This window comes from Neolamprologus multifasciatus, chromosome 5, assembly GCF_963576455.1.
Source record: "Neolamprologus multifasciatus chromosome 5, fNeoMul1.2, whole genome shotgun sequence".
In the NCBI taxonomy this organism is placed as follows: Eukaryota; Metazoa; Chordata; class Actinopteri; order Cichliformes; family Cichlidae; genus Neolamprologus; species Neolamprologus multifasciatus.
Genome location: NC_140443.1, coordinates 28,320,702 through 28,442,597, shown reverse-complemented (window position 1 = coordinate 28,442,597; position 121,896 = coordinate 28,320,702). Strand labels below are relative to the sequence as shown.

At 40.7% G+C, this 121,896-nt stretch overlaps 1 protein-coding gene across 1 annotated transcript; it reads left to right on the top strand.

The window, feature by feature from the left end:
• The first annotated feature begins 1,751 nt into the window (after window positions 1–1,751).
• suclg2 (succinate-CoA ligase GDP-forming subunit beta) lies at window positions 1,752–103,199 on the top strand. The gene is made up of 11 exons (XM_085158706.1): window positions 1,752–1,910; window positions 19,359–19,500; window positions 42,334–42,433; window positions 43,498–43,588; window positions 45,187–45,339; window positions 47,365–47,454; window positions 49,321–49,417; window positions 54,842–55,003; window positions 56,149–56,291; window positions 93,070–93,190; window positions 102,322–103,199. The coding sequence occupies exons 1-11, from the start codon at window positions 1,827–1,829 to the stop codon at window positions 102,432–102,434; spliced, it is 1,296 nt and encodes a 431-aa protein (XP_085014832.1). The 5' UTR covers window positions 1,752–1,826; the 3' UTR covers window positions 102,435–103,199.
• Window positions 103,200–121,896: the final 18,697 nt, after the last annotated feature.

The window sequence follows — 121,896 nt, the reverse complement described above, 5'->3', positions numbered from 1 at the left end:
ACCACATAAAAGTGTTAAATTAGAACAGATCGAAAGCGCATCAAATCCGACTTTTTTGACCCAATGCGACCCATGTGCGATCATGCTATGACAGTGTGAACGGCACAAATCCGATATTTTCAAATCCGATCTGGGTCACGTTCGTATGTGGTACTGAATCCGATACATATCTGATGTTTTAGAAAGCCACTGCTGTTTGAATGGTCAAGTCGCATTAAATCCGTCTTTTACGTCACTGACACAAGACAGACGCCAATTATCAGCGCCCGAGAAGACATCGTGAACGCTTCCTGGCCATCCAGTGTAGATGTCAGTGAAACTGTTGGGAAGACAGCGTTGAAGAAACGTGAACATTTTATTTGTACTGTATTATCTGCAGATTCTGACAGAAATCTGCAACTATCCTTTGAAGCACCGCTCCTCTCTAAAACAGCAATAAGGATAATTATCAGGCCATATGTAAATAACAAAATAACTTTATAACTTAAAGCAAAATTGGGAAACGTAAAGTCCGAAACAAGCCTTTATATTAAGGGTCTAAACCATTGGTCTAAACAGAGCGAGTTGTGTGTGACGTCTTCTTTTGCGCATGCGGGCCGCTTTGAGGGTTCACACTAGAGCGCGTTTGCTGTCATATTGTATTTGTAGTGTGAACAAGCAGACAAGAAAATCGGATTTGATCAAAAAATCAGAACTGAGCATTAAGACCTGCAGTGTGAACGTAGCCTAAGATTCAAAGCTCATTAAATTAGAAAAAAGAAAAGAAAAAACCTGCATGTGTAACATGAGTTTAATAATAAAATCTAAACTCCTCTTCAGTTGGTTAAAAACCACAAATTCCCAGAGATATTCTGAGGACAGAAACTCAGGGTGCTGTGTGGCAGTTGTAACACTGCACACGCTAACATGTATTACTTATGTAACGTGTAAGGGAGAAAATGAACATTAAAACTTAATAACAACAAGTTTTACAATCTTTGGTTTTACCCCACATATTGCTCAGTTACGGTATTTGGTCTAATGCTTAGATGACCTCATTAAATGGTAAATGGTAAATGGCCTGTATTTATATAGCGCCTTACTAGTCCCTAAGGACCCCAAAGCGCTTTACATATCCAGTCATCCACCCATTCACACACACTGGTGATGGCAAGCTACATTGTAGCCACAGCCACCCTGGGGCGCACTGACAGAGGCGAGGCTGCCAGACACTGGCGCCACCGGGCCCTCTGACCACCACCAGTAGGCAACGGGTGAAGTGTCTTGCCCAAGGACACAACGACCGAGTCTGTCCAAGCCAGGGCTCGAACCGGCAACCTTCCGGTTACAAGGCGAACTCCCAACTCTTGAGCCACGATCGCCCACAGTAAGATCTAGATTGCTCAAAACAGCGATGCCCATCATGCACAGTGTCTACTGAGGGACACATACCAGGCTGGACATTTCTTCCTGTTAGAAGGGAGTTTTTCCTTCCCACTGTCACTAAGTGCTTGCTCATAGAGGATCATCTGATTGTTGGGTAATAGAGAATAGAGAAGTCACAAGTTAGGACTAGTAATACTCCTAACTTTACAATATAAAGCACCTTGAAGGATTTGATTTTAGACAAAGAGAAATTGCTAGATCGTTAGATTTTTAGTCTGCTCTGTTCTCACCTCTGTCCCTGTAGTTTAGACTAAGCGCCAACAATGTCCATGCCTGCTAAACGTGCACACCTGACTCCACCATGTGCATGCGTCTTTTAGAAGCACCGCCCACCTCTGATTCTTGACCTATGATCGCTCACACGCTTTCAGCGTCATCTCCCGTTGGACTTGCGTGTCAACATGGCGGCTTCCATGGCATCCCAGGCTGTAGCGAAAGGACTGAGGATAGCTACTTCAAAGCACATACTTCTTGATAAAGCGAAGGTAGCGTTACAGCTTCTCTTGCTGATGTTACGGTCTGCTGCTCGGGCTGGGTGACTTCGTCGCTGTCAGCGTCTCACGGCTAGGGTTAGCGTTAGCAAGTTAGCATGTGTGAGCGGACAGAGGTTTGACGGATCAAAGTTGAACAGTGTGACAGTTCACAGGTGACGTAACAATGCCGTCTTCAAGTCCTGCAGTAGCTCTAATCATGGAGGCTGTTAAATATACGCGCTGCTCTACAAATGATAGTTATTCGGCAAGAGCTTGTTTGAGTAAAGCTTTTCTAATGCGCTCCTGCATGTGAATTTTACTCGTGTACACTGTCTGTCACTATAACTGTGAGTCTGTAAGTTTGTGCGTTTAAGGTATTTTTAATTTTTCTTTATTGCGTATAATTGAACTGCAAGGGTCTTCTCGTCAGTAAGTTATTTTGCATGCTTAGGTTCAGCACTTCTACAGTGGGCTGTGTGACCTCTGATGAGTAAAAGTCACAGTGAACAAAACCTCCAGCCTGGCCCCATTTCAGATAAGACCCGAGTTTAACCTTTGCACTTTGAGCTTTCAGCATGTGTGTGTGAGCTGGCAACAGCAGCCAGCAGAATTCGCCTGATTAGAGTTGTCTAAGTACACAGTGGCAAATGCTTACAGTTGCACAGTTACTCGTTTAGCAAACAAAGCATTTGGTCTGGTAATTGCAAAGAGTCTTAAACATGCTGCCAGAGCTGCAAGACATAAATCCCCACACCCCCTGCACTGTATTGACTAACAAACAAACCCAGTCACACAGAGTTGTGCTTTCATAATAAATTTCAAAGCTCCAGGACGAACAGATGAATAAATTAGCATGATATGCTGTACTGTCAGTTTGATGCTTTTCTGCGCAGTCGGTATCTGAGAACTGGTCTTTCAGGTTCAGGTGCCTGCATAGGTATTTGGAACATTAGTACAAATCACCATAGTGGGTGGACAAAGCAGGGACATCTCATGCTGTGTTTACCTTTCATATTTACTCCCAGATGGATTCAAATGGATGGAAACTTATCATCAAACAGATTTCATGTGCAGTGTGGTAGAGTATTTTTGGAAAGGTGATTGACTGAAAAATAATTGTGCTTTATGCTGATAGAAAAGAAAATATGTAAATTGAACTTCTTCTTTTATCCAAATTTGTCCAGATTAGTTTGGTAAGCTCCTAATACTAAAGCTATTAGACATAATTACATGCTGCATCTCAGTATCAGAATTCATTATTATTGCTTTTCCGCTTTAATATTATGACTTATTACAAAGTATTGTCAGAAACGCATGGAGGTTTTCTTTTTGTTATGTTTTTGTTATGTCTTGTGTTAAACTAGTTGCTTGCTTCTCTGCAAACATTACTAAGCTATAGAGAGGCCAAGTAATGGCCCACACTTTACTTCGATTATAAACCTGCATATATCTGTGCGTCAGGCCTCCCCCCCCCCCCCCCCCCCCCCCCCCCTTTTCTTCATGTGGCTATTGCACATAGCTGCATTATTTTCTGAGTCCTTCCAAAATGTGGGGAACCTGCAGCTTACCTTGCCGGAACATCTTGGATTGGATGCTGCTTTGATAATGTGCTGTTCACACTGTGCCTTCTATTTAGCCATGTGTCTGTGTCTGTGTTGTTGTTTTTTTCATGATTGAAAACCTTTGGTTAATATTATTACCTAAATAAAAAAGTGTCCCAACCAAGGCAAAAAATTGCATGAAACATTTCCATTATTTCTTTTCTCATTTTCCACCAACACATTCCTTAGAGCAGGGAATGGGAGCCCCTGTAAAGGCTGCAATTATTATAATTTTTTTTCCTCCAGCATTAGTTCATTTTTTTTTTTAAAAACTTGCTCTACAGGATCACTAAATCTGCTATTATTATATATCAAATATAAGTGTTTTTTTATTTATTTAAAAAATATATATTTTTCATCCATCTAAGAAAGCAGCTGTCAGTTTGCTAGTGGATGACAACTTCGCTCTTATTTTGAAAGGTCATTTGGCGTTTAAAATCTGGCCTTTCCAACTTCTGTTTTTCCAACTGGCTATCTTGCTAGCCAGGGGTGGAAAAAGAAGTGTATTTCTTTTTTAGCACTTACAGCACCAACTACATGAAATATCTCTGAAATTGGGGAACCTGCATCAATAACCAGCCTATCTGCATAAGGAAAAATTTAGATATGTCAGTGGAGGCCTGAGACCTGGCCTGAACTGTTCCTTTAAAAAGTAAACTCTAACAAAAGTTTTTATCTCATGTTTACTGGCTCTTTACCTGCTCGTCTTCTGCTTCTTTCACTTCTTTCGCTTCTGTCTCTCTCTTTCTCTCGTTCGGGCCAGGTGATAAGAGTAATGATCGGGGATTTTCTCTGGTGTGTAGCACAGTATCAGGTCCTGAACAGATTAACAGTCAGGTATCGCTACAATAAAATCAAATCAGCTTTGACAGTATGTCAGCTAAGCTGTGGAATTCAATTTGCAATGATTTGTCACCAACAATGCACAGGACATTGCAATATTCAGATGGTTAGGCTCCAAGATACTCCTTAAAGGAGGAGTGAGATGTTATTTTTTTTCCTCTCTCACACTCTCTTTCTCTCTCATAAATCAAATCTCCTGAATTCTTGTCTGCACACCGAGATAATCCTCGGGTTGTTTTTCACTGTCGCTGCACAGGGATGAATTTGTAAACCTTTGCTAAATTTTATTTTTTGTGTGGCGAGCGTGCTTGGTAATACCCCAACTGTGCTGAAGCCCAGCGTGGTTTGAAGGGGTACACTGGGAAGAAAGGTGTCTCAATGAGACTCAGTCCTGAATATTTTACAGAACAGGGTGGAGAGCCCTCTGCTTGCAACGGCTTCTTTTTCTGGAACTTCAAACGACGGGAGGCTCCCCCATCTGTCTCAGCAAGAACACATTTACATTTCCTCCCCGCAAGGGATACTGGAGGACGAAGTTGGCTCTAACTGGATTTGAATATCGTTCGCCAAGGTTAATAGCCATTTCTGTAGCTGGTGAGGTGCTTAGGCTTTTTCAATAATTTAGAGCGGCTGCAGTCATTAGGAAATGTTGCCAGCCTCTGCAATGAGTAAATGCGCTCCTATCAGCTTAACTTATGCTGTTGTTCCAGTGTCGATAATGAGGGAGAAGTGGGAGTAATGCTGAAAATTACTTGAGAAAACAATGTCAGTGATGGCTGACAGGCGTAATTCATTAAAAGTGCAGTATATTGAAGATCATGTTCAGCTTCTCTATCATCTGTGAAATGAGACCTTCAAAGATTGAGTTTTCCTGGAACTACCCTTTGTGCGAGTCATAGGAATCCGATTCATTGAAAATTCTGACGGGGTCTGGCTGGCTGATCTCTCTGTGCCATAAAGACGGTGATTCCACTAGCACTGCCTGAGTGAAGAGACTGTGTTACAGAGCACAATGGCTGCTGCCACTTGTAATAAGTACGCTGTAGTACTCTTTGCACAGTTTTGCCTAGATATCGACCATCTCGCCTGCTTAACCTTGGCATGCATGCCATGATCATTTTTAAAGTGGTGACGGCATATTAATCTGAACTTATTGACCACCGAGATAATTAAGCCATCAGCTAAAAGCAGTGCGTGGTTATTAAAGCACAAGGGGAAGGCTTTTGCAATTCATGAGCTATGACTGAAGGTTTGTGCCTGTGGCAAAGTTCACAGACATATGGGACTGAACTTTGCCACAGTTGCGCATCCTTGTATTAACTTCTCCTTATTTACTGCATTATCTTCCCTTTAGACCTGACACCTTTGAATTTGACTCATATTAACTATGCTAATTACTGAACTCCCTATCTGTAGAGACACAACAGTCAGGTTTTCCTTTCTTAAGCCTGTCTGCAGGAGATTAGACCTGCCCTGCCTAAAGACCTGCCAATGATGCAAATCTCACTGATCTAAATCCTGGAGCCATGCTCTACTGCTTCCGTCTCTATCTCTGCTCCGCTGTTCTATCCCCGGCTCTGTAACAGGCAGATGTCATTTCTCTCTCCTTACTGAAATGGTCTGAGCGTGACCATAGCTTTTTAAAAGGCAAGGGGAAAAAAAAGCTACAAGTGGCTGCTAGCAGTAATAAGAGCAACAGCGCATCTTTTGTGCAATAACCAGACCCAAATTTAATTTACCACTTTTTTTATTTATTTGTTTTGTCCATGTGATCAGAAAGGTAAAGTCCTATAGTATAAAGCGCCTTTCTCTGGTAGCTACAACAGAATGAATAGGCCAATCATTTGAAACGCTTTAACATGCATAACTTTTTAAAGGGAGTTATGTAACCTGCAATCATTTATTTATTAATTTTTTTTTGATAAACTAAATAACCTATTCATGCTTTTCATCCAAATCTATAGAGGCACTGCCACAGTTGAGGGGTAGAGAGAGGCACTTGTGCCACGAACACTCAAGCACTATATTAATTAGAGCAGATAAGGCTCTTTGAATTAGTCCACCAAAGCTTCATGAGGCATACTCGTGCTGCTTTAAATGGAAAGCATGGCTGTGATTCATACTGGCATGTTTGTGAACACAGCTTCTTCGCGTCGTCCATCTCTCTTATTTTATGTCACCTCTAGCACAGCGTACTACGCAGTGCTTGTCTTATCGCAAGACAGTTTGTATTTATGAGATGCAACGAAGTAGCCAAGTGCCACCTCATTAACAGAGTAACACTGTGCAATCAGTATAGCAGTGACTCTGATAGTCGCACAGAGGACTGCTCAATGTGATTCAGCATGTGCTCGTGCGAGTGGACACTATAAATTTCCCCTTTTAATTTTTCTCGGATGGTTAGCTGAATGGATGGGGGAAAGAGATGAGTTCATAACCTGAATGGGAACAAATCAATTACATAGAATTGATGAACTGGCAATCTGTTAATTTCTTAAACATTTGATAATGCCCCTTAAGGAGCATTCTGGTTAATTAAGTCTGCAGTCATTTGTCTTAACTAATTAGGCAGTGTCATTTCAAAGGGTTAGGGACTGGCCATGACAAATAATGAGGATTTTAACCTCACCAGACATCTGGGAATACCACTTAATAATATGTGATATTCGGTGACTGTGATTCGCAGTTTGGAACAAGTGCATTGGTTTGTAATAGGTGAGAGTAAGGACTCATTTTTGTGCAGAAAGAATGGGACTTAACAGCCAATAATAACATGTCAGTGTTTTGCCAAAATTGCTCAAAAATGCTTAACTCTATTGTGATACATTAAAGAAGAATGTCCTTGTATACGGTCTAATGGATCAGTATTGAAACACACTGTTGTCCTGAAAAGTAATTGTTTCTGTACATAATAACAACAATAACAAAAAAGATGTGCATGGGAGGGCATGAGTGGGGAGAGCGGTGTGCCAACCAAACCTCATTTAAAAATCTGGCCTTGTCAGCTCTTGTTGTGAGAAGTAGGTGCCACTTTTCACTGAGTGTGTGATAAGCTGCAGCTGCTTGAAGTACATGCCGCTCCAGTCCTCAAGTTAGTGATATTGTCTGTAAAGTGTCTAGATAAGCCTGAAACTAGGTTTAACAGATATACAAAGCATATCTGATATCAATATGCTTATTTGTTATATTCTATGTAAAGTAGAATAGAATATATTGGTATTTCGTTATTCCCCCAGGCATATATGCAAATTGGGCATTTATTCTACTCTACTGTCCTTTTATAGTCTTCCTTAAAGAAAAACAAAGTTATCACTCTGAAGCTGTAGCATGGAATTTGTAAAAATACACAAAAAACACTGATTAGTTTCTATTTAGAAGACAAAACCAGATCCAGCAAAAAAAAGTCTAAAAAATCAACAGTTGAATATGGAAGCCCGTTTCCACCACTAAAAAAAAAAGGATCCGTAATTCGAAATTCCGAGTTACTTTTCTCAAAACTTTGAGTTAATAACTCGAAATTTTGAGTTAGCGCTGCCAATCAACAGTCATTGCTGCCAATCAGTAATCTGCGTGAATGATGTCATTTCCTTGTTACCCGGAAGCTGAAGCCCTCAGATACAAATGCTACAGCTAAGCTACCGGTATTACATCCAGTCATGAATGCACAGATTGCTGATTATTTTCAGTGTGGCTTCAAAAATGATGAAATCCTTGTGTTATTAGCTGAATCACATGGCGTTACTATCAGCAAACGTACTCGCGAAAGCGCCAATTTGTTGCGATCCAGTTTTGAGTGCGTGTTACTCTGTGCCATATGCTCCCGGGTAACAAGAAAGTGAGCTCATTCACGTAGATCACTGATTGGCAGAGCTAAGTCGAAATTTCAAGTTAATAAGTCAAAACTGAATGAATGTAAAAACAAAGAATTAACAGATTTTTTTTTTTTTACATTATTTTTGTTTTTAAGAAAAATGAGATCCACATATGAGGATATTCGTTTGAAATTTTGATAGAACAATAGCTGTATAATGTCCTTGTAAGTGGATATCAGGCCCATGTAGAGCAGCATTGAGTATTTTAGTCTAAATAACCCAAAATGTGATGTCCACATATGTGGATGCCAGGTCCTAGGAGGTTAAAGACAATATATTCCGCACGTCTTTGAAACGCAACTGAAGTCTAATGCTAGTCTGCTTGCCTAATACAATCTAAACAGGATGTGCTGAAGACTAATTGTAAATGTTCTAGAATATTTTTGCCCAGTCCCTGATGACTGTGACCTGGTGTAGCTAAAACCAAAGAAATGTTTTTTGATGAGAAAAATGTTATTAGATTTTCATCAGAGCTCCCCTTTTTTCTGCCTGTGCATTATATGTGCTTAGGTTTGAGCATGTGGCAGCAGTGCATTCATGCACTAGATGAAACTGAATCCTTTTTGCAATTACAGATGCTGTTTGATAAAACAATCTGTTGTTCTTTTTACAGAGCTTGCACGTGGACTTGGCACTGAGGAATGTATTTTATCTTTAGTTTATTGATGCTGACCTTTCATTTTCTAGTGTTTGCTGGTTTGACAGCCTTACAAACTAGGAAAACTTCAGAATATGTTTTATGTGCCATAAAACTGCTGGTCTTGCTTTGAGGACCTGTTTCCCAGACATGTATTAAGCCTAGTTCAAGGTCTTTTCTTCAGTCGATATTTTTTTAAAAATTTAATCCAGGACTGGGCTTAATACGTGTCTGGGGAACTGGATGAAGATGTGCTTCAGCACTTGAACTAATAAGAATGATTTTAAAGGCACAGACCATTGTTTTTGACGCTCATTATTCTTTAAATGTTGAGTTCCAGATGTCATCAGGGATGGAGGTTTAGTGCTACCTACTGGGAAAACTAATGGATACAAAGTGTCCTTTGTCCTATCTTTAATTGGATCTTTAAAATAATTACAGCTCTGAATGTCATTGTGTCTGTCTTTCTTTTCCCCATGAATCATGGTGACAGTGTGGGAGAAGTAGATCTGCTGTTTGGTTTGTGTTTGATGTACAGGACATGCTGGTGTTCATTTACATTGGCCTGTTGGCAATTATGGTTTTACCATAGCAGCATCCAGTTATGTTTTTCTGTCTTCTTATTCAAGCACATTAGCATACTAACATCTGTTAATTATTTCAGAATATCAAAGTACAGCTGGGGGTGATTGGCACATTGGTAATGGTGATGTATATGTTCATAAATGTCCAACTTATCAGTGGCTCTCCTGAGATATCACAGTTCATCCTTAAGGGAGCGTGAATTCAATAGCTGTCAAATGTAAATCTCATAATGGTGCTTTATATGAAAAGTCAGGAGGTGAAGGTAAAACACTGTATATGTGTAGTTAAAATCCACTAGATATTTTGGCAGTTCATTGCAGACATACTTTCATGTAATAAGGAGGGGGACCAGCAGATTCACATTTCCAGCTGCAGAGCTTTCTTCCTACTGGAGATAAAAACATAATTCTTTGTTTTCACTGTAATAGAGTCTAGGTGTAGCAGTGCACCTATGGCAGTTTGCTGCAGCTGACAGCATATACAAACAAAAATTAACTTTTGCATAACTCCATTTTAATAATTGTATGACATTATTAAACTTCACAACTTTTCCCAAACTACTATAAGTTTAAGGATCTTTTCTCACTTACTCATCTGAAAATAAAGTGCTCCGATATTAGAAACCGGCATAAATACTTAACTGAAAGTGAGCTGCTGTACATTCATCTTCACCTGACGTATTTGACTTTACGAGACTAAATCAGGTGCAACAGATTTATATAACAAAACCAATGTCAGTTTCTTACATCATTTTTTTTCAGAGGTAAGATATCGACCTTGTTTTCTTTTTAACTCTATAAATCTCTCTCCATAATTTTCCTCATAACTGCTTTGGTCCTTTGCTCATGCTGAGGCTGCTGACTTCTGAGGTTTAGATTGAGTTTAGCTTTAGCTACTTTTCCTTTGTTAGCTTCTTTAAAATGTCCACGTTCAGGTGATGCAGAGGAGTTAAGCATCAGACTACGTTTGTCTTTATAAATGTTTTTCAGACTCGTCCATCTGTACTTGAATTTATGTCCTCACTCACAGTGAAGAGTTTCCATGGTAAAGACATGTTAGCTTGTGGATTTAAATGTGCGCGCAACTATAGACCAGCTTGTAATCAAACATCTGGGAGGCTGTTTGGCTGGTCATTGGTCTGTACTGAGAATGCTGGAAATCGGTTGATTTAAATCGGGGATTGATTGATGCATCTCTAATAAAAAAAAAGTCTGCTTTTTTCTGAAAATGGAGAATAAAATAAACACAGCAGACCATTTCAGAATTTGGCAAGTTAGGAATTCTAAGCAGTCATTAAAAGAACAAAAAAGAGGTCTTTCATAATGCTTAAATATTTCAAAAGCCCCTTTGAAACGCCCTGATTAGACTGTTGCAAACTTTAGAGCTCTTACAGGAGTGTCACGCAGGTTGCATCGATACAGATTTGCAGTGTCCTCATGAATATGCCTGCTTAAAATTGCCTTAGTCTCTCTAATGTTGTCAATAGCCTTTCTTTATTTTTGCATAGAAACTAGTAAGGATCAATCCAGGGTTGACTTATTGAAAATTTCCTGTAATGGAACTCACTTTGTCCTGCCATCAGGGCTTTTGATTGATGATAGGCTTTTTGTAAGTGGGATGGTGTCTTGTGCATTTCTGACTCAGTGCAGCTGTTTACTGCCTTAATGTAGCTCTTCACAGTGTATGTAAGAGATTTATCTGTGTATATATAATGTATAAACTTACTAAGTAAATAATTCAGTGAGATAATGTAAGGTTATTCGTTTTTATTTATTTTTATTGAGTTCTGAAAGGTGATGACTGACAGTGGCTCCTGTTAAAGTACGTCTCCTGCTTCAGTGCAGCCTCTTCACAAAGTCACTTCATCACTAGTGTAACAATAGATACCATTAGGTTCTCATATTGCTCACATTTCTATATAACAGTTTCCATAAAGTACTGAGTTTTATTACCGCTTTGTTTGTCTGTTTTTAAGAATGGTTTTAATATAACTGTTACAAAGGTAATATTTTTGGAAAGCTGCTGAGCTTGTTTGAATAAATGTTATAATAGGGCTAGCTGGGGACTAGAGGTTTTTTTTGGTGGGGGGGGGGGGGGAATAGTGAAATTGATTTATCAGATGATTTTCTTTATGCATCACTGGACACTTTGTTAGTTACATCCTGTTAGTACTGGGTTTGGACCCCGTTTTGGACTCACAGCTGTCTTCGCGGCATCAATCCAGCAGCAATACTCAGATCGGCTGTACAAACCAAATACAGTTCACACGGTCCTATGGTAAATGGACTGATTCTTATATAGCGCTTTTCTACTCTCCCAGAGTACTCAAAGCGCTCTATACAACACGCCACATTCACCCAGTCACACCCATTCTCACGAGCACTACCTCTATACCGAGTGCTTTCTAACACACATTGGATGCATTGGGGTTAGTATCTTGCCCAAGGATACTTGGTATGCAGACTGGAGGAGCCTGGGATCGAACCTCCAACCTTCCGATCAGTAGGTGACCTGCCCTACCTCCTGAGCTACAGCCACCCCTATGTGAACTGTACCTCAGTTTTATGTTTTTAGCTCGCACTTGGTGTGTGTGTGTGGTCTTCTGCTTTTATAGCCCTATGCTTCAAGTTTGATGCGTTGAGCATTCAGAGATGCTCTTCTGCACACCACAGTTGTAACAAGTGGTTATTTGAGCCGTCCTATCAGCTTGAAGGATTCGATCTCCTGTGATCTCTGGTATCAAGAGGCCATTCAGACCTCTGTAAACACTAGTGATGGTTGTGGGGAAATACCCCAGTAGATCAGCAGATTCTGAAATGGTTACACCAGCCTGTCTAGCACCAACAACTGTGGCACATTAATAGTCACTTAAATCAGCTTTTTCCTCATACTAATGCTCAGACTGAACCAAAGCAGGTTCTTGACCATGTCTGGATGCCTAAATGCAATGAATTGGTTCCATGTGATAAGCTAATTTGTGTTAATGAGCAGTTGAAGAGATGTACCTAACAAAATTATACTTTGCATACAACATCTTAGTTATATAGATATGGGTAACTGGTCATTTTTATGAACTTTCCAGCAACCTCTTTGAAAAAATATTAACATAAGGTGAAGACACTGCTTAACTGTGCACCACTGCTACATGTGCAGCAGTGTGGGGAGCATTATAAACAATGGAGTCAGAACCACTCTTAATTTGATTTTTCAATAATCAAATGAATCGTTTTAAATATGCTATTTAATATTTTGTGAGTACATATGTAAGATGTAATTACAACGAGGATACGTGAATTTCATTACATTGCCAAAAGATAACGTGTGGCGGGGTCTTTCTTTTACAGCCGCAGTGCTGAAGTCTCTTGTAAGATAAATCGCTTGTGTTGAGAGATAATGTTCCTGTACTGTTAACACCTGCCAAGGCAGAATCACATCTTCACTCACTATTCCCTGGATCCTGTCTAGACTTACTTCCAAGAAACAAATGTGTTGTTTGACCCGCCGTGTCAACCCTTTGAATTTTTGAGTAACAGATTGACGAGCAGTGCAGCATTGACTCTCGGCTGTTTATGGGCCTGATCAGAGGTGATTGCCTGCTTTGTAACCTTCCCCTGTAAATTAAGGCTTATGGCTCCAATAAATTTTCAAGGGAGCTGGAACTGCTCTGTCAGATGGTGACTTTTTGACATTGTTCTACTCTCATAGTGATAAAGACAACTGCTCTAAATTAGCCCTAGGATATTGACTCCTTAAGTTTAACAGAAGGGCAAATGACAAAGTAGTGGCATGTCTTGAAATGACTTTGCAAAGTGCCAAGATCAGACATACCCTAACTGTGGTGACATTTCTCACAACAAGTGTTGTTTGACATTGTGCATCCTGCTCTCAACTAAGCATGAGACTGCACAATTCTGTGCCTCTTAGGAGGAAGAGAAGTCCTGATGTTGCACGATGCAGCGCTGATAACCATATGGTCCAGCCAGAGAGGTGTTTTGGGACTAGTGTTGTACATACCAAGATTTTGTCCTTCAACACCACTGGTGGATCAGTACAGCTGCGACAAGGACTTGGCAATCTGATGCATCTGCTGCCATAGCACTATCTGTCCTCCCTGTGCCTCTTTGTGCGAGGGCACAACCAGTGAGTGTTCTGGAAAGAGAGCGCCTGCATGTCTATTCTGCTCATTTCAACTATTCTTGTTTGCTTGTTTGTTTTTTGCGTGTAAATCTCATCAGAATTTAGTGCAGGGAATTCAGCGTATGAACTGTGGTTTTTAGATTTGTTTACCTTTTTGCAATTCTTTCATTTATGTTAACTATCTAATAAGGTGCCTTTGATGTGAATCGTTTTTGCAGATACTTATGGAGCAAAGGGCCATGTAAGGTTTTTTTTTTTTTTGTACTTCTCAAGGCTCTTTGGCACTTCATCTATTTGTTTAATTACACTTCATCGTGTCTTTCAAATCTAATATAACCACAGTACACTGAGCACTGACTCACTTAAGGCATATTTTTTGATTTTTTGATTTTTCTATTTTTGCAATTCCATCAGAACATAAGCGTGTGCAAAGCTCCTCTCTTTTACCGTACTTTTCTAGACTAATCTTATTTGCAGTTTACAGCAATAACCTTGTGCACCAATACTTTGTGGAGTTTTACTTTACTGTGTTAAAGGGAAGAAAATGAAAATGTTGATCAAGTAAGTAAGCAGACAACCCATCAAGATATGGCTAGATGTTTGATGTTTGCTTTTAGCATTAAATGAAAAGCCCTGTTAGGATCCATCTTTTCTACAGTGTATTGCTGTGACATTTTCTGATCACTCGCTGAATGTCAGGACTCTTGCTGCAAGCATGCCAAAAGCAAAATCTTTCTCAGAATAAGTGCTTACTCAGTTTAACTTCAGCTTCCCTTTCCTCTGCCTAATTTAAATTTTATAGTTAAGTTATTTTTCCGTGCTTTTGCATCAAATCTAAAATGCAGCTGCACAGGTATAAAGAAGACAAGGTTGAGCTAATAATAGAGTGGTATGGCATTAATACTGTATGACTTTGTGGTTAGTTTGGGGTTATTCCTACCTCCTGGTCATTTGCGTGTTCCTGTCCTGAAGGGAAAACCAGAGACAATTTGTGTGGGCCTGCGATGGTTTGTCAGTGGGCCAAGTTCTTTGAAAGTATGGCTGGAGTGAGAAAGGGGACATTTTTACTTTTTGATTTACAGAGGAAATTGTTCCTTCAGTTTTTTTTTTCTTCTGCCCCCTCTTACCTTAACTTCATATATTAATATAGAGATCATTATTTATCATTGTCACCACTCCACCTCTCTTTCTCCAGTGTGCCCCACTTCCTTCACTTAGATGCATCCATATGAGAGATCTTGAGTGCTTTTGTCTGTAGAGAGGTTTGCTCTGAATACTTTATCCCATCTTGGGCCCATTGCATACAACTTTGTTTGTGCCACTGTCTAGTCTAGTCACCATTGTGCACAGCAAACCTTGTGTCTATTCTTGTCATCTTTGTGTGTGCATTAAGAATAAGTAGAGCAGTAGTTAGGCTGAAGGACTGTGTAGGATCGTCTCTAGAGTGCTGCTGATGATAATTACTGTAGAGAGTGTGTCTCAAGGGACTGCAGGCCAGCTGCCTGCTTGCCTCCCTGCCTTACTGCCATACTGTCATTAACACTTGCAGCTTTTTTATTTTTATTTTCCAGGGCAACCATGCAGTACTCAGATTATTTCTCTTCCTGTCAAGATGTCAGCACTATCATGACTTTCTTGTCTGAGTGCAGGATTAGAAATGGCTGAAACCATAACTGTTTCAATGATTAGTCTGAAAGGAATTTTAAAGTAGTGATATCTTTATATGGTTCACAGTATCTGTTGTTAAGGTGGCAAATATATCTGTATCCTGAGTTGCAGCATCTGGGGAATTGGCTAATATAAAAGGTTTTGCAATACTGTAATTCCCATTTGACACTTTTCTTTAAGCCTTACTGTTTTCCTGTTACTCAACTTTGAAATACCAGAGTTCATGCAATAGCCTTGCATAAATATTAGCCTTACAGAATGACAGTTAACTAAAATGTTCCTGTACTTTAAGATCTGTCAGTGATCGAATGTACCGTCCTCTCTGTTTAAATATTTAAAAAAAAAAAGAAGTAGTAGTGTAGGCCGGGCAGTTAATTGATGTTTCTTTTTTAATTAAAACAAAGTAAATTGAAAATGAAATGAAAGCAATAATTAAGAAACGGTAATTGCAACACTGTGATAAAGATTATTGTGCAGCATTTCCTTTGCAGTCACGCTGTTGTGTATCCTTGTTGTAAATCCATCACTTCTTTTACAGCGGTACATTTTGTTGCTCCCCAAAACCCAAACTTGGTGTTATATTTAAAGTTCAAGAAAATCCAGTGCAAAATTTTCATGAATTACTTTTGTTCACTTTCATAGCATTTCTTTTGTGTCTCACCCATGTTACTCAGAGAACCAGGGTTATATTGATGACCTCAAGTTTCCAGATTCGGCAACTAAATAAGCATCAAATAAACATGATTTAAATATTGACCTGCAAACTTTTAAATAAGACTTCAGCATTAATCAGCAGCCCTTACTTGAAGATTTTATGCCAAGGCACAGTGACCTCGTTATGGAGGTGCATGTTTGCTCAACACCATCCTACATTACTTCACTATGTGGATTTTTACATTAATTTGTCTCCCATTTTTATATTGTTATCGGCAGTAGTAAGAGCCCATCTTTGATACAGACTATTTGTCTGTGGATCTGCGACACAGTAAAATGTGCCTCAGGTTTCTTTCCATTCTCTGGTGTTTTGCCCAAGGTAACTGTCAGTGCCTGGAGGGCCACCTCAATCCCTACCTGACTTTCTCAGTATGCAGGGGTTGTTATTTTAGGAAGTCTGGATATCTTTTTCACCCTCGCTCACCCTTTCTTTGGGTGACAGTGAAGCCTTATTAGTTTGAATTTATTTAACTTTCCTAAGTAGTTTTTCTAGACCACAACAGTGTTTCTAATAATATATGCATAAGTCAAAGATAGTTGAAGATGCCTCCTGTGGAGGAGAATAAACACTGACACTTTGGGTTTTTTTATTTTCTTTTTTCAGATTAAGTGGACAAAAAGTAATTGACATGGTAACTGTTAATGAAAATAGTCACTGGTACAGACACTCAAACAATTAGTATGCTGTTTTATGATGCTGATGTATTTGTGGATGACTCTTAACCTCTGTAAAAATGAAACCTCAAGTTACAATAATACACTGCAGACTAATACATGAAATTGTTTCATGCACAAACTTGCACTTGTGTAGTTGAGCTTGACTACACACTGGCATTACTGATGAGCATAAGAGCTTGGATACTTTGCAAGTATCTGTATACATACCATTTGACCATACTGTGATGCGTCTTAGGTCACTCGGATCAAAGCATTTAGCTGTCTGGTTAATACGTGTTGGTGTGATCTGATGATACTTCCTATTAAGGTGTTTAACCTGGCCCTGGGAAGGGTCCCATTTGCCACTTTCGTTTAAGCCCATTATAGAGTAAAAGATTGACAGATGGAGATATTCATTTAGGCAGCAGAGCTGATCCTCCTGGGGCAAACAGTTGGGTGGCAACGGAAGTGGATGTTTTAAGAGAGAGGGCCTGACAGCAGTCAAGTGAGTCGGCAAAACAGAGGAAATGTGTTTTGCAGCTTGGTTTGTTAAGGCTGTGTGAGATTTTCCGCTAAAGTGGACATAAAGGAGTGAGCGACAGGCAGAAAAAAAGAGTAAAGTTTTAAAGTCATATACGTCAGCCAAGTTTTTGGCCAATACCACACAGTGCAGTTAATTTCCTGCCCTTCCTTTGAACCCCATCCACGCACTGTGAAAGAATGACATTATCAGAATGTGCTGCATTAGAGGGATATGGGTAATAGACTTGGAAGCATATATGTGTACAGTACAAGCTGTAATAGCTAAAACATATAAATAGTGTAGTATTACAAACAGTACTGCAGAGGTGACCTGCACATGCCCCTGTTTAGTGTAGGCCAGTATATATCAGCGTGCGCTGCGCTCCAAGAAAACAACCTATTTTGGCTGTAATGAAGTCTCTCGACAGGCTCTCACAAGAGCTGGAATGGAGAAAGCATGCTAATAGTGTGCTGTGGCACAGAAAGGATTGGTTTTGGCACGAATTGTGGATTACTGGTCTTGCAGTTTTGTTTTCAGTCGAGGTCCACCGATGATTGTAGATTGAAAAGGTTTAACTTGGCTATTGCCCCTTTAAGCGACCATGTCAAGATCATTATCCTTTAATCACTAATAACCATTAAGTGCTAGTCGGGGTTACATTTTACTCCCTCTATCAGTAAATGGTTGAAAGAACATCTCTCTATTTCAATTCCCTCACTCTTGTGTGTTCCCCCTTCGTGAATGATGGAGTGACTGATGACTTTAAAAAACACACAGTGGCCTTTTCATGCCCCATGAACCACTGAATCAAATTGCAGCCTAAAAATGCGGACACAGTCCATGTGCGTGCGCTCAAGTGAACAAAAAATGGCTGCTATTGTTGCCTGTTTGGTCCCTACTGTAAGAAGCTTTCAAAAATGTAGTTTCTGCTCCTCTGTCTTTATTCCTCTTGAATTCAAGCTACATTATTCATTCACTGCACACAGGTCTCACGCTGTTTGCAAGTGTGAGCAAGAAACATATAAACATGTTTGCTTGCTTGCAAATATTTTTACCATAATCTGAAGAGGTCCAAATAGTTAAACATGACTTAGTACGCAGAAGAACATGATTCTGTTATGGGTTTGTTTTTTGTTTTTTTAACCACAACAAAAATCCTTAGTCTGTTTATAAAAAAAGTCTATAAATAATTTGTTAGATCAGACTTATGTCATAAACTTTAGACAAAATAGCATTGTGGGTTTTTTTTTTGTTTTTGTTTTTTTTTTTTTTTTTCTTCTTGCCATGAGTCATTGAGACATCGACAATGCTTCCTTAAGCACAGTTCCTGGTTTGTAGCATTTGACGTTGTTGCATTGATCTTTTGACAGTCTGTTACTAACAGAGTTTCAATAGTACACAAAAGCTGTGGATTATAGACTGTTTTACAGTGTCACAAGTGATCATTGTCTTCTACATTTTAGATCACTTATGTGGCCCTTATGCTCACGCAGGTGTCCCTGAATAACTAATGTATTGTCTAACAGCATCCCATCTCAGTTTAACTCGACTGAGTCAGCAATAACATATTGTGTTGCAGTCCTAATGTTATCCTGATGTAAGTTTAATCTTTACCGGGTAGACAAATAGAAATACTGAAGCATACTTTCTGTGCCGGCCGTGATTTAGTTCATAGTTCTTGTTTTTCCTTTACTTTAATGGAGTTTCTCTTCTTAATGACTCCCCAAAGACTTTTGCTGTGAAAACATTTGCATCCAGGCTCACATACAAGCCTGCTGGTGCAGAGGGAGTCTAACTCTAACACAGTCTATGTCTCACTGTCGCATTAAAAAGCCAATTTCTTTTTAATAGCAACAACAGCTGGAGCTGACAGGACCAGTGTCTTGCTGATGGAGCAAACGGCTCCTTAGCTGTCCTGCAATTTAAGCCCAAATGCCTGCCTCATTACAGGAAAAGAGAGCGTAAGATAGTTGGAGAGGAGGAGGGTAGTGAGGAGAGGAGTAGAAGATATATCCTATACATGCTATGTGTTGTTAGACATGTTTTGGTATTGTTTAATGTAAAAAAAAAAACACAGCAGAGTAGACAGGCTTGGTGATGTTAAGGTGAGGGAAAAAATTGCCATTGTTAGATGTGTGGGAGCCTTTGAAATGGATACCTATTTGCACTATTAACTTTGTTTCATTTACACTTTTACTCTTTCTACCTCAAACTTTCATCTAGTGCACCTGGTTGAGTCCGAGGAGATGGCTGAATCTACAGGAGTACCAGAGCAAGAAGCTGATGCAAGAGAGTGGCGTAGCTGTCCAGCGCTTCTATGTGGCTGACACAGCTTCTGAGGCACTGGAGGCTGCAAAGAGACTCAGTAAGTAGAGGACACACATACACAGAGACATGTGATTCACTTATGTCAGCAGCTGCAATACGTTGTTGTTTAATGTTGGTTTGTACCAGTGCTCATTCGTGGATTTCACTGATACATTACTTGAAGCTGTGTGTTCAATGATTATTTGGGATCTGTCACAGTTTTTCACATTTAATGAAAAGCAGGTTTAAGGTCAGTCTCAAATAAACTGTGTTAGTCTGTGTTATAGTGGTCAGAATTGTGTTATTTCCAATTATTTTCATGCAGTATAGATTCAGCAACTGCACTAGACTGTATTGCATGTGTAGCTCTCTTTTAAACACAGATGTAGTGAGGCATAAGCTAATTCCTAATTATTCTCTTACTGTAGTTTTAATGAGTTAGTATAATGGTAAACGGTAATTGTATTGCTGTACCCAGTAAAACCTTAACGGTCCTATTTGTGCCGCATGGCTCTTTGGCCCTGCTACAGAATGTGCAAATGGCTGTGTTTGCAATTTAACAAGGGTCGAAGTTTTATCATGTTAAATTCCATCTTTGCTGTTTGCGTACGTGTGGGAGCTTGTGTTTTTGTGGTAGTGCCTGCTCAGTTTTTCATCACGGCATTCATCCATACTAATTTGTTTCGCAACCTCTCATATTAAGTTTCTCAAGCTTTTATGTTTGGGTCTGTGTGTGTTGTATAAAATTCAACTTGCTGCCTCACACAGTCATACAATGCTATGTAAGGTAGTGGCCAAAATTGTGATTTTTCTTTTTCTGTTTTTGTACTTGTGGTACAAATTTTCACAGATGCATTGTAAGCACAGTGTGAAGCACACATACATATGTGTGTGAACCTACATCTGTCCTCTACCTTCCCTGTTCTACTTTCCTTTCACACACCAAATTGTCCAACACGTATAGTGTGTATTTCCACCCCCAGCTTTATATTTTATTCAGTGTCCTCTCTAGCTACAGCAGCAGCTTTCTGATAGTGCCTCCAGGTTGGTTGTCAGCCAGTGAGGTGCCACTCTTACTGCTGCCTTTGGGCTCAAGCGCCTGGGGCGCTGCTTTCAGTGGCCCTGGTTAAGATGCTGGCAAAGATAAACTGAATAGGGGGAAGAGAATATATATTTTCATGACAGTATCTAGAATATATTGCTTGGTAGGGGATGAAATGGAGAGCCAGAAAACTTGGACCGAAAAGTTCGAAGGGTAAAATGTAATTTTTCTGCACTTACATAGCTTATTTTACACATACCTGAATTTTAAGGCCATGTTTTTCTTGTTCACTCATTAACAAACACATTAAAACACAAATGGCAGCGTTCACCTGCCATCAGGAACAACTTGGGGTTCACTCTGTTGCTAGCTCTGTCATTAGTTTACATTCCACACTACCATCTAAATTACAGCACAACAGTGGAATGGATAGTCTAATGAAACCGTCAGACAGCCTTAAAGGCTTGTGTGCTCTCAATTCAGACAGCATTTGTCCATTGACAGTACATGCACTCACCAACCATTCACATATTCAGGTTTTCTTTGTCATGCAAATACTGAAAGGTGATTTAAGTGAGTTTCAATGTGGCATGGTTGTAAGTGCCACATTAGTTAATGGGCTGGTCCGTGTATTTCAGGAACTGCTGAACTACTGGGATTTTTCCGCACAACCATCTCTTGGATTTCATAGAGAATGGTCTTTAAAAGAAGAAATATCCAGTGAGCAGCATTTCTCTGGAGAAAAATGACTTGTTCATGTCAGCAGTCAGAGGAGTAGGGATGGGTACCGGTATCCGGTACCATTATGGCACCAGTTCTGACATAAACGGTAGTAACCAGACCGAAAAGCAGCACACATTTCGGTGCTTTATTTCTGTGCTTTTTTTTTTTTTTTACCTGAGATGTCATACACTTTGGATTCTAGCCAATCATTTTACGTTTCCAAGGATAGTATGCGGGCTCAGGTATGTACGTTCTTTTAGAGCAGAGCTACAGATTAAAAATGCCCAGGGCGAAGCGGTCAAAAGTCTTGCTGTACTTCACGGCAAAAGATGCAAACTCAGCAGCCTGCAACAAGTGCTTTAAGGTGATACTGTGCAAAGGAGTTAACACCTCGAATCTGATGAAACACCTGGCGACGCATAGCGTTTTTTTTTTTTTTAAAGCCGAGAAATGCACCGTATTTGATAGCTTGCTGCAAGAGCTCACACCGAGCACATCTACTGCGGGTGTGGTGCCTGTTATCGGACCCGGAATTTGCAACATCCCCCAAAAACCCGACGAGTACAGTCCTTGCCCCTAGCCCTGCCAGTGTAGCAGAAATGATGACGGATGATGATGGCAGCAGCAGCCGTTCTTCTCTGCGTGAGTAGCTTAATGTTGTTCGTGTGTAATTTACGTTGAGTAAGCTAACCACGTTATTAAATTAATGCATGTAAGGTGAACTAGCACTGTAACACCGTCGTAGTTACATGCGGCTGTCTTCTTGTTTGATGGCAGATACTCCCTTCACCCTGGCCAAAAAGGCTAAAATGACCAAAGAAAAAGAGGGAAACAGCTAAACATGAGAGGTTTTTGGACAAAGTTTTTGTTTTATTCCATTGATTAAGCACTGCTTCCAGCCAAGAGTGATGCCATAAATCCCCTATAGCTGCAGAAAAGGCTAACATTGTTAACTTTTTACAAAAAAAAACAGCTAAACATGAGAGGTTTTTGGACAAAGTGTGTGTTCTCCATTCTTTAAGTACCGGTTCGAGCATCGTTTAAGCACCGGCACCGTTTCAAAAGTACCGGTTTGGTACTGGTATCGGATAAAACCTAAACGATACCCATCCTTACAAAGGAGAATGACCAGAGTGCTTCAAGCTGACAGGAAGGAAACAAAGAATCACTCGTTAGAACCAAGGTATGCAGAAGACCATCTCTGAAAGAAAAACATTATAGAACCTTGAAGAAGATGGGCTACAGCAGCAGAAGACCACACCGGGTGGAACTTTTGTCAGCTAAGAACATGAAGATAACCTGCACTGACTTATTAAAGTTAGAGAGAAGATTGGAAAAACATTGCTTGGCTTGATTCTTGATGTCCTGCAGGTTTTAGATCTCACCCTGGGTCAACACACCTGAATCAAGTGATTAGTTCATTACCAGGCCTCTGGAGAACTTCAAGACATGTTGAGGAGGTAATTTAGCCATTTAAATCAGCTGTGATGGATCAGGGACGCATCTAAAACCTGCAGGACACCGGCCCTTGAGGCCTGGAGTTCTCCCACCCCTGACTTAACGCATAGAAGAAAATGCTGGTGTGAGTAGGTTAATGTGACATGTTGTATAAAGCGCTTTGAGCGCTCCAGGAGAATAGAAAAGTGCTATATAAGAATCAGTCCATTTACAAATTACATTTGGATTGTGGTCATATGGCATAAACAACTTCCATCCTGCCATCATCAGTTAAAGTGCTAATAGTGGAGAAATGGGTTTGGGAAATTATCTTGGTGCACTCTTAGTATCAGTTTAGCATTGTGGCCTCCACAGTCACCAGTTCTCAATTTCATGTAGTTTTATTGATCTTATTTCTTATCATATCATAAACAAATCGCATGAGCAGTCACAAAATTATGAGCTGAAAATTGGTAGGAACACATTCAAATTACAGCTCCCGCAGCTGACTGGGACCTTTTTTTATGTTACTAATGCATTTCCAGTGTCCCTGACAACAAATATGTTAACCCAAGTTTTTGCAGTAATTTCAAGTCAGCTTGGTTATCCAATCCCTTGCTTCCCATAGTCCCTCAGAGCAGCTTTGCCCTAATATCTCTATTCATGCACTGGGCTTTGGTTGGTCCTTATCTGTGTGTGTCTTGCACTTTTAGTGCCCTTTGACTACTGCTGGCTCGCTAATAAAGCATGCAAGTGAGCATCCACATATGGTTCATTTCTTCAGACACACACTGACTGACTTTGTCTGGGCCATTTTAGGTCATACATAAATGTGTTAGAAAGTAAAAAAGACAGAGATTAATAGTCTTTAGTTGAGATTTGTGGTGCTGATATACAAGCCGAGGCTGTGCCAAGCTTTGTGTCTGAGGGTGTGACGGGAAGGCAGGGAATGGAGCCAGCCTAGGATGATCTATTTCATGGCTCTCCACTGTAGAGGACACGTGGTATGGCTCTCTGCAAAAGATATGGATGTTTGGGGTATCTGAGCTGATCAGAGTGGCTCACATGGATTTCGGTATTGAGGCGATGTCCTGCTGTGAACCCCTGGTGTACACACAATTGAATGAACTCATCAAACATTGAAGCACGGGAACAGATGAATGACATTCATGGAGTAGGCTTGCTTCTATGAGCACACAAACACTCAAACATTCACACCAACTAGAACACTCCTCTCTGCTCTCCTCTCTTAACCATGAAGTGGTTAAATTGGCAGTTCAGTCACAGCAATGTTATACAGGAAAAAAAAACTCATTCCTCTCATGGACTGTGGAGTGGTCCAGCTCTGGTAAGGTGGGCACAGACTGATTTGTTCTATTGCTGCTGAGGACAAACAGATTTTATCCTTCTCTATCAAAGCATTAAAAACATGTATCTGGAGCAGACTTTTAATTCGCTTTAACTTGAATGACACTCTTAGGGGAGAGTTTGCATTGCGTCAGCCAGGTAATGGCTCATAGAAAGTAGGGTTTGATTTCTTTAGTGTTGCACTGGGTGAGTCCTGCAGGGAGCTTTTGTGATGGCTGGTCCATTGGGACACTGAAAACGTTACCGCACTAACTGCTGCTGTCGGTCCAAAACCAGTGACCCACATCCACTATTCACATTCACAAGCTACTAATTTTTGTATTTTGTGTGTTTACAGGTTACAGTTTACGTCTACAAATTACACTTTTCCATCTAAGTATTTCTTAATCTAACCTTAATATGTAAATACTTTAAATGAAAGTTAGAGTTTGTACCATATTGCCTGATAATGTCTGATTTGGAACAGATTGTTTTCTTTAGGTAGATTTTCATCACCATAACCCAGAATTTTTAATATGCAAGTAGGAAATCAATCCTGTCACTTTGAAGACTGCATCGTCTCAGATGCTGTGCCTGGAGCGACCCCCTGCTTGGGCTTACAGCAACCTGATGCTCGTATTCCCACAGGGATCACTTTGAGCTTCCACCTTCCACATCTGTTCTTTTTGTTCCTTGAGCTCCTGGTACTTCTCGACGTTCTCATGCTCCTTCTTGGGATTACCACATCTATCACAGCTAACGTTTTTTTGCTTGTCAGCCACCACCATGTCACCGTGGAACTGCTTAAAGTTGAATTCCTGCAGGATCTTAGCTCTGCTGTTCTCAAGCAGTTTTGCTTGTATGTTCCATGTGGATTTTGGTCCATCTTGCCTATATTGGACAGAGATCTTTTTGTACACTATCCCTGCTATATAACCGATCAGCTGCAGACCAGTTTTATTTTATATCTCCTTGAGTTTATTCAGATAAAGTGCATAACACGATCTTGTTACAATGGAATGTTCTCCTGGGAAACCTTGCGCCTTGGCATTCATGTGGATGTTAGTTTGACACATACTGCTTACCTAAGCATTGTGCAGACAAAGCACAGCACACTATAGCAATGACACTTTCCATAGGGACCTCAAGTAGGACAGCGTGGCCTGCCACAGAGTATCACAGGCTCACAATTGTGTACAAAGCCCAAGGTGTTGACCCAGCTTTCAAACTCATCAGAGCCACCTTTAATCCAAAATTTACAGTGCAGGCCAGAGATGATTCCTATCTAGGAGCCACAACCCAGCAGTTCACTGGACCTAAAAGATCTTTGGGCAATATCCAATGCCAGAAACAGCGCACCCCAGATATCCTGTGTCCATGCCAAACAGGGCAAAGTGGTTTTAGTGAAATTAAAACCTAACTAGAAGGACCGGTGCTGTCTTAAAAGCAAGCAATCATACTTAATATAAACACCATTGCTATTTTTTGTTCTGCATACTGCACTTTATAAAGACAGTTTAAAGAAATGACTTTTTAGTGCATTTTTGAAAGCGCTGTTTCTTATCTGCTACAGCCTAAAACTTTCATAGGCAGAGATTTTTCACAAATGCTTTGTTGGAGATGTCACAGTAACTGCAGTAATGAATATAGATTTTGTGTTTGCCTTCGAAGCAGATTTGCACGGCCATGCACACAAATATACAAACACACATACCTGTGCCCTGCTACTGCCAAAGAGAATATGATTATGCAGTCCACTTTGTGTGTCGCCACCCGCCTGACAGATGCATCTGCAGAGCAAATCTTGATGGATTTTCAGTCTGAATTCTAAATCAAAACCACATTTTCCCTCTCTTTTCTTGGTACGAGAGCCCTTCATGTCTGCCATTTCCTCTGCCTCCCACAGAACTCATTCATTGACAGAGCAGTGATGGGAAAAAACATCGGTCTGGATCGGTCTTATCTTAACCGCATGTTGAGCCTGTGTGATGAATGGGAGCAACATATACTTGTGTATATGTACAGCTTATATCAGATGGCAAAGTGTTCTCTTTTAGCATTGTCATCTTCCTGACTTTCCTTTCAGAAATTGTGCTGCAATCATATTCTCTGCATCCTTCCTTTTTTTCCCTTTCTTGTTTTCAGTTTTATACTTTAATCTTTTCGTACTCCTCGCTCAACTCAGTCTCCCTCTGCTGCTCTCTTCCTCTCTTTGTGCTTAGCACAGCCCCACTGCCAGAATGACAATTAACAGAGGAAGGAAATATTTTAATTAATTTTTTTTCCCCCACTGCTATGAATATTCAGTGTAAACAGTTTTTATGCATGGCTGTCAAATCTCATGTGTGCTTATTAAAAGGATGGTTGGTTTGATATGTTGGCTTACTGAATAATAGCAAGCTACCTTGACATTAGCCAACCCTTTGATGAGGCAGGTTTATGTGTGTGTTTATGCAGTTTTGCAAATTTGGTTATTCTTGTATATTTTGTGATGTTGCTGGATAGGAGAGGGAACGAGAGCTCTATGGGATGTTCCCAGCTCACAAACACATTTACATTGGTTTCCACTTTTTTTTCCCTCTGAAGTTGAGGTACTTTAAAAGCACTCAGATTGTCAGATGACATAGACGTCAATCTCAGAATAAAAAACGTGTGTGTGGGTGTGTGTGTGTGTGTGTGGGAGGGGGAGGGGGTTATTCTATATATACTGGTTTCTGTTCTTAGAAGTGAAAGAGGCTCTTTTGTTGGTCAGGATCTATTGTACTCAAGGGAAAGAAGCTCATATTGTTTTTCGTACGTATTGTATCAATAAAACTAGCTTCCATACATTTTGTTGAACTTTGAAGTGAACAAAAAACCCAATATAAATAACCGCTAAATAACAACCTAATTACAGCTTCATACAATAGTTACAGGCGCTGTAAAAGCCAAAAATTCTGTCAGATGTGGAAATTTGCAAAAGTCTTAAGCCACCCCTCATTTTTAAAAAGTATTTTGTTGGGAAGATATTTTTGTTTAATTGTTCTTTGGGAATCACCTTGTTGGTACGGTTTTTATGCTTGTCAAACTCTGCTGTTTTTGGCTCTTTTTTTTTTCTAGATTCATTGCAAATGGGAACAAAATGTGAATAAATTCTTTTTTTTGATATGCTGCTAGTATCAAAATGCCTAAAGCTACCATTTGTAATTGGTTCCCTCCTTGGTTGTGAGTTATATGTAGGTGCAACATTGGTTAGTCTCTCGAGTTAAGAACCTTTTTTAATTTTATGCTGATAAATCAGTGTTGATGGCTTAACAAACAGAGAAAAGCATCTCTCTGAAATAGTCAGATACAAGAACTGGACTGATAATTAGCGAAAAAGGAGCCAATATGTTACAAGTGAAATATAAAGAAATGAGCTGTGACTCAAGACTTTTACACAGTAGTATAGGGCTGTTCGATATAACGATATATATCGGATGACGATATAAAAACTTCTATCGTTTCATTTTACGCTATCGTTTGTTTCGTGGTGTCGCAAAATAAACTGTTTACGGCAATATTTTTTCATCGTTCTGATGGTCACTGTAGTGGCTATATTAATTTCTTAAAGTTCTCTCTTATATGTAATATAACCACACTACGGACAGACAAGCGCTGGTTTTTATGCGTTGTGGTTAGCAACAAGGACTGTAACACCATCGCATGTCCGCTTGTTTATGTACCACATAAACTTTTCACAATAAAGGTCAAGATCCTGTTGAGACGTTTCAAAATAAACTGAATCACGTGAAAGATGCAGAGTATTTATGGATGAAAAGCAAAAAAGAGCCATCAGGTGCTAAAAAATAAACCTTAGACTCAAACGTTAGAACAGGCTTTTCCCCGCAGTACGCTGTGTAATAAATACTCACAAAGAAAACGGCGGCCGTTACAACTTATGTCTAAAAATGTATCGTTTCATGCATCGGTTAAAACACTCGACTCCAGGTACACGACACCCAGCTGGAAACGCTTCACGCAAGTCAAGCTGCCTGAGATTCACAGAATTTACAGAAAATGTTAAATTTTTGTGATTTATATCGTTATCGGGACGATAGATGTCTTATATCGGGATATGAGATTTTGGTCATATCGCACAGCCCTATATATATACCCCTCGTACAGTATATATAAAATACTATATTTTTAACACATGCATGACAACATGATCATAATTCGGATGTGGGTGGGGGGGGGAGTTTCCCACTGTATTTCCAGTTCACTCCTTACTTGAATGATCTTTAAACCTTACAGCTTTCATCAGACTGTCATGCTCTAACCAAACCTTAACCGCCACATCTCCGTATCTCAAGTTTCCATACGCAGCATAACCTCATCAAAGCTCAACCTATATTTACAGTATGTTGAACCAACACGTTCTGTACTCTTCATATGAAATATGCTTAGTGTAGTGAATTCAGAAACTGTGCTTCTATCAGATGCAGTAAATGAATTAAATGTAGGTTATATGCTCGTTTAGATGATTGGTGTTTGTATGTGTAATGTTGCTCCAGCAGCCAGTTTCTGATATAATCACTGCAACCATCCTAGTTTTGTGTGACTGTTTTTGAACTGTCTTTTTTTTGTATCAGATATGCGTTTGATTTTTAGTACATGCTCCATCCGTTCAACATCGGAAGAATAACAGCATGAATGAGCATTTTGTTTTTCATCCATTTTTCGTGGAATCTGGATTTTCAGGGTCGACTGAGTACTTTGTGAGTGCTTAGGTGATTTCCTGCACAGCAAGTTTAGCATTTTCTTTTTCAAGTTTTCGTCAACAAAATTGGAACAAAAAAAATAAATCAGTTCTTTCCATTTCTGAACTACTTGGCTCCTGTAATTGTTGCTTGCAGGTGTATTTCTTATATTTGTCTTTCTTCATAATTCAGCAAAATGTGGAAATTCAACAAGAGTATATTTGACAGAGGTAAAGCACTGCTTTAGGCAAAGCACCACTTTTGTGTAGATGCCAAAATATATGTGGGAAAGGCTTGATATTTCAGTAGATGCTGAAACAGTTACTGCTGACATTTTGATTCACTATTTGTTTAACAATCAAAGAATTTGTTCTGAAGGTTTTATGTGGTCAGACGTGTTGATACATCACAATAGTTCATTAGTCTTAACTAAACTGCCAGTCTTACAAGGTATGACATAACACACACATACACTTTTGCTGGTGATGCGAATGGTTCCACTTCCTCTGGCAGGGTGCAGAGAAACATTTACACCTCCGACTGAGCCTGGCGCTGCTGTATGAGATCATCTAGAGGGTACCATATGCTTCTACACCAACCCCACACACGGCCTAGCCAGTGCCATCTGTCATGAAAATGCACTTTTCCACCATGGGCATCACCACAAGTCGTTTTGAGGAGTTCCTTATCCAACCATGACGCACCTCACCTGAGTCCTCCCTCACGCTCCCCTCCGATCTGTCTAGACTGGCCTGTGCTGTGCTTTCTCTGTTTATTCTTTTGTTCTTATTTTTATTTAATATTAGATAATTGGGGTGTTTGTCGATCATTATAGCTGCTTGAACAACTTGTTTTATTGTAGCTTTATTTCTTAATGAACATGGGACATCGTTTCATTGGATTAATACAAAAGAGTGAGCATGAGGCATTCTTAAAATTCCCTATTTGTTTTTTTTCCTAATGAATAATGCAAGTAAAAATGTGTGCTGGTTAAATCTTAGTGAAAAATAATTTAACAGCAATTATTGTATGTGTAAAAGTTCAGTTACTGTTCAATTATGAAGTGCCAGAACTGCAAAGAGTCATTGGGGCTAAACTGACTAGCTAGAAATTTGTTGTGAAGGTCAAGATTTCTCATTCAGCTGATCACACCTTCATAGCTGATAAATTGTATGACTCGTCAGACTTGGTGGTAACACTCGGCAGCCGTGTGCTGTTCACACTGAGGATCTAAAAATGAAGCAAACAGATCAGGCTCAGGTGGTTTCTATTTTTTTCCAAACCTTCACACCTTCCTGACATTTCACCAGGCTTAATGCTCCCCTATGGTACTTTGTAGTGTAGTTGGGGATATGACTAATTACTCGATTCAATGGTTAAACTAGGTAGCTTTTGGCTAGAAATACTAGTCTGTCAAACTGGTGCCATTACACAGCTTTTTTTTCTTCTTCAGTGAGGCAGTAAATGTTACATTATAGCAGACTCCACTGATGAAAGTCGGTATTTTTGTTTGCAAAAGTCAGAAAATGGAGCACCGACTTTTCTAAGTGTTAAAATTTACTGCTTTAGTCAGCAAAGCCTGGCAGGTTGGAAATGAGGTCTTTCTTTTTCAGTATGTTATTTACTTAAGTAGCAGTGTTTCTTGCACTAATAGGTACATTTAACAGTCATCAGAGGGAAACCCAACCTGCCACCTCGTCTCAGAAATGAACATCTGCTGTAAATGGCACTATATGAAGCAATATTTGTGAGCAAGGTCTGGATGAGTCAAAATTGAGTACTTTGGCCATGATCACCAAAGGTGTGATTAGAGTAAATATGGTTTACAATTTTATGAAAAGAAAAGCTTGAAGAATTAAAGTGAAAAATTCTTGACTTTAAGCCTCTAAGGCAGCTACTGTAGTGGCAGAGGAAACATTGCACGGATAGAGGGAAGACGGCATTTGTTTAAAGAGCAGTAAATACTGGATGCAAATGTCATGCAGTCAGAGGATGAAGTAAAGGCCTGAATGGAGAATTATCCGGAGAAGTTATGAGTGGAGACATTTTGGATTCAGCACCACAGATCGAAAGGGTGTGGATGGAGGAAAGACAGTTTGCTCTTTTGTATAAAGGCAACTGTCTTGCATCGACACAACCACAATAATATATCCAACACTGCATCTTAGCTTGCCATTGAATTGAATTAGTGGAAATTATACTAAATGAAATTAATTCTACATCTTAAGTAGTTTAAAATTAGCTTACATGAGATGCATTCAAATGAAGTGAAATACATTTCATGATCTTTTCTTTAATTCAAACTTGAATGAAAAATGAATGCGAGTGCCAATCCAACTGTGGTTTTTTTTTTTCCTTCCTTTTTTGGAGAACAACCAGAGAAATTAATAGAAATCTGCTCATATTGCTGACTTCCTGAAAGCTTGTGCTTGGCAGCTACTACACCTGACCTGCATGAAACAGAATGTGAACTAACAGATTTTATATGCATAAATATACATTAAGCAAAAATGGTGAAAATTGAATTGATGAACAAACTGCTATGCATGTAATTGAATCTAACCCACTGTACAAACATGAGCTTTGATTGACTTGGTATCATATATGTATTGTAGGACTTGACAATCAGAAATATGTTGAAACCTTGTCGTGGGCACGTTAGCGTTACTCATGCTTCAGTTCACTTGAGCTCTTTTATGCCTTTGTGTCCCAAAACTTGTGCAGTTATAGAGCTATTATCTGAATAATACTCAGCCTAAATTGCATGTTTTATTAAGGCTATTCCATGATTCATTGAGCATTGAATTTGTAAGAAGCAACGCAGTGATATTTTCTCTCTGTTGCTTTCCCTTTTTGAGTGTGTGTGTGTGTGTGTGTGTGTTCTCTCCAGTTCAGATCCAATTCTTGCCTACCTTGATTTGGATAGCAGTGTTATGTAAGACCTGGGTCTTTTGTCATCAAATTCTATTATACTCAGCTCTGTGTGTGATAACTCTCCCGTTCTATCAATGACAAATGTTGGGACATATCTTGCACTTCAGTAGAAGGTTGAAAATGGGGGGAAAAGGGTACTGTACACATCGCGTGCACATGGGGCCCTTCTTCCTTTTCAGCGAGGGACAGACAAATATTTTACTGTCAAACATGGTTAAAACACGGAAAATGGCCAGACCTCTCCTCGCTGTGCACATCCTCCCTTCTCATTCACACTGTCCCCACTGGAGCTGCTTCATGCACTTCAACATTTCAAGCGCCTTTTAAGACCACTTTCATCTTCCCCCTTCAGAAAATGAGGCAGAGTCTCTGGTGAAAAGCGCTGACAGTAGCAGTTAGCGTTGAGTAGTGTTGGCTCAACCACAGCTCTTTTTCTTCTGTCTTTGTCTGAAGTATTGAGAGATGAGACGACCCTCTCAGAAGTTGGTCTGTGTGACTGTGTAGACTAGCTGGAGCCCTCGTTGCGTCCTCTCCTCGTTGGTCTGCTGGACAGAGGACACCGAAGCAGCTGCTCATCTATCAAGCCACTTGATGTTACAACGGGTTCTCGCACTTCATGAGAATATGCAGCCTGAGCCTCTGAATTTTGCACTTGTGTCGCTGCCATCTTTGCGCTCTTGCTGCCAGCAGTTTCCATCAGAGTCTTTGTCATTTCCACCTCTACTGTTTCCAGTGTAAACATTATGTGGTGAGTGGAGCTGTGCTGAGATTGGGTCTGTTTGGTGTCAACCATTCAGATGGGTGAGCTTGTGATTCACTGTGCAGAGAACAAACACACAGGGGAAGATGTATTTGCTAGCTCACTACCTCATTTTTGACATACAAGCCTATATATGAAAGAGCTGTTTAAGTGGTTCATGTCTTGAGTCTGTGGCTTCCATTTTTTTTGAACACACCACTATCTTTTGGATATTTTATGTTTGCTGACCAACAGTGCATAATTAGTAGTACTCAGTCTTTGTGTTGACTGCACAGTGCAGTGTGTAGTTTGCAGTAAAAACATGATTGGAGAATCCGTCAGGTCATTGGCTGCAGCTGCTAAGAGACTGATATGAAATATTTGTGCCCAAATGATAAGAAACTGACAAATTTGTAGCTGTTAGCTGTAATTTGGCATGCCTCAGCCTTTTCTCCAATTTTCCTTAAGAATAACTTCTTGATAGCCATCCTACAACTGAGACCATTCCTGATGAGGGTTAAGGGCAAGTCTTTCAGATACAATTCATCCTTTGTCTTCCACTTGTCCAGTTTCCTCAATATTTTTTAAGAACGCACTACACACCATGCTGAGATGTGCCACATGTTTGGGTAATGGCACTTTGGAAATCACCGTGCTGTTCCAAAAATATTTTATGCCTGTCAGACTGTTATCTTTGGCAGTTTTCCTAGATTCAAATAATAAAATGAGAACAAATTGTGTTTTGGCAAGAGGCTTAAGTGCCTAAAGATACAATTTAAAATGGGTTCTTTGCTAAATTGTCTGTTATGTGTAGAGACAATACTGGTTCATCTCATTTAGACTTCTAAATGGGATGAGTTACATAGCTCTTAAATTGTGATTGTGAAGTCAAAACAGCATTGAAGTTTCTTATGTATTGAAACCACACAGTGCGCTGTTGCCTTCTTCTTCTTTAGTCACTCTTTTCAGCCTCATAATGTCTTTGCTTCTTTTTGTTGTCTCTCCTTATTTCTTTCTAAATAGAGAAATCACAGAACTATCCAGTTATATATTATATACGTGTGAAAGTGTCTTGTTTCTTTTCTTCTACAATACGTGTTGATTTTATTCATATTTAAGTCGTGAGTGTATTATAGTAGGAGTGTGTTTTGAGTGTGTTGAGACGTACAGTGCAAATAAAGCAACTTTTTTTTTTTTTTTACTGTACATTTGTTTATTTTTCTTTCCCATATGAGTTTTCTTTTTCATTCGTCCCTTACTTCCGGCTGTTGTTGCTCACTCCTACTCGCAGCTCCCCCTATTTTTAGTATTTCCTAAACACCCCCTCAAAATGTGCCCAGACCTTCTGTAAAATCATCATAGATGGTACTCATTTGCCAATTTAATCACATCGGAGGGGATAAGTAAACAAAAGCAGGTTGTTAGCCGGAGCCAACTGCAGATATCTGCGTGTCACCGTCTCACTCACTGCAGGGCTCCTGCTGATGGACTGAACAGCTCTCGCCCCTCCATAGTGCTGCTCTGTCACACAGGAAGACAGATGTTAGCCTGCAGTTTTTCACTACCTGCCAAGATAACACGCATAGCACGCAATGAGGAGAGAAAGTGGGGGTGGGGAGGGGTGCAGGAGGGGGGCGGGTGTGAAACAAAAGGTTATTAACACAGACACAGCGACCCGCCGACTTTGAGACAAAGCAGAAAACCACCCGTAGGCAGCATGATAGCTGTGAAGACACGTGCGCATAAAAACGTCGAGAATTTTCAAGCACAATATGAGCGTTCCTAAATAAACCAGCAGATGCACATTATACTGCCCTCTCCAAGGACCTGTTGTTATCCATTACATTAGCTGGCTCTTAGGTCTTGCGTTGGTTTTAAAAAGGGGAAAAAAAGCAGTGCATCTGAAATTGTCTTAACAGCTATAAATAGGCTTTGCAGGGTAAAGCAGCCTGTCTCTCAAAGAGCTGATTTCCGTAAGCAGCTTAGTGTTTCCACCTCCTCATTACGCACCACAACCTTTTCATGTTGTGGGTGAGATGTGGAATTATTTTTCACACGTCTTCTCTATCGTATTAGGATGATACTAATGTGCCAGTAGAAGTGAGCGTGCCGCCTATTGTTTGTTGTCAGGGCACATCGGGTGAACACGGGGCACCTGGTCGTGCCGGAGTTAAAAATAGTTCGAGCAGATACAGAAATTGTGGAGTAAAATGTGCAAACTCAGCTGTGCTTCGTTGTAGTGAGCTCCAGCCATTAGGTACGTTTCATTAGTCATCAGTTGAATTGGCATTGTGTTCCTCCTGCCCACTAATGCAGCAGCAGATGTCTGTAGATTTTAGAGTTTGTGAAGTGAAGAAATTGTATCAGTCAATAAAAGGGCCTCTCAGCTAGTTAAACTTTTTTATTTTTAATTTTTTTACTCTTTTTCTTTTTTTTCTGGCGATCTTGTCTTTAACCAGTTGATTTTTTTTTTTGTTAACTGTTTCCCGATGAGCCTCGATACAAGTAAATGTCTTCACACTGGTTTTCGCTCCGAGACAAATGATTCGCCTTGCAGATATCTCCATGGTCATTTAGCACCCATTGCTCCACAACACCATTATCATTATGATCACCCTTCTGCTTGCATGGCAATTAAAAAAAAAAAAGAAAAAAGAAAAAGGGAAAAAAAGACCGAGAGGAGACCAGGGGCATCTCAAGTTGTCATTAGAGGTGCTGTCCTGTGTCTGAAATTCAGGTGGACTTGTCCTCTAATGAGGACTCAGCTGTCATGCAAGCCGTGACTGGAGGAGTGTCACAAAGAGGTGCCATTGTTGGTCAGGGAAACTGATATTCTTTTTCCACTGAGTAGCACCGAGATGCATCATTAGATGCAGAGACACATGGACACTGGGCTTAACCAGACAAGACAGTGACATGATAATTATTTATTTAGTTGTAGCAAACAAAGAGGATAAATGTTGCAGTCTTTGGCTATTTTGGTGTTCAAATCTGTTTGTTAGAGTCTTGTTAGGCCCATATATCTGGTTGAACTGACGCGCCAGTAGCAAGAGGGCTTTTGCCAAGCGCGCTTATGATTTATAAATGTTGGTTGACTTTTCAACCTGAACTGAACAGGCAACATATTTTGCTTGAAGAATTTCAAGACCATTATATGTCAAGGTAGATGCAAAACAGAGAGATTTTATTTTCCTGTCTCTCCTTTTGGTTCACTTGCCATCGCTGCATGAATAGAAAACCATTTAATGTCTGACCTTTTCACAGTCTGGTAGAATTGGGGGAAAAAAAGGTAAAAGTTTAGAGAAAGCGGAACTTTTTCCAAGATAATGTCAGCTTTATCTGCTGCGCTTACAGCCCCATCTTCTAAAAATCTGTATTCCTTTGTTGAAAAACAATGATTTTACGGTATTCGATTAGAAATTTGATGGCACAAAGAAAAATAGTCAAATACTGAAACTGGGAAATTTCTTTGTTATTTAACGAGCGTGCTGATTTTAAAGTGTTAGCCCTGTAAGAGACAGGCTATCCCAGGTGTATCCCAGCCCTGAATGGGATAAGCAGGGATGGATGGATGCATGCCGACCAGTTTATAAAAATCTTTTGCCGTTAACAAGTTATTTATGAGCACAGCTTAAAAAAACCAAAAAAAGTTTGATGATTTGTCTCTGTGTTGTTGTTTTTTAATTAAATTTAGGCTTTAAATGACTCGCAAATGATTTCCTTTTGTTTTGATTTACATTTTACATCGCATTCCAGCATTTCTGGAAATGGGAGTCGTAAATGAAATCATTATACAAGCAGTCATTAAACATGACCCGCTCTGTGCACTTGCCCTAATGGTGCCTAAGTGTAATTAAAATAAAATGTGTTGATAAGGCCATTACACTAAGCATTTTACAGAACTAAGCGCTGGCCCTAAATTTGCCTTTTAATACACATAAAAGGTAAAAACCCGGTGCACATATTCACTTTTGTGCTTAAACAATTAGTAAAGCTTATTAGATGGTTTCTTTGTTTCGGATCATTAGTTTCCTGCGTTGCCTATGGCGCTGTAGTAGATTATGAGTCCATTTTCACAATATTACTGATACATAGTTGTGACACAGCCAAAAATCACTGCGGCAAAGTGACTCATAAACTGGAGTCGACAGAGTCACTAGCTTTCTTGACATCAATATGCAGCTGACAGCATAATTGAAGTTATTTAAAGGTACACTATGTGCTTCTAGATGGAAGCAAATGGAGGTGCAGATTGTTTTGTTTTTTTTCTCCTACTTATCGTAAAATAGCTCTATACTGGGAAAGTATAATTGTGCCTACGCTACTTGTTTTAATGATCCTGTAGACTGACATTTCCGGCCTCTTTTGTTTTTTTTCTTCTTCTAAAGAACAGATTCCACCTGTTCGACAGCAATCAGCACTGTCTGGCATCATAATCGAGCACAGATGTTGAGGGTTTGACTGCTTTTTATTTTTTTATTTTTTTATTTACTGTCTTTCCTCTGGTGTTAATGGTATTTATCCATAGGAAGGCTGAGACTCAGACTGGCTGTGTTTGATTGTAGCTGTTCGTGGCTTGTGTTTGTTTTCTCCTTACTCCCAAGAGTTTGATTAGTCTTCCCCATTTAGCCGCCGCATTACTTTCATTACAGCACACGAGTGTCGGGGAGGGCCACCCTGATCTTTTTCTCTCTCCTTGCAGATGGTAGCCTCATCTTACTCTCTCCGGATTGGCGCATAGCCCGCATCTGTCCCTTACCAGGCAGCATTCCCCCTCATGGCGCAGCCTCGAAGGCTTAATTAAATATCAGACCAAAGCTAACTGTGCTGTTGGCCGCTCATGAGCTACATGCAGAGGGGGGAGGGTGGGGGAAGAGAATAGCCTTTCAAAGTGCACAGAAAGAACGGGGTGAAAGAGACACAGACTGCAGAAGTAACGTCCTCTTTGCCAGCTGCCGTCACTGGCAAGCAGACTGGGAGTTGATTTGCTCTCATTACTGGGAAATAAGTAAAGCCCGAGGATGATGACCGCATTACTCAAATTGCATACGATGAGATCGGAGATGTTGTGCATTGTTAATCTCCTTCCGTGTGTCCCCAAGAAATGGAAAATAAATGAAGATGAAAATCTAGCTCCATTTCTTCACAGAGGGCCATGCATGATACAAATGGAAGCAGTTAGCTGATTATGAAACACTGTCTCCCTCCGACTAAGAAGAGGAGTCTCGTTCAGCTGATAAGCAAACTAATATCTACAGTCTGAGGAGGTATTTTTTAATTATTGTGGCTGGATAACAGAAAGAGATTATTCACTTAGCCAGTACTGTAAAGAAAACGTACAACAAAGCAACGTAATCAGAACATAGAAAATGTTCCTGTGATAAAACACCCACCTGTGTCAGCTAAATATTGCATTTTTTCCCACTGTGTGAACATCTTGAGCTGTGACTCATCAGCAGCGCTTGCTAGTGTCTTTATTGATTAACTTCAGACACGTGCCCTTGTTTCCACTTTTTCTTTACAGTTTGACATAAGAAAACTTTGACTTGTTTCAGATTTTTTTTTTTTTACATTTTATTACTCATTTTCCATCCTGTCCTCACGCTGCTCTCATTATGGACCAACCTTTTTCTCTCAGTGTTAGAAGCCATCTCTTGTCTGCCATACTACCAGTTAATGGTCACACTGCTCTTTCACTCTGATCTTTTAAGAACATTGTTATAATTTCCATGCATTTCAACTGAGATTGATGTTTCAGTGTTAAACAGGATTATTTGTAAGATCTGCATGGTGTGTGTGTGTGTGTGTGTGTGTGTGTGTGTGTGTGTGTGTGTGTGTGTGTGTGTGTGTGTGTGTGTGTGAGAGAGAGAGAGAGAGAGAGAGAGAGAGAGAGAGAGAGAGACCGAGAGAGATGGGAAGAGGCAAGTGTGTCCTTTTTAATCATGCCGTCTTTGTGATTGGTAATACTCACAGTTTATCACATTATATCTGCTTCTTCTGTTTTTCCTCTAAAGTTTTCTCTTATTATCAGCACATTACAGCTTCTGTGGCTATTCATAAATGCTGAAATTGCTTGTATATCTTATTGTGTGCAGATTGGCTTCACTTACTAGTGCAGCAAGAATGAACACCTGCCTTGTTCTCACACCATTACCTTCCTTAACACGTCACATACCCTTTTCTTCTTCTTCTTCTTCTATATATTTTAGTGTACTTGCTGTGACGTCTTATCTTAGTTCTTTACCTTTCTTCACACCTCAATGATGCAACCTCCCTGCTGGGCCACATCCTTGTTCTTTAACTTGCTTCTTTTTTCTATATATTATTTCTTCTTTTTAAAGCAAAAGTCATTTCCTCTTTTCTGTCCCTCTCCACTGCACATGCCCGCAGGACATGCTTTCTCATCTTGCTTTGAACTCTTTTTAATTTTGTGCAGTAGCAGTTTTTTATTAACATATTTATTCATTTATAACTGCTCTCAAAGCCTTTTGCATACGAGCTCACCTTTCATTCTCTCTCCATCTCTTCATGCTTTCGCTTCCCCTCTCCCCTCAGCCTTTAACTCTCCTCACAGAACGGGCCTCACTAATGCAGTGTTAGTTTAATCCCTGTCACGCTGCCCAAGCCTGTATTCCCTGGGTCCTTTTTTCTCTCTCTCCCCCCCCCCCCCCCCCCTTATTTTTTGTTCTCCTTTTTTTTTAAACTACAGCAACAGTGAACATGGAAAACATTTTTAGCCCCTCCAGCTTCACCAGGTCCTCGATCTATTCCACCCTTCCCTTAGACGTTAAGAGTTTTTATTTTTTTTAAATGCCATCAAGGGAGGAGCCATGGTCAAGGTGTCTTCTTAGCCACGTTTCTACGCCCCCTTCACCCACTTCCCAACGTGCTGGCAGCCACCTGTCAAAGGTTGAACTCTCCCCACCTAGGTGTCTGTGAAGGTTCTCAGTCATCCAGGTCATCGTAGTCAAAGGAGCTTGCAAAGAAAAGCGTCGGGACTTCTTTAAGTTACTTGAAGACGTTTCACCTCTCATCCGAGAGGCTTCTTCAGTTCTAAGGTCAAATGGTGGAGAGTCCCAGATATAAACCTAGTGGGAGTGTCCCCCCACAGAGGGACAAAAGGACCCCCTGATGATCCTCTAATCGCCTGAGCCAAGGTGTGGAACTGGGTGTGGGTCCCAATCAGCCAGAGTTTCGGGTGAGTTCATTGTGAAACCTGGCCCCACCTTATCATGCGAATTCCTGAGGTCAGATGGCCCAGGGTGTGAGTGGGCGTTAAGGCGTCTGGGAAGGGATCTCAAAACTGGATTATAGATGGCAGAGAGTTGGTGTCGTAAACCACCGCCTCTGTTCAAAGATGGTCGCTCACAGTGGACATAGATGGCTTCTTTCACTCCTCTTTCAAACCATCTGTCCTCTCTGTCCAAAATGTGAACATTGGCATCCTCGAAAGAGTGTCCTTTATCCTTAAGATGCAGATGGACAGCTGAGTCTTGTCCTGTGGAGGTGGCTCTTCTGTGTTGTGCCATGCGCTTGTGAAGTGGCTGTTTGGTCTCTCCAATGTAGAGGTCTGGGCATTCCTCGCTGCACTGTACAGCATACACCACATTGTTAAATCGAGGAATGCCCAGATCTCTACATTGGAGAGACCAAACAGCCACTTCACAAGCGCATGGCACAACACAGAAGAGCCACCTCCACAGGACAAGACTCAGCTGTGCATCTGCATCTTAAGGATAAAGGACACTCTTTCGAGGATGCCAATGTTCACATTTTGGACAGAGAGGACAGATGGTTTGAAAGAGGAGTGAAAGAAGCCATCTATGTCCACTGTGAGCGACCATCTTTGAACAGAGGCGGTGGTTTACGACACCAACTCTCTGCCATCTATAATCCAGTTTTGAGATCCCTTCCCAGACGCCTTAACGCCCACTCACACCCTGGGCCATCTGACCTCAGGAATTCGCATGATAAGGTGGGGCCAGGTTTCACAATGAACTCACCCGAAACTCTGGCTGATTGGGACCCACACCCAGTTCCACACCTTGGCTCAGGCGATTAGAGGATCATCAGGGGGTCCTTTTGTCCCTCTGTGGGGGGACACTCCCACTAGGTTTATATCTGGGACTCTCCACCATTTGACCTTAGAACTGAAGAAGCTTCTCGGATGAGAGGTGAAACGTCTTCAAGTAACTTAAAGAAGTCCAGACGCTTTTCTTTGCAAGCTCCTTTGACTCTCCCCACCTAGATAATAAAAACCTAACTGTAGACCATCTTTCATCAAGTGTCCTCTAATCCATTTGAATAGTGCGGGATTGTGGGTAAGATGCGGAAGAGAGAGCTCAGAGACCTTCTCCTGATGCGACTGCTTGGAAGGTGGCAGTGACAGCGAAGGGGATGCTGGGTGGTTAAGTAATTAGGGCAAGGTCATGTTTCCAAACTTCCAAGACTTCCAATGCTTTACCAAGTTTTTATTTTCCTTCTTCCTTATGTGGATCTTTTAATTATTAAATTTATTATAATGGCAATCACCCCAGAAATGGTAATCTTCTGTCAGTGTGTCCACCACTTTAGCTTATGTCTTTTGAAATTTAATCACCTGAAATTTGTAGACATTTCTGTTCTTCAGAAGCTCTCCTGTACTGTTTAGCATAGCCACCAGAACTTTGACTTCTTTGGGAAAGTAGTTCTACTAATACTCTGATAACTCCAAAATGATCGCAGTTAGTGGCTCTACATTGTGTAGTGCTTTATACTTCCGCCCAACAGCAGAAGCTCCCTGGTTAAAATCCCAGCAGGAGACACAAATTCCAGGGAGGTTTTATCAGGAAGGGCGTCTAATGTTAAATAAATAAATATCTGCCAAATCAAACGTGAAGCTACCAGCTGTGGCGACCCCTTTTTGAATAAGAGAGCAGCTGAAAGGAGCTTTATTGACATTATGATTAAGCATGGAGCTTAGTGACAAAAATGCTTTGTAAGTATAGCACTGCTTTTTCATCCAGGTTGTGTTCCTGCAAATGTCCCTTCATATTGTTAGTATTTACCATTTTCAGCAGCTGAGACAGATGTTTGGGGTTTTTTTTCACATTAGTTTAGTATTTCTTTGACCTTTGAGCTAACACCAGCATCAGGTCAGAGGTTTTTATTTTCCTTTGCTTTTTATTTATTTAAAAAATGCATTTAAGAGATCCAGTTTACCTCAGTGAGTGAACAGGTGATCATATGCCAGCAGCCCAGGTTCAAGCTGACCTGTGTCTCCTTCTCTCTCCTCTGTCTCCCCCCTTTTCTGTCTGTTTTCACTGCTGTACTATCAAATAAAGGTTAAAATGCCCCAAAAAATCTTTAAAAGATGCTGTTGACAAGTTAAACCACATGTACTTTTTCTTCAAAAAAACATTAATTAGACTTAAGTGTCCATTGATAAAACTGGTATGTTCTTTACTGGACTATAAACAGATGAATGTCTCATTGGAAGCCCTTAGATCTGGAATGCACTATAATTGGTGTTTAAGGAAGTCTTATCTGAAATGTATATGAAAGGATGTTGTCCATGAGTCCTGTTGGGTTGGTGGGAAGGTTAAGACATGTCACTGTCTGAGCCAAGTAGAATAACATTAGGTTACAAAAGATATTTATTTTCCACCATCCGGCTGTCTGTAGACTTAATAGAGTTAACTTTGTGATGCACTACAACAGGACCTTAGTATAAACTAAAGTCAAAGTCTTGCAGATGATCACTCTGCTAAGGAATGTTAGCCAGCCTTCTGTTTTCTTCCTCCCTCCTTCCTTCCTTCAATCATATGGACAAATAATTGACAGGCTCAAGGGTGCGTTCAAGGGCATGAGCTTATATCTTAAGTGCTCCGTCTGACTTTCTCTTCTCCTCCTTTTTGTCTCGTTCCCTCTCTCTCTATCTCTCTCTGTCTGTCTCACTCTGTTGTTCAGATGCCAAAGAGATCGTGCTGAAAGCTCAGATTCTGGCCGGGGGCAGAGGCAAGGGTGTGTTCGACAGCGGCCTTAAAGGTGGAGTGCACTTAACGAAGGAGTAAGTATGCCCCTACGTGCATTTCACACTGTGAGTTACTGTAGGAAATAGATTGATGTTATTTTCTCCAACAACAGCGGCTTTTACAGCGAGGAGGCTCAAAGAGCTTTCTGAAGATGCTCCCTAGGCACAAAGACACAGTCAGGATTACTCGGGCTGCAAATAAACATTTTTCTTTCTTCCACTGTCTCGTTTTCGAACAATACCCTCAATTAAATGTGGAAAAAGGGGCTTTAAGGTCGACTGAAGCATTACCCACCCCATTTTCAGTTTCCCCGCTCGGGTTTATTGGGTTTTGTGCCACTATTTTGTTCCTGCTCACAGTTGCAAAGTGTGATGGATGTATTTCTTCAATGAGGGCTCACTCTGAAATCTTATGCATTTTTCAAAAGGCTAAACAAATCTTAAAAGAGCTTTACTTTGCTCAGGAACTGCATTTCCCTCCACCAAGTTTCCCCCGTATAAAATACATAAATAAATAAAAAAAAAAATGCTGTCTTCTTAGTAAAGGTAGCTACAACTTGCTGCCACCGCAAAGGCAGAAAGGTGATTTATGACAATTGTCCCAAGCATGTATCATCATCACCCTACTTCGGGGTTCGGAAAGGCCGGAAACTTTTTCAAAGTGAGATACAGTGAAGTTCGTCGTCCCCAGACAGTGACATGAGTGCACAGTTCACCTTCCTCTCATCTATCAAAGGATGAGTACAACCCCGAGCTTCATTTGTATTCACTTGCAAAAGCAGAGCAGGCTAACAGAAGCAGCCTCAGCATGCGTGCTGCTTTTAAATGGAGAGAAAATGCGGAGTTTGATTCACAGCAATGTGCACGTGTACCCAAAAGCTGTCCTTCATCAGAATATTTTGGACTAATACCGAGAAAGTGCTGAGACATATTTCTTTACCGAACAAAGTTATTGACAGGGGAAGAAATGCGCTTTCATCTAGACCCCTCCTGCTTTTTCCACCTTTATTTTAGAAGTCTTTCTTTTTATTTTTTGGCTTCATGATAAAGATTTATTTCAAAGAAGTGATATTGTTTGACCTACAACCTCTGTCCTTTAGCCCTGCTGTCGTTGGTGAGCTGGCCAATAAGATGCTGGGTTTCAACCTGACTACTAAGCAGACACCAAAAGAGGGAGTGAAAGTGAAAACGGTGAGCCACTGCAGAGACCGAGGGAAGGAAAAGATCTCTACCCTCACTATATTTTCTTCCCTTTTTTTGACCTCATTTCAAGTCATTTTGAGTCCAGTAATTAATTTCTGTCATATTAATATCAGTTTTGTTGTTGTTGTTTTGTGCTCAGTTTTAATAGTAGCTAGCCCCTGATGTTTACTGTTGGGTTGCACTAGCTGGTGTTCATTGCATAAATTGAACAGAGCCCGCTGTGAATTTAAAGTGTCTGGTAAACAACTGTTTCTGTGCGCCACTAACAAGCAGGAATACTATTTTCTCTGCTCGCATGCTGCATGTCGTACCCCCTGAAAACAGACGTTTTCCAGGTGACGAAGCCGTCTCAGTCTGTGGCTTGTTTGTGTGTCCTGCTGCCTTCCTCTTTGTCTCTCCTCATCTCTGTTTCTGTTTCCCCTGTAAAGTTTACATTGAATCAAATGAGCATCACACATCATTTCTATTGACGGCGGCTACAGAAAATTCAACAAGCTCAGAGTCAACTCGCTGTCTGAGGCAGAAGGCAAAGGCGGATAAAAGACACAAACATATGGCCAAAACCTGGATTAGATCTGAGTGAGAAGAGAAGTGAAAACCAATTGGACATCTACAATCATTGTCTTACCAAGAAAATCTCACACAGCACAGAAATCTGACGTGGCAAAGAGCCGCCTAACGGCTCGAGTACAATAACGGTGTAGTCAGAACCCGGCGTTTCCGATGACAGCCAGAGCTCAGCTGTCAACCTGCCAATGGGAGCACACACCAACGCTCAACCCGTCCTACAACACAGATAAGGGGCAGCACTCGTGTATCTGTGTGGATTTTCACTCTCATAGCTCTGAATGAGAGATGAGGAAACGAGGCGGGACAGATGAGCGAGGCAGAGAAAGATAGAAATAGACTGTGGAGAAAAGAATATGTTTAGTTTGAGAGAAGAAACTGGTGTAAGTCAAACGACAGGCAACTTAAAAGGTTGTTTGAGTGAGTGGGGAAAACAACTTTCGGACAAGAAGATGGGAGCGCTGTCTGTTAACATGGAGCGCAGAAAAGCCGATCCATCCTCATTCACTGGGCGATAAGGTGGAAGCAGAACATAAGGGTTGTGCATGTTCAAACAAACACCCCTCCCACCAAACCTGCACCCCATTAACCACCACAGAACTGATAGTTTCCTGTCAAGTCTTTTTTTCCTTTCCTTTTCAAATGGGCTTCTTGCTTGCTTCCTCCTGCCTCTCTTTCTGAATGAACACACAATTCCTCTCTATTTGCCTTTGTTTCTTTTATTTATAACATAACAGATGACATTTTCTCAGAGCTGCTGCACGTAGATTGTGCCAATCTCTGCACTCTGCTTATGTTCTTGTGTTTTACAGCTAGTTGTAAATGTGTTACTTTTAAAAGATAAAGTTAAACGTAAAACATTTTCAGAGTTTTTGTAAATACTGGTCGGAATAAATGGGAACACAAATGACTTTTTTCCCTTTCCCCCCTTAATAATAATGTTTTCTTAGTGATGTCAGATCAGTAACATAGCTACCTTCTTCTATCCAGCCCCTCTGTTTTTGCTTTGCAATGTGCAGGTGATGGTTGCTGAGGCCCTGGATATTACCAGGGAGACATATTTTGCCATCCTAATGGACCGCTCCTTCAATGGTCCTGTCATGGTAGGAAGCCCCCAGGGAGGTATGGATATCGAGGAGGTGGCTGCCAGCACCCCAGAACTCATCTTTAAGGTATAACATTTCTGCTTTTCAGTAATTTCTAAGTTGTCAGTGATTACCAGCTACAAGAATAAGAAAGAGGGGGAAAAAAACTTGAGAGCTGTCCAAAATTTAACTTCCTTGAATTAGACATCTTACCATGATGCTTGTTCTTTACTGGCACAGTGGAGCTCTTTATAATCCCCTCACCATCTTACTTTAAAACTGATAAAGGTTTTTTTTGGGGGGGGTGTTGAAATCATACCGAGTTTCCAGATGGAAGCTGAGATCTGTTTGCACACACACAGCAGAAGCTGAACACGGCGCGCGCATACAGGAACACACTGGAGTTTAACATGTGCAAACCCACACAGCCTTCGATGTTTTCTTTTGCCATTAATGAGATTTTATTTACAGCTTCTCGACAGCACGGCCTCATCGTCGTTAACAGATGTAACCTTGAAGTGTTTACAGATGGCTACCTCCAAAGGTTATATACGTGTGTCTTATTTTGCTAATGTGCGTTGTGAAACATCAAGCTGAGACAATTACGTTACATTAACTTCACCAAAGACTTTAGAGTCTAAATGAGAAATGCGTGGTTTTACTATCAAACAAAATGATTAAAATAGTTATTGTCCAGCCCTGTTTGGTGCTACAGACTGTCTGTACAGATGGATGAGATGTCACCAATAGGTGAAGCAGTAATGATGTTGTAACTAGGAGATGGGCAGTGAAGATTAGGCTGCTGAAGTCATGTTTCCTACCAGATGAAATGCAAACACTTGAGTTTTGCTGAAGGATGATGGTGTCAAAGTGAGCACCATTCAAGTTGTTGTTTTTTTTAAATAAAAACCTAATTTCTACATTGATACATGAAATTATCATTACTATGAGATTCATAATAAACTGAATCTGCTTCACTACAGTTTGATTTTGCACTTCCACATCTAACCAGCACAGACGTGCCTCCACAGGAGCGTGCACACAGGTTCATGCCCGGACTTTTGCGCTGCTTTGAAATGGATGAGTCTGCGGAGCAGTGACACTGATCCATCATCATCAAAAGAGAGAAAACAGGAGGATATATTAGACTGCCAGACTGACTTTTTGTCCTCCTTTATCCTGGAGCTTAATTTGACTGCAGTTTCTTTATATATGGTCTCCGTAACTTTTTGTTTCCCCGCGGGGGTTTCTGTCAGTGAAGAACGTGCATAGGAATAGTTGGTGAAGAGTGCAGAAGAAACAGGTGAGATATTTTAAATGGAAAAAAAACTGTAGGTGTGAGCTAAATAAGTAAAGAGCCAGCAAGTCTTATTTATATATGTTCACCTTCTAATCAGCCACCGTTTCTCTCTGAACCATGTGCTTTTTTTTGGGCCACACACTGTGCTTTATGGAGGATGGATAACCTCTTCTGCCAACAATGATGCTATCAGTCATCAGCAGTGCTAAAGAGGGAGGATAGAACGATTTGAATATGGAGCCAATTGCCCAATCCTAATAAACACACATGCCCAGAACTTCCCACAGATCAGTCGATGCATTATAACATGCAGGTAATTTATGCATAAAAACCCGGTGGAATGTGGGTAAAGGATCTAAAAGGATAGATCTGGATCACTTTCTTTAATTCTGCTCTCTGATTCTGGTTTTGTACAGTTTATGTATTTTGTGGTCTACAAAGGAAAATGAATGACATGGTTTAGGAAAGGAACAGTTCGTACATGTGCAGATGCTCCACTAGTACCTCAGGGACTGCTTCAGCTACTACAAATAAGCACTCATTAATAAGATAATCATAAGCATTTATAAAAAGTTGAGCCAACAAACATTAGTGTGATGTTTGATGAGTGTGATGAGCACTTTTAGATATATATTTGGGAGCTATTGTGATCATCTTCATAGACAGCCTATTGCTGTTAGAGAGTTGGTCCATTCTGTGTATGATTATCAGAAATATATTGCATAGTTTAATTAGGATATAGCCTAATGCTTACTTCTTGTCTTCATTTGTTTGTCTTCCTCTCTCTTGCATATTCCCTACAAATCTACCAGGAAGCCATAGATATCTTTGAAGGTGTGAGAGACGACCAGGCACTTCGCATGGCAGCTAATTTGGGTTTCAAAGGAGCTCTGCAGAGACAGGTAATGGGCCCATGGAAGGCTTTAAAGTCACAAAGAAGGATCAGTGATTCTGACATTCATATATATGTAGGCAGGCAGATGCTTGCCCATTCATAAATAGGCCATACTTTGGCTATTATTAGTTTTCCAGAGGCAAGTTGTGAAGTGTCATTATACTATGCTGACTTGCCAGGTGGTCTGTTGTCATACTTGGCAGTGAGGCACAGCACTGTGCCAGGCTTAGGGAGCTTACACTACTAACGATATCATTATTTGGTAGAACATGGCACACACTGATTTTGTGAGTGAATCATGCGTTAACCACTAAAACTCATCTCAGTGGGCCAGTTATGATTTTGAGGACAGCGAAACAAACATTTTCTCTCCTCTCCCCAAAGTTTTGAGTCATGTTCAGGCATTTGCTCTGAAAATAAAGCTGAGGAAGAACAGCACAGCAGTAGGCCAAGCTCACAGTCTGAATAAAATGTGTGCTCAGTTAAGATGACTTTAGATTTTTTTTTTTTTTTTTTTTTTTTTTTGCCTCTTAGTATTAAACCCCTATTTTTATGGCAAAATTTCAAGTATTTATTTCTGGGCAAATTTACACAAAGCCACACGTTTTTATTTTTATTCTGATTTTCTATGTGTTGTTTCACATTTGCCGTCACGAGCACTGGAAAAAACAGTTAACTTCTGGTTTGTGTGATTGCTATTGTTAGCAAATCAGGCTGTTGCCCATATACAGTATAAAAAAAGGCTGAATTGTGTCTGTGGGTTAACGGCAGCTTGCCGGGGAGGTGACAGGTGTGTTTACAGTGTCTGTGAGCTATGAAAGGCTTCACAGTGAGGGCCTAAAGCCACTCAGCAGACAGACTTTCAGCCTTGCATGCCATGTCAAGAATGTAAGCCGACGTCACAGCTTTGTGGTGGAAAAGGACAGAAAATCTGCAAGTCATGTTTCCATCACTGCAGATCGAAGGCAGAGCCGATAAATACCCAGAAACGCCGTCAAGCAGACTAGAGTCATTTGACCGATAATAAATGCAGCTGTACCCTTTCCCACTGTAGAGAAAAGTCAGATGTTTGTCCAGTATAAAAAGGGCTTAATTTGTTATCTTTTGCACAAGCTCTGACTGGCATGAGAAATCAGATAACTCAAATCCTAGCACATAGAATAATCAAATACATAAATTACAAAAAAATCAAATCTGCCTTTGTGAAGCAAACTTGGCCTGTTTTTGCTGGATACTGAAAGGAAATTGATTTTAAAGAGGGAATGGGAGAAATAGAAAATTATTGGTTAATTGTGTGCATTGTTAGTGCGCTTCTCCTTGGTTGCTGTTTGTCAGTTGCCAAGCTGTTTAATTCAGAGATAATTACAGCATTTCTAAAATACCTTTACTGTTTTGAAGGAGCTGTGTGGCGACGGGAGCTTTGTGCAGATACAATTTTTCGCGCGTCTGTCTGCACTGTCAGACTGCCTTTGTCACTAAAGAAGCAAAGCTATAGAGAATTAAAAAGAGGTTCCTTTTAAAAGGAGGATTTCATTGATAATGTTTAATTGCAGTCGTTTTTAATATCTCGTATTCTCACTGACAACATTTGTTGTCCACATTGTAAATATCAGCTGTTTTAAATGCAAAAGGCACATTAGAAAAACAGGTATGCATCGATACTACATGTATGTGCAATCAAGTGAAAGGTGTGCTAACACCAGGTAATTTAACTTTGCTTTCCTTGCACATTAATGCCATAAAAAGACACGGTGATGGTGAAGGTGATTTGCCATGTTTTATGTAGCCTGTGTGAGAGGCTGAGCAGCCTTGTCAGGGCTGACTACTCAGAGCCGAACCATCAGGTAATTACTGTCCTCTGTGGACCTCACAGGCAGCAGATCAGATTAAGAGGCTCTATGATCTGTTCCTGAAAGTCGACGCCACTCAAGTTGAAGTCAATCCTCTCGGAGAGACTCCCGAAGGACAAGGTACTTTGTATCATTTTTTTAAAAACATACTTGTCTGTATGTTTGTGTGTTTCATGTGTGTCTTTGGATGTGTGCCGTCCTGCTGTCTGTAATTTCTATTAAACATTTTAAACGCAGAACTCAGCATTTCAGCATCACGATGCTGCCGCATATTAATCACCGACTGCGAGACAGAGGCAGCACTTCGCTCCTCTGGTCTAAATGCATTTCAGAATGTGAAGTGTACTGTAATTGCAACACACTGACATCAGCTTCTTGTCAGCATGACTTTGTCTGGATCAAAATCCAAATGGCTTCAGGGAGCAGAGCTTTCCATATTCACAGCATGTTCATGTTTGTTGATGTTTCCTAGTTGCTGATGATTAACTGAAGGCATATAATCTATCATCAGCAAGTAATGAGGGACTACAAATAGCAGCAGCGGCAGCTTCAGACGCAGCCTTATAATTTATGGTCGGCGAAGATTAACCACTTTGAGATGTTCTGTGAAAATCTTATGGGCTCTGAGTGGAGCATTAATGAAATAAAATAAAGTATCATAATTAAAAAAATATTGACATAGGTAACTTTGCATGACCGTTTGTAGTTTTTGAATTGATCAGTGTTTATTTCATATTTATTATTTTCATATTTATTTCATATTTTGCATGCGCACAAGATGTTCTGTGTAATCCCAGCAAATCTTTTTAGGAAAGCTAACAACAAATAATGCTGTTTATATTTATAAATATATCAACTATAAATGTTAAGATGTCCAAAATAATAGGAAGAAATAGTAGTTCCCAAGTTAAAAACTTTGCATCGGGGAATGCCCCTAAAGCACTTTAAAAACCACAAAAACAATCAACAATTATTGAATTTATCATACTGTTCACTTGTTCTATTCTCAAAGGAATTATTTTCTATAATTGTGTCGTTGTAAACTGGCCTTATTCCAAATGCATGTGCTCAGCCAAAAGTACTTAACTTGGAATATGTCTGTAAGTGTCTCTGAATGGATGAAAGGGAGATTATTAAAGGTTGAGCAATTATCATCTTCACTCGACAATGTTTATTGGAGTGAAGCTTAGCCTATTACACGCTCAGTCTATTGAAATTAACTTTGGGTAATTATATTCAAGATAAATTTATTGTGTCGTCAAGCAATAAATATTGTCTCTTAACTCTTTGTACTTCATGTATAAATGATCAGATGAGACACATGAGCCAAATGAGAAACTGTAAAATAGTAATGCTAATTTTCTAAGAAACAAGCAATGATTAAGGTGTTGGCCTTGATCAACATGTCTGACTTTGTGCTGCTGCAGATTAAAAGTAGTTAGGGCTGCCACGATTAGTCGACTAGTCACGATTACGTCAACTATCAAAATCGTCTACGACTGATTTAATAGTCAACGCGTCGTTTGAAGCTTTGTAAGATCACAAAAGACGCAGGAATAAGTAGTAGGATTTAAGAGTGTAATAACGGACTGAAACAGAAGATGACAGCACTGCATGTACAAGGATGCCAGCTGCCGTTAAACCCCGAAGAAGAAGTAGCTCTGTCCCAGAATTCATAGCGCAGCCCAGCTCAGTTTCCAACAATGGCGGCAGCTAGTTAGTTTTAATATTACTCTTATTATTCTTTCTGGGTCACAAAATAAACGTTTAACATATTTTCAGGCGAGAATGTAGCTGTGTAAACTTCAAATATCTGCTCAGTTTATCAAGACACCACATATTTTCAAAAGCGCTCTGACGTTTTCGGAGATGTCTGTTACCCACTAGCTCGATAGCTAGCCGGGGGCAAGGCTCACTAGAGGCCGTGAGAACATCGTTTTCAAACCCACCGCCGTCTTTCGCTACTCAGGTTAAACATATAAGTCACTTAGATAACTTAAAAATGTTATTGTTTGGCTTCTTTTTGTATTTTATTTGTTCCTGAGTAAATCGGTTTGGCTGAGATTAAAGTTATAGTTTTTACACAGCTGAATAAACGTCAAGCAGACAACTGATTATCAGAAGTGTGAGATGCTCGAGAATAAACTCCAGTGTCTAGTTGTATTTTAGATAGCAAGGAGTTTATTAAACTTCACCAAAACAATCTGCAAATTTCATTAAAATTTAATAAACTATCATCTTGTCTTTATTTTTAGTTAGCACATACCTTAAACACTTAAAGCTGTAAGCTAATGATAGTTATATAAGAGCAGATGCATGCTGGTGCAATAATCTATACGTTTTACTCCAATGGATGCACGATCTGATTAGTCGACTAATCGCAAAAATAATCGGTGACTAGTCGACTATCAAAATAATCGTTTGTGGCAGCCCTAAAAGTAGTTAATAAAAAGATGGGATATTTCAACCATTGAAAAGTGTCTTAGATTAGTAATTTAGAAGTACAGTCTTAAATCCCCCCCTTATTTCTTTATATTTTGCTAGGACAATGGAAAAAGGGGTGCAGTGATTTACTGAAACATGCAAACATCCATGGAAATACAATATATAAGGCAAAGAGAGAGTTAATAAAATTCTACTAAGCTTAAAACTCAACATTTGGTAAGACAAACTTTATCTTGAGCACAGCCTGAACTCTCTAAGCAAACCTTTCTTGGCATTTCGTGAAGTAATCCTCAGAAATAGATCTCAAAACTTCTTGAAGGACATTCAAAGCTCTTCTTTGGATGTTGGCTTCCTGTTCAGTTCAGCAATGTTGCTGATTGGACTCCGGGGACAGTGACTGTTGTGTCTCAGTGATGGTGTTTCACTGTGTGTTTTCTCTATCCAGGTATATTTTTACTGCATTGACGGTTTGTTCGGGATCGTAATGTTAAAAAAAAATAAAAGTGCTGCCAGTCAGATCGTTTCCTGATGGTATTGCTTGATGGATCAAAATTTGAAATGAATGAAATACAGCCAAAAACATGACACAGCCTCCGCTGTGTTTTACAGATGGCTCCAGACACTCACTGTTGTATGATTTTTCCTGACTTCCTCCAGACGGGTTGAACCAAAAATTTCAAATGCGCTTTCATCACTCCATCCGCCCTGCAGCTGCTAATTTTCAGCCCAGTGGTATTTGGCCTTTTCTACCCCGTTTCCCTTCATTAAGAATTTTTGATTCAATGAAGAGTGGATGGATCTCAAGTCTGTTCATTTTTTTTTTTTAGGCTTGCTACTTCTTTTGTCCTCCATGTATCCAGTTTCCTTAGTAATGCCAAGATACTCGCATACAAGTTACGTGAATCCTCAACAGTAGTTCATCCTTGAGTCGAGTAACTTTTTTTTTCATATACTTGAATGTATCATAGGTCAGTGTTAAAGGGCTTAACAAAACAAAAATTCCTCTGAAAATGGTCAGGTACAAGGACTAGACAGAAAACAAGAGAAAAGGAGGCTTTAAATGGTTTAATGAAAAACTTTGAAAGGCCTTCAGAAAGCCTGGAGCACTATTGATCAAAACAAATTTTTAAAAATTACTCCTTCTTCTTGGAGGAAAAAGATAAAGACATGACTCAAGATTTTTGCACAGTAGAATACAATTGGATCTAATATCTACCAGGATTGTTCAATTTTAAAGTAAAATACCATTTCAAGGCCCCTTACTTTATTTGAAAGTCACCAAGAGCAGTTCACATTTCTGTCCTCCTCTCATTTGTAGCAGGCACTAGCAAACTGTTGTGTCCAGTAAGACAGTAAAGTTTCTGCTTCTATAATTTCTCGATGTATTTTTCCCGTATGGCGTAATCCCTGTTGGAAGCAAGCACTTCCAGTCACACAGAAGAACAGAGATATGGGTAAATTTCAGTCACCTTGATTTCCCCTAGTGACAAAAATGGAGGTTAGCAGGAAAACAATTCAAGTGCTCGTCATTCAGATGAGAAGGCTGTTATAGGAAGTCACAAAGCATTATTCCAGCACTTGTGACGCTGCCAAACTTTGTTTTTTGTTTTTTGTTTTTTTTCTCTCTCAAAGAAATAAGAGTGATTGTCTTGTCTTTGGAGCTGAACACAGATTGAGTGTGATGTGTCATACACTAATACAGCGTGCTGAAGATGCATCACTTCTTTGATCCTTAGTTTCCTCAAAAAAAAAAAGATACTTGCTCAAAGTTATCAAACACTCACACGACAATGTTTTTGTGTGATTCGTTATGAATATTAATGCAGAAAATGAGTCCTTAAAAAAACTGTGAATTTATACGAGGGGTATGATTTTTCTTTTTTTAAAAGAAGGAAGAAGCAGGTGTTGTGATTGAAGCAGGCTTTGTAGAAGGGCTTCACATTAACATCAGCTCATTCTTTGCTTCGATTTGTTCACACGTCGCAAGGGAGCACAGCTATTTTCTTGCAGGCTTTCGACAGACGTGTTTGGAGAAGGAAATTTTCTCAAGGGTGGAAAATTTTTATTTTTTTTTTTTTGTCTCGTTTGGTAATAGCTGAATACATTTTGTAGATAGACTGCAATAATGGATGTGTCAAAACAGAACAAAAAGGAATTGTGTAGTGAGGAAAACGCTTCACCTGGAGGACGCAGCATGCCGACTCCCCAGTCCCAGGAGAGTCTGCCTGCTCCATGTGTCTTGTGTCCATGTATGTTGTTCATGTTGCACTCATAAAATATATTTGCACATTTCAATATTTTCCTTCCTTTCCTCAGTTTCGCATCAGGATTGCCTGAATGTTTAAATGTAGAGTGGAATAGTTAATATTGAAGGTGCTATAGAACATTACCATAGTTCATTTTAAAGCCAAGTGTGGAAAATACTGAGGCCTGAGACTAAAAACTGGACTGGAGAATATAAAGTCAGCACAAGCAGCTGGTTAGCAAAGCAAAAACTGGAACTAGGAGACGTGCGCCTCCATTTGGATGTCATTTTTATACTTTAGGTTTTGTATTAATTGTTATTGAGCTTCAATATAGGGGTGAATTTGTTACCTTTCCTCCTACTTTCCTGGTTTTAATAATAAGCTGAGCTAACTGACTTTTGGCTCCAGCTACAAATTTAGCAAATAGACGTGACTTTTCAAATACTCACCAAGATGGCGAATAACTGTATTTCTTTTGAATGTCCAGTTATCCCTTTCAGTTAGAGTCACTATTTAAGTGTAAGCGCTTCTACTAATTTGTTACATTATTAGTGTGCGGTATTTTCAGGTGGCTTTAAGAGCGTGGAGTCTTTGAAATACACACTCTTTGAGGTATAAAGGAAATGTCCATTTGCTATAATAGTCTTTTCCTTAGAGGCAGTGTCAAAACCACATACCTTAGTGAGCCTGAAATAATTAAGACCAGCAGACTGAGGGGACACCCTGGAGTTCATTACTTTCAGGTTTTAGAAATGGTAATTAGGTAGGTTTTTTTTAATGTCTGGATTCTGCTTCGTCTTTCTCACTTGTTCTATTTTTCCCCCACTGCTGTCTTTCCCACCCCTTACCGTAGTGGTTTGCTTTGATGCTAAGATCAACTTTGATGACAACGCTGAGTTCCGTCAGAAAAACGTGTTTGCCATGGATGACATGACGGAGGCCGACCCCACGGAGATGGCGGCAGCAAAGTGGGACCTTAAATATATCGGATTGGATGGGAACATTGCCTGCTTTGGTAAGGAAGCAAATCTCTCCATCAGACCCGACACACCTGCCTGCACATACACCACCCAATAAAGGAGTTCTCCCAAAAGCCTACCCCTCCTGCCATGTGGCTTTAATGTGTCTCTTAAGTCGAGTAAGCGAAAAGCTCGGACACAGTTAAAACTTAGTCAAACTAACGGCAGTCTGTGCTCTCCTCCAGTCCACATTACAAGCAGCTTTCTGAAGACTCCACAAGGATTGCTGCCGTAACCAATGCGTTCTAATTAGCTATAATCCACCCAGAAAGTCTCCTGTGAGCCAGATTGTTAGCATTCTCATTAAAGGCCCCCTCTCTTGTCATAAATCAAAGCTTTTACAGTGTACAACTGCACTAACAGGTGCTCTCACTTCTTACCCCGTAGCCTCATAAACACATTAGTTGTCTGTTAACACTTCTCCTCCATTCTGCACACAAACCCCATTCTGCATCCCCAGTTCCCAGACTCTCCTAAAGTAACAACAGCTTTTAAGGCCCCGCAGCTTCCTTGAGAGCTCCGTAAGCCACCAAAGTGACAGCTGTTAAAGCGAATTTCCCTTTTATTGAGACCTCGGTTGTGGAGCTTGCCAGGACACAAGTTCAGCTTGGCTAAACCAAATTATGTAGGACATTTTTGTGCACTTGGCTCCTGCACAACTCAGCAGTGCAGAGGCACAGGCAGTTGGCTAAATGATGACATATTCCACAGTCCAAAAGCATAGCACAACCTCTTCTAATCAACACTCTCTTCTCTGAAGTTGGGAGCTGAGTTGTAATCAAATTTTCTCTGTGTTGCTTGACTTGAATGTTTCTGATTCGAAGATTTCCAGCAGATTCACTTTTTAAGTGTGGCATTTTTTTCCCAGCTATTTGCTCGTATTTAGTGGATGACTTGGCACTGAATTCCTTTGCGGGTTATTATAGTTCATGCCATTTTTCCTTCAGTGTAATGTTACTTTAATTAACTCGTGTCTGCATGTATCGCACTTTGTTCTCAGGCACGTCTGTTTCAATATCCGAATATTAGCCTTTACTTAATGTTCAAATTGTTATACTTTAGTTTAAATTATCGTTAACACAAATATGTGAAAGTGCATAAAAAACGAGTGCCTAATTATTACATTACATTGTCGTAACAGTGAATGGAGCTGGTTTGGCCATGGCCACGTGTGACATCATTGACCTGCATGGAGGAAAGCCAGCAAACTTCCTGGACCTGGGTGGTGGAGTCAAAGAGAAACAGGTGTACGAGGCTTTTAAGCTGCTCACTGCCGACCCAAAGGTAGGAACAAACTGTTAACAAAGAGGTCGCTTGCCTGCTTCTTGAACAGCTTCACTGTAACAGTTGAGTACATAAGCTAAATTGGTTACTGATTTTTAAAGCACAGCTTGGAAGAAAAAGCAATTTTACCACCTGTTGAATTGCGTTTGATATTGCAGTCATGTATTTTGTCACAGTACATTCATAAAGCTCTATCTGTCTGGTTAGAGCTTTGTCAGTGCAACTCATTAGTCTGGGGACCTTGGCATATGCCCATGTTTAACTTGGGAAAACAGACTCTGGAAGGCTGTGTGATTATATGCCATCATTTCAGTTACTGTGGCATGATAAATTGGCGCTCTGTATTCTGCAGTAACTGCGCTTGTAAAGAAAGGCTAAGACGTGCGAGCGCGTGCGCTCTGAACACGCAATAATGGGCGCATATGCAGCTCAGATTTAATGCACATATAAAACTTTAAATGAAAAGCATGCGACAGAAATTCTCGCGGCTGTGACTGAGTGGCAGCTCGGGGTGATTTACAAGTGATTCTGCTCCATGTTCGGAAAGCTAATAATTCCAAGCTAAACAACGTAAGCCTTGTAATGATACCGCAGTGCTGATTGTGTGTTGACAGTTATCACATCGCTAAATCCCTCACTGCTGTCACTCCTGTATCCCAGGAATGATCACGGGTTCGCTCTCTGGAGCGTCTCTACTTGGTTGTGTTGAATACAGAGTAGAATTAGATTGAAATTCAGTCCTCAGCTCACTTTTGAAAAAAATCTTTCTTTAAAAAAAGCACATGCTGACTTGACTTGGCAGTAAATATTTTTGAAGAATTCGCTTCGCATCTAGTTTAAAAAGCTATCTTGCCAGCTGGAATTTCCTCAAATGGCTTTCCAGGACAGGTTACTAAACAATACAGCTACAGTACGCTGTATGGCATGTGATACATAGTCTTAAAATAGATATTCTGTATATATTACACATACCAGAAAGCTTTATTTCATCTAAAGCTCATTCGAAACACTGAAGTAGGATTTTTCATGGTAGCAGTGTTGCACACCTTTTGTTGATGAATGTTAAAAACTTGCTAACCTTAACACTCCAGCAGGTGATACATTGCCTGACTCAAAAAATCCACTGTGTGATCGATTTTGGTCTCACAAAATCAGCCCGGCAGACTGTGGAGAAAAATAAAAATGAATATGGTGGTTAAAAAAGAAATGCAATCAACGGGGGAGATTTGCTGCTCTCTTCCCCTGAGGGAGCCACATTTTTATTATTATTATACCCTTTTAAAACAAGTTGGATATCTTCAAAGGCGAGATCAGGTTTTAGTCTGTATACACTGGCCCCCTCACCATCAAACACTCCTCCTGTTCCTCTTTCTCTCTTCTTTTTTTTGGCTTGGGTTGATTCCCCAAATCCAGATGGGTGAGTAGACCTACTGCCTGTCCCTCCTGCTGCTGTGTATGGAAACGGAGACGGGAAGCTCCTCCCTAACAGGGAAAAAAATAGAGGAGGATTGACATTAAACTGGGTTGGAAGCACCATTAGCATTTCAACCAGGGGAGCTGAGAAACCTGCTCTGATCTGTGGAGGGAATGTTAATCATTTCACAATAAGAGCATGCTGCTCATTTGCATTTGGTTTCTTCTTTTTTTTTCCTCCCCACAAATTACTACGCCCAAATCTTTAAAAGATATATGAGCAGTAAGTAACAGTAAAATCACACCCTGGGTAAACGTGGATGGGATGAGGTGCCGAGGCAAAATTGATCGACTCGGAGCGTCAGTAAATTCTGTTTTTCCTTATTTGCCTTAAACATCAAGGCTTCAGTGCTTATTTCCTTCAAATGCGCAGCCCTTTGTTTAGTATTTATTCAAAGTTTAGAGTCTCAGACAGCCTGGTCTACTTGCATTTCACATCATTATTTTTCTACTGATTTAAAAAAACAAAACTTTCGCTGCTTTCGCATAATCGTGTTGATAGAGTGCCTTATAAGAATGCTTACTTCCACTGGCACTGAATAAAATGAGTTCGGTAGCTGCTGTGAGGAAGGCCAGAAATGTTCTGTTGCATATGTGAAAATGTGTTTTTTATTAGGGACCACTGCAACTTTTGAGTGCCGAGATTAAAATGGTTTATGTCCTGCGAAGAAAAAAATGATAGAAGCCCATTCAGCAGGAAATATTCCACTGTAATGACAGAAAGAAAAAAGAAGGGGAAAAACAGGTATTTTTGGGGTCCGTCTCTTCTTTCTGGCTTTCTTCCTCAGTTGTTTTTTCCGCTTTTGTCTCCCTCCCTCCCCTCTGTCTTCCTCGCGCTCTCTCCCTCTCAATCTCCGCTTTGATGTCTCAGGCTCATTGTGCTGAGAGGAGTGGATGCGACGCGAGTGTACCGCTGGCACTGAATAGCAGAGATGGAGCATGAGATGACAAAGGCTTCCTTTTCTTGTTTGCTCACTTCCCCAGAATCTACCCTTAAAGCATTCATTACCTTCAAATTATTATGTTGTGAATGAAAGGGGAAGAGAAAACAGATAAAATGGAGGGATACCGCATGAGAAGTGGGAACAAGACGAGAAAAATAAGCGAATCATAGAGCTGTATGTCACCCCCCCACCCCACCCAAGTGTGTGCGTGTTCGCGTTAACTATGTGAGATGTTATGTAGCTCAGCTGGGTCTACTAGACCAATAAGGTTTGTTTGAATTTAGGCCCCCGGCTTTTTTTAACAGGAACATATTTATCTTCCATGCTAAAATAAATAGCTCCACTTTCCTCACATCCACGCGTGGAACAGTTTGATGACAGAAGGGCTGAATTTATTAAGGTTTCCCTCACATCACCTGTAGGCACAGGAGCAGGCAGCAAATACTAACAGCCAAATAACCTCGTTATTGCCTTGCGCCTGTGCCGTAAAGAAGGTGGCAGATGGATGTTTTGTCCAACTCAACATCCATTTTGTTCTCCGGGCTTAAGGCTGTTTTCTATCATTTTTATAGGCTAGAGTAAATGATGACATTTTCCTAAAACACACTCTTGTTGTGGCTAGATGCCCGTATCAGGGCCGCCATTATATCAACCTACTAATTGTCAAGGCGGCTTGTTTTGTGATTTATTGTGTCGCCGTTACGTAATTAATATTCTATTCAAGTAGGCCGAGCGTTTTCGTAATACTTTAACCTTTCATTCCCATATTCATGCGTCTCACTGCGAGTGCATAAAGGAGCCCTTTTCAAAGGTTTATTACAATGCGAAAAGCCCTGATCTTATCTGCGACTATGGCAAACTCTGTGTTTTCAGATGAATGAGAAAATAAGCATGTACGGCAGCCTGTCGGTAAATGAACATGTCGTGCTGACTCATGAGTGTGTGTGGGAAGCTTGGTTAACATTACACTGAGTTTGTGCATGTCATGTGTTCACAGAGTCTGCAGCAGAGAGGCAGCGCGGTGATCCTGGGGATGAATACTGAGGTTCTTTCTGTTTCTTGACCGACAGTTCCCCATTTCCATTTTACAATTTATGAAAACTACAGAATCCAAAGCAGTCCGACTTTAAAAATGAACTGGCTTTCGGTGTAGATAACGTCTTCCCCTTGCAGAATAAGGTGGTGTTGCGGTGTTGCTCGAAGGAGAGTTAAATTTTCAGAGTAAGCGAGCTGTCAGGGTTCTGCCGCCCACTCAGTTGTTTCTGCGTGTGTTCAAAGAGATGGCGATAAAAAAAGAACAAAAGTATAATGTGTTTAAAGTTGTAAATAATATAAAACTGGGAAATTACACATTTATGTATCAGATATGATAATAATGAAAACAGCTATTCCTATATTGTGACCTTAAACCTACAGGCGGTGTTTGTTTCTGCGTCTTATGACAGATTTTCTTTTTTCTTCTTTGTACATTGTTACCTTTAGGCTTGTTGCATACTGCAGTAGTTTGTCACGTCTCTGCGTTGTTTGAGGTGGAGCAGGCACGCTATGAGGTGAAAGAGGCACAGACGGGCACATTAGCATCAGTCAGCCGGGGGGACCCGCCTCTGAGGCAAAAACAAGAGTCGTGTACATATTCATTTTTTGGCGTTGCATAATCACACTGCCGATCGTGAAACATCTTTTAGCTCGCACTGGTGTGTGTGTGTGTGTGTGTGTGTGTATGTATGTGTGTGTGTGTGAGTGTGAGGGCAGTTTGAAATGCTGAGACTCACCTGTGTGTATGTAATTTTGAGTTTCTCCCTCAGAGAGCTCTCCCTCCACTCTCACTTGCTCTCTCCCTCCCTCTCGCTCTCTTTGTGTGGGATTATTATGCGTGTCGCTCCAGCCCCCCCATTGTCCTCAAAGAAAACTACACACAGTTTTACCTCTTTCCAGCTCAGTGACTCTGCTTTAACTCACCTGTGGTTCCCCTTTAACCACTTTCCTCGTTGTTGCAGTGACACTCCCGAGCCCTGCCGGCTCTAAGCCCCATCTCACCCTCTACAGGGAACACACCACTATTACTACCTCTCCAGCTCTGTCTTATGTTATCTGTGAAACAGTCTTTACTGGTGTTATACACCACTACTTATGTGCTGATGTATACCCAGGCATTTCCTGTCTGCTCCTGCTAGTCTGTCATTTCACTAGTTCTTCTTGTGTTTTCTGCTTCTCCTTCTCCACCTTTTTATCTCTCCTTCTTTGTGCTTCTTCTTTCTTCCCAGCAGACTTTCATCTCACTAAATCCTGTTAAAGTCAATGTGAAGAGCTTCCTTCAGTTTCATGCCTGCTAGTTAAATCCTGCAGGTGCCCAGGCACTGTTTCTCATCCCTGTATGGAGATGTCTGTACCCGTGTCCAGTGTGCTCCACATGTATGCAGACAGAGAAAAGGGAAGAGGGCTCAGGTCCAAGCCAGGTGAGCCAGAGAAATGTGTCGTGAAAAGCCCATCATCCTTTCCTCACTGAAAAGAAGGAAAAGAGCTCTGTGTTACAGGGCTGTTTCCTAAGGGTGTTACAACGCAGTTTGCAATGAAAACCGCACAGCTCTTCCTGTCACTGTTAAGAAATGCAAATAGGTGCAAATAAATGCTTGTCGTGGCACAGCCACATCATACAGACGCACACACACGTAGACCTCATGGGAGCCAAACAACTTTTAATCACAACAGTCAGCTGCGATATTAGAGTCTCATGCTGCGTTATTTTAGTAGGAAAGAAATCACCTTTCCGCCTGGAGCCGAAGGCCTTTGGGAGATTCTGGTCCCCTGTGTTATAAACACAAGCAATGCGAGCTGGTGAGAAAAGGAGAGAAAGAATATAACAAGCTACCTCAGTAATGGGGTTCATTCCCAGTGTGCAGAGTATTACACAAGTACTAAATAGGGGGCCAGACATAAAGGGACGCATGCTTAGTCCAGTCAATGCACTGGGGCAGCTATATTGAGGCCAAGCTGCAGGAAGAGTGAGCACTGCTCGAGACAGGCAGACAGTTTGTGCGCTCCGAGGGAGCGGTGGCTCTCTGTTTTCCAGTCATTGGTTGCGTAGGTCATTTGAGAAAGCCTCCATCTCATATTATGTTTTCCTGCAGATTTGCTTATAGTGCATTTAAGTCCCGTAGTGATGGATATAGGGTTAGGTTCTGCGTGCGTCTTTGAGGACCTTTTCGTCTCCAGCTCATTTAAAATCAGTGCAGCAATGTAAGAAGCTTCTATTATAGGCTAACCTTAGAGTACACTGACCCTGGCGATAGTCCGTGAAATGTATTCACCTTTTCTTTTCTATTTGAACACACAGTTTTTGAATGCATGTGCGTATAAATTTCAGTGCTTTCCATTCTGAGCTCCCAAGATTGAGGGCAAAAGTTCAAAACCCCTTTGTGCAGCTTTATAAAATACACATGTACAGGCTGAGGCAGCATGGGTGAACATGCTCGATGAGACCTTAGCTCACGGCAGTATTTTAAGTTCAGCTTCCGAATTAACTTTTGGTGTTTCACAATTTTTAACATGACTTCTAACAAGAGAAGTCAGGAAGAAGCAGATGTTCTTCTATTATTTCTGGTTTTTATCACATTTTTTCCCAATAGTTTTAATGAGTGCACCCATGAAACCAAGTGAATACGTGTCACACACAGCAGCTGGTGTGTTGAAGTGTTGATTGGTAGAGACGCGAGATGGCATATGGATTCATGCTTGTTTCGGTTTATAGAGATATATACATTTTGTGTGTGTGTGTGTGTGTGAATCAATACCAGTGTTGGCAGAGCTCTGTTTCTGTTTTCCACTTGTGCATGTTTAGCTTTGGCTGTTAGCTTTACATATGTAAGATCTATCTGTGCTGCAGTTGTAGCATGAGAGAATTACAGATGGTGTCTTATATCTCTTTGCAGTGTGTTGGATGAAAGCAGTAGATTTAACTTCCACCTTCACTTAGACAGAACTACAATTAAACTGAATGCTTATAACCAGCCTAACTATATTTTCTTAATTTTCTCTAACGGAACATATGAGGAATTTTGAGAGGCCAGTAAAGATCCCCTAACACTGAGATTAACAGTAAAATGTTAATACGGCCGGAAACACGTAAATATTAGCCATTTAACTATTATTATTAGCCACATGCTAAGTTATTATTTAGGTAGCAGTTGTTGGCAGTGGCTAACTATTAAACTATAACATTAGTGAGGAAGCTAGGAAACAAACAGCATAAGTTCTGCCTGTCTTTAACTCTAATAGAGGCAGTTAACAGGATAACGCAAGTATTTATTTGTATAAAGTGTAATGTTTTTCCTAAATTCCCAAAACAAAGTTGAGAAAAGTCTTCTAGCAACTACAATATGTGCTTTACTTTTATATGTGTTGCATGAAAGAACAAGAGTATGATGATGAAATGCGAACTGCATCCAGAAACAGAAACTACTGCACAGCCAGCATGCTAACACAAAGCTAGCCAAAAACTCAGACTGACGTTAAAGGGCCCAGCAGCCTGACCCTGAATATCAACCCTAAATTTCCACCTGTACATGTTTCTACAGTAGGATCACTGTGCCTTTAAAGTTTCTCTCAGCTAGTTCTAATCTTTACTTGGTGTTTTTAGTTTTGCTTACTTACGTAAAAGCTAAAAGAAAGCTCGTATGTGTGTCCTCATTAGGATTGGAATTTATGTTGGTGTGTGGGACTGTAGCCAAAAATTTATGTTAACTTGTACTTTTTTATTACAGAGTGCGTCTCAGGTCATTTTTCAGAGTAACATGGAAACAATGTAACAAATTACTTTCTTTGGTGAGTAATTAAGTAATATCCTGTGTCACTTTTATGAAAGCTAATGAGTCAAGTGTGATACATTACTTTTTTGAGTAACCCGACACTCTTGATCAGTACAAAAAATATGGTGCCCAGTCACCAGAAGCATAGAAAATTTTGCCTTTTGTCAGGGTTTTTTTTTTTTTGCACAAATACTTCATATGTGGATATCTTAGAGTTCAGTTACTCTGTCACTGTCATTGACATTATTATTTGTATTGTTATAATCTTTATTTTTAAAAAGTGCCTTTTCCCTTTGCTTTTTTCACCTCATGGTATCAGAAAGAGTATCAACTATCAATAATGTTCTGGTCAGTATCAAGTTTAAAAATGTAGTATCATGACAACTCTGTACTAGTTTCTTATCTTAACCAGAATTACAGAAGTTCTCAGAAAACAAGTATGTTGTAGTAGATCGTATAAGCACACCATCCCAGAAGTACTTGACCTATTTGGACTTGAGCCTGAGTTACAAATGCATATCCTCTGTCGGCAGGTTGATGCAGGTTAAACAAACACCGCGGGTCTGTCTGTGTGGTTTGACCCTCCTCTCCACCTGGGTTTGATGTGGGTCAAATGCTGCCCAGCTTTGGTCACTTTCTGTTGCTGTCTGAAGTGGAAAGAGTCTTAACTTTTAAGTGTCATTTACCAATTGGTTGAAGGAGGACTGAGAGCACGGATGAGGGCAGAGAGAGAAAAAGCGATAAAAAGCTGGAAAGAGAGAGACAAATTTTGCACACCTTGGTGTTGAAGAGAGAGGGAGGGGTGAAACGAACTTTTTCCTGCATTTAATTCTGTGTCATTTTTAGCCTTAACTGTGAAATGTGAAGCACCTCGCTCCTAGCAAGGATAATTTACAGCTGCTCCGTGAGTGGCTTTAATGCAGATTGAACGAGAGTGAAATAGATCTGTGACACGCACAAGCGTGCTCTCTTGAAAGCAGTATTGAGTGGGTGAATGTTGAGACAGGTCAATGAGATGTGGACTGAGAATGAAAAAGTCAAATGTAGAGGCATGATGAATAAGCACAAAAATATATGCTTTCCCCCACAGAAAAGGGATGTTTAAGCCATAAGTGAAGAACAAACAGTGCTCTTAGACTAACTATTGTATACTCTCTCTCTTATTTCTGTGCTTAATTTGTGGGCTCGAACTGTCCAGACATGTACAATGGAACTGATGAGTTGTCAGATTGATTTGCCCTTCAGGGAGCTGTCGTCTTCTCCACTTGATCTGGGTTGGAACGGCACAGCGTGCTTTTAAAGACTCATGTCATTTTCCACAGCACCATCAGCAGACAACACTATTAACCTAACCATCATGTATGCAAGAAGACCGTGGTTCGCTAATGTATTCACCTCATCCCAGCACCTTGACTTGGCACCAATTTGTCCCCTATTGAGACACACACACTCGTGCACACATGCACACAGAGATGAAAAGACAAAGAGGGAGACAGGTCCCATGGGTATGTCTGATTGAGCTTTCTCCTGTCTGCCATTCCTCATCCGAGGGAAATCAATAGAGGATCTGGGATTGGAGCTTGAGCTAATTGAGCTCTGCTCTCTCTGTTCTCTTATTGCTGCCAGGAGCATTTTGTCATCACAGCACCTGGTTCACACCACGGGGCCAGGGGGAGCCAGTCAGCGATCAGATAGGGCCTTTGGATGCCACAGGGAGGTGAGCTGCATGTGATTGAGCAACCTTGTGAAGTCAAGCACTCAGAGGAAGGGCATACCAAAGACGCTCTTCATTTATTTTCATTTGCTTCTTTGAAAGCGGCTTTACATCTGCTCCTTTTCACCTGATGATAAAGGAAGTGGAAATACATTTTTTAGTTTTGTAAAGTTGAATCATTTCGACAGTGATTATCACGTTGGGCAGATCCTTGTTAGAACTCTGTATCGTATTGGTCATTGCATCTATCTGCATGTATTTTACATCTCACTATTGGCTACAAAAAACTCAGAGAATAATTAAAAAGCTTCAAACTTAAACCTGTTGTCGTGCCAGTTTAAACCCTGATGCTTTTTCGCCCTGAATATCACAGCGTGAATGCAGCAGTTTAGTTGTGTTTACACACCACACAGGGTTTCAACATAGTCACCCATGGTAATGCCTCAAATTAAATGTGACATGCTGTTGCTAGCCAGTGTTCTCCTCTTCTGAGTGTTGAGTAAATGAAGATTTCTTCCATCCAAACCATCTGCTGTCATCACTCCACCCTTTGCCTCCAGTTCCCATCCTTCCATCTGTCCATGTTCCAAGACTTGAGAGAGTATGACCATCACAGACTTTTCCCTGTGCAGCTCTGAGAGACATTGCTGCAGAAATGTGACTCCCTCATTTCATGCTTCTCTGGCGCGTATGTGTGCACACGGGCGCGGGAGGGGGTGGATTATATGTGGCCACTCGAACACTCAGTCGATGAGATCAATCGTGCTCGGTGAGCCATGTATTGACACCACAAACACTGTACCCTCTCCTGCTCTCATGCTATCAAGGTGGAGATTGGTGGTGCGCAGGTTAATTTCAGTGAAAGCTGCCGAAAGTGTGACGAGTAAACATGGCAGCTAGCTAGCTCTTTTTGGCTAGAGGTGACCAAAGTGCACCTCATTAACTGCAGTATGAGTCACTGTAAGATGCATCACTCATCACTCAAGGAGATGCATGTACTTTAAAAAGGGCTAATAGTTTAATAGCAGCATGTATTTGCAGATGCTTTGTTGAACAAACTCTGAAATTTCATTCAGTTTACATTTTCCAGCTCCTGCAGGCTGCTGTGTTATAGGATTCTGCAACTGAACACAATATTATCACACAATATTTTTGTTCAGTCGCATGAATGAGAGCTGAGATTCTGCACTTTAAGCACTTATTCATCATGAAATTGAAACTTGAATATGTTTTGGTACACTGCGAAAAATTGTGCCAGCTTCCAGAAATATGTGAACTTAACTGTCTTTTCTGGTCACGCTGCTTCTTTCTGTGCTGGATTTTTACTGCGGCTGGGGCTGAGGCAGCACCTCCATACACAGCAGACTAAAAATACTGAAACTGCATGAAATATCAACGCTTAGTTTAAGAATATGTTAGGTTTTATCTGAACATATTTAATCTGCACCACTTTCTGTGTATGCATGTGGTGTGTTTGCCTGTAGATTTCATTCTTGGGGATTGTGTTTATTCTAACAAGGCCCTAGGCTCTGAATAACTCACATTAACCTTCTGATTTTAGTCAGACATGGCTCTAAATACCTCCCCTCCCACTGCCCTCTCTGCTGTTGATGCCTCGTGAGCTTTGACAGGGTCACAGGTTAAAACATCATCTCCTTTCCTCTAGCTCCTTTGTGCCATGCACCTCTATAATGTCCTCAGAATGAGCAACATTAAAGGACAACTGTTTTAGCTTCTTTGTCCACACTGTAAGTAAATAAAAGTAGGATTGTGCTAATGCTTGCTGTTTCAAAAAGAAAGCCACCCAAATTCTGAAAATCCCAAAGCATTTGCTCTTAAAATGCAGCGTCTTCTCACAGATGCTGTCGCTTCATAAACTGTTCCTGAATACACTATCTGTTTAGATGTCCTGTCTCTTCTCAGCGCCCCTGCTCGTCATGTTTCAGGTAGTTGCTGCTTTGTATGGCGAGACATGCCGGCAGCAGTACAGCGAGAGATTATTGTCACAGTAATTGGCTTTTCCAGGCCTGATTTGATACGAGCCTCTTGTCTGATCCACACACTTCTTTATTATCAAGCGTAATGGAAAGACGATGAGGCTCCCATAAAACGCTTCGCTCGTCATATCTCCAGAGAAATCGCCTCTCGTGTTTTGTCTCCATGCTCCGGGTCAGGATAGATGGCCTTATATCTGTGTGAAGACTGAAAACCCGTAGAGGCGCACACACTAGCACACACTAGCATTAGGCGTACTGGATCTGGACACATGAGAAGAAAAATGGTCTTTTTCTATGCTTCCTGTATTAATTTTAAGGTAAAGTTACATTAAAGGATATTGACATGGATAATAGTTTTTGATACCAATACCTAAACAGTTCTGCTATAGCTCTGATTCTTTATCACACATTTGCTGAGTTTGACTCATATGGGACTTTAATGTCATTGTTTTGCTTTGTGCAGCTGTCAAATAACACAAAGTTTCTAGGAATATTATTTTAAAGGATAATTTAAACTCTGTTCTGGATTTCCATCCCTGTTTAGAAGCGCTGGTTGGTGCATAAGAGCGAGAGCATCAGGCCTAAACAAAAGGGCACATCACCCTCACCAATGAAATTGAACAAGTGCATGTGAATTAGATCAATAACTGGGTAACCACCAAATGATGATAATGATTGTCAGGCCAATACTGATGCTATTAGTATTTGCTCAGCAGGTGATACTGTTTCTTTTTTGTTTTGCTTTTGACTTTATTACTCTCTCTTTGATAACTAAAATACTTCATTATTATTGTTGTTGTTGTTGTTGTTTAAAAACAGACTGGTAGTCTGCTATCTGGATTTCACAGTGCTGTATGTGAAGTCACTCACAAGGAGGGCGTACAGTTTCATTTCGCTCCATTCTTGTGGCCGGCTCGCCTATCAAAACTCCGATCAGATAAACTCTGACAGATTTCTTATTTTTTTTTCTTTTTTGCCTGTCCCATTTGGTTCTTTGGCCGTCAGAATTGTTGTCTGAAGACCAACAAGGACACCCAATGGATTTATTTTTGCCAAATGGATCATCATGGCATTGCCGTATTGGTCCATTTGATCGACCTTTGTTTTTATTATTTATTTTATTTTATTTTCAGTTGTTACAGACGGGACAGACATGAGTGAGGGATAGGAAAGGGAGAAAGAAAGAGGAAGGAAAAGAAAAACAGAAGGGGAGAGGGACAGTGAGAAAGGGGGAAAAAAATATCTCCTGGATCACCTGTTGAGAGAAAAAGAATAGAAAACAAGCAACAAAAAAAACAAAACAAAGCAACATACTAAACACAACACCATCGCATTAATCTAGCTAAGTGTAAACAGCAGTAAATACTAAATATTGAATGTTGTTGTGCAGCACGCAGGACAGACAGCACACAATGTGCTTTGAAGTAGCAGCCAAGAAAGGTGTGATTTAAGTCTACAAACAGTGAGCTCAGTGAGATTTTCATTTTCTTCAGAGGACAACATTACACTTCTACATGTTTACACAGCAAATTGTTGTGTGCGGTTTTATTAATGTTTAAAATCTCATATATTAAACCCTTAATCACTATTTTGCTGGTACGCACTGCGGCACATTTCCCTTATCCAGATTTTATTGTCCCTGCGTTCCCCATAAGTGACAGCTGGTTGGAAGAATTTGCTATCAGATTGCATGATCCAGTTCAATTCCTGGTACTCTGTCCAAGCTGACATGACTGTCTGCTTCTGTGGCAGTCTGCCTTGTTCACCAAGCTGCAGAGGCAGTGTTAAACACGGCTCTCCTCCATTATTATCTCAGTCACTATCTGCTACTGCCAGAGGAAGATACAGATGGACAAGAGATTTTCGCAGGGAAAATGGAAAAGTACTGTGAAGGCACGGGAAAAACATGTTTTTATTTCTTTGAGATTGTTTGAAATAAAAATAAATATATAAATATAAAAATAAATATTTCAGTTTCATTTCTGTAGTTTGTGTTCGGGGCTCAAATTTACCATTACCACCTGGTGAAGTCTACTGGCAGCTAGGGTTTCATTTCTTATACAATGTCACATTCACACATTTTTAAGTGCTGATTCTACATTTTTATAGAATTTCCTCCATGACTTTGCTGATTCACTCACTGGGTTTTAAAGTCCCTCAAGCTGAGCATGTTTGCCATTGCTGTCATAGTGGATGCAAGGAGCAAGGGTTGCAACGGACTGAGACCAAGGCCACTGCATGCTCATACAGCAGGGAGTAGGCCTGCACTCAGAGCTCACTTTGTAATTTAAATGTAGTGGCAGGAGTTTACAATATATCATGTATATTGTTTATATTGATATACCAGCATAGTTGGATGATGAATTACAAAAAGAGTTTCTTTATTTACACATCCAAGACATTGATGAGGAGAACCAACTGCTTACTTACTGCGTAATAATGATCTAAAGCAATCAATCAATCAATCAATCAAGGCTTTATTCGCCACATGCAGGTTGCCCTGCAGTGAAATAGGACCCCAAACCCCCCACCCCCCAACCCCCCGACCTTGCACACACAACACGGACATCACATGGGGATACAGGTCGGAGATCGGTAGCGTTACAGAAAAAAAAAACACTGAAATATACACTACAATTGGAAAGTACAAGTGGGAAAAAAAAGACCTCCACTCATGCTGGGCTCCTAGGAAACAAAAAAACAAAAAAGCACAGAAATGTGGGGGGTGCGGAGTAATCCGAAGCAAACACAGCAGCCATCCTGCCCAGCGCTACTATTCCAGCGCGGGCTCAGACCCGCCGTGTTCCCAGGAGGGAACAAGCATCGAAGGCGTTTGGAAATGAGGGGGGATGAGTGTGTGCATATCAGTGTATGTGTATGTGTGTGCGTGTCCAGAGTTCAGCTGAGACAGCGTCCTTCGCCCTGCCAGGCTAAGTAAACAGTCTTCCAGCCAACCCAGGTGGCCTTGCATGGAATGGGAAGGAACAGTCAAAATACAGTCGTTATCAGGGTGTTTTTGTTCGGTTCCAGCCTTGCGACCGCAGCTGGCGCCGAAAGGGTATTAAGTGATGGTGCTTTTTACTTTAATGCGAACAGCTCACATGAATTTCAAAGCAGTTCTAACAGTCCAACACTGGTCACTCAATCTCTCGTTGGAGAGCTGTGAGCTTCGCCAAACTTGCGCTCTGTGATGTTGTCATTCTGGTGCTCAAAGAGCCGATTCTGAGAACTCACGACCGCAGTGAGCCTCCCCAAGATGTAATCCAATTTGCGCTCAGAGATGTTATTCCAAGCGAGCCCCTCCAAGATGTAATCCACTCTTCACTCAATGAGCCCATTTTGAGAAACTCACGCCTCTTCCCATCGTTCAATCCCAGCGGGCAGCCTTGTGGGGGTTTGAACAGCCGGTTCCACTTTCTTAATTCTTCGATAAGTCAGGGCCAAGCCAGCTCCGATCAGCAAGAACCCTGTTACCATGGTTCCGAATAGGTAGATATCTTCAGCACTCAGGCTCACCCGAGCCCAAACTTCTCGTTGAGAAAGGGGTGTCAATTGCTTTTAGGGACCAGTTGATCAAATCCATAATTCCTCTTTTAGGTTGTAGAGAACAGACTGTGAGAGAGTGTTCCAGGGAAAAGTAATACAAAAAACACGAGACTAGACAAGGACATAAGAGGCTAAGCAGGGAAGCTAAGGGAGAGGAGAAAAGTGTGACCGCCTTCGTCAAGAGCAAAAGCTTACCACAAAAGCAATCAGAGAGCTGCTCAAGGCAACAAAAAAAGCGATGTTCTTCATGACAAAGTCAGTCACTTGATCTCAACCCAACAGATCAAATATTTCCGTTACTACAGAGGAAACTAAAGCCAGAGAGACCCACAAATAAGCAGCACCTGAAAGTAGCTGCAGTAACAGACTGGAAGAGCATCTCAATGGAGTAAAAATGGCATTTGGCGATGTTCATGGGCTCTAGACTACAGGTGCTCATTAATAGAATAGAATAGAATAGAATAGAATAATCCTTTAATTGTCCCACAAGGGGAAAATTGGTTGTAACAGCAGCAAGAAAAACACATACACAAACAAACAGGACACAGAACAGAAACATACAGTTTTTTACATTTACATCATGAACAGTAGTTACCAAAAACAGAGTACTGTACAGTAATTAAAATAAAATGACAGCAAATGATTTGTTGTTACTAACATACCTCATATTTAAAACGTTAGTCTGTCCAAATACTTTTGAGCCTCTGAAAATGGCACACTACACCACACTGATTGTATTCATAAACTGTTGATGCAGTGTGTTAGTTAAACCCCTTGAATCAGTCTATATTTCAGTCACATCTTGACTGTTTGAAATCCACTGTGCTGGTGTGCAGAGAGAAAACTACAAAAATTGCGTCATTGTCCAAATACTACTCGTGGACCTTGTACTGTGTATTTTTGGTTAGCATTAAAGGAGAGGGTACAAAGCACTAACATACCTTGTTTTAAATGAATTGAATCAAATGCCATTGAAAAATATAATTATCTGAATCCCAAAGGGATGCACTCGCTATTGATCCACTGATATTTTTTTTTCATTAGCCTTTTGTTGTGTGCTTGTTTCCTTACCTACATCAGATTGTCATTTTAACAGCCGTATGACACTCATTCTTTGTTTATTTATTGTAGCAAGCATAGTGAGGAGTACTGTGAGAAAATGAGTAAAAGCGAGTCGGCGTGAAAAGAGCAACCAAATGGAAAGTGAGAAAGCGCAAAGGATGAGAAGAAAAGGAGGGAATGTGTATGTAGTGTGTAGAGGGTGGTAAAATGGGTGGAGGAGTGGGGCTGGGAGAGGAATTCTAGCAGTGATTACATTGTCCATCAGGCCACAGGACGGCCTGCATCAGCCCGCAGGATTGATGTTTGACAGAATAATTAGAAAACTGTCGCAGCCTGTAATCACTGGAGCTCATCTTCCCGAAGAAGACTTCCATTCACTTTGTGCCACACATACACACATACAGGCTAGTGGGAACCATCTGTGGTTGACTGGTATATGGGACAGTGGGTTGATAGAGTGGTAAGATGGGAGTGTTCCTGTTTATTCTTAAGAAAGTGAAAGACTTTATCTGCAGCAGTGGGGACAGGAGGCGAGCGTGGCGCCTCACTCACTGGTTGGCTGACGGCAGGAGTGGGGAATGCGCTGGTGATTTTAAAGGTGCCGCTGGTAGGATTTATGGAGTGGCAAAAAATGAATTAAATGGAGTTTTACTACAGTGGGTGGCAGAACGAATGAGATGTGGGACCAAGAAAAAAAACCTCACTTTGACTCTTTCATTCATGGGTGGATGACTGGTTGTATGAAGTGCTTTGGGTTCCTTAGGGACTAGTAAAGCGCTATACAAATACAGGCCATTTACCATTACTAGTGTGTTTGCTATAGGAGTGACTAGATCTGCAATGCTAGTCAAAGTGGACACAGCGTATTTGCAGTAGACCAAGCCTATTCAAATGGCGGCCCGCGGCCCAAAAGCAACCTGCGAGTGGCCCTGCCTGTGGTCCTGGCAGAAACACAGAGAAAACGCAAAAAATTAATTCATTAATTAATTTTTTAAAAAATTAAAAAATCCTACAGCGTAGTGTAGACTGTGAATGCAACACTTCAGTAGCCTAGCAATATTTAACCCACAATGCACCGTGATGTAAACATATTAAACAATCATCGTAATATATGATGCGACAACAGCACTCTTTCTCAGTCCAAAAGCACAAAATTGACAATGAACCCTGCCTGGACTGACAAATACTTTTTCATTTTACCGCCAAATCCAAATGCCAAACCAATGTGTTTAATTTGCAGTGAGTGTGTTGCTGTACTTACGAAGGCACCACAATGACAAACACCAGACTTTCTACACAAACTTTCCAGAGCAATCTCAGGAGAGGGCTGCAAAAGTACAGTTTAACTGCGAGTTTAATAATCTTACAACCGGAGTTGTACTACCATGGTGAGGGTCCTGTACAGTCCAAGAGAGAGTTGCAGCAGCTTCCCTTCGTGTTTGCTTCTTGGCGAAGAAGAAAAGGCCTTTCACAGATTCTGAAACAGTGAAATACTGCATGCTGGCCGTGGTGGATGCGGTGATAAGTGACGAAAAAATTAAAGTAAGTGTGACATCTGCTATTAAAAACGTACCCCTGTCAGACAGTTCGTAGAGTTGAAGTTCTGGCGTCAGACGAGTTTGAAATGCTGTTAGATGACCTGAGGAAAACTGATGTAATATCTATAGCAGGAGATGGGTTCACAGACAGAACTGATAATGCACAGTTGTGCATATATGTCCGTTTTTTTGGATGGGAAATTGCTCGGCTTGCTACCGTTAGAGGGACACACAGCTGGCGAAATAATGTTTGAGAAGATTTCAGCTCTTTTTGAGGAAAATGGTCTGGATATGAAGCGTGTCTGTATACTTGTGACGGATGGGGCTCCATCCATGGCAGGAAAAGTGAGTGGTCAGCAAAATATTTATTTTAATTTGAAAGGGAATTATCAAAATGTTTTTTTAATTATTATTATTTCAAATGTGCAAAAAATAGTTTAGTTATAGTTCCCCTTTTTTAAATGGACCTTTTGGTGTGCATTTGTGAGAGGTCACCAGATTTACAGGGGAAAAAGGAATAAAAAAAATTACTTGTTTTTCAATACAGTTGTGTGGGTTTGAAATTGATCATGATCTGCTGCTTACTGGCTGCAAAAAAATATCTGGCCCAGATAAATTCCTCGGTTTGAAAATCTGGCCCAACTAACTTCTTAGTTGAATAGCCATGCAGTAGACTATAGTGAATGGTAGGACATGAGTAACCCATCATTACTAAGCTGTGACACAGCAGTGAACATGCTTAAGAGTAGTGGATGGTAACTAAAATCTAATCACACCTTAACTGTGTTTCCTTAAAGGTACAGGTTTACTTTTGCTTATCTGGCATTTGTTCATAACACCAACAATTAATCCTTACCGAGTATTATAAGCTATAATGAATAAGGCTTACATTTAAATAAACACACCAGTGTGAGATGGAGTAATTACAGTGAACTACACTGAGTCAGTGGAAAGTGTGTTGAACAAAGCACTCTCATTACAAGAACAATTGTAACAATTGGTGCTCTGGAACTTTCAGTCCTTGCATGTTTTTTTTTTTTTTCATTTAAGCCTGAAAGATACATAACATCAGATATTGTAATCTAGTTATTAGATTGTAATAGATTATCTTGAAAGTTTGATATTGCTATTCAAACTCCCAGTTTCAATGCCTGTTGATGGTTCAACTAATGCAACTAGAACATAATTTATCAGCGGTATAATATTAAGGCTTTCCTTGATTCAGCTACATGTTGAGTCTGTGACAGCCCTGTTTTGTGATTATTGCACATCAACTAGCATTAGCGCCTCCAGGTAAGAGGTCACAACATTAAACATGTCATTCTTACACTGCTTTTAAACAGGCTTGTGGAGTCTTTCCCAGCTTTGAGTGAGGGGACAGGATACACTCAGGATAAGCTGGCATATTAAAGTTAAGTTAAAACACAACCAACCCCAATATCAAATAGTACAACAACCTCTGTTTCATTATTAGGCCAACACTGCAGGAGGAAAGACAGAATATCAGGTCAGCAAGATAGCCCAAAACATTCAAATGAAAGAACTAGATGTTGGTCTTGAAATGATAGACGAGCGGCACAGTTTCCATATTTAAACAGACAAGTTTATGTAGGATGAACTGGACGAAAGCAAAGCATCCTACAAGTGGAGCACTTTGCAGAAAGATTATTGAGATCAACTTTCAACTGTTTTTTTTGTTTGTTTTGTCTTGTGTGTTTGTTTGCCACAAGTATAATTAATTATGAGATTTAAACCTTACAGAGATTTTCAGTAGATGCAGCCATGTCATTGATTTGAAAATTCTGCGTTTCCTCGTTCTTGACTTATTGCATTCACAAACTTGGGTGTCCACACCGCCCCGCTATATACCAAACTCAAAAGATTAAGAGGTGTTTTTCATAAAAAATTACAGCACACAAATAACAGAAATGGCAACACTATTTTGATGTTATCTAATGAAGTGCCAAAAACAAAACAAAAATAAATAAATAAATGGATAACTGATCTTTTGTGTGCACACAGTCTGTCAACACACAGGGGAACACTGAGACTTCAGAACATTTTCACTGTTTGTCTCATTCAGCCACATATTTGTTTCAAATAACTTTCAGATTTTTCACATAACAAGCAGCACGGATTTTGTCCCTCATCATTTCAGCTGCAAGCACTTTATAAGGTGAACATTGAAACTGAATAGATCAGACCTAGCTTCATTCTTGAGATCATTCTCCTTCTGCTGGTCTAACAGCACAGGTCACAGCTAGTCTTCTCCAGCATCATTGCTCTAGTTTAGTGTTTCCCAACCACTGTGCCATGGCACAGAGATGTGCTGTGAGAAATGATCAGGTGTGCTGTGGAAGATTATCTGGTTCCACCTGATTAGTACTCTAAGCGATTGGGCCGAGTAACAAGCCGAACAATTGTATTCTCTTCCAGTAGAGGGCAGTACAACTACCTGCTCTAATAAGGCATTTAAACACACACAGACATAACAATACTGCGTGTATAAATATGAATATATGAAGTTGATGATTGTGAAAATAAAATAATCATTGTAATCAATTTCTTGTTTGCTCCCAAACCTGCGATATATTAGCTTGCACTTGAAGTTCAAAGGTCACATTATACGGCCTTCCTGTTATTCACAAGGCCCCCAGACAAGACTTTCATCGATCTGAAATCTACTCTGCATCTTCCTTTTCTCCCCAGGCTTTTATTGGTTTCTCTGATCCCTTTAATACCTGAGCAAACCATTAATGGCTAATTGATATGCTGCACCGTTCTCCTGAACTCCATCAAAGTATGCATGGCAAAATGTCAGCCATAAAGCCGTTGGTTGCCCCCACCCCTTCCCCCCTCCCTTCCTCTAAGACACACGAGAAATCCTTTGCATTTGCATATGTGAACAGGCCACATCTCTATTTGATGAGACTTCAGGACATGGGAAATTTTTATGTAAGAGCTCTCAGTGCAGGAGTATAAAAGGCATGAGCCGGGGTTGCTAACACGCCCAATCAGTGTGTGTATCTGTGTCTGGCTTCCTGTAAATTAAACCCTGATTGTGCCCATCTGTTTCGACCAGGTTTGGATGTTCCTGGCAATTTAGCACCCACTTTCCCAGACCTTGTTGCATCCACAGGGGTTGGGAAGGAGAGAAAGCTGGAATAGAGAGCAAATTGGGTCTATTCTATCAATTTCTGAATTACTCATTTAGCTGGGGCTGAGTGCCGTAGAGAAATCGTCATCTCCATTCATTAGCTGCTTTGATTTGGTCATTGACAAGAATGATAAATGAATAAGTGGGTTTGTAGGAAGGAGTTCTGTACTGTATGCAGAGGCTTGCTTTTCATTAAGCTTTTCTCTCAATTTTGGCATTTATAATAGGACATATGAACTTTGACGTCAGTGCAACTACTACACTGTTCTCTCTAAGTATGTTCTACGGATCTAATATGCCATCCTTTTGGTGCACGTAGCTGATTTCATATAGTAAATTCTCACTCTACACCATATTCACCTGCACCTTGCTTAATTGGCTGCCCTTCCATTCTCTCACAGCTTAGGTACGGTTTGTGCTTATGTATTCTTAGAAAACTTGCGCTGCGTTGGTGTAGTACTTGTAAGATGCGTTAAGGTGAAAATTGTAGTTGCAGTGCCACTTAATTGTGAGGGGGAGGAATGTGAAGTCCTGAATAAACACTAGAGAAGTTCTGTAAAAATCTTTTTCCCTTCCCTGTCAGCTTGTTGAAAAAGAATTTGTTTCTTTTTTTTCTAACTATGCAGAGTCTTGGAAATTATTACTTACAGTCTTTTAACCTGAAGATTCTTCTGTGTTTGATCTCATTTACAATCACTCTTCTCTCCTGTGTGTGTGTGTGTGTGTGTGTGTGTGTGTGTGTGTGTGTGTGTGTGTGTGTGTGTGTGTGTGTGTGTGTGTGTGTGTGTGTGTGCGCCACCCAGCTACACAGCAGAGCAGTTAACTACAGGAGTCACTAATAACAGAAGCAACTTATAACCAAAATATGAGAGCCCCTCCAAAATAGTTTTACACTCCATAGATGTTCCTCAAGTCCACCACAATATATCCTCAATATGTAAAATCTATTGATTGAGCAAAAGAAACAAAATCTATACAGATTTGTAACCTTGCATGTTGTAACAACCCTTGTAATGGTATACCACCACTAGGGGACGTCGTCCTATTATTGTAGTAGTTGGAGAATCTCCTAGTGTGAGTGCAATGGCAGCCATCACAGCTGAGCATGCTACTCTCCATTCATCTGTTTAGAGAGACCGCACCATTGTAACGGGCTGGCGCCGGCGACTGCCTGACCACGGCACATGTATGTACGAACAGTGTAGAGCCGTGGAGATGTGGCTTGTATGGTCTTGTTCTGTTAACGCTAAATAAAGGCCTTTGTTCTGTTTAACTGACTGTCCTCCGAGTTGTCCGGCTAACTTCCACACCAGGATTACCTGTTGAGCATTTTTGAGCATTAGTGTTAACTATTTGTTTACACCAATGTTTACTTAGAAGTCATCTGCTCTGTTACTTTTTTGTTAAGTTGTTTATAGTGGAATGCACTTCACTGAAAGCGAGCAGTCAGGCCTGCTCTGTCGGACACGTAAATGGTGGGGAGGTGACTAAAGATGAGAGTTTGGGCGATGATTTGCCTTGCAAAGCACACCCATCTGCCCTCTCGATGGCTCATTGGCTCCCAAGATCAGGTGCTATCTGAACTGGTATCATTTGGATAATTGACCTTCTGTGTGCATACATTAGAATAAATTAATTCTGATTGGCCGTGCAGCATTAGGAACAAAGCAGGAACTGTTGGCTCTTTTATATTCAACTGCTGGTTTGTTGTACCCAGTCTCTTAGGTGATTATGTATGCCATTCCCCAAACTATTATGCATTTCTTCAGTTTAATAAAATAATTCTTGCTCTGAGCAGAGTAGAGCACAACAGACACACACCAGTACTCAACTTTTTAAAGCTTCAGCCTGACTTTGCAAAAAAGTATCCATCCTACCATATGTCTATGCAAATTTCTATACATATTTCACGAGTAAAGGTCAGTGATGTATACCAATCTATGTGTCTGGCAAAGAATAAGAATAATATTTCTGCTTTCATCATTTGCTTTCTTGTCTTCCAAGTTGTTGTTTAGGTTTTTTTTTTTTTTTTAAATCTCCAAATGACCTTGCTATTCCAGTGAAAGTGGTTACACTGTGTGTGTGCACCAGACCTAGCTTTGTATGTGTTGTTGCTGTGTGATGGACAGCCATTAACCCTTGTTCAAGGGGTTGAGGAATATTTATGTCTGCCTGTCAGCAGTTGCACGACACCCTCCGGGGATGAATAATATGCCTGCCCTACACTGGCTCCAATTGTTGAGTCTAATTCACACCAAAATGGTTTGTGTGTGCATGTTGGTGCGCCTGCTGATAGGTTTACAGTGTGTACGTGCGCATGTGTCAGTTCGGGGCTCTCTGATACCCTGAGGTGAACAGCAGGAGATGAGTTCTACATCCCTCACTGACATCTGACAAACCTCCCGCTCACCACAGAGGTCCGTCTCTCCTCGCCTTGCGTCATGCATGGCATCTCTGTTGCCTCGTAACTGTTCTATACTTTTTCTCTTCCCGTGTAACCTTCAGTGTGCACAAATATATAAAAGGATTTTAATCCTGATTATGTCAACATTAGGATTGGAATGAAAAGGTTGTTCAAGGTCCCGAAACCTATAGCCTGGAAGAGTTTGCAATTTGTATGGTGACTGGATAGAAAGTGGAACATGGTCTTAGGACCTTCATATCTAATTATCAAATCATTTCATTTTACTGTTATTAAATCTCGTGTCTACCATCGTTTCCAAATGCATGTTTTTTTTCTCCCCCTGAGTGTGACATATTTTCATAGATGGATCTAAAAGGTCTCCCAAACATTGCTGTTAAAAATGCCTTCTGGATTGCTTTCACTCACCGCAGTAAGCTTTAGGGCCTGTAGTGAATGACTTTTGCTGCCAATGGGATCATTTCTACTCTCAGCCTACATGCAGTGCTGCTCCAGCCTCTGCTGCTGTGAGCTTGTCAAGGTCTAAGAAGAAAAAAATTTTTGTGGAATGAAATAAATACTTATTCAGCTGACCCAGAATCAGTCGATACTCTGACACCAATCAATGCAAAAAATTACTATCAGATGAGATACTCGTTTGTAGCAGTATCAGTACTAACAACACCATTATTGCCTCCTCCAGCTGACCCACAACTTCACACAACACCTGCAGACTTGCAGGCACACAGCCCCTCCTCTGACATTCATAACACTAAATAACACTTTACTGGTCTCTGAGAATAACTTAAAGCTCTCGTTTAAACAAGATTGAAGTATTGAATCATAAATGTTAACTTGGCCTGGGTTAACATTTGTGATACCCACTCAATAGGTGCTAACTATTACCCAATAACCACAAACCCAGCCTCAGGTCTCAAAATGCCAAGACCTCCAGATCTCAACATCAGTCAACTTAAAAATAGTGTTGTTACTGGTGCTTTTGTTTGTATTGTTCCAATTTTTTAAATGATTGTTTTGTCTCTGAGGAATCAAAAGTAATATTGAGTTGTCATAATCGAGCTTGAAATTTTAGTATCATGAAGACCCTAGCATGACCTTAGTGCCACTCGGATCAGATTTGTCTGTTCGCTGTGACGATTTGAGTACTCGTCCCTTTAATGTAACATTGGCCCACCGTATGAATTTGTTGAAACACATTCAGAAACTAAGTATGCATTTCTAGTCTAATCAAGCTCCTCTAGCCCAAAACGTGTTCTAGATAAAGTCACGTCTAAACGCGTGAACATTTTAAAACTGTGCTTATGTTTAATGTTCGTTCACATTTTTAAGGTTCTTCAAAATGCTATCCTGGCTTTTTACAAAAAAAATGTGCTTCTTTACAAGGTCTGCTGTGGTGGTTTTTGCACCGAAGATTCATAAGTGAGACTTTCATCCTTCTCGGTTGTTTAAAAGGATTAACTGGCAGCGTAAAAGAATGTGGAGTAACATGCTTACTGCTCAACTCCTGCTTCATTAGAACTATCCAGTGCTTTCAGAGTATCTTAACCTGTCCTTCATAGCTTTCAACAACAAAGTTTTTCCCCGTCCGCACCTCTAAGCCAGCAACATCAGCTCCCTGCTCCTATCTGCATGACAAAGAGGAAGTATATTTTGTAAAGCCGACCTTCAGAGGCACCTTCTGGGTTTTCATGTACTTGAAGTGCATTTAAAGACAAATACACATAAACTCTGTGACACTATTCATAAAATGTGTACATTATCAAAGTTATAGGTGTTGTTGTAGGAGCAGTTATTCATAATTTTCCCCACTCTATTATACCCATGTACTCAAATAAAATGCTAGAGTTGACTCTGTAACACAGCAGCGTGGATAAGATCAAATACTTTACCAAATACAACTTCACAAACATATTCTGTTTGGCCTAAGGCACTGAAATGTTTGGTCTTAAACTCAAACTGTGTCAAGATGAAAGCTTATTTTTGTGCATGTGTATCATAATAATGTAAATGACAGCTGAATGAGTTCACAGTGTGTTGTTGGGATGTTTGAAATCAAATTTGAAATTTGATTTCCATGAATACTAGACATTCATTCTGCTTATAAATCTGAGAGGAGGTGAAAGGGTCACATAATCATTGTGATGGTTTAGTAGCTAAGAATAAGAATAAAGCTTCAGTTACACAGTGAGATCTTTTTTAAAGCTTCTTAAATGTTGGTACAGGTGATAACCATCACCTAACTGCATCCAGGAAACTCTTGATCTAGCCTTTGTTTTTGCGTTTTGTCTTCAGAATCAGAATGTATTGGTCAAGTTTGTGTACATATGCAAGGAATTAGGCTTGAATTTTTCTTTGGTCGCAGTGGAAACAGAATAGACAAACAGACAATTGCAACATGACACGAACAACAGCTACATGTGTAGCATATTTATATTTAAACATTCAGTCGTGTAAAGTGCAAAAATATTGAAATAAATTATGGAATAATATTTCTTCTTATTGAAGTGATGTTTCCTGGAGCTCAGTGGGCACTTGGCCTTTGGTCACTATTACTTATTAACTGACTGTCTCTTAGACAAAAAAGGACATAAGCAGTAAATCCAGAAGTACTTAGATTGTCCACAGTTGCACTTGTAGTTTTACAGTATTCCTTGTTCCTTGTACAGCCATTTATTAAAACATGTGCAAGTTTACATATAAATACATTATGTAAGGCAACAGCAAGTTAATATATCAGCAATTGTACAAGTGGAAGCTTTTCAAATAGTATTGCATGGTTGCTGAAAAATTGACGGTGTATTTCTGTGTTCATAAATCCATCGATTTTGACAGGATCACCAACACCACTGGCTGAAATGCAGCCATGAACCAGTGTTTACAGCTAACTCCCTCACACTCACTGTTGTACCTCTCATACCTCAGCCTTTTCTTAATGGCTTCTTTACAGTCACCATTCAACTCAGACCTTTTCTGATGAGGCTTCATTGAAAAGTAGATGGATCAACTGAATGGCCAGATACATCTCTCAGGTCTAATAGCTAGCATGTTATTGGTACAAAATTACTATTTTATGCCTGTTATTTTTGCTATCTGTCATAGATTCATCTAAAAAAAAAAAGGGAACAAATTACGTGTTCTTGCAACAGGCTTTTAGTAACAAAGTGTCCAAAGATACAATTTCAGATTGGTTCTTTGCTAAATCGTCTGGTATGTGTAGACAAAACACCGGTTCCTTTGATTTAGATTCGTTTTTTATGCTTGAATGGTTCACAGATTGGTGAAAAACAAAAAGCATCCCTCTGAAAATGGTCAGGTACAATATCCAAGGAAAGAATTTGGAGACCTCCATAAAGCCTTGAGAACTTTTAAAAAGTATAAGACAGTCTGGTTCCTTGGAAGGAAAATATAAAGAAATTAGGGGTCGCTCAAGAGCTTTGCGCAGTACTGTACGTTGATCCAGTCATTTAACCTCAAGAAATGAGATGGTTAATAGTAAGATCTGCTGTGGTGTTCACATTGGTCTGTCTACAGTTAAATGTGTTTGCTTCTTATTTTTAACAACAGAGAGACATAAGAGAGAAAGAATCACATCCTGAATGACGGAGTAGAAAAAGTGGTAAAGATGTGTCACCAGGGATCCCCAAAAGTCCCACAAGAAGAGAAACTTGTCACAAAATGTTAGCAAATCACAAAATGAGTTTCATGAAAAAATGCTTTGCTTGTTTTTTCTACTTTGCTGAAGGAAAATCAAATCAAATCTTTAATTGTGGGGCGGTGGAGCCCCTCTAAAATAATCCTCTCAGTCACAACACATTGCACAGTTTTTGTGTTTGCTTGGCATATTAGACAGTTTTGGTTAATTAGCATTATTTGTGCCTCTCACACCTGTTGAACATGTTTAAACTAATCTTAATGGGAATGCCTGGCAGTGACTGAATCAGAAGGCAAATGATTACAATCATTAAACTCCACATGCTGTATGATTTTATCTCCCGACTGTCGACACCAACTGGCCTACACTGGAACAGATTTGATCCCACTTGGTCCAATCAGTCATTACATCCAAATCATAGCTATTAGTGCCCAGACATTGTAATGTATATTCACCTCCTACTCTTTTTTTTCTTTATTCAGCCAGAGATTTTTGTGTACAAACTCATTGCATTACTTTGACAAAACCACAGAGTGCAATGACTGATTCCAAAGCAGTGCAAAAGTTTGTGAGAATAAGATCAGAAGAACAATGAGAAACAAGATATGTTAAAGGCCGTTTTCAGGATCCATTCTGTGGTCACATAGGTTACGCCAGACCTCAGTTTGGTTTTTTCCTCATTTCCCTCTCCCTTTCTGTACCTACCCATACCTTCACACAAACTGATTTTGGCTGGAAGCAAAGCCATCTTTTCCTTGATTGGTTTCTATTCTTTCGCCTGCAGGGGAAAAAAAGGAATCCCAGGGGGCTCTAGGTTGGAGGTGGCTGAGTGCTCATAAAAGACTCTTGGCCAGGACATATGTGAGAAGACTCAAAGATGTGGATGAATCCGTGCAAGACATTTCGATGCATACTCGAGTTAAGGCTCTGAAGTAGTGCTCTGTCGCGTTGCTCTCAGGATGATTTGTTTTCAGAAAAGAGAATTGGTGTCAATAATAAAAACTGTATGACTATTAAACTGCTGTTCAGTAGATGGTTAAAGTTGGGTTAAATACAGTCACTCTGAAAGCATGTAATCATTGCACAGCTTTTAAATTGGCACAAAAACAGGAACATAAAGGAGTATGTGTAGTTAGTAAACTTAGTTTAGTGATTACATCCTTATGTCCTCCAGATGTAACCCCATCAATCAGACAGGTATCCAGCTGCCTGTTGCGGTAGGTTTTTACCATCAGCTGAAACTTCAGACGCCACTGTCTGTCAAAAGGTGTCTCTGCCAGTGACATGGCCAATCTTTGACATAATGCTCAGTCTGTCTCTCTGCAGTCCCAAGAAGGGGCTGTCATGCTTCAGCAGGCCGGATAATTATTTCCCTCTTATCCCTCCTTGCCAGGGCCAATCCTAGCCTTCAATAGAAGTCAGGGCCTGCACCACTTCCCATCAGTTCTTTCTGTCTCTTTTCTTCTCCATCTCCCTTCTTCCATCTGTTTCACTTCACCTCACTCTCTGACTTTAAGACCTTCTTTTTTCCTCAGTCTGTCTTTATGTCATTCTCTCTTTCCTGTTCTGTATCGTCTCTAAGAATAGATTTGCATGGTAAAATAGATACTCCGTTTGACAGAATCAGTGGTCATAATAGCAAATGTTCCATAAAATTGCCGTGTGGGGTGTTTGATTCTGTGAAGTGGTCATTTAATGCAAAGCTTGTAGAAGAGTTGGGTTTCCCAGAGATGACAGTATTACATGATGGAGCTCCTTGATTTTTAAAAATGCTCAATTTAATTCAGTAGGTGCTGTCAGGAGTTTGGATGCTCATTACTCCTCTTGGCGTTGTTCACTGGACCACTCACTGAATGAATGAAACACTCTGATAGCATCAAGAGGGAAATACATAGCAGTATTCAGATGTATTGAATGAATGAATTCCTAGTTTTTGGACCTTTTTATCAGCATTTTGGAACCCAGCTGCCGAACCTGGACCTTTCAGATATTTTTCTTTAAACGTCAAAATAAAGTAAATGACCCTGCTGCCATTCGTGAGATTAGGCTCTAATATGGAATTTATAAGCAATTTACCCATCTCAGTATCTCAAACAAGGCTAAAAAGAAGGAAAAGAAAGCATGCTAGAATACTGTGAACAGGCTCAAGTCACTCCTCATTTCTTTATATTTTGCATCCAAGTAGCCGGTCTTTCTTTCCATTTTTAAAGTGCTCTTCTGCAGTACTTTTAAAGTTTTTCCCAACTCAACTTGCTGATATAGTATGTGGCTCAATCAATGCCAATTTCAAGCATATTTGGGGGAGAGCAAAGTAATCCAGATGCATAAAGAGATTATGGTTGAAATGAAGACCTTGGCATTAGTCAGACATAAAATTTCACTGCAGGTGTGAAAACTACAACAACCTGCCATCAGTGATGCGACTTGTATCATATTCAGATGACATAAACCCCCCATTCAGCAGAGTCTGATGATGTTTTGATGATGTGGAGTTTCTGTTAAAATTGAAAAAACAAGCAAAAGAAAATGTGCAGATCATGTTGGAGAAGCTGAAATCCAGTGAGCACAAATTAACCATATGTGAAAAAATTAATTCACATTTTGTGACAAAATTAGAATTTAATATTTTATTTGGTATTTTTTTTAACTCTGCCTCACTGAGTTAGGTAAGTTTTTTTTTTCTTTTTAGTTTTTTGAAACTAGATCTAGTTTTCAGCTCCCTTTGAGTTGTTCTTTTACCAAGTTTAAGCTATTTGAGTGTAGAAACTAAAGATATACCAAGAAATCCAAAACAACTCTGTGCCCATCTAAGACAATTTAATGCTTTCCACTTCAAACACGGGCAGAAACAGAATAATCGTTTCTCGCCAACTGCCCCTCCTTTCATTCCAAGATGTTTTACTAGAGCCAGCAGGCCTACCTTGATTTGGAAGCCGAACATGTTAACCTCTGGCCCCAGGACCAAGAACTGGGCCCCCAGTGGATCGAAAACAAATAAACAAGACCTGCCAGAGCAGGCAGTGACAGTACAGGCTGTCTTCAGTAGATAAGACAGAACAATAGCCCTTAATAGGCCACAGAGAGACACACACCCATCTCCATCCCTGCCTTTTTTAATACTCCTATCTTGCTTGCTGGTAACAAAAGGAACAAGATTCTTTCCCTCTTCTATCCTGCTGAGAGATTAGCGGTGCTTAACAGCGGTATGGGCATAAAAATGTGTATTTGAGTGATAATTCAGCACGCAGAACTCATGACAAGGAGCCTCGCAGAATGAGAAGGAATACAATGCCTTTATTCCCTTCTGGGCTAAAATTTGGAGGAGAAAAGTACATCATGTTTGTTTGCTACTTAACAGTGTATGGAAATGAGCACCAAGACATCCCCAACATGGAATGGTGCTTTCTAAAGTTGTCCTCATTTTTCAGTCAGTACAGATGACTGTTTTCAGTATATACTGATCCAGATCTGTGCCCATAATAATTACACACAGTGGGGTTTTTTCCCAGACATATATTCAACATATGTTTCATAAAAAGCTCAGACAGCAAGACTACAATGAAGGTCCACATCAGCATGATGAATTGTCTGAGTTATAGCTTTCTTGTCCTAAATGCAGTTAGTGGGGTGTATAATAGCAGGCAGAAAAGCCTGTTTCTCCTGTGAAGGCCCCCTTTTTTTGACTTTGACGCAAAAAAAACCTTGGCAGAGTATCTCAATGCCGGCAGCAATGATCCTATTTTCTAAAATTTGAATCATTTCAGCGGCACCAGGTAGAAGACAACAGCTCATGCTTCAACTCTGCCTGAAAGAACACACAAAGATCCTCTAAAAGAGTGAGCTGGCACATTATACCTGATGCCTTTATGCTGAGCTCTGATGAAAGAAATCCACCCCGCTGCCAACTTTGCTCACCTGAAATGATTGCCTTTAAGGAAAGAGACTGTAGCGTTTTACCGTCTGTTGCAGAAGTACAGAAATGTGATGTTGAAGGTTTGAGGCGGATTGAGGGGCACAGCGCTATTTCACACCTTGAAATCTGGATTTCTGAGATGCTGAAAGGATACGTGGTGCAGGGGAGTTAGTCGTTTGATTGCACAGGACATCAAACAAATGGGCCTGGCACTAAATTTGGCTCCCATTCTTTTTTTTTTTCCCCCTGTTGTTGCATTTTAACCCCACTAACCTGCGGAGAAGCAAAGTAATTCATACCTAATGTGCCGTTTTCATTCCACCACAAAGGAACAGTACGCTTGACCTCACCATATTATTCATTTTGGAACCGAGTGACTCATTCCAGGGCAGAATATCTTTAGAAAAATGAATAGTTAGAACTGCCGTCGCTGCCTTGTTCCCTCCTGCCGCACGGTTCTGTATTTAACGTATATCTGCGATCTCTGCTTGGAACATATAGCAGCTGAAGAACATTTATATCAAATGTCTGCTTATTTGTCTCTTTGTACGAGGTGCTCCTTTGGGATGTACACATTGTCATAAAACGAAACGGGAGAAGAAGGGAAAAAAATAAAACGAACTTTCAGCAAAGTGCAACTTATTCCTCGCCACATCCATATTTCTATAAACTGCATTTACTTTTGTGGCCAGCAACATAAATCATGCCTTATATATCATTAATATACATGGGTGTCAATAGGAGATGCATGAATGGAAGAAATATGGTTCATCCCCACAGAGACAGAGTTGAAAAATGGGCTGTGGATGGGGTGAGAATAGAGGCTTCTCTAGTGAAGCTGCAAAAGGCGTCTAAATCTCTGCTGCCCCCAAGTGGGACTCCATATAATGGAGGGTGTGTGTGTGTTTGCGACACTAAACAACTGTGATACAATATGTGCAGCTTGAGCCACCAGACATAAAGAAACGCACTGTTATCGTAAATCGGTGCCCCATTTTGCTGTTGTTCAGTGTCAGCTGTGTAACGCGAGGAGCACTCTAACAAAACTGTCACATTAAATGCGATACATTGTTAACGCACTGCACTGTGCATGCGAAGTCATGGCCGATGATACGAGCATTGTTTGCTCACTGGTAATACAAACAACTCCAATGATTATCTTCCCTCCTTTCTCCACATCTGATCTTTCTTTAAAGCTCTGTTTATGCATTTTATTTATTTATTTTTCATCTATTGTACGTTGCTGGCGGTCAGGATAAAAATTGGGTGCGTGCATCGACTCGAGCATTATAATTTGGTTGATTATGTTTTCTGTGGATAATATCCAGTTGTTGTTGTTGCCTGTTGTTTGCCACACCTGCACGGGGTAATGTAAAAACACACACTTTCATACTTGTGCCTTAAGGCAGGATGTAGTGTGTATATGGCAAATAAGAGGAAAAAATATAGACAAGCATGGACATGGAGCTGCCAGTGAGTCTTTGTCTTTGATGGTAACGAGTGAGTAAATGTTATTGCTAATATATTGCATATGTTTCCTTTAAAATGTATGTAAATTTACCCGTATTTCACTTCCACATTGACCTATATGTGGTCCTTCCCCTGCAGACCCATTATTGCAAACACACAGGTCATACAATGTGTGGTGGAGCAGATTCATGATTGTGCAGTGATGTCAGTCGTAAACATAGGAAGTAATGAACAGCAGGGATGATTCAAAGCTTCTCCTTTAGATGTTTTACAATAGGTAGAATTTTTTTAACATTATATTGACTTTTCAAACTATTCATGGTGCAAAGTACAAAGTGAACATAAAATAAATAAAAAGACAGAAAAATGCGGAAATAAAACGCCCTCCTCTCCTTCCTTTTCCGTTTCAGCTTCACATGAGGAAAATATGGATACGTATATGTAATGACATATAATAGCTTTCCTTTTTACAGATTTTTTTTCTTTCAAAGCCGTGCCTTAAAGCAGAAAGCGCAGCCTTTGTTGCAGCAGTCTTTTCTTTTTTAGCATTTGGAGGTTATTTTGCAGCATTTTGCAGATATGGGTAACATAAAAGAATTGTAAGATTAATTTACAATAATGAAATTAGACTATAAAATTAGATTATAAAAGTGAAAATGTGCTTTCCATTTTGAGCAGTTTGTAATTCTGGGAAAGGATGAGCAAGTGTGCTTGTAAATATTATCTTAATAAAATGCATTTAGTTTGTTACTGTTTAAATGATGGGAATATTATAACAGGGAGAGATGAAGTACTAGAAGTACCTAAAGCTGCTGAGTGGCACAGTTATCATTGTTTAGAGTGTATCGTCAGCTTTGCCGTAGACTGAGATTGTGACTTCATTGGAGTCAAAAACTACAGCACACATAATTCAAACTGCCTCTACCCCGTCCATAATTTTCCATAAAGCTCCTCATCATACAGCATTACTCTCTAATCAGGAGTCCGTGTTTCATTTTATCACCTTTGCGTTTTATTGAAACATCAAACTGTTATTTTCAAGTTTGAGACGATCGATTCCCTGCCTCTTCCTCTTGTTTGTTTGTTTTTGCATTTCAGGGCGAATTCCCTGTGCGATGCACTTAATCAGCACAAAATGGCTCTCGGTGTGAATCGAGCCTCTTTCTCGGTGTCTTTGCGTGGTAAATGAGTTTTTATAGTCCTGCCTATGTTTGTGTTTGTTCGGGAGCGCTCTCCTGGTCTTGTGTATTCTCCGCTGTTCGTACGGAGATGCTCATTTGGATAGCATATAGAGGACAATGCCATGGCGACACTCTGATAGCTATCCAAGTCCTTGATCTTCTCTACACGTAAACATCATTACCACACACTGACAACATACACATGCACAACAGGCACGCACACACAAGCACACGAACACACACCCACAAGCTGCTCATCCAAATCGCTGCTAACAGATTAGCAGTGATTATAAACAAACATGGAGGATTAATCCTGTGTGCTCTCAGTCTACTTTTCCACTGAGCTAGCTAGGGTAATTACCAAGTGCTAGATTGTCAGTGTGTAATCACACACACATGCAAACACACACACATACAAGCTGCAATGCTTCTCTATTTGGTGATATCACTTTTGTGCTTGTTTTGTAAGAAAGTTGAGCGTGTCTTCATCGATATTTTAGGGCAGCTGTGCTCTGGTAAAGATGATGGGATGTTAAGTCACTTTCCAATAACCTGACAGCATCTGAACAGGTCACTGATGTGTTGTAATGCACAAACTGGACACTTTTCTATAAAGGTACAACATATATATCCATATATCATTTACATAACCCTTTCCACAGAGGCTCAAACAAGATTATCCTAGTTCAGTAACACACACTGCTGTATCGTGCCCTAAACAGCCAAACACAACAGCCTTTTGTCATGAGACACACTTTTGACACTGTCTCGCTGTCTTAGTCTGCCCGTGCTGACAGAACAGACAAAGCTGCTCCTTTTTGGAACAAAATGTGTTTTTATGCACACCTGACAAAGTGTGAACTTCACACTTCTTCCACCTTTCACTGCCAGCAGAGTGCAAAGATACACTCTGTATATCTCTGCGTGACTTTGCCTTTTTCACTTTGCCCTACAACTTTACAGTAAAGTCTTCACCCCAATGAAAACTTACCAGCAAGAAAAATAATCGTGATAAATTACCCCTGAGACACTGAGAGGATTGGCCATGTTGCGTACAATACTGTGTACTCCACGTAGGACATTTTTATTAATCAAAAAGCAAGACTTTACCAGTTTGTCACATCATTGTTGAGGAATTTCATCCCCTCTTCTTTGCAACATTACTTCAGTTCAGAGTGTTTGCTTATGCACAGCTCTCTTAAGGTCCCACTGCAGTTTTTCAGTCAGGTTGAGGTCTGAACTTTGAGCAAGCGCACCTACTTAATTCTTTCCTGTTTTAGTTATTCTGTTGTAGATTTGTTGCTGTGGTTGGGATCAATGATGGTTGGCAGACAGACTGTCTCATGTTTGACTCTCGAGTACTTTGGTATACAGAGGAGTTCATGGTCGACTCGAAGGCTGCACGGTTCCCAGGCCCTGTGGCTGTGAATCAAACCCAAACCATCACCGTTGTTATGACTAGGGCTGGGTATCGTCACTGATTTCTAGAATTGATTCGATTCCGATTCACAAGGTCCCGAATCGATTCGATTCGATTCGATTCGATTTAAATCTAGGAAATTTTGCCTCAGACAGTTAGAAATATTATAATTCAGATCAGTACATTTACATATTTTTGTATCTATAAAAAGGAAGCTGACACTCGCAAGACTTTATCAAAGGTGTGAGCATCACAGCAGATGCTTTTGTGTCAAAGTAGCTGAAGATAAAACACAGAAAAATATGAAGGTGATTTTCCTGGCCTGGGATTTTATAAAAATATTCTGCAGTACATCAAAAATGAAAGAAAACCATTAATCAACTTATGAACATTACCTCTGACGTTACAGCGGTTTTATTAGAGACACAGCTAACAGCAGAAATTAGTCTTTCTTTTCGGAAGTAAGTAAAAGGGAAAAAAAACAGCGGCTGACAGCGCTGTAAACAACGGTAGTCTTGTGCGTAACAAGCAAGCGAATAATGCAGAAAACAGATTTTTAGACGGGAAACTGTTCTTGAAGTATACAGAGAGAGAGAGAGAGAGAGAGAGAGAGAGAGAGCTGTGCATGAAGTGTGGTGGAAGCAAAACAGCAAAAGTCAGATGGAATTCATGACGATGTTTTTGTGAAGCGTAGTTTGGATCTTCTTTTGCTGCTGGTTCGGTCAATAATGTTTGGAGAGATAAAACTAACATCTTTAGAATCACCGCAAAAAGGGCGTAAACACAAAGCTCGGACCCGTCGAAACATCAGAATCAACGAGCTGTCAGCTTTCAGTCCAGACCGTGTCCGTGCTGTCGGGTGAGAAAGGCGACATCTCACTGATTCTGATGCGTCGGCGGCTCCGCGCTTTGTGTTTACGTCTTTGTGCAGAATCCGTGTTCATGCTCTCATTTACTGTTTTAGCTGTTTGGTGGTTCTTGAAATTTTGTGAGGTTTAACCTGAGATTCTGGCGTGTCGGGCAAAATAAATTAATATTAAAAAAATCGATTCAGGATTTTAATGAATGATATCACGTTATCCAAGCCAGAATCGATTTTAATCGATAAATCGATTATCAAAACCCACCCCTAGTTATGACAGTTGGTATGGCAGTTATGAAGCGCCTTGAGGCGACATTTGTTGTGATTTGGCGCTATATAAATAAAATTGAATTGAATTGAATTGTATGAGGTGTTTGTGCTTATACGCTATGTTTGGGTTTCACAAAACAATCTATCCAAAGGACATTAGAGTCTCTTTCAATAGTGTTTGCATGGACATTCTTACCCTGCACCAAAAAGTTCATATGCAAAATTATTTTCAGATTCATGAAATGTGCACACCAGCTTATGTGTTCTTTACACTGTGCATCTGTTAGTGCAACACAGGCATGTTAAACCAACTGGCTTAGTATTAGTAAAAGTAGTAATTGCAGCACTAGCAGTATTTTTATTCAGCTTTGAAAAAAACTTGTTTAGAGTTTCAAAGACAGCCAGACCTTCGTCATTGAAATGTGTGTATGCATAGTTCGTGCATAAACTTGTGCATACACATTGTTTCAATGAGGTTCATTGTTCCAAAATTGTGGTTTGTGAGAGGCTTTTTCTAATTGTACTGTCGTGAACTTTAACATTTAACAGCTTGTAGAGTCTGAGATGTCGCTCTTGGGTTTTGTTGCACTTTCTCTGATCGCTGCACAGCCTGGCCTTGCAGTGAATTTGCTGGAACATCCACTCCTGGAAAGATTGGCTGCTGTCTTGATCATTTTCCACTTGTGAATACTCTTTCTCAGTGTGGAATGATGGACTGAAAATTGTTCGCAAATGGCTGTATAACCCTTAATAACCCATTGATGGACAGCAACAGTGGTCTGTAAGATCACAGCTGACATCTCTTTGTCCTCAGCATTGCACACACCTTTGCTGCTCTGGACCAGCAAACTGCCAAAAGCTTCTGCTTGTTCAGAGGCGCTCACACTCACTAATTATCAGTTAATCAAGTGCATTTAATTAGCAGGACCTGGCAGCTACTCACTCTCTTTATTCCTATAGAAGCAATAAGGGAATTCTTGGTTTTTCATGTACTGCTTTTGCATTTTAGCTCAGTTTTTGACAAATAAATACTGACACGCAGTAATTTGTCATGTTTTGTTATCTGAGGTTGGAGTTGCTTCATTTTAAGACCAGCTAAGGACCAGATTATTTCTATTTTGTCTTTATAAGTAAGACATTATAATTTAATGATATAATTAAATGTCTTATTTAGTACATGTCTGAATGAAGCCGCTAGGATTCCCAACAAGACATGCTCTGCTGTTTGTTTAAATGCTGTTGCTTGCTATTGCACGAAGATGGTACAGCTGAAACTTGCCTTTATCTTATTTCATTTCACTTGCTGTTTATTGTTGGGTTAATTCTTTTTTGTCTATTGTCTTCTTTCACAGGTTGAAGCCATCCTGGTCAACATCTTTGGGGGCATTGTTAATTGTGCCATCATTGCCAATGGCATCACCAAAGCTTGCCGAGAGCTGGAGCTCAAAGTGCCGCTGGTGGTCAGGCTGGAAGGTAAAACGGCACTTGACACTCACCCACACTGGAACACATGCACAAAAGTTTTTGTTTTGCCTCTCTGACGCTGTTAGTAAGTCATCGGCAGTTGGCACTTCCAGTTAAACCAAACAGACCGCATCATTTCTCTTAGGCACATCTAGCCTCCAGCAAAAGAATTTCACATTAATGAGCATTTAATGATTGGCGGTTAATACGCTATAACATGCAACTAGGTTCACAGCTGTGTCCCTCGTCACAGTTTGTTCACCTTGACCTGGCGCATGAGTAACATCATCATCATGTAAACACAAGTTCTTTTTGTCTTGCTTTTACATATATGTCAGTAAGTTTTATTTTTCTTGAACTATACCTAAAGTCTCCTTTGCTCAGGGTACAGCTGGTTCGAGTTTATATGGACTGAGAATATAGCTTGCAGTATCGTTTTATGAATATTTTCAATTTCAAAGGTACAAAGAAACTCATTCCCCACCTAGTTTTAAACTTTGGAGCCATTGTATTATTGCTGCTGTACTCTCAGGAGCATATCCATCTTCATTGTGGCCCAGTGTCCCAGAAAGAACAGCAGTGCATTTCTCATAGATGTCACATTCTGCTGCACCTGTCATTAGCAGCAGCCAGAATAACTGTAGAGACGGCACTGATTGGCTCACCTTTCACCTCTATATGCTAATAAAACCTGCTCAGCTGTGTGTGTTTGCCCGAGTGTGTGTGTGTGTGGGGGGAATGGCAGTGGTGACTCAGAGGCATAGGGCCAGTTGGTGGTTAGCTTAATTGTCAAGATCCTGCTGAGTGGTGTGTCCAGAGCACAGAGCAGGGGAGAGTGTGTGTGTGTGTGTGTGTGTGTTAGCGCTTAGGATTTCATGCTGTATGTCTGCACACAATCTGCTATTTGTAGGTCAGGGCGTGTAAGCTGTTTCTAGAAGCCAACTGTGTGTCGAGGTGCTGTGCAGTAGTGAGGGCATGGTTGTTTAGAGCACGATGTAGTGTGAGAATTTTACTCTTAACTGTCATTTCCACTACTTTCCCCTAAAGTCGAATAAAAATGTCATGCAGGTATGTAAATCTACCCCATGGCTGAAAAAACTTTGGGTCTGAACCAAAAATAATATTGTTGACTGCAGTTCAAACACCCCAAGTTCAAGATGCACATTTGTCTCTTTAGAATACACAACTACAGAACGAACTAGACTGGCAATCTGCACGGATCATTAATTATCCACCACACATTTCTGATAGTAGCCATAATTCAACATGACTCTCAGACAGTCCAGAAAGTCACTTCTGGTGGATGCCGGATGGTCCAAACACGTCACTCTGACCGAGGCCTAATCCAAGCCTTAGTTGTGGGTCATTACATCCTGGGCTGCAGTCTTGCGGAGAGGATTGGCTCTGAATCAATCAGCTCAGCTTGCTAGGCTGACTGCCGGGCAGTGAAAACGGCCCAACGTTCTTCAACAGGATCAGAATGGATTAACAGGCACACTTTTAATTGGCAAGGCCCTAAAGAGCCAGGGTTGATTGCACTGGCAGAGAATTATGTGCTCCCATATGTGGGGAAGAGAGGCCATGTGGTCTAGTTCCTGATAGAGTTGTGTTAGTTGATAGAGTATGCATGAAGTGTTTGATGTGGGCTGATTGAGTTGATCTAAAACAGTCTGTAATTATCATCGCTAGCACTTAGACTCATCTGGTGAAAACTGAGCAGAGAACACGCAGACACACTGTCGTTATTGAAGGTATAGAAAGGAAGCGATACCTAAGGAGGTGCTGTACTGCCCTCTTTGGCTACAGTGTGCGCATGGTGATCCTGTGTTTCTCTGCAGGTTTGTCTGCCTCTTAAAAAACCTTTGGCATCCAGAAAAAAGGTGACTACATTCATTTAACTCTGTTCTGAGGTGTCCCCCAACTCTCTGTCAAAGAGTGGAGCATGTTCTGCTTGAGCTTTTCCTCATATATAGTTGAAACAAGATTTGAGGCCCTGTGTCAATGGATGAGATTTCAACATCAGTCCTGACAGCATCATTATAGCTAAAATAGCTGCTGCAGCTATATGCATATCCACATACATAAATATAGAGTAATATACATTCACACACTGGTTGATTTGGGGGGGTTCTGTCTTTGATTTCACATATATTACACATTTTTTCATTTTTTGTAGTGCTTTTTAAAAATAGCTATTAACTTACCCTCACATAGTGTAAATCTCGCTATTTGCCTCTCACAAAGAATCTGACAAGAATTGATTAAATCATGAGAATGAATGTCATGCACGTTATACAAGTATGCAAATAGGGAACACAGTGTTAAGATACTAATACCGTAAGGCTCTCTGTTAGAGTTAGCACAGATGAAAACATGAAATCTGGTGCTGCAGTAAGCTGCTCTTAAATAACAGATAATACAAAAAACTGAATAAAAAATGTAATGTGTTTATGTTTGTTTTAATCATGTAGACCAGGGGTCGGCAACCTTTCTGATGGCGAGTGCCATTTAAAATTTCCTCAGAAGTCAGTGTGCCATATGATTGCATTAGCAATAAATTTAATAACGCTCTATATGAACAGTTACACAATATATAGACCCACTTTATAGAATTATATTTGTTTGCAGATGTTGGCAGCTATCAGCGAATAGTTATCAGCTATTTTGAAACAAAAAACGACACTTTTTATCCATAACAGCAAATGAACTGTACAACAGAAAGTACAAATGCTATTTATGGTCTCCTCACAACAATGATAAGAAAAATAAACTAAGCCAATATGGCATGTTTGTTAATACAGAGACACACATGTTAATGTGATCTCTGGTCTCCCACTCAGAGACACAGGTCTCTGAGTGTCCAGCATTCAGACGGCTACCTGAGGACACTCATGTGAGAGAAAATCTCCTCACACAGATATGTAGAGCCAAATACTGTCAATAAGGCCTCTGCAATGTTCTGAAGACAGTTAAACTTGTCAGGTAGTGATGTCCAGCAGGTGAAAATGCAAGCTCCATGAACACGCACAGCTGTGGATTCCAGCTACTTCGATGTCGCATTAACTGGCATCAACTCAGCCAGTTAATGTGAGACAAATCTAGCTGCTCATTAAAGATTTCTGGTTTGATCAGAAAATAAAACATTGGTCTATACACCTGAAAGCACCACTGGCACGGCCATTTATTTTTTGATGCACCTTCTCAGATTAATTCACTGTGTGTCGTGCCCAGGGCTGGACTGGGACAGAAAAACAGCCCGGGCATTTTGACTAGAGACCGGCCCACCAGGTATTAAAGCCATAAAGCCTTTGAATGAAAACAAATGCTGTTGTGACAGAGATGTACAGTCTTGTTGGTATATGCATGATTTCTATACATTTTACATCAGATAAAAACTTTGGTTGTAAGCTTCAGATGATTATTTAATAACAGCCAGACATTTGAATGAGAATAAGAAAGTATTTCTTTGTGCCACCCTTTCCCTGTTAATGCCCTACCTGGCCCCCTGGCAAAACTTTGCTAGACCCACCCCTGCACAGTTACCAGCTGTCAGCTACGTAGAAAAAGATCCTGGTGTTATTTGTCTCTTAGAAACAGTTTATAACTTCCCTTCAACTCATTCTTGTCACCTAAAAGGTAAACCTGTTTCTCCATCACCTGTTCAGCTCTGATGATTCAGTAAGGACATCTCCTGGTGTCATCTTCATGTTTCCCTCTCACAAGATAACCAAACCAATATCATGACCAGCAGCTTTACAGCTGTGGCTCCAGCAAACATCAGCTGATACTAGAAATTAATATTAAATAAATTCTAACAACAGCTGATCAAGCTTAAACATGCTGCTGTTGTTTAGCGCGACATCCGCTGGTTTCTTCTTTCTGGCGCAAAGTGGGCGATAAACAAACATGAGAGAAAAGCCGATCAGCTGATCATTGATCAGTTTCATGATTAAAGTAGCAACAGGAGAGGGAGGGGAGAGAATGAGAGAAGAAGAGGCAGCTGTGCAGCGTAACGACAGAATAACTCCAGCTTTGTGTCTTTTTCCATTCTAGCTGAAGTACAGGACAAACTTTCAGCTCAATACGAAACGCGTAATATTTTCTCTGAATGCGGGACGATTCCGTCTTTTTACGGGACGGTTGGCAACTCTACTAACTAACCTTATGAACAAAGTAAAGTACACTATCAGTAACATCATAGCATCCACCCAGCTGTATAAAAACTCCGTCATGCTAGCTAGCACGCAGTACGAGTTATTGTAACTGACTGTAAAAAGTCAGCACAACGAAAATAAACTCCACCTAAACTTGGTTTATATCCGACTCAGACTGCAGGTCATAACTTCTTACCTGAAGGTCAGTTCACCTGACACTCGGACCGGCGGCCGCCTCGGGTCTCTCCTCCTCCTGCCTCCCCTTTCCCTCATCCACCTGCTGGCCTCCACCACTTGCTAATGTTACTGAATCTGTGGAAGCTCCGCCATAGCCACCACCAAACAACTGAGTTATTTTTACACACTGGCCACATCTGGCCAATCCCCACCACCTTTCATTGTTTATACCGTTACAAAAAAAAAAATCATCGGGCCACCGAGCAAATGCCCGGTATGCCCGATGGCCAGTCCAGCTATGGTCGTGCCATCAGTTAACCCTTCGCGTGCCAACTGTGGCACGCGTGCCCAGGATCGCCGACCCCTGATGTAGACTGTCTGGTTGGGGCTGGGTTAAGAGTCGAGTGAGTATGACAACATGCAGTCAGTTAAATAGGTTTCTTTTGGGGGGAGGGTGTATATATCAGCTGCCTGTGGTTCATCTGGCTGGTCTTGAGGCAGAGCGCCCTTCTTTGTTTTAAACTGCTTTTACTAAGTGAGTTACTGGACTGTAGCATTGTGACATTTATGCAGATTCCCAACACAAAAAGTTAATGATACAGATTATAATGTACGTTAGGACAGTGGCACGAAACAAAAACAGACTAAAATGTTAACTTTTGGTTTGCCATGAGATTTCCTGACAACTGCACTTACATACATACAGTTTACATACATAATTATTTGCTTTATTTGTACTGAGCTTGTGTCTAATTTAAATAAATAAATAAATCCTCTAAGAACTTCTTTTACAGCGTACCCCAGTACCTTCAGACAGCTGACAAATGGTGGGAATTATGTTAGTGTGACACATCAAAAGCTCTCATTGACAGCCAGGAGATTATTACGTGGGGAACTAATCACTTTCTAGTGTGAAGCAAACCATAACTCACCAGCAGTGCAGACAAGCCACCAACTCAGGAAACCTGAAGAAAAACTGTCAGCGGACAGTCTTGCTGAAGCTGCCCGTCTAATTGCCATGTATTAATGACAATTATGATATTTAAAGGGGAAAAGAAATATCCAGACACACACACAGCCTTACACTGACAATCACTCAGTCACCACATGATTAATTAACCGGTTGGCTTGACTGTGAGAGAAGGTGAAGGGGTTTCCATTTTTTGTTGTGGCAAAGATTTTACCAACAGCAGGCGAAAGAGTTCATTTATCAAGCTCTACATCTTTTTGTTTCCCTTATCTTCTCCTGCTAAGGAAACAGTCTTTATCGTGTCCTTGACATATAAGGAACCTTTACAGCTTCAGACTTTCTTTGTATGTGTGACTCTACAGCAACGTGTCCTTCTCTCAGATGACAGCAACGCTAAGCACAGCTTGTTAGGACAGAGCTGCTCACAAATGTAGAATTTGCAGCATCAAGAAAGCTCCTCCAGCACAAATCTTTGGCACAGCCCCAACCCTTATTATCCCACTGAAGCCTAGTGGCCTGTAAGTCACACGTTAAAGTGTCATTTTTCACAGTAGTCACAGGTACGCTAGTTAATTGCCATATAGATGTGAAAATGTTGTGTTGTGATGCTTGCCACCTGCTGAATGCTCTTATGTTGTTTTCTTTGTTAAATGCTGAATCTAATTTAAAATCCTTCTCTTCACGTCCAAGGTCTTGAATAATCAGGTCCCATCTTATATTAAAGACCTCACAGTACCATTTTGCCCCATTAGAGCACTTTAGTCTCAGACTGCGGGTTTATTTGCAGTTTCTAGGATATTTACAAGCAGAATGGGAGGCAGAGTGTTCAGTTTTTTAGGCTTCTCTTCTGTAGAATCAGCTCCCAGTTTGGATTATGGATTATATAGTGTTAAGATTAGGCTTAAAACTTTCCCTTTTGATCAAACATATAGGGAGGGCTGGATCAGGTGACCCTGAATCCTCCTTAAGTTACTCTGCAATAGGCCTAGGCTACTGGGGGATTCCCATGATGAGCGTGGGTTTTTTTCTTCACTCGCCTCCTTTCACTGCGTGTGTTCATAAACTACTCTGTATTTAGTCGTTGGTTATTATTAATCTCAGGCTTTCCTCCGCACTCATTGGTGTGGTCTTTCTCCCCTTAGCCCAACCTAGTCATGGCAGATGGCTGCCCCTCCCTGAGCCTGCCAGGTTTCTTCCTGTTAAAAGGGAGTTTTTCCTTCCCACTGTCACAACCTTCTTCCTCTAAGGGGTTGTCTGGTTGTTGGGGTTTTCTCTGTATTACTGTAAGGTCTTTAAATTACATTATAAAGCGCCTGGAGGCCACTGTGGTTATGATTTGGTGCTATATAAATAAAGTTGGATTGAACCTAATTAAATTGGGGGGGGGGGGGGGGGGGGTTGTCGGTTTTTGATTGGATTGAGCACTTTTGAAAAGTGAATTAAGGTTTGATTGAATTTTCAGGAGTTGATTGTTAATAAAGAAAAAAGTTCAGACTAGCAAGTTAGTGTTCTGTGACATTTCTCAGTAATTAACAGGTCAGTTGGACTGATGATCGAGGTCTGCAGAATACGTGTTGTGATGAATTTCTGCAGAAATCTATATTTTTGCCTTCTCTAATGTTCATTTCTTATATTTAATCATATAGAAAGTCATTTAAAACAATCATCTTGCTTTGGTTATTTGTGCATGCTGACTGTGTGCGTTGATGCCCTCTCCAGACTGTGAGTAGGTCTCTGGCAGCACCTAGTGGCTGCAGGTGAACACACACATATCCCCATTCTCCAGTTATACCCTACACTCACACACATACTCCACACATGCCTTAGTAATTCTGTATCCAGCTGAGCTCAGCCCTTGCTGATGCTGCTGGCGTGAGCTATCAGTGCTCCCTACTGCTCACAGTAGAACTGCAGTCAGCTCTCACCCATACTTGTGCAGAATGCACACAAATGCACGACTCCAACACGACGTGTGATTCTTCCACCACACATGACCTGAGTAACACACAGATGCTGCACAATCTAAATAATACACTGAATACTCCTGCTGGTCATGAATATGTATTAGCTTGGGGAGAAAAAAATGCATGTTTACTTTTTGTTCCTGTATACACTTTCCATAGGCATATTTGTCTTTCAGAATACCTGCTGCATTATGTATTTGCTGGGGGCCCATATGGCTGCTTCCACTTTCGTCAGTTTTATCTTGTGTCGTTTGAACTTTGTTGTGCTGCAGCTTTGTTTTAATCTTGTGACAGATAAACCTGTCAGTACAGAAGCATAGATCCATCAATCTCAGTGAAGTTTGCGGATTAGCCTGTTGAATGTAAAGCATACAGTACTGCGTGTCCGAATCGAGACGCACACAGTCGCGCGGAGAATATCCGCTGTTTGATGTGAAAACGACTTGAGACATCCGATCCCCTGTTTATGCAGCAGAGCAAGAGCTCTTCCTGCTCTTATTCTAATTAATTGCATTGCCGAATTGATTGTTTGGAGTGCGAGCCTGCAGAAATGTGTTTGGAATGACTTATTATACGGCTGGACAAAAGAGATGAAATATTAGGCGTTAAGTGGCACTGGTAATAGAATTCCTCATGAAAGGTCTATTGATCAGGGTGGCCGGGCCTCCGGAGAATTCACATATCATGCAGTCTTAATTACACGGCAGCCACGAGAGCGAAGGTCAACCTGTGAGCGTCTGAGCATGCACAAACACTCGCACATCGACTCGTTTAACACCCGGGCGAATACAGGGAGACACTAATATACAGAGAATCTCAACACACCCTTTGTCCATATACAGTAAACGTAACGTGTAAAGTCACTATAAAGTGTTTTTCCAGAACCTTTTTTAGAGACTTTTTCAAATGTGTTGTTTGTCTGAATAACACAGCATAACTTGAGCTTTTCATTGGTTTGAATTTGAAGTAAGAAAAGATCCGACGGGAGTGATCGTCGGTTGAAGTGTTCAGCACGGACACAGAGAGGTGCGTCCACTCAAAATGTAATAAATGAGATCTGAAATCTGATTAAGAAAAACAAACAAATGTAAGTAGTTCGGGGGGAAAAAAGATAATTAAATGTTTCAGCAGTGTGCTGAGTCTTTGATGGCACATCAGACAGATTCAGTTTTTGTTCTTCATGTGTCGAATCAGTAAATGCCACATAAACAGCTGGCTTTTGTTGTTTTTAGCTGCGAGGGGCCAATTTTGCTTCATTTGACCTTTTGCTCTGCTGCCCCAGCAGCACCACCACCTCATTCACTCCCTCTCTCTTGCTCTCATCCACTCCCCTTCCTGCGTCCCTCCGTCCGCTGAGGCGCCCCCTGCCCTGTGTTGTGACAGGCTTGTCAGGCTTACATTTGGCCGAGCGGTGTGCAGTGCTGGGAGGCAGCCAGCTCAGTGCGTAGAGCCTCGGGGTTGCACAGAGTATCTCCGAGTGTCTTCCTCTTTCTCTCGCTCTGGTTGGTTGCGGGCCTACTGGGGGCACAGGCATCACCGTATCACCCAGCACCTGCTACCCCTGACCTCGCTACAGCCGGGGGAGCTGACACACACACACGCACACACACAAATTGCCCTTTTGCCCGTTGTTCACACTCTACAACGTTCGGATCAGCAGTTGCATGTGCCACCATTGACCCATGACTCCATCTGCCTGTGTGGATTGATTCCTCCAGAGGAACTCTTCGTCTTTCACACAGTGTGGTTTTTAACATCCATGCAGATGGCAGATCAGGTTCACCCTTGTTTAGCCATTTTTCTAATGTTGGTTGTCACCTGTTGTAACACTGTTTTTTGGGGGGGGATTTCTTCCCTTTTTTTGCCCTTTTTCAGGGACCAACGTCCACGAGGCTAAAAGGATTCTGACCGAGAGCGGCCTGCCCATCTTGGCAGCAGATGACCTGGATGATGCCGCCAAGAAAGCGGTGGCAGCCATCAAGAAATAGAGAATCCTGCAGGACGTCTCATTCCAGCCTCAGCACAGCACCATCAGCCTTTTCTTCCACATGCAGACCTCCAAAACCTTGAGTCTTTGCGAGTCTTTGCGTGCATTTCTCACTTTGATTGCCAACTGAGATCCAGATCACAAGCACTTACAGGATTCTGCCATTACACTGGTTTCCTCTCTGCAGATCAGATCACCTGCCGTTTCTTTAATCATTAAAATGTGCATTAGTTAGGAAGAACCACTGACATATTCAGGCTAACATATTGACACTTTGTCCATTCCATTAGCTTTCTTGTCTTTATTTTTCAGCAAAATATGAAGTGGGAAAGACATTTTCCATCTTCACATCCAGCCATGGCATCCACTGAGTTGTTGCCATGTTATCGCACACCATTCATAAGCTGTGATATCATTCAGTGGTACTTGCTGAAACGGAGATGAATGGAAGCAGTAAACACTTTCGTACTTCGTCCACGTTGGTTACCAAGCCTCGTCTGTGTTTCAAATGAAGTAGATGGTGTACTCACTCTGAATTTGTGCATCATGTCTTATTTATAAAGTGCTACTATGAGACGTCCATTATCTGCTGTAATCTGTGCCTGTCCAATGAAAGCTAATGAGGCATCATAGGTGTCGAGAAAATGAATAATTAAAAACAAACAATTGTACTTTTTTATAATCATGAATGGATGTTGACAGGATGTCTGAAATACAATGAGAAAATGCAATTTGTGACATTAAACAAAAAATGTTTTAAAAACTACACTTTAGTGTGTTGAATTTGTGCGGCCCATATCGGAGTATCCTGATGGAGGAAAAACTGGCAGAAGGTGGAAAATAAGACGGAAAAAGAAATTCTGCTGAATTTCCCGGGTATTTCTGAAGGAAGCACACTCCCAGAATGAATGTGATGTCAGTGAGGAGAGCAGATCCTCAGCAGTTTGCAGTTTTCTTAACACTATTAACTGCATGAGCACATATTTTGCAAATGTTTTTCAAGTAAATCAAGCTGCTTCTTCAATGGGCAAGTCTTTTTTTTCCCAACAGGGGGAAAAAAGAATTAGATGTAATTTATAGTGAAAAGTTTTAATATAAGCAGGTTTTTCATTCTTGTAATAGATCTCCCTTTTTCTTTTCAGGAGGATGTCACAGATGTAGACATCTCAAAAACTCATGTATCAAATATGACACAGTAGGGATTAAGGGGTTAAGCTATCCAGAGGCCAAAGCTCATCTTTGTGTTGAAGTGTCAGTTGTCTAAAGATATTATGTTTCTTAAGATTTCTACCATATATTTTCAGCTCTTCTGTCTTAAATGTTTAGAATTTTACGTTTAGAATGTATAAATGTTACGTTTATTATTTCATTCTTCGGTAGTTCAATAAATCAGGATTTTGACAGAGCTCAGAAATGATGTTGATTCCATGGTATCTGTAAAACTAAAAAGTCATAGAAACGCCCTCATGTGTATCCAAAAATATAGTCTACATGATATTGTTTAAATCTGTTTTTGTTTCCTTGCCATTTTCTTTTTGAACAACCCTGCCTTCTTTCTTGCTTTTGGTCTGCACATCAGTGTACACGTACACTTAAACTCCTCAAATCATCCACCTGCAGTCTTCTAATGAAACTCAAGTGTACGTCGTCCCAGGAGAGACTTGAAAAGAGTGATTGTCCTTCACAGGGCCCGTGTGAGCGCTACAGAAAGTTGACTGAGACCTCTTCCTGTCAGACACACTGACTGTGTGATGGATTATCTGTCAGGCAATCTGAGAGGGCTCACAGGATCGACTGCCACCTCCACGAGAGCACTTTTCTCGTCCTGCCTGCACTGGAGAAGAACACCAAGTGTGACTCAAACTGAAGCTTTTCTCTTCAGCGCTTTTTTTTTCTTGGGCAAAGTCAGGAGGACTCCAGAAGGGCCTCTTGGAAACTGCTGCCATAGCTACACGTCTTCGTGACATGTTTATTGACAGGCTATATTTAAAAACAAAAAAAATGATGTTGCCTAACTACTGAAATTTCTTTTCACTGTATTAATTCTTAGCATCCCTATCGCTAAGAGTCATCTCACAGCACAAACTCGGAGCTCTGAGGCTCTGTGCTGCATCGAGCCAGCCAGCCAAGCCGTAAAAATGGGCTGAAGGGTTCAATAATTGCCTTATTTCATGCTCTTCCCTCCGTGTGTCAGAAATATCCCCGCTGATGGATTGGACGGAGGAATTTAAGGCTTGTTAAAGCGGGCTTCTTGAGCCCTGATATTGTTTAATTCAGTGTCAAGCTGGAGGTCACAACGGAATGTGCACACTGATTTACTGGGCAAAATTAGTGCCGCTCCTTCATATAAATATAGATGAGGGGGGAAAGAAGCTTTGGAGGTCAGTCTGACGACTTCTATCGTGTAGCCCGCTGCTTTTAACTCTGCTAATACCTCCGGAGGTGGGAGACACGGGGGTGTTGTTGTAAATGACCCTTTGGATGGGCTGCTCCTTTAATTAAGCTGAATTATTATGCCGCGGGAGTTTTATTTTCCCGCTGTCGGTGGCTGGCTTTATTTGCCTCTGTAATTGTCCAGTTTGCTTTCTCGAAACAGGGCAGGTTTGTTATGTGCTTTCTGAATTGATGTCAGGATGGTAATTGCCACTTTACCGAAGCTGCTTTCAGTGTTTAAGCGTGTTGGGGGGGGGAAAGCGTCCACTCGTGAAAAGCGTTCTTTCAGACAACAGGGTCAAGGCCGTCTCTGAGGAAGTATTGGATATTTATTGAGTAATTTGGAAGCGGCAACTATGAACATATTAGTTCATAAAAAAGCAATATTGGGATGAATTGCCTCCGGCTATTGTACTTCATTTTTCAGGGACAAGGGGTTGCTCAATATTTACAATTTTCTGCCTGTGAATCTGTCGACCAAGCGGTGGATAGATGAGAACTGTGAGCCTGTGTGTGTGTGTGTCAATTGATTGTTATATCAGTTCCTGTAAGCGCTGTGAACACATGTTTATGCATAAGCTCTAAAAACCGCCAAGGTAGCTCTGCTCTGTGGGATCATACAAACACACAAACATTGTTTTCCTTTTCTCGGTCGTGGAAATGCCAAGTGAGATGGAAGGTCGGGCCTCGCCCTCTCCACGGCCATTATTGTCTTACCAAAACCCTGAAATCATAAAAAAATAGCTGTCGACAGATTTTATGGAGCAAAAGCAATACAGTGAGGTAAAAACGTCAAGTGAAGGAGGAGCCTTGGCTGGCAGCAGCGTGCTTTGTTACAGCGCCGCTGTAGAAGTCCTCAGATTTGGCCTTGGCTCACAGATGAGCAGAAAAATCCATTTCCCCTCTCTCCAAACTGTTGTCAGTGTGTCTGTAATGGAAGGACTTAGAATCGATTTAAATTACCTTGGCTGTCTCGAGAAATTGAGCGAAGAGGAGGCAGATTTAAAAAGTTGCAATAAGCAACACTCCTCTTTCCATGACAATCTCTTGTTTTCAACCTGTCTCCCAGCTGCTTCCGCAATCAATACAATTTCTGCATCTCTTTCAGTTTCCAAAGTTTGAACACGCAAGAGAATTTTTGGGGGGATGTTTCCTGTTGATTTGGACCAAAGCATTTTAAACTTCCTTTCCATCCATCAAACACCAATTTGCTCCCTCGGTTTTTTGTCATCTGACCCTCTAACCTGATTTATAATAGTTTTGCTTAAAACCTACTGCCCTCTGACTTTGTTGACTTTCTCCTTTGGTTCCCTTTTCTTTTTTTACATTTCTAATCAACCTTATTACTTCCAGGTAGTGCAGTGGGGCCGTGGTTAGCACTGTTCCCACACAGCAAGAAAGTCCAGGCTGGGGCCTTTCTGTGTGGGTTCTCTCTGGGCGCTCCAGCTTCCTTCCAGTCCAAAGACGTACTTGAGGTTAGGTTAATAGGAGATTTTAAATTGTCTGTAGGTGAACATTACTTCTCTCCCTTCTTCTTTGTTTATCTATTCAGTCTTTGTCCTCTAATTTTTCCTTCATTCTTACTCCTCCCATCTTCATCTATTGTTTTTTGTTTTGCTTTGTTCTCCATCCAGAGGTATGTCATCCTCTTTACGTCAGGTCAGGATGGGCATATGACATGAAATTCTGCTTGTGGTTGAACCCTAAGTTCTGATGTAGGGGAGCAGTGGGGGGAAATTACGTAATTAGAAATACACTCCCTGGAATCACATGGGTGCTCTGATAGACTGAGCTCTGGTAACTGTGGAGGCCATTTGAGTTCAGTGAAGTCATTGCACTGTTCAAGACAGTTTGAAAGGATTTGAGCTTTGTGACTCAATGTGTTATCCTGCTAGAAGGATTGACATGGTCAGTAATAATACTCAGGTAGGCTGTGGCGTTTAAGCAATGTTCAGTTGCTACTAAAAGGCCCAAAATGAGTCAAGAAAATAACCCACACACAATTACACCACCACCAATGGCCTGAAAGATGAGAATATTAAAAGAAGCATGTGTGCAGGCGGTACCGTGTGGTGAATAACTGTGTCCAAAGCATCAGCTGCAAGCACAGTCAGGCTGCTGCACATGAAAACTGAACTCGCTTGACAGTATTTTGTATTTTACTGCCTACAAAATTGAATTAGTTATTAGCTGAAGTTGGTGCAAAAAACGGTTCCAGGTGGTTCTACCTCAGCACCTTCATTCTTTCATCCTTCCCTCTACATTTGTTAATCTCACTGTTTCAAAAACATATGAAATTCCTTCCAAACCATTTTTGCACATGCTTTAAACTGCAGTTCTGATCAGAGTTGCAAAGATGCACTCAGTCTGGAAACTCTGGCATCTCAAATGAGACTTCAAAGTGTTTTCTGTGTCGCTCGCAACGCAGCATACAGTGATCAGATCAAATCAATAGTGCTGAGCAGAATCCATGAGTGCCATGAAGGACAGCATGGAGAACAACGGTGGGTTAACAAATGTCCAAATACATTATTTTGTAGCACTTTGAGGTGACATGTCAACATAGGCAAAGCTAGAAGGAAAGCCACATCACCATCATACCTACGTGCTGACTGATGGCTTAACAAGGTCCTCAAAGCTTCTGTAATTACAGAGTACAATCCAAACAGGAGGAACAGACAAAGGGAGGCAGGGGATCGGTGCTACATAAACTTGCTTTCTTTTTCTTATCTCTATTCTGCCTTATAAACCTTCCCTCAACGCATCCTCATTTTTTGGTAAGCATCATACGATGCTGTCATCAACAAGCCAGCATCAGAAAACTGTGTGTCAGTAGTTAAAAGCTCATTTAGTTGACCTCTGAAAAAGCTTCCACCGCTTAATTAAAACAGAGGCAACAGTTTCAGATTGCTCCCAAGTTATCCTGGTGGAGCGCGCAGCACATGTGCCCCCGACACTCTCAGGCGCTCAGTTTTCCCACAATGCCATGCTTTGAGGCCGTTCTTTACTGCACTTGCATTTTTCCTTATCTGTCTTCAGATGGCTGAAGGTGTGTATGCTGATGAACATTAAGTACACACCCAGTGATGTGATCTGTCTCCGTTCATCGTACTGGTTGCAGTGTGTTTGCACACACCCCTCAGGGCTAAGGTGACTTTGGCGGTTAATAGGTGTAACGTTAGCTTTGCCGTCTCATGCTCAGGCCAAATATATGAAACGCGTGTGTTCGTGTGTGTGTGTCGAGCGTTATCACCATCAAATGATTCTGCCCACAACGCGCGCTGAATGGAGGGCACCAAAGAAAAGTGGCCCGTCACCTGTGATTTTGGCAACGATATAAAGCAGAGCAGTACCAGCAAAATGAAGGCGGCTCTCTCAAATCCAGCTATGAAGAGAAACGGTAAATAAGGTGATGAGGTTTAGTAAGTGTGCTAGATGTGCCTTGTGGAGGATGCAGCGGAAGCCTGAATAGGTCTGATTGTGTTTATTCTTGTGTTTGCTCTGTGGATGTGTGTCAAAATCCACAGGAGCATCAAATTGGTGCATATTTGCACCTGTGTTTGTATGTGTGTGTGTTTATTCACTGTGGGAAGATTTGATGAGGCATTTGTGTAGGGAAATGTGCTTGAAGGTTTGTTTGTGTTCAGGGCTGCAAGTGAATTGCTTTCTGTAAAAGGGTAAACTCGTGATGGTTTAATGCACGTCAGCCTGGAGTATTTAAATCATATGGTAGCGATTAGCATGATATGAATCCGCTGACTAATTGTAAACTTTGCCTCACCTTTGTTTACCTGCTGCAGTTTTGCTGAGTACACAGGCTCGCTGCATTCACACTGGACTGCGCATTCATTAGTGGGAGCTCAAACTGTAGAGCACAGCCATCTTCTTCTTTTCTTGACTGCTTACAAGCCTCCGTGGAGAAGTTTGGGATTAAAAGCCTTGATCGTAAACATATTAATGGCATTTGGTCAAGATGGTGCTTACTAGAGCTGTGCAGGAGGTACACACTCTTGGTTCTGTCTTTACACAGACGTTTATTATGTAGGAGGGCATTATTTGTTTATTACAAAGCAAACCTTAACAGATAATAATATGGGGGCAAGACAAGTATTAAGTAAGGATTCGAAATGTGTTGATATATTTCAGAAACTAGATTTTTGTGATTTTTTTTTTTTCACCAGGGTAACCAGTAAACACAAACGCCCATCAAGCCCACCAGGGAGTATCAACTTATATATAAATAGACCTGAAGGCACAAAAGCGATCTCTCCACTAAGACGTGCAGTTCTATAAGTATGGTAGTTACAGACAGAGTAATAAAGGAAAGAACTAATCTTCATTTTATCTGCCCAAGTGTATTTGTGCTGGAAAATCAGACACTCACTTTGTAATGTGCACCCGTTCAATTGCGCTTTAACACAAATACTTAATCAGTCAGTCAGATGGCAGCAATTAAGTGCATTTAGGCACAAGGACATGATCAAGACGACCCCATCAGAATGGGGGACAAAGGTGATTTAAGGGACTATGAATGTTTCTGAAAAGGCTGATCTACTGAGATTTTCCTGCACAACTATCTCTGGAGAGAAAATATCAATTGAACAGCAGTTCTCTGGGTAAAAATGATTTCTTGTTGTCAGTGTCCAGAGGAGAATGGCCGAGCTGATAGGAAGGCAAGATTAACTCGAACAACCACTTTACAAGCAAGGTATGCAGAAGAGCATCTCTGAACATACAACACGTTGAAACTTGAAGTGGACTGGCTGCAGCAGCAGAAGACCACTCTGGGTATCACTCCTGCCAGCTGAGAACAAGAAACTGAGGCTACAGTTTTTACATGGGGTCACTAAATTTGGACCACAGAAGATTGGAAAAACGTTACTGGATCTAATCAGTTTTCATTTCAGACAGATGGATTGAAGGGCCAGAATCATCCGGCCAAGTATCCATCCATCCATCCATCCATCCATCCACCCATCCATCCCCTGGATAATGCACCACATCACAAACTGGTTTCTTGAACTTGATAAATCTCTTAATAATTAATTAACTTAATAATTTCTCTGTATTTTAACTGCCTCTACAATCACCACATCCTTGTGTAAAGGTGCTTTAACCTTTGGTGGAATGAGAGATTCTCATCATGGATGTGCAGGCAACAAATCTGCAGCAACTGTGCGATGCTATCACATCAGTACAGACCGAAATCTCCAAGGGATATTTCTAGCACCTGGCATCTGTGCCACAAAAAATTAAAACGCCAAGACATCAATATACTACTCAGTATATTAGTCATCTGTCAATCAATCAAAACCTTTGAAAAAAGGTCAGGATATTTCCTCCTGTGAATCTGCAAATCATGTGCAACAATGTGTGTGAGAAAAAGCTGTAGTTTAGGAAAGAAAGCGGAGCCTACTTTTCCTAGATGAACACATTACCTACATCCAAAGAATATTTCAAACACTTCCCCTTGTAAAATTCTCTATTACATGGGTCAATAGAGGGCAATGGGAGACGAATAAATACCAGCCCCTCTCCCGTAGACTGCAGCCCTCTTCATTGCCTGCACACAAACATGCACACACTCGCCGGCTGACACTCGCTGTCAGCCCATCTGATTGCCTGTTAGGCAGTCTCACCCACCACGACAAGTGCCCTTTATCGCCAAGAACCATTTTCTCCGCCATGTCAGATATGGAGATATTAATAAATGCACAGTGACAGTACTTAGGGAGGCGAGCAGCTATCCTGCCTCTGCAAATTTACCTGCGGGTCACTTTTGTTCGACGGGAAAAAGAAACTACGGAAACAAACAGGTGCGGGTCAAAAACTCATCTCCTCTCCCAGATTAAAAACTCATCTTTCAAGGCAGTGCGCCGTTATTGAGGCTGATTCCCAGTGCTCTCCATGCAAATGGAGGTGTGATTAGACACATGGGAGGGGTAGGGAGGACGTGGCTGGGGATGAGGAGAACAATGTGTCCCTCTGTTCAATTACCCCTGTAAGGATAACTGAGAGATAGAGGGCCAAAGGCTGCCTCTGCCTCAAAACACTCATTAGCAGTCAAGGTTGTGTATTTAGCACAGGATTCAAAGAAACACACAGCTTCACACTATCCTTGCTATTTGGTAAATTACCATTAATGCACATAATCATTTTATCATTAGTCTATTTATTAATTTTGTATTTAACCTATATTAAGGGCTACTTGTGTTACATTTGTGCCTTTTTTTAAATTAAGAGGGCACTTTTTTTTATTTATCTGCTATCACTGAATCTTTTCTAGTAGATAAAAACTTATTGTGTCTGTGAAGGTTCATCCAGGTCATCATAGTCTAAGGAGCTTGGAAAGAAAAGTGTCTGGACTTCTTTAAGTTGCTTGAAGACGTTTCACCTCTCATCCAAAGCTTCTCAGATGAGAGTTGAAATGTCTTCAAGCAAAAACGTATTGTCTTTATTTATGTTTTCCATATTTATTTGTGTATGTGATCAAATATTAAATAAAATAAAAATATGATGACGATGCAGATCATTAAAGCACTGCTTCAACCCAGCCATGAGATGCCACAAGCCAGTATTTTCCTTGCGCCAGTCCCAATCACAGATAAATGGAGAGGGTGGCATCGCAAAGGGCAACCAGCAAAAAAAACACACACATGGAAAACATTAGCTTTCCATACCAGATTGGTCAGGACCCGGGTTGACAACCACTTCCTGTAATGTTGGCCAACAGGGTGCAGGTGGAAACTATGCTTCTCTTCCTGTTGGCTGAAGACAAAGGAAGAGAAAAAGGGGATGGGGTGTTAGCAGGTATCGAGAGAGAAGAAAAGGCAAGAATCTGAAACTGAGAGTTGGGACTAAATTGTTGGGATTAAATATAAAAGGGAGAGAGTTGGCTGATGTGATGGAGAAAAAATAAGGTAAATATATTTTGTGTGCAGAAGACCAGGAGGAAGGGAAGCAAAGCCAGCAGCATCAGAGGTGGATTCAACCTGTTCTACCAGGGTGTAGATACGAGAGAAATAGAGTAGGGGTAACGTTCAAGAAAGAGTATGTGAAGTAGGTGGAACAGAGCCTGGACAGGTAAAGGTATGCACTGGAAACAAGAGGAGGGAAAGTCAGTAGAAGCAAGACTGAATATATGTGTCAGGGCTCTAGAGTGCGACCAATTTGGTCGCAAATGCGACCAAATTTTTCAGTGGTGCGACTAAAAAAAAATATTTGGTCGCACCTGTGCACCAACTGTTCGGGTAACAAACAAAAAAAATCTCTGCAACTCTCCATGTGGTCAACAACAGACACACATTATGCCCCTATCGTAGACTAAACCAATCAGAGATAGTCAGGGGCGGGACCTCTCTGATTGGCCGTGGTTCAGTTGAAAGTGCAGGTGGAAGAGAGAGGTGAGTAGCTTGAATAAAGCGATATCAATTCATTAACGGATTCCACACAAAGACGTAAACACAGAGCGGACCCGACACATCAGAATCAGCTTTGTCTTTCTCGGCTTTCTCACCTGACGGCCTGAACACGGACACGCTGTCGGAGCTTAGCGATTGTGATGCGTCGGGTCCATGGATTGGATGGATTATAGAAATCAGTGATGATACCCAGCCCTAGTGAGCAGCCTAGGCCTGAGAGAAGTGGATGTAGCTGTGGGTAATAAGAAAAGATGAAAAGAACTATTGATAACTTTTTTGTTAAGTTAAGGCCTGATCTGTCTGAAATTCATAGCCAGTGCTCTGACACGGTGCCATCAATCTCTGAATGCTGAAAAAGCACAGTGTATCCAGGAAACACATTATATGCTGCAATAAATGCACTGCCCAAGTGTCCCTTCTCCCCACTGCCTTTCAGCAGCAGACAGCAGCAAACAAGTCGTCAGAGGAGGCCGAGATGATGATTAAGTTTAACATTTTCTACAATATTGAACTTTAAGCACAAGTTTGTTAGTTAATAATTTAGAAATGAATATTGTCTGTATGGACTTCCCCCCCAAAGAAAGTGCACATGTAAAACTGCGGTGTTAAGCGATGCGGTTGAAAAATTTAGTGCGCCTAACTTTTATGCCGGTACGCCTAAATTTTTTAAGTTAGGCGTACCGGTGCGCCCATGTCAAAAAGTTAGTCTAGAGCCCTGTGTGTGGATGGTGGATAGAAGGTGGATACGATTAAATATCAAGGTTTAACCATCCAAGGCAAAGTGCAGGCAGGGTGGAGGGGGTGGAGATTAGTCTTAGGGGTGGTTTTTGACAGGATAGCAACAAGAGTGAACAGGAAGGTTTACGAGATGGTGAGACATGCTAAGATATATGTTTGGAGATCTTGACACTGACAAAAAGACAGGTTTAGCTGTAGGTGGCAGAGCTGAAGATGCTTAGGTTTTCATTGGATTAGAAATGAATACATCAGACAAATAGTGCAGGTTGAGACAGTTTGGGCATGTGCACAGGGGCGAAGGCAGATATTTTATGAAAAGGATGTTGAATATGGAGCTGCCAGGCAGGAGGAAAACAGAAGACCACAGAGAAAATTTATGGAAGTGAAGGAGAACATGCAGGGGGTTGGTGTGATGGAGGATGTTAGTGTGAAATGGAGGCAAGTGATCCGCTGTAGCGACTCCTAAAGGGAACGACCCAAAGAGGAAGAAGATTAAAGCACTGCTTCAAATGCCTTTTTAATGAAAATCACCCAGGTCCAGCAAAGCTAAACGGGGGGAAAATGAGGGTGGTTTCATCTGCTGTTGTTTCCTCATTAACCTTAAATTATGCAAACTAGACCAGTTCCCATTCCAGTTTGTGGACAGCTCCCTTTGCTCACTCTTGCAGTACCAACCCCTTCCTCTCCTCCCTCTCCCCCTTCCTACGAGTGGAGTGCTTTCATGTTGGCTCCAACAATCTGAGGGTCATGTCTGCTTTTCATTGCCACCCATTCCACTGCTGCTTTCCTCTGTAATGAGTCCTGGTGAGCCGACAAGGTCAGGTAGCACAGACACATGGAAATATCATTTCTTTTTCATGTGCTAGCTCTGTGTGTTTGCACTGGATCATTTCACCATCTCTGTGTGTTTGTGTGTGTGTACGTAGGGATGCACATCAAGCTGCAAAGCCACCAAGGTCGGTATAAACAGAAACTCATCCATCCTCACACACACATCGTATTTCGCTGGTATAACTCCCTCTTGCTGAGACTGCAGTTACCTGCGCTGCCTCCACTTCAGCCTCAGGGTACGGCTTCATAGTAAAGTCTGCATATTTATCTGCTCTGCTGTCATGGATGAACTTGTTTGGATTGATGTGGAGGATTAGTATTTCACACCAAATCAGATAGCTCCTTGGAACCTGCCCTTTAGCTTCTGGACTTTTTCAAGGGAAATAATATTAGAGATAATTATAGATATGAGTGTCATTGTACAGGTACATGTCCCGAGGAGGCTAATGCTAGAAGGCATGAACAGTTAGGAGTCATGGAATATATATTTTTTGTAAATAAGATTTGTTTCAGTAAGGTTGTAGTGGTTCTACAAATCAAATGTTTTCTGGGTCCTTAAGTCAAAGCCTCTTAAAACATCCCATCTTTCACTGCAACATCCTTTAGCACAACAGCTTCTCATGACTAATTAGCATGAGCAACAAAGCTAATTAGTGCGACATTATGTTCACTTATTACAATCTATGTGTTTGTACTTTTATTTAAAATAGGGGGGAAAAAAGCTAAATAGCGGTTTAGCACAAAGTTTGCCTAACACTCAAGTTAGGTAGTTCCATGTATAACTACACTATGTTGCCAAAAGTATTCACTTGTCTGCCTTCATAAGAATATGAACTTGAGTGGCATCCCATTCTTAATCCATAGGGTTTAATATGATGTCCACCCACCCCTTTGCAGCTATAACAGCTTCATCTCTTCTGGAAAGGCTTTTCACAAAGTTTAGGAATGTGGGAATTTGGGAATTTCTGACCATTCTTCCAGAAGCACATTTGTGAGGTCACACATTGATGTTACATGAGAAGGCCTGGCTCACGGTCTCTCCTCTAATTCATCCCAAAGATGTTCTATTGGGATTGCAGTCAAGACTCTGTGCAGGCTAGTCAAGTTCTTACACACCAAACAACCAAGTCTTTATGGAACTTGCTTTGCACAATGGTATGCAGTCGTGTTGGAACAGGAATGGGCCATCCCCAAACTGTTCTCACAAAGTTGGGAGCATGAAATTGTCCAAAAGATCTTGATATCCTGAAGTATTAAGAGTTCCTTTCACTGAATCTAAGGGGCCGAGCCCAACTCCTGAAAAATAACCCCACACCATAATCCCCCCTCCACCAAACTATACACTTGGCACAATGCAGTCAGGCAAGTACGGTTCTCTTGGTAAGCACCAAACTCAGACTCATCGTACTGCATCGCGCTTAGTGATGTAAGGCTTGGATGCAGCTGCTTGGTCATTGAAAACAAATCCATGAAGCATTCCACACTGTGTTCTTGAGCTAATCTGAAGACCAAATGAGGTCTGGAGATCTGTAGTGATTTGCTCTGCAGAAAGTTGCCGAACTCTGTGCACTGTGTGCCTCAGCATTCCCCGACCTTGCTCTGTGATTTTACATAGCCACCCAGTTTGTGGCTGAGTTGCTGTCATTCCAGTTTGTTTTTTTGCCACTAACAGTTGACTGTGGAATATTTAGCACATTTCATGACTGGACGTATTGCACAGGTGGCATGCTATCATGGTACCAAACTGGAATCCACTGAGCTCCTGAGAGTGACCCATTCTTTCGCAAATGATAGTAGAAGCAGTCTGCATGCCTAGCTGCTTGATTTTATACACCTGTGGACACAGAAGTGATTAGAAAATCGGATCAGGGATCAATGGATGGTTTAGTGAATACTTTTGGCAATATAGGGTAGACAGATGCTTCTTTATGAGCTCTTTTTCACTGTGAAAAACTTCTACAACTACCATGTTGCTTACTAGACATCACCAAATTTCTGTCATGCTTTCGATGTTCCTGTAAAATTAAATAATAAAAATTAAAAACCAGCAAGTCACAGCTTTAAAAACTTTCTGTAAAAATGTTACTGTTATGAAAGTGTTTAACTGTTAACAAAAGTGATTAACAAAAATAACAGGCATCCAGCCATTTATTTATCATTGTTTTTAACCACTTATCTAGTTCAGGGCATAAACAGCATTAAAGATGGTTGTAGCTATTTAGACATCACACAGTGGTTTTGAAGCCTCCAGAAGGTTTCTACTGTCACCATCATGGTTGTAAAAAAGAAAAGCAATGTGTTTGTGAAGCCACCCACTCTTTGACTGAAGACTTTGTGTGGTTTATTTTTTATTCAATATTACCCTAAATGAGTGACTGAGCTGATAAGCTCAGCATGCAAGTGTTTACACAGGTCAAGACAGAAAGCCACTTTGCCATAAACTTCTATAGGTAGCCACAGCTATTGCTATCTGGTGCCCTTCAGATAGACTCTGCAGCTTTAAGGCACTAATAGTGGCTTAATTGTTCTGACCTGGAAGACACATCTATGTTTTTTACTGTCTATGGCTCAGGGTTACATGGTGGCTGAAGCCTATCCTAGCCTCATAGGGTGAGAGACAGGTCCGGTCCATCAAAAAAAGTCATTTAGCTTTATTACTGAATCAGAAAGATATTGAAGTTTAAAGCCCATTTGTGTTGTTTGTGTTATTGGCTGAAGTAGTCCTAAATCTACCAGATTCACTTGCCTACCTATATGCCGGTGCACTGCTACAATAGCGCTGAGTGGTGCACCGTGTTTTTCAAGTTATCCCAGAAGATAAAGTTAGAAGATATTGATGGACTGCAGCACTAAGGAGAAGAGACTTTGAGGCAAATTACATTCAACTGTCTGCAGTTCTGATTTCAAGTCAAACTTTGACAGGAAAACTTGTTTAAATGATAAAGTGATTCTGTCAGTTTTTATATATCATACAGTCAGTTCTTACAACAGGATATCACTGGAGCAGCTGCAGATTATTAGCATTCAGTTCAAACGTTATATCATAGGACTATTATGGTCAGTTTCAACATGAGATAACATGCTGGTACAATTCATAAGTATAATTTAAACATTTAAACAAGTCAATTGTAAATTGACTGAGGTATGATGATGATCGTTGGGATAGAAATTTGTTTCTCAATAGACTTTAGTGCACTATGAGGGGTGGCTCTCTCCAGTGCCATTGATGCAGTGCTCCAGTGAACAGCATCAACTAGTATGGTGGCAAGTAGGTTATACTGAAAAATTAAATTCATTCAAATTTAAGAACATGGCAATATTACAGTAATCGATTATGGCTATACTTGTGTAAACTGTGGTGGATAATCATTTTACTAATAATCATTTCATCTATTTTGTTATCCTTTTCCAATTCAGGGTCACAGAGGGGGCTGCAGTCTATCCCAGCTGTCAGAGGGTGAAAAGCATCCTGGACAGGTCACAAGCCTGTCATAGGAATCCCATCACATAGCGCTGTGAAAAAGTGGTTGCCCCCTTCCTGGTTTCCTATTTTTCACTTAAATGTTTCAGATCGTTAAACATGAATATTAGACAAAGGTAACACAAGTAAACACAAAATGCTGTTTCTAATTGAAAGTGTTTATTATTAAGGAGAAAAGAAAATTCAAACCTACATGGCCCTGTATGAAAAAGACGTGAACCTGCTGGTGTGTTTTGGATCATTGTCCTGCTGCAGAACCCAAGTGAGGTCAGTCAGCTTGAGGTCATGAACAGATGGCTGGACTTTCACTTTCATGATGTTTGGTAGACAGCAGAATTTATGGTTCCATTTACCACAGCAACCCAAAAGTCTTGGGGATCATCAAGTTTTCTGGCAAAACTGAGATGAGTGTTTATGTTCCTTTTGCTCAGGAGTGGTTTTCGTCCTGGACCTCTGGCCATTTTTGCCCAGTCTCATTCTTATGGTGGAGTCATGAACCTTAACTGAGGCAAGTGAGGCTTGCAGTTCTTTGAATGTTGTTCTGGCGTTTTTCGTTCCTTTGTGACTTCTTGGGTTAGTTGTCACTGCTCTCTTGGGGTAATTTTGGTTGACCGGCCACTTGTGGGAAGGTTCACCACTGTTCCATATTTTGTACTCCGTATACTCAGGAAGAACTGAGAAATTAAATTAGTTGAGGACTACACTAAATTAATGTCAGGGAAACTCAGCCAGAGAGACTATCAACCAACCAACTACTCATTGTGTACGGGATTTGAACACCATTGTACTGTAAAAATATTGCCTGCCTTTTATGGAGTACCAAGGGTGCCAAATAAATACACTATAAAATGATGTATTAAATGTGTCATGTATTAATCAAAATTGGAAATATGTGGAATATTTTTTTAAATACATAATAATTTAATGTATCATTCATTAAAAAACCAATTCATTTTATTTCTCTAATTCATTGTTTCATGGTTCATGCATAGGGATTCACTGGAAAGCCTTATGAGGCAGTAAAGGAAGGGTCTAAGGTTATTTTTACATGCGATGTTTAACCCTTTAAAGCCGGTTGGAGCGGACATGCTCCATTTTGCGTAACTATTTTTAAATCCCGGTAGCACTGCAACCACGTAAGCTAGCGCAATAATTTTTTTGCATATGAAACCGGAGGAGTTGTACTTACATCTTATGCCATCAGCTTGTCCTAGGTCACAGTTTCCTTCCACATATAGCTTTGCGAAAACTGCATAAAAAGCGCTTGCAGCAACAAAAACATAATATTCCAGAAACACACTTTGCCATCCGATCAACTGTTCGTAACACTTCCTACGTCCATTAGCGTGAACTATCGCATGTCCGCCATGACCTGCCCGAAACCGGAAGTGACGTCATTTTTGCGGAAATGTAGTTTTTTTTTTTTTTTTTTTTTACCATCGGGGCCTTATGAGCCTATACTGGTGTTTTTAAAAGTTATCTTTGACTTTATGACTTTCTGTGTTGTTTCTGGGATGCTTAGGACTCATATTGCACTGCTGGAAATAGTTTATTTTGATGTATTATTTGATGTATCTGTTATTTTGCAAATTTGCATTATAATATTTATTTTGGTAGGTCTTGTTATGGATTCAAATATTGGGGATGGATACAAGAGGAAAACCAAAAATAACCACACTGGTCCGGCCGGGTCAAGTCAAACGATGATTTAATGAACACACGCGTGGGAGATGGACACCATACAGCAGACAGCATCAGATCTCAAAATGGTGGAGCCTTGATCAAACTCTTATAGCCTCTAGTGGCCCCCACCTAATCATAAAAGCCTAAACAGTCACATTCTTTCTCACACACAGCGCCTAAGCTACGACCTTGGCTCCCTGTTTATCTGCTCCTGGTGAGATGGGGCAGTATGCGCTGTTCTCTTCTAACCAGACAAATAAGGCGATGACTTTCTGCAAACAGTATTTCTTATAACTCAGCAGTATAATGCATCATAAAACAATATCATTCATTCACAATAAATCAACAGTCTCATGTAATGCAAATCAGTTTACCAATTGTAATAGTTATCACCTTCTTCTAATTCAGGAGCATAATGCAAACTAAAACTACATAATAATTCACAATCTTTAATTAGGGGTCTAACATGGCATAAAATAATATTATAATCCGACAGTCTTAAAGGGTTAAGTTGAATTCATGTGCTAAGTGTGACAAATGAAAGAGTGCAGCTCAGCACACACTTTTAAAACAAAACTTTTTATACTGACGGTGAGTAAATGAAGGGATGGGAAAGGAGGAGACAGAAGAGAGGGAGAAATATTATTATGTAGTCTAGTTTTGTTGTGGTGGTTTTTTTGTGAGTGTCAGTGTGATTGTCAATTTCACAACTTTAGTATCTGATAGAATATCGAAATATTCTAATATAATAACATTAGGTTGATACAATAAACAACAAGACCACACGGCAATGGCTCAATGTTTCTGCATCACCCACTGTTCTTCATGAGTCATTTCACTGTAGCTCAACAGAGATGGAAAATGGGAATTTCAAAACAGCCCTTTGAAACAGTGAAACAGCTGTCAATTTACCGTCTTGGTGGAGCTACAAAGCAGTGGCTGTGAGCTGGGAGATCCCTCCTGTCTTTCTCCACCTGGATCCATCGCCCTTGATGCACACTTTCAAGGACACCTGGCAAACTCCATGGAGAAGCTCAATAATGTAGGCAACGACCCCAAAAAGCCCAACGCAGCAGCTGCTCGGGCCGCCACTCAGGGAGAGGCGTGTGTGAGTATGTGTGGAAAAAGTAACAGAAGCATCTAATTGAGTGAAAAAGTGTTTATATAGTCGGTCCAATAATACCATGCTAATACTGGCTAGGCTATTTGCTCTCAAAAGAGCATTAGCTTTTCAGTTCATGGATGTTGGGAACATTTCTTTTGTGTTCTGCTCAGTGTTTACATGTTTTTATCACATTATTTCTGTAAGTTCTCTGCAGCTGCACGTCAGTGCTGCAGATTTTCTGTCACTCAGGTCACTGCAATCATTGTCAAGCTAGCCTAAAACAACTCTCTTTGAGGTACACTGTTTAAAATAAAATAGAAATGGTTACAGCAATATACATTTTTAGCCATAACTATAGATTTGCTAAATAACATATCCACTTTTGTGCTACTTTGTGATGTTCCAATGACATAAGTGCTTGTTCTTAGTAACTGCTGTTGTTTTTGGCGATGGTAGCTGCTGTTAGCCTATGTTAGCTGCTGTTAGCTAATGTTAGTAAAATCATCTTTGAAGGAGGTCTAACATTGCTGGACTTGGACAAATAAACTCTCATATAATGTGAGAGGGTAATCAAATTGTTTGTGAGGGAAAGTATGATTTTAGGATACTTGAGCCTGACATTAGCTGGCATACATGTTAGCCTGTATCCAGCTGTTGTTGTTATTTAGCTTGCTTGTTGTCAGCTGTCCAGAGAGGGGAAGGTCACATGTCTTAAGTGCTAATAGTAAGTAATTGTTACAATATCAGCATAATTACGCGCTTTTATCCATGTTTTTATGTGAGATGAGGCTTGTAGGAAGAGGGTAACATTTTATCCAGACGCGGTTGTGTTGTCACTTTCCTTCATCTCTGCCCTTCTCTTATAATGACACATAGGTGTGATGCCTCATCATCAGGTGCAGACACGAATTAAAATGTGTCTCCACAATACACAAATGACTACATATTCTCTTCTCCAAAAGTTGATTCTGTTCATCTGGACGTAGCGTTTTGTGGGAGAAACGTTTCGTCACTCTTTGAAAGAGATGAGGATGTACACATCCTGGACAGGAAGGACTGCTGGTTTGAGTGCGGAGTCAAAGAGGCCATTTACGTGAAAAGGGAAAGACCATCTCTGAATCGAGGAGGGGGGCCTAAGGGTACCTCTTTCGCCATCTTACAATGCTGTGATTGCAGCCATTCCCCAACTCTCTTTGAATGGTACTCATGGCCACTGATCAGTGGTCTTTGATCAGTGGGTTTTGGTCAGAGGTTGTTGATCAATGGTCATGAGAATTTGCATAATTAAGATTAAGGAACTGACCTCCCAGCCCATTGTTTCTTCAGTGGGCTGGTTTCAGTCATTATGCAAATGTACTGTTTATAAGATTTGGGGAAACCTGCAGTCAGCTGAGACTGAAGAAGTCACTTGGATGAGTGACGAAACGTTTCTCCCACAAAACGCTACGTCCAGATGAACAGAATCAACTTATGGAGATTTACTTTCCTGGATGATTGAGAATGCATCAATACACATTCTCTTCTTCTTCTCAATCTGGTGGGACAACATGGCAGCTTCCATAAACCAGCACCTGCTCCTATGTCGTTTTAATGGACTCTTAATAGATTAATTCTAAATTTGGGATAACGCACCAGTTTGTTGGATGATATAATTACACACTGATCAAAGTATATTTATGATGTTGTGGAAGTTTTCTACTTAAATAAAGCCTGCAGACGAGCGGTGAGCGGTAGCTAACATTCTTTAATCCATGCACACAAAGACAACATA

Bases quoted from the DNA above. Each gene is read 5' to 3' on its own strand.
- suclg2 (XM_085158706.1), top strand. From the start codon at position 1,827: ATGGCGGCTTCCATGGCATCCCAGGCTGTAGCGAAAGGACTGAGGATA. The intron at 49,418-54,841 runs GTACTTTGTATC...CCCTTACCGTAG, and splicing joins AGAGACTCCCGAAGGACAAG to TGGTTTGCTTTGATGCTAAG. The intron at 56,292-93,069 runs GTAGGAACAAAC...CTTCTTTCACAG, and splicing joins TGCTCACTGCCGACCCAAAG to GTTGAAGCCATCCTGGTCAA.